At 42.5% G+C, this 144179-nt stretch overlaps 1 protein-coding gene and 1 pseudogene across 2 annotated transcripts; both read left to right on the top strand.

Annotated features, from left to right (window-relative positions):
* The first annotated feature begins 32218 nt into the window (after positions 1 to 32218).
* Positions 32219 to 33569, top strand: LOC147443552 (pentatricopeptide repeat-containing protein At3g57430, chloroplastic-like; annotated as a pseudogene).
* A 10711-nt stretch (positions 33570 to 44280) lies between these two features.
* LOC147443551 (non-canonical heme oxygenase HOZ, chloroplastic-like) lies at positions 44281 to 120739 on the top strand. Of its 2 annotated transcripts, none has more exons than XM_086526348.1 (9): positions 44281 to 44742; positions 108408 to 108590; positions 108695 to 108749; positions 108866 to 108945; positions 109123 to 109200; positions 119342 to 119433; positions 119618 to 119729; positions 119925 to 120050; positions 120139 to 120739. In XM_086526348.1, the coding sequence occupies exons 1-9, from the start codon at positions 44476 to 44478 to the stop codon at positions 120253 to 120255; spliced, it is 1110 nt and encodes a 369-aa protein (XP_086382474.1). In that variant the 5' UTR covers positions 44281 to 44475; the 3' UTR covers positions 120256 to 120739. The 2 variants fall into 2 exon arrangements, with proteins under 2 accessions (XP_086382474.1, XP_086382473.1); XM_086526347.1 differs by having other exon boundaries at positions 44283 to 44742; positions 108695 to 108797.
* Positions 120740 to 144179: the final 23440 nt, after the last annotated feature.

Below are 144179 nucleotides of genomic sequence, written 5' to 3'. Positions count from 1 at the left end.
GCTCTCTTCGTTGCTCTACCCTACATAAACTCTTGATTTCCTTTTCCCTAGCCGCAATGATATACCGCTCAACCTCTTGCACTTCGGCAAGGCTTCTATCATCCGGTAATATAACCTTAGAGGGGAATAGCTCTGAAGAGTCAAGGGGTGCAGTGAATGGAGTATTCACGTGCACACTCTCAAGGAGCATGGGGTCTACGTTGGTCATGAATGGCGAATTTACTTCACCACCCCCCTCATTTATATTGTTAGCTCCATATTCGGAGCGAGTGGCTCTACTAAAAGTTCCCATCAAGCGACTAAGCACGCTCGGCCCGGACCGTGGGCCCATGGCAAGCATGTCTTGGCTTGAGCTTTTGAGATTAGGCATTGGGTAACCCTCCATGACGTCGTAGTCAGAGGAAGAGTCACTAGACGCAATATGTGGGTCCTGAGTGGTACTACCTTGGGTTCCCGGCTAAGGGCCTAGAGCCTAGGGTGGAGGAATAATGAGTGCTAGAATAAACGGAGACACTCTCTATGTGCTCGTCCTCTAGCATACGACCAGAGTGTAGGTGCATGTGACCTCAACACTCTAGAAGTGTTGGTGAGTGCCTGTGAAGGCCGCTCACCTAGTTTTTTAGGTGTTTACAACCCAAATTTTTTGTTATTTTTGGTCCCTTTTTTAACCAAGCCATGGAATATGGTGTGTGATAGCTCAAAACAAGCGTCTTGGCTAGAGGGACGTGTCATGCTTTACAGCCCCCAATTCGGTTACGTACAGCCCTCGGAATCCTAAAACTAGTCTTTTCCTAGGTGGGAAGAGGGCTAGAATTAGTAAATCCAAAGGGTGAGTGTGAAAAGAATGGTGGAGGACTTAAGGAACTTGTCCACATGCCCTCCCTTCACTTAAGGTCCTAGTCTTTATATATGAAGTAGTGTGTATAGTATATCATAAGACTGAAGACTACTCAAGGGTGGCATATACGCCAAGCCCAATGCCAACCCCCATTCCACATGCAGTCCCGAGAGCGCCTGTCCCCACTATACCTGCTCACTTAGGTGACTTGGCAACCTTTGTTCAAGCTATCAATCAGCCTATTGCTAAGAATATACGTAACACGCCTGATAGAGAGCCTAGAAGTAAAGCAGTACAGATAGCCAAGCTCACACAAAAATTTATTGGAGACGAGGATGTGAGAAAGCATATCGAAGTGTTCAAACAAATATGAGATTTTGTAGGAGAACACAATGACCTGCATAAGAGTAATGCTTTAAGCTTAACCTTAAGTGGGAAGAATGGAGATTGGTATAGAACCCTAAGGGTGGAAGAAAAAATGATTTACCCTACTCTTAGGAGACTGTCCTTAGAAGAGTACATACGAGAGGAAGTACTTTGGGGTGTAGCATCTCAGCTCCAGAAAGCACAACGAGAGGAAGGAGAGTCGGTGAGAGACTTTATTAGTCGTTTGAAGCATTTGAATTCTCGTTGTAATCCAAATGAGTGCTTCAATAATAGCCAATTGCTCGATAGATTCATTAAGGGACTACAACATGAGTCTACAATGGCCTAGTCATTAGAGGAATCACCACTTGGGAAGCAGTCACCACCAATGTGATCCAACTGGAGGATAACTTAATAATTCAAGGAGAAAGACTGTCTATTGAGCCTGAATCTACTAGCTCGCAAGCATCAAGGCATGAGTCAATGACCATAAAGCCTATTGCTAAAGAGCCAAAGATATATGAGATGACTTTAGAAGATCTCACCAAGGCCATTCAAGAGAGTCTTAGAGACAATCATGCTCCACAAAACAACCATATGTATCCAAGAAGGGAGCAACAATGGTGCTCAGTTTTCTATGGTCCACATAGTACCACTGAATGCCCTACTTGTAGAATTTAATGCGAATTTCAATGCATGTGGGAGATATGGTCATCAAGCTAAGGATTGCATAGTATATGAATGTGCGATGGCCAATAGACCAACCTTAGCATGGACGGATACACCTCAAGTGCCTACATTGATGCCGGCCCCGCCTCTTGAACAAATGTCACAACACATGGTCCCTAGAGCCCAAAATGTTGTTCAAACAATACCCTTACCACCTCCGGTACTAGGACCGCAACCACCACATCCGAGAATCACTTCTATGAATCAAGTGGGTTGTGGGTCATCTATTGTTGGTTTGGAAGGCTGTGAGGAAGATATAGACCCTAACATTGCCTATGGGATTGACTCACTTGGAGAAAATCCACAATACTACATGGAGGACTACTGAGGACACGTTAAATTTGTCTATCAAGTAGCTGCTCTTGCGGCAAGAGGCCAAAATACCAATTACACTGCCAAGAGACCACCTCTTCAATGCTATGAGTGTGGAGGTCCACATTGTGTAGCTGAATGTCCTACTAGATTACAAAATAATGCCACACTGATGCAAACCAATCAAGCAAGCACACCTACAATGCCGATACTCATGTGTAATCGATGTGGCATAGATCATTTTATTGCCCAATGTCCTAATAATCCAAATGCGCCAAAGATAACACCATTGAATTTAATTGAGGTTACTAAGGAACCAACAGAAAGTACACATGTGATACCAGTAAATATACTCACACGATCGATGCTCCAAAACCAAAAATATATTCTTTGAAGAAAGAGACACAGCATCAATTGCCCAATCTCAGAAAAAGAAAAAAACACGAAGGAAGAGATCGGCAAAAGCAGCGAAGTCAGACCCCAGTTCAAAGACCAACACAGGGACTGGTGACCACCCCTATATATGAACGACGCTAAAGAGGATTTTGATTCAGGCAAAACCATGGAGACCAACACGACCACTAGGAAAGAAACAAACAAGAAAGATGGTCATGAGCCACAATGGCCAGGACCCAATGAGAAGATAGGAACTCAAAACCTATAGAGGAGATCGAGCGAGTCAAGCAATTAAGGAGTTTGGTAGAAGAGACCCAAAGGGATCTAGAGACAACACCTAGGCAGATCCAGATTACCAACACAATGTTCCCTACGCAAAAGCAACCTTAGAAAGTCCATAGACCACTAGCCATACCAAGTGTCATCCAAGAAGAAAGTGACTTTAAGTCATGGGAAAGTGGACGTACTCCCTTCTTATTAGAGAGAATGTTTATAGAGGGATTACTTGACCCTATCAAAGAAATGGAGATCCCATCTTCCCCACGTCTAAGGACTGAAGCCCAAAAGGTGCCGTTAAATATTGTCAAATTGATGGATTTCATGGCTTCAGAAGTTAGAACCACCATCATGTCCAAACTATATGGAGACCCCGAGCTATTCTTAGCTCTTCAAGCTTTCCTCAATGGAGAACTACAAGTCGGGCTACCACAATTTGCACAGATGGATGGATGGAGCTAGGGAATGCCTATGGAGGAGGAACACTTAGATCCACAACCCAACCTAGATGAGAACTCTGTTGTTGAAATACATGTTAGCAAGTTGGGACAATACTTTGAAGGTGATGAATCCAATGCAACCATACCAATCACTACCAAGGGATTAATTGTGAAGGGAATCCTTGATGGTGGCGCTGGAGTTAGCATTCTGACTAAAAATTGATGGGAAACTATGGGGCGACCTCACCTTGGGACCACAAACATAGTGGTAAAGATGGCCAATGGGACTATTGTTAAGCTTATTGGGATGCTAGAAGATTTCAAGATCAAGGTCTTTGGACAAAAAATAAGGAATACCTTCATTGTTATGGATTTTTCCAAGAACACTATGTCATCTAAAATGATCTTAGGACGTCCTTTTATGAGGGAAGAAAAAATGGTGCATGACTGGTATAAAAACCATGTCTACTTGCAGTTCCAAGATTCTGTCATTTGAGTTGATCTTGTAACTGGTTGGGTACATCCTCTAGGAAACAGATTTATAATTGATCATAGATCTGACACCACAATTCACTCAGCCCCATTGTAGTATTATTACACGTATAAAATGGACATTGATGTTGGGGAAGATTCTCCTTATATGGATGTTCTACTTGGGATGACTGGGTCTGACAATGTGGATTGGGTCTACCTAGCAACAACCATAGACACTTGCGAAATAGAGGGACAATCTGGGTAACACTTGAGGGGGATGAAATGCCACAACTTATACCTTTAAATTTGATAGGATCAATACATATAGCTTTTGATGACCTACAAGATGAAGGCTTGACTGACATTGGAACCAGTAGCGTCTCACAAGACTATAGCCCACACGATTCAGAGTCAGAATCATCAATTGAAATCGACTCTGAGGATGAAGAATGTGAGTTAAATCTTGGTGCAAATGTGGGGACAAACCATTCAGGGCCCAGTGGTACCCTAGATGACAATCTATCAAGAAGAGCAAAAGACACAAGTAGCGATTCATATAGTGACTCTTCACTAGAGATCAACCGTAATCAAAAATTAGACAAGAAGAGTAAGAGATATAAGAGGCGACGTTATCGAGAAAATATGTGTGCTAGAATAAATGAAAAGAAATCTACCATGGAATTGTTGGAATTAGGGTTGCAGAGAAACACACACAGCTTGGAGAAGACGAAGGAAGCTCAAGGCACACAATGGAGAGTGTATACTTAGTGTGCAATGGAAAGATAGATAGCCCTAGAGTGATGGGCGTATATACAATGCACGGGGGAAAAAACCAGGGAAAAAATGCCCCAGTGGTCCTAGTGTGTTCACACACATCACTACCACATGTATATGGTAACAAATCCCCCCTGGAGTGATGCGGTGAACGAGAGCTGGCACATGAGTAAAGGGAATTGCCATGCCCTGAGGACAGGATCAGTCCACAAAGGGGAGTAAGCCCAAATCTTTGCGGAAAGCTTCAAGCTTCTCACAAGACAATGCCTTTGTGAAAAGATCTGCAAGGTTGTCCTGTGTTGGCACATAAGCCAAGCTGATCTCTCCTACTGAGAGCCTCTCCTCGCAACTGCCAATGCGCTCTGATTGTCAGTGTAGATAGTGTTGGCAGTGTCCTGTCCAACACCCAAATCAACCATAAGGCGTCTGAGCCATACACACTCAACCGTAGCTGTGAAGACTGCCCTGTACTCAGCCTCACAACTCGAAGTGGCCACAGTAGGTTGCTTCTTGCTCAACCATGATATACATGAACTGCAAATCATGAAACAAAAACCACTTGTGGACACTCGCGTGTCAAAACAACCAGCCCAATCTGAATCCGAAAAAGCATGTAAGTCTGGCGGCAATGATCCCCCCTTGGGATAAAACAAGCCAAGATGTAAAGTGCCACTAAGGTAGCGGAAAATCCTCTTGACAGCCTACCAATGCTTAGACCCTGGGATATGCATAAATCTGCTGGCCTGTGAGACTGCAAACTGAATATCCGGCCACGTGTTGCATACATAAATGAGGCAGCCAACAGCAGTTTGGTAAAGAGTGACATCAACAGGATCACCAGCATCATGTAGACTCAACTTCAAACTTGTTTCCATGGGAGTGGCAATAGGTTTGCAATCCTCAAGTCCAAACTTACATAGCAATGTCTCTATGTAACTTTTCTGACACAAGGCAATACCACCATCACATTGCTTAAACTGTATACCCAAATAATGATGCAACAGCCCCAAATCTTTCATCTTGAAAGTAGCATTCAAATCAGCCTTAAATTCAGCAATATGTCTCTCATTTGGTCCAGTGATCAGCAAGTCATCAACATAAAGAACCACAATGAGAAGTACATCACCCTCACGCTTTACATACAATGTGCTTTCTGTTGGACTTTTACGAAAGCCTTGTTTGACCAAAGGAGTGTCAGCTTTCTCATACCAAGCACAAGGAGATTGCTTCAACCCATACAAAGCCTTGTTACATTTGCACACTTTGTCCTCTTGTCAAGTGCGGATACAGACAAGAGATTCTTCTTGATCCCAGGTACATAAAGTGCATCAACAAGTGTGAAGGAACTGCCATTAGCAGCAGTGAGCACAATCTTTCCAACTCCCTGAACTGGATAAGAGGCGTTGTTGGCACAAGTGAATGAATTCCCATGAGGGACAGACTCGAGAGAGGTAAACAATTCACAATGTGAGGTAATGTGATTTGTAGCACCACTATCAAAACACCACACATGTGAATCTGCAGCAACTGACAAGCATGCATCATGGACAGCAGGATTGTAAGTGCACTCTGCGCTAAAAGCCCATTCTGCATCAACATCTTCATTACAGTCTGCTTTCACAGAAGACTCAACAATGGCTGCATTTGTAGTGGAACCATCATTTGCAGTGGAACCACCCTCTTTCTTCTTAGCCTCTTTGGCCTTCAACTTAGGATACGACTTGATCAAGTGATCATTGGCTTTACAATAATGGCAACGCATCTTCTTTTTGTCCTTATCACTAGAATTGCCAGACGAAGTACTGCCAGCAAAAGCATTAGGAACAGAATTTTTGCCACTCGTAGCAGAACCATAAGAAGTGGTTGCATTACTGTTACCACCCTTTCTTTGAGAAGCAATAAATGCCTGTTCAACTGCACGCTGCCTAGTCCTATTTTTTCTGGAAAGTGACTCTTGCAATAGCAATGTGCATAATGCATCAAACTTGACAACTTCAGGATTTCCTTGGGTCATAAGTCTCCAAGTACTAGCAAAAGTCTGGTAGGAATCTGGTAAGGCATCAAGAACAGTCTGCACAAGGGAACTGTCTGAAATGACTTCACCTGCAGAAATAAGTTGCTCATTGATATCCTTGACACTAGCAAGGAAAGTGTCCATATCATCTTCCTCATGCATAATCTTCGACTCCATCTCTTTACGTAGCAAAGCAATTTTAGCCTCATTGCGGCTTGCATAAAGACCTGCTAGAATATCCCAAGCCTGTTTTGCAGATTTTGTTGAACGGATGTGAGGAACAATGGTGCGCTTCACAGACAACGCAATCAATGCATGAGCCTGCGCATCCTTAACATCCCAACGAGCTTGTTCTTCCATAGGCAAAACAACTCTAACAGCTGCAATCCTTGCAGCAAGACCTGCAACATCCTCAACATTGCCTACATCCTCAAAACCAGGACGTACATCAATGCCCTGCACAATGTTCCAAACACCTTTTGACACAAGAACATGTTGCATCATATAAGCCCACATAGGGTAGTTTTCCCCATCCAACCTGTCCTCAGCAGCAAACATCTTGAACACATTTGTGTTGTTGTTGTCAGCCATGGTAAATGCTGCACCTGATGTGAAAACTGCCCGAAAATAGGAGAAACGGAGCGGGAACAACCTGTGCTATATAGCACAAACCATAGAAGACTATAAGGTACCTGTTATGCAGAAAACGGCATTGACAAAAATTATGCACAAAATGACGAAATAGACTATGCAGTACTGCCTGTAGTGGAAACGGAGGCCGAAATGAGCCCAAATCAAAATTCTGAGCAGACCAAGCACTTCAAGTCTCCCCAAAATTTTTGTCGACCTGCGAACGCTCGCCAAAGCTCACTGAAATCGGAGAAAGTAAGCAGGCGTGTGCTGGAGCAGCTGGCGACTAAGCCCGAGAGGACGTGACCTGCTCTGATACCAATTGTTGGATTTAGGGTTGCAGAGAAACACACACAGCTTGGAGAAGACGAAGGAAGCTCAAGGCACACAATGGAGAGTGTATTACTTAGTGTGCAATGGAAAGATAGATAGCCCTAGAGTGATGGGCGTATATACAATGCACGGGGGAAAAAACCTCCTAAAGAGGGAAAAAATGCCCCGGCGGTCCTAGTGTGTTCACACACATCACTACCACATGTATATGGTAACAGGAATGGCTTTATTATATAGAGGCATGTGATTCTCATCGAAAGCTGGTAGATGGGGTGAATACCTTCAAAGCGTTATGTGGTGTAGTCCACAACCCATTGACATTGCACAGTTAGAGGCTACAGAAAAGCTTTAGCCGTACCGTCAGGAGACAATAAAATCGAGAGTTATCTCAACAACAAAAGGAAGCGGAAGAAAGGAAGCGGAAGAGAAATCACAGCCCATAGAGCAACAAGACCCCACAAACTTACACCATGCACTTGATCATTTCAAATCCTACACCACAGAGGAACGTAAGGTTGTGTATACAAAGGCCCAAAGAAAACCTATCGATGGAATCAATGGAGTCTATGATGGTCCCGCAATAGTTAAGGAAATAGAGTTATCAGACCTAGGTGAGGAGTGTGTACTTAAATAACTTCTCAAGGAGTTCAAAGATATATTTGCTTGGACATATCATGATATGAAAGTTGTTCCACCTTCCATGGTGCGACACACAATTCCCATGAATAGCATGGCTAAACCGGTCTAGCAATGACCCTACCCAGTGAATCATAAGTATGCAAAGATTGATCAAGAAGATATTGAAAAGCTTGTCAAGTGCGGATTCATATACCCTATTGAGCACTCAGAATGGGTGTCTCCAATAGTTATTGTGCCAAAAAAGAATGGGAAACTCAGAGTGTGCGTGGATCTCAACAAGGTCAATGCCGCCACTAGGAGGGACCATTACCCCTTGCCATATTCAGAACATGTGCTTGCAGGGAAGGAAGCTTATAGCTTTTTAGATGGGTAACCTGGATACACTCAAATCACAATTGCGCTAGAGGACCAAGCTAAAATGGCTTTTATAACCGAATTTGGAGTGTTTGCATTTGTGTTATGGATTTTGGCTTAACCAATGCCCCTGCTACCTTCCAAAGATTAATAAACACTACTTTTAGAGAATACTTGAGGGCGTTTTGCGAAGCTTTCTTAAAAGACCTTTGTGTTCATTCCTCCTGTAAAGAACATCTATCATGTTTACAAAAAGTGTTTGAGAAGTGCAGATTGTATCGCATCTCCTTAAACCCTTTCAAACGCCAATTTTGGGTTAAACATGGAGTCATTTTAGGACATACAATGTCCAAAAATGACCTTTGTGTTAATTCCTCCTGGAAGAAACATCTATCATGTTTACAAAAAGTGTTTGAGAAGTGCAGATAGTATCGCATCTCCTTAAACCCTTTCCAATTCTAATTTTGGGTTAAACATGGAGTCATTTTAGGACATATAGTGTCCAAAAATGGGACTTCCACAGATGAGAGTAAAATTAAGGCCATTGTTGATTTTCCACCACCTACAAACTATAAAGGAGTTCAAAGGTTCCTGGGCCATGTTGGTTTTTACCGGCGGTTTATTTTAAACTTTACAAAGATAGCTCATCCATTGTACAAACTTCTTATTGAGTTCCACTGGACCGCAGAGTGTGATCATGCTTATGAGTCATTGAAAAAGACCTTAACTAGCGCTCCCACTCTACGAGTGCTTGATTGGAATGTAATTTCCATGTGCATATTGATGCATGGAACTTCGCTATTGGGTGTGTTCTAGCTCAACCAAGAGAACATAAATTGGACTACCCCATTAGCTTTGCAAGTCGTCAATTAAATGTTGCTAAGAGAAACTACACCACTATAGAGAGGGAAGGTTTAGCTATGATTTATGCATTGAAGAAATTTTGCTACTACCTTCTTGCCAAAAAGTTTGTTTTCTATGTTGATCATCAAGCATTGTTGTATCTAGTAAGTAAACCTTGTTCCACGGGAATAATTACACGATGGTTGTTAATTCTTCTTGAGTTTGATTTTATCATTGTGGTGAGACCTGGTAAAAGACATGTCATGGAGGATCATTTGTCTCGCATACCCAATGGTGAAGCCACTACTAGATTCGACGATGAATTGCCCGATACTTCCCTATTCCTAGTCAAGGCCATGCGTGAATGGAGTGAGAATATTGTGGAATTTCTACTCCATGGTTTTCCACCCAAGGAGCTTCGTAAGCATATAGCTCAAAAACTATTAAAAGAATGTGAACCTGATTCTCTAATTGCAGGAACTCTCTACAAGCTAGGGAAGGCCAATATTATTAGACGTTGTGCTCATGAGGATGAGTATTTATACATACTGCAAGAAGCCCACATCGGTATCACTAGAGGACATTTCTCAGGGGAACTAACTGCTAGAAAGGTGTTGCAATCAGGCTATTGGTGGCCTACCTTATTCAAAGATGCATCAATTTTTGCCAAAGGGTGTGATGAATGCCAATGTTACAAGATCACACAACAGAAGGATAAGATGCCCTTGCATCCTATCAAGGTGACTCAACAATTTGAAAAATGGGTTAGACTTTGTAGGCCCAATTAGTCTCGCAGTTCATAAACACTCAATCTCGATATATTACTGTGGCCACTAACTATGTGACAAAGTGGACGGAAGCCAGGGCGACATGCAAGGCTGATGCAAGGTCAATTGCCAAGTTTCTCTTTGAGAACGTTATTACAAGATTTGGTTGTCTCTTTGAAATTGTGAGTGACAATGTACTCATTGTATAAATGGAGTGATAAAGAAACTCACAACCAACTTCATGATAGCTCACCATAAATCTACACCATATTACCCACAAAAAAATGGCCAAGCTGAGAGCACTAACAAGACCTTAATTTCTATCTTGACCAAAACAGTGGAAGCTCATCGCACGGATTGGGATTTGAAGTTGACATCAGCTCTATGGGTTTATCGTACTTCTTACAAAGTGGCTATTAATTGTACACCATTCAAAATGGTATATGGCCAAGAAGCAGTTATGCATGGGAATTTGCAATTCCTAGTCTGCGCGTAGCTTAGCTTAAGGAGCAACAACAACGCATAAGACGCCAACGAGAGGCCAACCTTGGAGTTACACATGCATTCCACATTGAAATAGAGTATGATTGGTTGGACTATGACACACCTCTACGATATCCTATTGAACTAAATAGCGCCTATGGGAAAGTGCTATATAACGCCTTATTAGACACGGGTGCTAAATATAATCTGTTGTCATATGGAGTGTGGTGTCAATTGGGAAAGTTGTCTCTATCTGAGAGTGCTATGGTTGTCCTTGAGAACTTTTGCTTGCGTAGTGGGCTGATTGTGAATGAATCTAAAACAAAGGTCATGCGGGTTGTTCTCACTAAGTTAGTTTGACCAAGTTAGGCGTTACAGATTTTAATACCATGGGCAATGCCTTCCTAATAATCAATGGTTACTTTAGGTTCTTAATCTGATTTAGGCAGCATTGTGTGCAATGTACTAGGGCTTTCTAGTGGGCTTAGTCCCTATTGACCTTTAGCTTGAGTATTATAGAAGGAGTTGACTAGTGTGATGAGCCTGGGGAGGGTAGCAGTGTTATATGACCCCCCAAAGTTACAAAATTAAAATGCTAAAACCGAACAAACAAAAAAAATCAAAAGTGCCACAATGTAAAATCTTAAGCTGGAAGAGAAATCCCAGCTTGATTTGGTATTTCACTCACATGTATTGCCTATGGTATCATAGCCCAGAGATTCCCAGTGTGGGTGCTTTTCCTCAAAAAGCAAAAAACCCAAGGAATACAAAATAAGCACACGCATCAAAATTGAATCAATGTGAAAAGACTTTGGGGGTCAAAGAAAAGGAAATGAGTCAGTTGATGATTTCATGAGCAATTACTTTTATTGTAGCTTAACTACAAAGTCTTTTAGGTATATCCTCTAGTCAGCCCGCGGACATGAAATACTTGGCTCTCACGATTAAACTGTTTAATTGACCAGGGAAAATTGATAAGCTTGCCCATGGTATTAATAGTTGACCTCTAGTGCCTTTCGACCATTAAATTAGCGATCCCAGACTTGTTTAGTTTTTGACCTTTACAACTACTTATGCGTTTGATTATATTACAGTTTAATGTTTACTACTGACAAAATTGTTTAATATTCTATTACCAATCAATTTGTGTGCCTACAACTGCATATGCTTTTTAATTGTATATGAGAATGCAATTATTGTGCCAATTTTGGTTGATTTTGTAGTGATTGAAGAAGGCTCGGATTCTTTTCCACCTCGACAAACGGGCTTCATCTCAATGGCTTTTGAGGACGGAATCTACATCAGGAAGGGGGGCATGTTAACCCTCACAGACACCCTATCACCTTCGACGGACGCATATTATTTATTTGATTGAGTCATAAGCCGGGCTTGTCGGTCCAATAGGTGTGTAGGTGATCACCGATGAGAGACGCACGACTTATCTTATTTTTATGGTAATTTTACAACGATCGGCCACTATGGGCGTCCATGTGTCAATGGGTCAAACTCTTATAAAAGGTCCATTTGACCTAAAAATTCTCATTCTTTGAGGTGTAAGCTAAGAAGTGCTCTTGCTCCATCTATGTCTCCTTATCCTTTGTGTGCTCACGCGTGTGTGTGTGTGTGTGTGTGTGTGTGTGTGTGTGTGTGTGTGTGTGTGTGTGTGTGTGTGTGTGTGTGTGTGTGTGCACGCGTGCGCGCGTGCTTGAGAGAGAGAGAGAGAGAGAGTGATTGAACATTACGGCGATGGCAAGGCGGTTGAGCACGGCGAGGTGGCGGCTCCTTCTCTTCACAGCACAGGATCTTTCACGACGGAAGCATTGAGTGGTGAGTGACACACCTTTGTTTCTTTGAGCTTGTTAGGACTGTCTAGTTGTGTGCTTGCAGCCTTCAAGGCTCGCACACAGTGCACAGGCAAGTTCCCAGCCTTCTAAACGTGCGGCAAGGTGCAGGCAAAAAAAATCATGTATTCACCACTTTGAATCAGTTGTAATTAAATCGATCTCTCCTTCATGTCTAGCTTCAGAGACGGTGCAAATCTTGCATGAAAATGTTCTCGGACTCTGTTGAGCATGATCCTTCAAGACTCATTGTAAAAACTACATGTATAATTTTCTTTCTTCCTTCTTGTGGTGCTTGTTTAAAAAGCGAACCTAGAGAATTATTGAATTTATCGAAGTTGAACCATAAAAGTGGTCATCATCGAAGTTAAATCAAAAAATTTAGAACTCGAGAACTTTGTAGCTTCATAGCATGTCAAGGAGGAGATTGGGATTTTAAATTGGGGTGAAGGGGCTCTTGATCAAGGCCAAAGCTTCAATAAGTGTAAAAATGAAAAAAGGCCAGGGCAAGCTCTTTGTAGTGCTATTTGAAGTTGACAAGGATGCAGATCCAAAGATGATAGAAGCATTTAATTCATGGTCAACTTTCAAGGCCTAAAAATTTTCATGAAGTATGTTTGTTTTTAGGTCTTTATAGGCATTACTAGAAGTTTTTTTGTAAATTTGCATACAAAGCTCATTATTTGACTCTCTTGTTGAATAAAAATAATATGTACATTTGGATTGATTTATAAGAAGTTTTTTCATTGCACTAAAAAATGCTTTGACTAATGCACCGCTTTTACAATTGCCTAATTTCACAAAACTATTCTTTCTTGTCCTTATTACCAATGCAAGTGGAAAAAGATATCGGTGCAATTCTCATGCAAGATAATCATCCGCTTGAATTTCAAAATTGTAATTTTAAAGTTTTTGACTCTAAAAACAATATGTATGACAAAGAATTGAATGCTGATGTTGGCAAATTGAAAGAGAAGCATGTGATGGGTATCAAATTCATTATTAAAACTGATGAGTAAAGCATGAAGTATTTAACGTCTCACCCTTTGACTCATGATAGACTCATTCAATGGTCCACTTTTATTCCAATTTCAGCCTTGTATTCATTACCCATTACTATATTATGATAGTGATGTGTGGAACACACACAAGACCGTCGGGGCGCCTTTTTTCCTCGCTAGGAGATCACCCCCCGAGCTTGTATATTTTCCCATGACTCTAGAGAAAGCCTTATCTTTGTATTAGCATGCTTAGTAAATACTACTTTCCATGTTGTGTGCTAACAAATGAAGATCCATGTTTTCTTCAAGCCCATTTATTTTGAGAGTCTCTTGAACTTTCGTGATAAGAAAATTTAAACAATACCAAACTATTCAAGCCTCAAAAGTCTCTAGTAGTTATAATTGTAATAGATGGAGGTGTGAAAACTTGGAGGTAATCTCCACAAAAAGAGGTTTGTAGCTAGAAATGGAAAATAGAAGCTGCAAACTGGTAGTTCAAACTTAAGATTGATGTAGATATCGCCTTTTTTTAGGTTAGTGAGAAAAAATGAAGGATATGTATGAAGGTCAATGAGCGCTTGCAAGAATTGATGGAATATATATAAGAAGGTCACAAAATTTTGGGTGCTCCAATGTGGATCCATGCATCACAGAAAACTTTGGCAACACTGTTGACAGGCACACTAGGATGTAGTTAATTGGTCAATCTGATGTACTTTGTTGGTCAATCAGAAATACTTTGTTGATTGGTCAATCTGATGTAATTTGTTGGTCAATCTGATTGTAGTAAGTCAGATTATGGTCAGTTGGGACTGTGGTGAATCGGATATTTAACAATTAGTTGTATTCCAAGATTGAGGTTGTTATAACCACATTCAGGTGGAGCAAGCTTATAAGCTTACTCTACGCTTGTATGGATACGACTGCAATAAGTTGAGTTTGTAGTTTTTTTATGGATCAATAGCGTGAATTTGAGTTCTGTTCTGAGTTACATTCTTGCCCTATCATATCTCTTCTGGGTATTAGTTTGTTGTATCTAAATGAAATCTTGAGTATGTGAGGTTAAGGGTAGTACTTTAGTTAGTTTTCTCTGTGTTTTTTCTGGGATGATGCATGTCCGAGAGGGGTAGGCGAATCTCTCGCGTATATTATACAAGGGCTCAAGCCAAAGCAGGCAACATAGATCCATTTTATTATGATGTTGTTCCTGATGATGATGGAATTGATTCACCACCTGAAAAACCACTATTAAATTCTGGTGCGAAGAGTTCTGGTGCAGCAGAGGGAAGGGCAGTGAGGCAATTTGTTGGGGTGTTACTCTTGACAAGAGGACCTTCGAGAAGTAGAAGACGACTCCACCTTGATCTATTGAGGGTTTCTAAAAGGCAAAGACCTACAAGAATCCCAAACCTATCCCCATGGCCAAGCCACCTCCTAATCCGTAGATTAAATCAGCAAAATTCAGGGAAAGTCTAAGGAAGATGCAGATTGTCATGTGGTGCTATTTGAAACGAGATGGCAAGCTAGTGGATATCAGGTGATGTACACGGATCCTATCAAATTACATCAATTTGCAGCTACATTGGAAGGAAAGTCCATGAGTTGGTTTAGCCAATATGGTATGGCTCACTTTGCTACTTACAATGCATTTAGAGAATCTTTTTTACAAAGATTCAGAAAGGAGAAAACTCCTACAGACATTTCTAGAAAGCTGCATCGTATCGAACAAGGTACTAAGGCGGTCCAGGGCGGGCAACAAGAAGAGCAACCTCTAGACACCCTTCAAGGCTCCCGTGCTGCTCAATGGGGCTGGGGCACAACACAACACAAACCAAAACAACAAACCCACAGCCAAATCCCAACTACACAAGGGGCACCACTTAGTTTAAGAGCGAACTAGGACGCAAAAGAGGAGAATCGTTAGAGCAACCCACAAACAAGCAAGGAATTTACACTAACCCTAACACCAATGGAACACTCTCACACACTAAAACACGAGAGAGAGAGAGAGAGAGAGAGAGAGAGAGAGAGAGAGAGATAGTGTACAACTTAGCTTCAACTTTATATTTTGCACAAAAGGAACTTAGAGCTTGCGGAATCAAGTGACAAGATTTAGTTATAGCATCACTAGCACATTGTCTTAGGGTTATGGGAGCCCTCTCACCATCCACCCTCTTACAATGGTAGCCAAACAATAGCCAATGAATCACAAGCAACAAAACAACAACCTTCAATGAAACAAGTCACCTTATGAAGCTGAATGAGTTTGCCAAGCCAAATTGGAGGAGAAGCGTGAGCCTTTGGACATGAATTGCACCCAAAACTACCAATTCATTGATGTTGGGGTAGATACAACAATGGTAGGAAGAATATCTTCTACTCGCACTCACTCAAACTAGCTCAAGCTTTTCTATGCACCAAGGTGATGGTGTATAGAAAGCTTACTCTCTCTTTACAACCAAGATAGAACTGGCGTGTGGTACGCTCAATCTAGTGTGCAATGGTATAGTGATGTTTTACAAGGAGGAATGGGTTCTATTTATAGGTTTTAGAAGCCTTGATTAGGATTAAGCCTAATCAATTTTATTAGAAAAGATCAAGGATTATGAATTTTTATGAATTTCAAATGAGAATGGGGTCTCTCTTTTCTCTTGAGTCACATGGATGTGGGCTCAAGTAAGAGAATTATTGATGTGGTGAAAGGAGAGAAACTTCCATGGGAGTGAGTGAATTTGGTTTACTTGTGCGGTTGCCTACTCCATATGTTGATAGTGTGGGTGCATTTTTACAAGAGAAGTTAGTTGTTAGTGGTAATAATCACTAGAATTGTTAGTGATACATTTACAATGGGTAGGATGAGTTTATTTGATAAAGGAAGAGGGGTGAATTAAAAGAGAATCATTGAGATGGTGAAGCTTTGAAGAAGCTTGAACTCACCCTTGTGTAGATTGTGGAAAAAATGACCGCTGGTCTTCTTCTTCTTCTTCGCTTCTTTACACCGCCGCCACGGTTGACCACCACGATGAAAAGAGGATTTGTTGATGAAAAATCCTCAATTTGCAGAAGTTATCATGGTTAAGATGCTGAATTTTATATATTTTTAGGAGAGGTAAATGAAATTGTAACATAGAAGCAATAGAGAGAGACATGGAGAGGGTGTATGTATGTAGAGGTTCATTAAAGAACTATAGGGATGAGAGAGAAGGGTAATGGTGAAGAGGGTGGGAGAAGCCATGGAAATTTCAGGTTTGAGTGAGGGAAGGAGAGGGAGGGATGTGTAAGAGTGAGTAGGTGTGTGGAAGGGTGAGAGAAGACTAAGGGCTACTTGTGAGAAAAGTTTGGCAGACTAGGGTCCACTCAAAAAATCATAGCTCACCGCTGGTAGCTCCAAAAATCATGAAAAAACTTGAGGTAATTATTCAGAGCGTGGGCTACATTTTCTCTTTTGACCACCACTCCAAATTCAGAGTGGAGATAGGTGCCAAAATTCTCACAAAAAAGCCTGTTTTTATGCCTGCAAAAGTCTTTTAGTGGCCCCCTCCTTTGTTGAATTTGTACAATGCATCCAAGAGTGAGCCCCTCCTTTGTCATATTATAATACAAAGCATCCAAGTTGCCCTTGAACCATGCATGGAGGAGGATTATTGGTGAATAAAGAAATATATACATGGTGGGACTAGTGTATGGACTATTCATGGACTTTAGCTCAATGAGCACATGGTGTTAGAATAATGAATAAAAATAATAATAAAAATATGGAGGAGTTATGGATATGGAAAGATATTGGAATCATATGATATGGTCCCTCCTTGAATTATTTTGGGTGAAAGAGAAAAAGGTATGCAAGTAAATAATATAATAAACGTAACCAATGAGTAGAAATCAATTTTTTGTTTTCACGAGGGTGAGGGTGAAAATGTGGGAGTGATTTGTATAAAGGAAAAATATGAGGTTAGAGTATGTACATATTGGCAAAAAATATAATTATGGTGTAAGAGGATGAAAGAAGGTGTACATAAGTTTAATAAAACACACACCTAAGTAGAAATATTTAAATAAAATACCAAAATAATTATTAAAAATCCCTATATTTAGGCCATATATACAATGAAATATTTACACACAAAGAGGCCATAATATACTTTTATTTTTTTATTTTTTATTTTTTTATTTTTTTGGCTCACTAGCCCAGTGACTAGCTAGTTGAGGGTTTTTTAAGAAGATATGGGAAAAGCCCCCTAACTCACACACGCCTATGTACAGTGAAATGGTAGGGATAGCCATAGCGTTTGGGTGATTTGGTAGGGTGGAGTAACTTACTATGGAAATTATGGAGAGCCGAAAAATGGCTATCAGTACCATGCTTGTAGAGGATTTTGCTCAAAAATTCAGGATTTTTGTTGAAAGATTATAGGGTAATGAAAGACCCACTATTGAGATGTTAGTTGGCTATTTTCTGAAAGGTTTAAGGAGTGGTATTAAGAATATTGTGGCCAGTATTGATATTGCAGGTGGTTTCAATAACTTGGTACATGCTGCATCCAAGGTCGAGAAAAGGCTTGGCATGACCAAGTCTAGCAAAAGAGGAAGCAAGGATTCTGAATCTAGTTTTGGTTCAAGTACAATTTCTTCTTCCAAATCTGATTTGAGGAAATCTTCCATTCAGATTGCAAGTATGCAATTTCAAGTCAATTTTGTAGTACTAAGGATGAAGGAAGGAGATGCTTCTTATGAAATGTTGTTGGGAAGGCCTTGGTTCAGGTTAGCCAAGGTAAAACAAGATTGGGGTGAGAATCAGGTGGTTCTTACCGAGGGTAAACACGTAAGCACTATTCCTATGTTGGGGAGAAAGCATAATCCTGGCAACGAAAGGCCATTGTTTGCCCAATCTATTAATTTGGCTGCAGAAGTGGAGGATGAGGAGGAGGAAGCCTTTTTGCAAGAGGCTAATCCGAATGTTGTTCCAGTTTTTGAGGTGGAAACTGCAGGTATCTTGCCAAAAAAAGGGGAACCTGAAGAGATTGTTGAGATGAACCTGTTTTGGTTCAGGAAATTCCAGGATCCGACATACTCAGGTTAATGGATCAGAGTGTAGCCTCTAGTTCAAAAGAGGCTGTTCAACAGGAAGAAAAGGATGCCAGAGACATGGTGAAGAAGATCTATAAAAAAAGGTTTGGTGGTTCTAAAAGAGTTCAACAAGATGAATTAAAGGAATTGAAATTGGGAACTGAGGATGATCCTAAAATGGTCAATGTCAGTATTTATGTGGATGGAGAATTTCTACAAGATTTGTTGCAGTTGTTGTTGGAATATAAGGATTTATTTTCTTGGGATTACTCAGATGTTAAAGGGATTGATCCAATGTTGCATCAGCATCATATTAATTTAAGAGAAGATGCAGTTCCAATTGTGCAGCAAAGATATAGGATGAATCCTAATTTTGCACAATAGGTCAAGCAGGAGATTGACAAATTGCTAGCAGTTGGGTTTATCAAACCAATTCATGAAGTTACATGGTTGTCACCAATTAGTGTGGTACCCAAGACAAATGGAAAAATCATAGTTTGTGTTGACTACAAAAAAATTGAATGCAGCCACTATCATTGATCCATTTCCAATGCCCTTTTGTGATGCCATATTGGATGCAATAGCAGGGAAAGAAATGTATAGTTTTTTGGATGGTTTTTCAGGGTATAATCAGATTAAAGTGGCTAAGGAGGATCAGCACAAAACAGCCTTCATAAAAGATTAGGGAGCTTTTGCATCTACAGTTATGAATTTTGGTCTCAAGAATGGATCACCATCATTTAATTTTATAGTTTATAGAACATTTGAGCCTTATCTGTAGGATTTTATGCGAGTTTTTGTGGATGACTTCTCAGTGTTTGGTAAAAGGGATTTACATCTTCATCATCTAAAGTTGTGCTTTGAAAGATGTCGGATGTTCAAACTCTCTTTGAATCCTTACAAAAGTGTAATGGCTGTCAGAAGTGGTGTTTTGTTAGGCCATGTGGTATCTCAGGAGGAGATGTCCATAGATGCAAAAAAGATTGAGGTGATTCAATTAGCTTAGGCACCCATCAATGTTAAAGAATTAAGTAGGTTTGTGGGTCAACTCAAATGGCATAGCAGGTACATCAGATATTTGGCCAATGTGTGCATGCCTCTTACTCACTTGACCAAAAAGCATGTAGCTTTTGTATGGTCTGAACCTCAAGAAAAATCATTCCAAATGATGAAGAAGATGTTGTCAGTTGCTCCTATTTTGCAACCTTCTGATTGGATATTGCCATTCCATGTTCTTGTGGATGCCTCGGATGTGGCTATTGGAGTTGTTTTGATGCAGGAAAAGATCAAAGGATGGTTCCGACCTGTTTATTATGCAAGCAGGGTGTTAACTCCTGTTGAAAGGAACTATGCAGTTACTGAAAGAAAAGCCTTAGGAATGGTTTATACCATGACTAAATTCAAGCACTATCTTCTATGAAATAGGGTTATTTTTCATGTTGACCACCAAGCTTTGTTATATCTTATCAAGAAGCCTTTACTTACAGGAAGGTTGGCAAGGTGGATGTTGCTGTTACAGGAGTTTGACTTTGTGATTGTGCATACACCTGGAAAAGAGCATGCCATAGCTGATTATTTAAGTGGGGTTGAGACAGGAGAAGAACCTATAGGAGTTCAGGATGATTTACCAGATGCAATATTATTTGAAGTACAAAGTTCTATTTTTGATTCTCGGTATGATTAGATGCTGATTTTCTTAAGTGATTGCATCATGCCCACTGAGTTTTCTACAGATCAAAGGAGGAAATTTGCTCTTACTAGCATACCTTTTTTGGTTATTATTGGAGCCCTATATCGGAAAGGAATTGATCAGGTACTGAAGAGATGTGTACCTGATTTTGAGCAATCAGCTGTGTTGCAAGAAGCTCATTTTGGGGCAGCAGGAGGTCATTTTTCAAGTGACATAACATGTAAAAATATTTTACAGACTGGTTTATGGTGGCCTACTATATTAAAAGATGCTCATTCCTATGCTAAGAGTTGTGTGGTATGTCAGCAATTTGGTCGGCCTGATTCTAGGGATAGGATGACAGATCATCCTATTTTACCATTGGAACCATTTCAAAAGTGGGGTATGGATTTTGTTGGGCCTATAAAACCTACTACTAGTAAAGGGTGCAAGTATATTTTGGTTGCCACCACTGATTATTGTACTAAGTGGGTGGAAGATGCTGCTTTAAAAGACAATAAGGCTCGAAGTGTAGCGAAGTTCCTATATCACAACATTATGACCATGTTTGGATGTCCTCTTGAGTTGGTAAGTGACAGGGGGACACATTTTCTGAAATAAAGTTATTTCTAAGCTTACCAAAACTCACATGATTATGCACAAGAAGTCTATAGCTTATCATCCTCAGGCAAATGGACAAGCTGAGAGTACCAACAAAACACTGATTAAAATTTTGAAGAAGATTGTTAGGGAGAATAAGAAGAACTGGGATGAAAAGTTGGATTTTGCTTTATGGTCTTTCAGAATAGCCTTTAAGGTGACAACAGGTATGACTCCTTTCAGATTGGTCTATGGTCTTGAAGTTGTGGTACCTATGGAATTTGTGGTCCCTAGTCTTAGAGTTACTGCTGAGAAAATGACCTAATTTATCAGTTCAGCACAGGAGTAAGTATTTGATGCAATTGGAGGAAGACAGGTTGGTCAGTTCTTACATCACAGAGGTAATTCAGAGAAGAAGGAAAGCTTGGGTCAGTATGAATGTAAAGTTCAAAGTTTTTCAGGTTGGAGATTGGGTTATGCTTTACAATTTCAGGTTGGGTCCTCATCCTGGTAAGTTGAATTTGAGATATAAAGGACCTTATCAAATTGTTCAGAATTTGGGTCAAGGTACATTTATTGTGGCTGATGTCTTTGGAACTAGAGTGGAAAAGCCTGTAAATGGTTTCAGGTTGAAGAAATTTCAAGGAAATCCACCTCATCTATATTGACTTAAATCTATTTTTGTAGATTCTGGTTTGTGTGAAGTTTCTAAGTTCTTGCATAATCCAAGGGAGCAGGTCACTGTTAAGACTTCTTTTAAACGTACTAAGATTCCGATTAGGTACTGGGTTGGATTTTGCTGGCTCGGACTTTACTTGGTCGGATTAAGCTGTCTTGGATTGTACTGGATTGGACTTTGCTACATCGGATATTCTTTCGTCGGATATTTAAACGTGTGGATTTGAAATATGGCCTTGATCTGCGTGCAGGTTATTCTCCACTAAGGGCTATGTTTAAAGTGAGGGAAGAATTACTCACTTCAAGTACTTGGAAACACGGGTAGTTTGTGTGAGTTCTCGCATCAAACTGTCCTGCATGTATATTCGCAGGCATTCAAAATTGCTTCGCCCTCCACACCTTCCGCCATGTCGAAAGCCAAAGCAGTTTCCGCCATAAAGCTTACACCTAATGATGATCAACGGGAGCCCTCAAAGTTGCAAGCAAGACAAAAGGGAGTCATGATGCAAGTCAATACTTCAGACCCTGAGGATGAGACCGACTTGTTGCCTTAGGAGGATGCAGCTCCTATGTCTTCCAGCAAGATGCTGCAGAGTTTGATGGAGCCTTTCACAGATTTTAAGGTGGAAATCGATTGTCAGGCTGATAAGAATGTATAGTTGGTGAAGACTATTGGGTTGTATGATTTTGCTACTTTACCTTGGGCTCAATGGAAAGCCAACATATATGCAAAAACACAGATGGACTTATTGAGGAAAACAAGGGAAGCAATTTTAAAAGAGCTGACTTTAAGTCTGGGGGTAATCTCTGAGGTATTTCAATTACCTTTTACTTCTGTTACTAGAGTACCTAAATGTTCTTACATGCTTAAGAATGTTGATTACTGCAGATGGGAACAGCTTCAGTGGTTTTTGGAAAGAGTGTGTTTTTTGGCAAAGTATGATTATATGTCAAAGGATAATTCTGCTCCTTTATGTTTTGCTAAAAGTGGTGGAGAGGTGAGTTGGGCGCATTGGGTCTATGCCAGAATTCCATGCTGAGATTTTCAGTATTAACAAAAGGAAAGCTCAAACTAATAGTAGATTGTCTGCGTTTTTGTCAGCATTATTTTCTTTTGCTATGAGGGTGGATGCAGGTGAGGTGTCCGTGCCTAACAAGACTCCAATCACTGTGTTAGAAGAAGTGCATGATCAGGGGAAACAATCTCATGTGATTACAGGAGATTCAGAGAAAGTAAAGACTTTTCAGGACTTGATTGCAGCCGGATACTCTAAACGAGAGGCTCAGCAAGTTTTGGCCAGTCCTAAGTATAGGCCAATATTGGAAGATTTGCCAATGTTCAAGCAGAAATTAGTTGTGGATGTTCAAAAACCTGTTAACCTGATGGGGAAAAGTTTCATTATGCCTAAGAAAAGGAAGCTGGATGCTACTGCTCATAATGTAGCTAAATCCTTAGATTTTGCAGAAGTTGGGCCAAGCACTTCATGTAAACCTGAAGCTAGTATTTTTTATGCATCTACATTTGTCAAAAAGTTACAAGCTTTGCAGGGCTTTGTTACTCATCAACAACATCAAATGAAAGAGCAACTGCAGAATGTAGCTGATTCAGGGGTATCTAAGGTCTTGTTGCAGCAGCAAACGGATTTAGCAGAGGCCTTGAAACTAGAATTGGAGGAGGTGAAGGGGAAACATCAGAAAGATTTGCAGAGTCCATTGCAGCTACATCAGCATGAAGTGGCAAAAGTAAAGATGTCCTTGGGTATGTTTCAGGATTGGACAAAGGATTTGGAAGGAAGGGTGAATTCAGAGTTAGATCAGATTCCTCTGAGAAATACAGAATTACAAGTTGAGGATGAGATGTTGCAGCAGAGGTTAAAGCCTTTGGAGAAATTGGAGAAATAGGTTTTAGCTCATGAAGAGATTAGTGTCACTGGGGTTCTTATGGTTGAAGGGGTTTGAATGTGGTAAGACAGCAGCTGGTGGAAGGGATGCGGGATGTTTGAAAAGCTATGCGGGAGAGATTTTCTATAGTCAAATATCCCTATGTAGTTGTAAAAGCTGGTTTTGCAAGTACTTATGAGGCTGATTTGTTACAGGAGGTAGAGCAATTGAAGAAGGATAAGAACCTTTGTTTAAAACAACTTGAAGAATACAAAATACACGAGTTGCACAGGGATGAAGCACAATTATTGAGGTAGAGCAATTGAAGAAGGAGAAGGACCTTTGTTTAAAATAGCTTAAAGAATACAAAATACAGGAGTTTCACACGGATGAAGCACAATTATTGATTTGTTACAGGAGGTAGAGCAATTGAAGAAGGAGAAGAACCTTTGTTTAAAACAGCTTGAAGAATACAAAATACAGGAGTTGCGCAGGGATGAAGCACAATTATTGAGGTAGAGCAATTGAAGAAGGAGAAGGACATTTGTTTAAAACAACTCAAAGAATACAAAATACAGGAGTTGCACAGGGATGAAGCACAATTATTGATTTGTTACAGGAGGTAGAGAAATTGAAGAAGGAGAAGGACCTTTCTTTAAAACAGCTTGAAGAATACAAAATACTTATGAGGTTGATTTGTTACAGGAGGTAGAGCAATTGAAGAAGGAGAAGGACCTTCGTTTAAAACAACTTGAAGAATAATACAAAATACAGGAGTTGCACAAGGATGAAGCACAATTACTGAAATCAGATTCTGAGCAGAAGGAATTGGTTGATGTATCTGTCCAAACTTTGGAAACAGATAATAAAGTTCAGAAGTCAAGTGTTGATGAGCATTAGTGGAGGCTGAACTTGAGCAGGTGTTTGAAGTTGTTGAGGATGATGCACCATAGGATATGATCGATGTTTTGGATGCTAAGACTATGTTGGAATCAGTATCTGAAGTTCTATCTGGAGATGTTGTTAAAGCAGATTCTACAGTCTAGGGTGGTCCAAGCTACATTTGTTTTTTTCTATCTCTTTTTTATCAAGGAATATATGGATTCGAGTCAGCTTTCTCAGAAATCCACCACCGGGGCATGCCATGTGTTGACAGGCACACTAGGATGTAGTTAATTGGTCAATCGGATGTAGTTTGTTGGTCAGTCGAATATACTTTGTCAAATTGTAGTAAGTCGGATTATGGTCAGTCAGACTGTGGTGAATTGGATATTTAACAATTAGTTGTATTCCAAGATTGAGGTTGTTATAACCACATTTAGGTGAAGCAGGCTTATAAGCTTACTCTGCGCTTGTATGGATACGATTGTAATGAGTTGAGTTTGTAGCTTTCTTCTGGATGAATAGCGTAAATTTGAGTTCTGTTCTGAGTTACATTCTTGCCCTATCATATCTCTTATGTGTATTACTTTATTGTATCTGAATGAAATCTTGAGTTATGTGAGGTTAAGGGAGTACTTTAGTTATTTTCTTTGTGTAAATGAACCACAACAAACACTCAAACTATGCTACAAAAAAACATTCCTACGAGCAACCCCTTCCCCTAAAAAATGTGTGCATTCCACCCATTTCCTAGCAAGATTTTGGGTGGCTTAGGGCCCACACATTGATGACCAATGAAGTAGATTTGGCATCAAACAAAAGTGGATGCTATAAAAGGTGTCATCATTTGGGTAGGTTTTGCCATTGCCCTGTGTAAATGGAGGGTGGTGGATGAGCTTCCTTGAGCCTCTAGGTGAAAACTCACTTGGGCCTCCTAAAAGAACAACTTTTTAGTGCTTCACATGCTTTTATAGCTCATTAGATATTGAGAATAATAATGTAATGGCATCTTGGGTAGGTCACCTAAGAAAAATGTAATATGTCACATGAGTTCAACACAAGGGTATTTATAGTTCTTGAAAAGGATACTATTTTTTTTAAATATGAAAAAAAACTTACGGATTTTAAAAGAAAAGGGTACATTATGTTCCTTAAAAAATTCACAAATAAGGGGTTTTACAGACATGTACTAAACACACGTGATATGGTAGTTTTACACATAGTGAACCCCCCGAGAATGGCATGCAACCCTAACTCACTTCTTTACCAAGGTGGCTTTGGAACTCTACATTGGGTGTTGATTTGGCAAGACATAATTTATTTACAACGCCCAAGAGCATTATAAGCCTCACCAGGGTGCCATCTCTAGCCGACAAAAATGTATGTGCAACCACACACCACACCACGGTTACTTGAGCAATGCAAATGACACAACTCTAGCGTGCAATGTAAGGGCCTAAGGCTAGGCCAAAAATAGTATTCTCTCTTTTGTTGTCATTACCTTTTGCGCAAAAAGAGAGGGTGTATTTCAAAGGAGTTTCAACCCGTGTACAATGGAATACCCTTCAAATTTTTAAAGGTATGTTGTTTATTTTTCACCCTCTCTCTCTCTCTCTCTCTCTCTCTCTCTCTCTCTCTCTCTCTCTCTCTCTCTCTCTCTCTCTCTCTCTCTCTCTCTCTCTCTCTATGTGTGTGTGTGTGTGTGTACGCACACACGCGTGTGTGTGTGTTGTTCTTACACACATACTAGCATACTAAAATAATAATTCACTTTCTTCCCTTAACCCCCCCGAATCTCTCCCTCCCCTTTCCAAGTCAGCTCCCTCACAAGAGAAAAAGAGAGAGAATCATGCACCCATCGTCGTCCCTTTCGCTTACCTCCACACCCCCAACTCCACCTCTTCAACTCTATCTCTCAACTTTGGATGCCCATCTTGCGATGCTCCATCTGTAAGTCCTAGCTGTTCATCTTGAGAGATAGAGAGAGATAGAGAGAGAGAGAGAGAGAGATCCTATATTAGGCCGGCCATTCGACCTCTAGCTGTTACCATATACATGTAGTCGTGAGGCATTTTTTCCCTCACTAGGAGGTCCCCCCCCCCCCCCCCCCCCGTGTATTGTATATATGCCTATCACTGTAGAGCTATCTATCTTTCCATTGTAACTAAGTAATACACTCTCTGTTGTGTTCCTTGAGCTTCCTTCGTCTTCTCCAAGCTGTGTGTGTTTTCCTGCAACCCTAACTCCAACAATTGGTATCCGAGCAGGTTGCATCCTCCCGAGCTTAGTAGTCAGCAGCTCTAGCACATGCCTACTCACTTTCTCCATTTTCCAGTGAGCTTTGGCGAGCGTCAATAGGTTGACAAATACTTTGGGTGGGCTCTTTGAGCCCATTCTACTTAGATTTTTGATTCGGCTCATTTCGGCCTCCGTTTCCACTACAGTCAATGCTACACAGGCAATTTCTTCATTTTGTATGTACTTCCTTTCAGTGCCATTTTTTTGCATAACAAATCCCTTACAATCTTCTACAGTTTGTGCTATATTGCACGTGTCGTTTCTACTTTGTTTCTCCTCCTTTTGAGCAGTTTTCACATCAGGTGCAGCATTTGCCATGGCTGACAACAACACATATGTGTTCAAGATGTTTGCTACTGAGGATAGATTGGATGGGGACAATTACCCTATGTGGACTGATATGATGCAACATGTCCTTGTGTCAAACAGGGCATTGATGTACATCCTGGTTTTGAGGATGTAGGCGATGTTGAGGATGTTGCAGGTTTTGGTGGCAGCATTGCTGCTACCAAAGTACGACTGAGCAAGCGTGTTGGGAGGTAAAAGATGTGCAGGCTCATGCATTGATTGCATTGTCTATGAAGCGCACTATTATTCCTCACATTTGTTCAGCAAAATCTACAAAACAGGCTTGGGATATTCTGGTTGGTCTTTTATGCAAGTCGCAAACGAGGCAAAAATTACATTGTTGCGTAAAGAGCTGGAGTCGAAGATTATACATGAGGAAGATGATAAGGACACTTTCCTTGCTAGTGTCAAAGATATCAATGAGTAACTTATTTCTATAGGTGAAATCATTTCTGACAATTCCCTTGTCCAAACTATTCTTGATGCTTTGTCGGATTCTTACCAGACTTTTGCTAGTACTTGGAGACTTATGACCCAAGGAAATCCAGAATTTATCAATTTTGATGCATTATGCACATTGCTGTTGCAAGAGTCACTTTCCAGAAAAAACAGGACTAGACAACGTGCAGTTGAACATGCCTTTATTGCTGCTCAAAGAAAAGGTGGTAACAGCAATGTAGCCACTTCTCATGGTTCTTCTACGAGTGGTAAATTACATGTTCCTAATGCTTCTGTTGGCAACAATTTGTCTGGGAATTTTGGTGAAAAGGGAAAAAAGAAGATGCATTGCCATTATTGTAAAGCTAATGATCACTTGATCAAGTAGTGTCCTAAATTAAAGGTAAAAGAGGCTAAGAAGAGATAGGATGGTTCCACTACAAATGTAGCTATTGTTGAGTGTTCTTTGAAAGGAGATTGTGATGTTGATGTTGATGCAGAATGGGCTTTTAGTGCAGTGCACTTATGATCCTTATGTCCATGTTGCATGTTTGTCAGTTGCTGCAAATGCTCGTGTGTGGTACTTTGACATTGGTGCTACAGAGCACATTACCTCTCATCATGACTTGTTACCTCTCTCAAGGATGTCCATCATGGAAATTCGGACACTTGTGCCAACAATGCCTCTTATCTAGTCAAGGGAGTTGGAAAGATTATGCTTACTATTGCAAATGGCAATTCTTTCACACTTGTAGATGCACTTTATGTACCTAGGATCAACAAGAACCTTTTGTCTATATCTTCACTTACTAGACTTGGTCTTGTTTTGATGTATAGTTCACGATCTCAGTTTTGGTGATGAAATTATTGCATCTGGTATTTTATGCCATGAGTTGTATAAGCTCACTTTGTATGACAAGTGTGGGCAGAATTTTGCAAATGTTGTTGTGGATTCAAAGGTTGTTTCAGATGCAAAACTTTGGCATGCACATTTTGGGCATCTGAATTTTGCCAATTTGTTGCGTTTGCAGAAATCTGATATGGTTGCTTCTTTGCCATCTCTGAAGCACCCGTCAAACATGTTTGTGAAGGTTGTATTTGGGTAAGATGTAGCATTCAAAGTTTCCAAAGGATGGTTCAGTTAGGACTGCATGCAGGTTGCAACTTGTGCATAGTGATGTTTGTGGGCCCATGCAAACTCTGTCCTTGGGCAATTACCTTTACTTCATGACTTTCATCGATGATTACTCCAAGCATGCATGGGTGTATCCGCTTAAAGCGAAGTCCAAAGTGTTTATGTGCTTCAAGCAATTTTTGGGTATGGCTGAAAATGTCTCAAAATACTATGGGCACCCTCCGTTCTGATTGAGGGGGGGGAGTACATGTCTCATGAATTTAATGCATTTATGGCTAATCATGGGATAAAACACCAATGTACATTTCCATATACACCTCAACAAAATGGTGTTGCTGAGAGGAAAAATAGGTCTCTTTTAGAAATGGCAAGATGTATGGTCAAAAGTCAAGCCTTGCCACATTTGTTTTGGCTTGAGTCTATTATGTGTGTCACTTATGTATTTAACAGGTGTCCTAGGAAAGCTTTGTAGTCTATGACTCCATATGAAGCATGTCATGATAGGAAGCCTTCTATTGAGCATATGCGTGTTTTTGGATGTTTGGCATATGCTTTTGTGCCACAAACGCAACACAAAAAATTGGATGATAAGCCTGTCAAATGTACTTTTGTTGTTTATAGTGCTAAAAGCAAAGGTTACAAGTTGTATCATCCGCAAACAAAGCGTATCTTGGTCTCACGGGATGTTGTGTTTGTGAAAGATTCTGTTAAGCCCTTGCAATCATGTACTAGAGACAGTAATGTAAGCTCACAGGACATTTATGACACTTTGTTGCATGGTGGAAGTTCGAATGTAAATTCAAATGAGGAAAATGTACAAGCTATGGGGGTTTTTGAAAATGTTACAAATCAGCCTATAACTGATGTAGATGTACATGATGTACTTGATGAGGAAAGGCATGAAAATGAGTAGGCCAAAGGTATACCTAAATGGTTGGTGCATACTTTGTGTGACAGTAAATTGGATCCACCTTTGTCTACTCATACTCGTTCAGGTTCTCGCCATGCACCTTATGCATCAGATTGTTATGCTTTGGATGTGTCTAGTTTATGTGATGTTGAGGAACCTCTGTCTTTTGATGAAGCACATAATTCAAAAAATTGGATGGCTGCCATGCAATCAGAATATGATGCACTTATAGAAAATGACACATGGACTTTATGTGATTTTCCTCCGGGCAAAAAGACCATTGGTACAAGTGGGTTTACAAGTTGAAACGCAAGTCGTATGGTGAGATTGATCGTTATAAGGCTCGACTTGTTGCAAAGGGTTATGCACAACAAAAAGGCATAGATTATGAAGAGACTTTTCCTCCCACTTGTTGTATGGCTAATGTGCGTTTTCTATGTGCATTGGCAGCTCATTTTGGTTGGGATGTACATCAGTTAGACATTGTTACTTCTTTCTTGAATGGTAACATATTTGAGGAAGTTTATGTAATGCAGCCTCGTGGTTTTGTCAAGAAAGGACAAGAGGATAAATTGTGCAAATGTAAGAAAGCTTTGTATGGGTTGAAGTGATCTCCTTGTGCTTGGTATCAGAAGGCTGACACTCATTTGGTCAAACGAGGCTTTCGTAACAATTCAACAAAAATCACATTGTATGTAAAGCGTGAGGGTGATGTACTTCTCACTGTAGATGATTTGCTAATTACTGGACCAAATGAGAGACATATTTCTAAATTTAAGTCTGATCTGAATGCTACTTTCAAGATGAAAGATTTGGGGATGTTGCATCATTACTTGGGCATACAATTTAAGAAAAGTGATGGTGGTGTTGCCTTGCGTCAAACAAGTTACATAGAGACATTTCTATGTAAGTTTGGACTTGAGGATTGCAAACTTATTGCCAATCCCATGGAAACGGGTTTGAATTTGAGTCTTCATGATGCTAGTGATCCTGTCGATGTCACTCTTTACCAAACTGTTGTTGGCTGCCTTATTTATGTATGCAACACGAGGCCGGATATTCAATTTGTAGTCTCACAGGTCAGCAGATTCATGCATAGCCCAAGGTTTAAGCATTGGCAAGCTGTCAAGAGGATTTTTTGCTACTTGAGTGGTACTTTACATCTTGGCTTGTTTTATCCCAAGGGGAAATCATTGCCGCCAGACTTACATGCTTTTTTGGACTCGGATTGGGCTGGTTGTTTTGACACGCGAGTGTCCACGAGTGGTTTTTGTTTCATGCTCGGAACTTCATGTATCTCATGGTTGAGCAAGAAGCAACCTACTGTGGCCACTTCTAGTTATGAGGCTGGGTAAAGGGCAGTCTTCACAGCTACAATTGAGTGTGTATGGCTCAAACGGCTTATGACTGATTTGGGTGTTAAGCAGGACATTGCCAACACTATCTACGATGACAGTTAGAGCACATTGGCAGTTTTGAGGAACCCACTTTTTCATGATCGCACGAAGCACATTGATGTGCATTACCACTATGTCAGGGAGAGGTTCTCAGAAGGAGAGATCAGTTTGGCTTATGTGCCAACAAAGGAAAACCTTGCAGATATTTTCACAAAGGCATTGTCTCATGAGAAGGTTGAAGCTTTTCGCAAAGCTTTGGGCTTACTCCCCTTTGTGGACTGATCATGCCCTTAGGGCATGGCACTTTCTTATACTCTATGTGCCAACTCTCATTCACCGCATCACTCCCAGGGGGTATTTGTTACCGTTTGCATGTGGTAGTGATGTGTGTGAACACACTTAGGACCATCGGGGCACTAGGAGGTTTTTTCCACCGTGCATTGTATATAGGCCCATCACTTTAGGGATATCTATCTTTCCACTGCACACTAAGTAATACACTCTCTGTTGTGTGCCTTGAGCTTCCTTCGTCTTCTCCAAACCGTGTGTGTTTTCTTCCAACCCTAATTCCAACACCACCCTGCGCTTGCTGCATGAGCTTCACCGAAAACAGACGCGCACATCATATACATATATAAGAGCGGCAAGTCAGGAAAGCGGACACCCACCGCCTTCACAAAGCTTGAGAGAGAGAGAGAGAGAGAGAGAGAGAGAGAGAGAGAGAGAGAGAGAGAGAGAGAGAGAGAGAGAGAGAGAGAGAGAGAGAGAGAGAGAGAGAGAGAGAGAGAGAGAGAGAACTACCGCTCGCATTTCCCCACCTACCCCTTCGCCCAATCTCATCACGCCACGAAATCCCCTCGACGTTCCACTCAATTTCTCTTTTTTCAAACTTGACCAGACACTATTGTATCAACCCGTCTTCTAGACGGAAGAGAAGAATAAGAAGAAGATAATAAGAAAACCAAACCACATAGAGAGAGAGAGAGAGCCTTGCTTGGATATGACTCAGGAGATCATAGGCCTTCTCCTTGCTTCTTGCAAACATGCTGCTCTCTTGCCATCGTTTGCAATACATGCAAGCGTGCAATTGTGGGTATTTCGCCCTAGAAATTAAGCCTCATGGGTATGCGTCGAGAGAGAGAGAGAGAGAGAGAGAGAGAGAGAGAGAGAGAGAGAGAGAGAGAGAGAGAGAGAGAGAGAGAGAGATCATATAGATTTTGACTCCATAGAACTCTTGCTCCTACCTGCATCTTCTCTACATGCACAACCATAATACGTCATGTAACTTCTTAACAGGCGATGACGATTGGCTTTTAAAACGTTTTTTATGATTTGCTTTTATGAAATTTTTGGCCTCCATTTTCCACGTGGCTCTTTCTAGAAGGCCTCTGTTGTTGGGTGGATCATGGAGAGGATGTGTTCCCCAGTTCATTATCTTGCAGCATTTTGGGAATTCCTGGATGTAGTGTGGGCTACATTTCAAATTTTCCGAAAGGCAACCGATCCTGATCAGACAACATTTCCGAGCTTATTAAGTGCTTGCTTGCCAGGCATTACTGATGCAGAGAGCCGTTTGGAAATCCATGCTTTCATTGTGTTTGTGGGTTTTGAAGGTAAAACTATGGTAGCAAACTCTTTAATTGACATGCACACTCGATTCGATGATTTAAAGGATGCTCACCGAGTGCTTGATAAGCTATCAAAGAGAGATACTGTGTCATGGATCACCCTGAAGACAGGATATGTTCAACACCTCTGTAATGAAGAAGCTTCAGCATTATTCTCCAAATGTAGTTAGAAGACCGAGAGCCTGATCGCGCAACCTTTCTGTGTATTGCTATGACATCTTAGCCGTTGATCAAATCAACACACTCTTTCATATGATTGTCAAATCTTAAATTTTGAAGCAAATGAAATTACTGAAAGCTCTTTTTTAACTTGTATGTTATTTATGGAAACTTGAAGAATGCTAGCTACTTATCATGCCATTTGCAAAACCGAGATTTGGTGACATGAATACTATGATTGCATGATATGCACAACATGGCAATAGTAAAGCAATGCATTAGCTATTCGATAGCATGCATAGTGAAGGTGTGCAACGAGATGAGACCACGTTCCTCAGTCTTTTTGCAACCGTCAGTCATGCAGGTTCATTAGGAGAGGGCAAGTCTTTGTTTCATAAGATGCATTAGGATAAGGGAGTACTTCCTGCACTGGATCATTTCAACTATTTAATAGACCTTCTTGGTTGGGCATGACATATCAAAGAGGATGAAGATCTACTTCAAAGTATGCCACCAACACGTGACATCATAGGCTTGACTTCATTACTTGAACATAGTACGACTCATGCTAATCTTGAGGTGGGAAAGCGATGCTACAACAATTTTGTCTCCTTGGATAAGGAAGATGCCTTAGGCTATGTGCTCATGTGGAAGCTATTCGTTGAGTTTTGGATTGAGGATAGTGCTAGCAGTGTAGCAGACCTATTGCGGCATGTGGACACATTGACCATGTCTAGAAAGAAAAATGTTTAGGTCAAGATGTTTGTCGTGTGAAGTTACTCACCCTTACAGGACGTCATTGTTGCCTCAGAGATATTGAGGAAGAAGAAGACTAAATCCCCATACTCAGATTAAGTGGGTTGTGGGTAGAACTTTGAGTTAGTTTGATAGGAAGCTCCCTCTATCTTGAAGGTAAGTGTCCTATTTATGCAAATTTTTGGGATTATTAGAGGTGAAAATAAGATGTGAAGATGAGCGCAGCCGCTCTGTGTGTGTTATAAACACACTCAGGTGAAGTGGGAATATCAAAGGAGGGAATAAGGAAGAAGCAAGATTAGAGAATGGTGGTATATTCAAGAGGAGCAAAATGGGGCGGGCATGAAGCAAGCGTAGGCATTGTGCGCACGCGTACGCGCGCGAAAACACACACACACACAGAGATAGTTCTATTATCGTCCTCGGAGGTCAAATATGACCTATGGGACCAAATGAACATGTCACGTGGTGTGAGTAGAGGTCATAAGTGACTCTCGATGCTCAAATATGGCTGAAATGAGCGTCGCAATAGAGATTCCACATCGTGGTTGGGAGAGGAAGGTATGTAGGGAGAGCTCATGGCTGAATATGTGGGGAAAAGAGGACCTAATGTGGTCAAAAGCTGAGCACTCAAGTAGTGTGTGGTACTCACTCTCTCGTACTTGACGAGGGTATAAAGTGCAAAGTCGATGACACTCCTCGCCAGTGCCCCAACGTCCTGTCTCGCAACGTAGAGAATGGGAGCTAAGACGAATGGAGGCAATGGTGCGGATCGCACTCAACGGGATGGGCTCAAGGATGTAGGGATAGGTTCGGTTACCTCGTTTGGAGAAGAAGAGAGATTTGTAGTTTGGGGCAACGTGTGTGGTGTAATGGCTAAAGCGAGAACCTCCGGATTTCTCCCAAGCCGTGATACATTGGCGTTGTAAGAAGGCCTCATTAACTTGGGAGTCGATAGACGCATCCTTGACCAAATGACATGCATCCCATCTTCCAAACCATTTCTTGATGTCAAGCATCCACCCCGAACTTAGTATTTTGCTCTTGCATGTCTTTTGAACCTTTTGACTTGCTTCATATGCGATTCTAGGAAGTCGATGCAAAGGGCTACGTTGTGTCTTACGCATGTACTCCACAACCCTTTGCATGCCCAAGACCTCAATGGGAAGCGACCGGACTCAAGAAGTAAGAGCATGTAGGGTGTTTGTGTCTTGACTTGGAGAAAGTTGGTGAGAAAATGCTTTTGGACATTCTCAAACTCTTTCCAAGTAGACTTCCCGATGCTTCCACCCCACACCTCTGAAGGAGTACGAGCGAAAGTGCGACGCGAGAGAGAGTGCAAGAAGAAGAGCACGACGATGTGGTGAACTCGCTCTACTGTAATGTGTAGAGCATAGTGAGTTCTTATTAGGTTTTTACAAAAGAATATGTGTACATACCTGGCGGCCCGCCCACTTACCTGGGCGACCACATTGGGCTTTATACCCCAACAACCTCCCACTTAAAGTCCAATGTGGTACTTTAAGTGTGAGAGAAGCTACTATACAAGGTAATATACAAGAGATGTAGAGAAGTGATGTACTACCCTACACCTAACTGCTTGCGAAAATGCGCAAAGCTCTCTGAGGGAAGTCCTTTTGTAAGTAGATCAGCAGGATTTTCTGTGGTGTGAACTTTGACAAGCTGAAGTTGCTTATCCTCGAGCATTTCCCTGATGAAATGATACTTCACATCCACATGCTTTGTCTTTGAGTTATAAACTGGATTGCGAGCCAATTGTATAGCACTTTGACTATCACAATATAACACATGCATCTCTTCTTTGATTCCCAAATCTGTTACTAGTCGATTAATCCAAATTGATTCTTTGCATGCCTCTGATGCTGCAACATATTCAGCCTCTGTAGTAGACTGAGTAACACAATCTTGTAATCTAAAATGCCATGATACTGCTCCACCAGCCAATGTAAAGACATACCCTGACGTAGACCTTCGGTTGTCTAAGTCACCTGCATAATCTGAGTCTGTAAAACCCTTTACACTTAGCTCCTGACTCCCATAGCATATACACATACTCTTTGTAGCTTTCAGGTATCTCAATATTCCTTTCACTGCCTCCCAATGTTTCTTGCCTGGGTTGGACATGTATCGACTTACTACTCCCACTGCAAATGCAATGTCTGGGCGAGTAGCAATCATTGCATACATCAAACTACCCACTGCAGACGCATATGGAATCTTATCCATTTCAGCCTGTTCTTCCTCAGACACGGGACAATCTTGTTTGCTAAGTTTCACATATGGTGGCAATGGAACACTCAATGCCTTTCCCTTCTCCATATTGAAACGTTGCAAAACCTTGTCAATATACTCTGTTTGAGATAACCAAATCAACTTCTTTGATCTGTCTCTCTCAATGCACATACCAAGTATATGACTTGCCTCACCCATGTCTTTCATGTCAAACGATTTTGCCATCTTTGACTTCAAAGCTAAAATTTCTTCCAAGTGCTTGCCAGCAATCAACATGTCATCCACATACAAAATAAGGATCAGTCAGCTACCATCCTTAGCCTTCTTTTTATATAGACAGTGATCGAACTCACTACGTTTGTAGCCTTGAGAAAGCATAAACTTGTGGAATTTATGGTACCATGCCCTCGGTGATTCTTTTAAGCCATAAAGACTCTTTAACAACTGGCATACCCAATCTTCCTTGCCTTTCTCAACAAACCCTTCTGGCTGCTGCATGTAAATTTCCACATCTAAATCACCATGCAAGAACGTTGTCTTGACATCCATTTGGTGCAACACCAAATCTAATATGGCAACCAATGCAAGAAAGCATCTAAATGTAGTCATCTTGACCACCGGAGAGAAGACTTCATCAAAGTCGATGCCTTGTTCTTGCTTAAAGCCCTTGGCAACAAGCCTTGCTTTGTACTTTGGCTGACTATCATGAGCGGTGATCTTATACCTGTAAACCCATTTACAAGGTAGAGACTTTTTGCCCTGTGGTAATTTAACCAACTTCCATGTCTTGTTTTTATGCAGAGCTGTCATCTCTGACTGCATGGCCAATTGCCAATTCCCGGAGTCCTTCATTTGCACTGCTTCCTTGTAACATGAAGGCTCATTGCAATCAGTCAACATGACATAGTTCATAGATGGAACAAACCTATCAGGAGGTCGCGTGACACGTCCAGATCTATGCACAATAGGTGGCTCAGGCTCAGCCACAACCTGTGGTTCCACTCTATCCTGTCCTTGCTCCTCTTGAGCCCTGACATTTTGTCTTGCACGTGCAGGTCCATCTTCTTGGAAGACAACTCTTCTAATCTCCTCAACCCTCTCTGGTTTAGAATGATATTTGGATTCATTAAAGTGAACATCCTTGCTGCGGACAACCTTTCTGGATTCGGGATCCCAAAGTCTGTACCCCATCTCACCAGAATTACCATAGCCTAGAAAGATGCACTTTCTACTCTTTGGCTCAAGTTTGTTCCTAAATTCCTTTGGAACGTGAGTATATGCCTCACAGCCAAAGACTCTGAGATGCTTGTATGAGGGCATTTTGCCTGACCATACCATCTCTGGCACTGAATCCTTTTGCAAAACCTTGCTAGGAGATCTATTTACAAGATGAACAGCTGTTGATACAGCTTCAGCCCAAAACCCATTTGGCAGCTGTGCATTAGACAACATACTTCTGACCTTCTCTTGTATGGTTCTATTCATCCTCTCAGCAACACCATTTTGAGGAGGATTGTAAGGAGCAGTAAGTTCACGTTTTATACCTTTTGACTCACAAAAGTCCTGAAAGGCCTTTGAAACATACTCTCCACCATTGTCAGTGCGTAAGCATTTAAGCTTCTTGCCACTCTGATTCTCCACAAGTGTCACAAACGTTTTGAAAACACTAAACGCTTCATCCTTGTGCTTGAGAAAGTAAACCCATACTTTCCTCGAGTAATCATCTATAAATGTCATAAAGTAAGAAGCTCCCCCTTGAGATAGGTTAGGCATAGGTCCACACAAATCACTATGAACAAGTGCCAACTGTGTATCTCTTCTACTGCTTCTATGCTTATGTGGCTGCTGTGTTTGCTTACCATACAGACAATGTTCACAGAATTCAAAATCATTAAATGAAAAGCCAGGCAAATAACCAGAACGAGACAAGATTTCCATTCCCTTCTTGGACATATGTCCTAACCGGCTATGCCACAAAGAAACGTTCGGCTACTCGGTTACATTGATTACATTTTTAGAGACATTTGATACATAAATCATGTAAAGTCCTCCAGACTTTACTCCATCTGCTATTGTCATAGAACCCTTGGATATCTTCCACATGTTCTGTCCAAAAGTGGTGACGTAACCAGCATCATCAAGTAAACCTGTGCTGATCAAGCTCTTTGTAATTGCGGGAACATGTCTCACATTCTTCAGCGTGAAAGAAGAGCCATTTTGAAACTTCAATTGAACATCTCCAACACCTAAGATCTCACATGTCTGCCCATTGCCTAGCCGAACATGATCTTTAGTGGTCACATAAGAGGTAAACCACTCCTTGTTTGGAGACACATGAAGTGATGCCCCTAAGTCTATAATCCAGTCACTCAGTGCATTTCCATTAGATGCTGTAAGAAGAGCTGAGTCCATTGTATTCTTCAAGAAGTAGATGTCTCCTGACACTAGACTGTCATCCTCTGCAACAATGTTTGTCACATTTATTTCTTGAATCTTCACTGAGGACTTGTTCTTCTCACCATGGTCTTCAGCTTTCTCTTTGCCTTTTTTTGCTTTCCATTCTCTGCAGTCTCTTTTCATGTGACCCTTCTTGCCACAATGGTAGCATTCTATGTCACTCTTGCCTTTAGCACTGCGGGACTTGCTACGAGACTGATTCCTCTTTCCACCTTTGTACTTTTCTTTGGTCCTTCCCCTGACAACTAAGGCTGTTCCTTTGCCTTTGTCCATTGTCTTTCTATTGGTTTCTTCATCAAGCAGACTTCCTTCTATACCTGCTATGTTCAAACCATCTGGAGGTGCAGAATTAATCAAAGTTGTGCGAAAAGTGTCCCAACTTTTCGGCAATGTGATCAACAGGAACATAGCTCTAACAGGTTCATCAAACTTGACACCTTGAGCTGACAACTGACTATAGTTGTGTTGAATTCATTCAGATGATTGGACATAGGTGTCCCTTCTTTCATCTTCACGTCAACAAGCTTCTGAAGCCAGTATACCTGTGAAGCTGCACTCTGCTTCTCATAAAGATCACTCAGCTTTAACCATGCTTGATAAGCCGACATCTCGTCTGCTACATTGAAGTAAACGCTTTCTGCCAAAGTCAGCATAATGGTAGAAAGTGCCAATTCATCCATTTCGCTCCATTCATCTTCGTCCATATCTTCTGGTTTTATCCCCTTGAGCTTTATAGGTTTTATCTGCTTCTTTTGTACCAACACGTGCCAAATCTGCTTCTTCCACAATGGGAAATTGGTTCCATCGAGCTTCTTGATATTGTAAAGAGCAGTGTCCTGTGATCTAGCCATAGCTACGCTTCACAGTGGTTTACTTTCCTGGGAAAAATTCGGCAGAGTTTCCCCTGTAAACTGACCTCTGAACCAATATCAACCTGTCAAATGAACCAAGAAAGCTTCAGATTCTGCATAAATTTCGGCAAAGTCTCCTTTGTAAAATGGCTCTGGTGTACTAAAAAAACAGACCAAAAATAGCTCAAAAAACACTGTCTCTCTGACACTGTAAGCTGCGGGTAAACCTGTCCTGCACCTGTACTGTCTCTGAATGTCCTGTCACTGTCCTGTAAGCATAGACTGCGACAATGCCTCAACGGCAGTAAAGCAAAGATGCAATCCCAACTGTCTAACTCACAGTCAATACATCCTAGGTGCCTATCTAAGGGTGCTCGAGGGATCGCTCCAAGACCTGTATCACCGAAAGGATCTCAACATTCGAGAATCCCCTAGCTCAATAAAACCTCACTCGACCCTCAACAAAGGCTGCAGTAAATCTGACAGTACATAGACTTCCCACAAAGTCATACATCCACAAATTTCCCACTATATGCTGTAACCGCTGCGGCGGTTGTTTGCTGCGTGACTCACAGCCAGCAAACCCTCAACAGACATACATCATCTCTGACAATACATCCCATGTGGAAGTACCTGCAATGTCAGGATGAAATCTGGAATATCAAGCAGCAACACAAGCTACTTGATGAACCAGTGGATGTCGCCTACAGTCTGTGTGTAGATGCGCCCGTGTCGTATGTGACACGTCTCCAAGAACTGTGAGCAGTCCTTCGATGTATAGACAGCCACAAATCAACACTTTGGGAGTGTCGATATCCTCAGCACCTGCAGTCGTAGGCCGAAAACCCCAAATTTGCAGAGTCGGATCTGCACCCGCCGAGACCACGTAGTCGAAAATGGCCTGCGCAGACCTTTGTCGAAGCCGAACGGTGGCCGAGATGACCTCAGAATGAAATTCTGACAACACCAATCCCTTGGGGCGCTCCCATAGGATTTGGGGCCGTGTCTTCGCCTATCGAATTTCACTCCAATCTGAGTTGGTGACTCTAGCCTCCTGCAGTGCTGCCCCGAGCCTCGATCTGAGCTCTGATACCAGTTGAAGGAGTACGAGCGGAAGTGCGACGCGAGAGAGAGTGCGAGAAGAAGAGCACGACGATATGGTGAACTCGCTCTACTGTAATGTGTAGAGCGTAGTGAGTTCTTATTAGGTTTTTACAAAAGAATATGTGTACATACCTGGCGGCCCGTCCACTTACCTGAGCGACCACATTGGGCTTTATACCCCAACAACCTCCACTCCATAAAGAAGCACCGGTGTCACCAATGTGTCAAAGAGGTACTTTTTGAGAGCCCAACACTTGATCTCTCCAGCATTTCACATGTTCTCAAATGCATAATAAGCCCTCTTTCCGGTTTCCAAGCGACGCATTGCACAATCCTTCCATTTATGATTGGATGGAACCTCAAGGCCAAGGTACTCGAAGTGATCGACCACTTCAAGTTGCTCATTGTTGTATACAATGCATGGATTTTCGTCTCTGAGGGTCTTTACAAGCATAACCTTGGTTTTGGATCCATTCACGATCAACCCGCTATGTAGCCAAAAGTGTTCCAAGACACTCATAAGCTTTTGTGCATCTTCTAAGGTATGTGCCAAGAGCAATATATCATCGGCATAAAGCAAAAGCATGATCACCGCATTTCCGATCTTAACCTCTTCTATGCCTTCTTGCTGCATAAAATCAAGAACCATGCATTCCAGTTCATCAATGAGTAGCCCAAAGAGGGTTGGGGAAAGTGGGTATCCTTGTTTGACACCAATAGTGCTTGCAAAAAATTCTGAAATTCCATCTCCCATATGTAATCGACATATCACTTTTTGGTAGATGCGAAAGACTGCATTCATAAATTCTCTCGACACTTGAAGGCTTTGCATACGTCTCCAAAGATTTCCTCGCAGTATCATGTCAAAAGTGTTCTTGAAATCCACAAAGCAACAATACAACTTTTTTCCTTTCAATCGAGACGCTTCCATAAGAACTCAAAGAGTGACAAGGTGATCAATAGTGCTATGATGCTTTCGAAAACTTGCTTGGCCAAGCGCACATTTGCCATTCTTTTCAGCCCATTCACTTATCTTCATCTCCATGATACATCCAAATAACTTTGCCATCAAAGAACCAACCATTATAGTGCGATAGTTGTTCACATTGTTTACATCTCCTCCTTTCTGCAAAGGTTTGATCCAATTTGCACTCCAATCATGAGGCATGTCATACTGAAGTGCAAGGTTAAACATATCGCATATCCAATATCGTGTTTTCTTTCTTGTCCATTTAATCATTTCAGCCTTGACACCTTGAAGGTCACCTGCCTTGCGAGTAGCAAGTTTCTCAAGTGCGCAGCATACATCTTCAAATGGTAAAGAAGGGAGACATAAACGGAAGGGAACTACAACACTCCATCTTATCAACATTGGGTTGCTCATAGAGGTTCTTGCAATGCATATACATATCCTCAAGAGTCAAGTCACCAAAGCTCTCAACGCGCTTACCTTTTAGATTTTGCCAAAACTTGCCACATGCATGTGCTTTCTCTTGCGCTAAAAGAAGTTGTTTTTCAACTTCCCACCTTCTCCTCTTCTTTTAAACAAGTGCTTTGTATGTGTGTGAACATTCCAAGTAAACTTCCTTGTCTTTGATTGCATCCAATCTTAGCAAGTGTTTTTGGGCTTGACTACATTCCATGTCAAACCATTTCTTCTTGGTGCTACCCTTCTTAGACCTTTTGCAAGACATGTGTTTCACCGAAAAGCATTCCTTCGCACAAGAGAAAATTACTTCTTTGAAAACTTTTCACTTGCATTTTAATGTTGGGCTCTCTTGATGCTCTATCATGCTTAACATTTGGTCCACCATATCAGCATATATAAGTGCTCGTTTGAAGTCTAGACGTAGGTACAAATGATTCACATCATGATTGGAGGCTACATGCTCGGGCCGTTTATCACACTTGAGGTCAATACATAACATCCTATGATCCGATTCTGAATTCCATTCTCCAAGTGTAAAGCTTTGTATGCATTCTAGAGTGGCTTTCGAGAACAACATATAGTCAATCACGCTATCACCATTGTGCTTTCTACATGTAAAGTCATTGGTGCCTTGCCATAGAGATACACCATTTGCAATGAGCATTCCGGTACTATTGCACATATGTAGAAGTGACTTTCCATAGTGATCCAGTTCTTTTGCATCATTAGAACTTCGATTATACATGTATGAGTCATCCATTCTTCTTGAGACATGCGGCATGTCGACTTGTTGTTTGTCGTGTTGTAACATATTTGTGTGAGCATTCATGTTTCCAAAAACAATGACTTCACCTTGATCCTTGTAATGAGCAATGTCTTCCTCTAGTTCAACAAAGGACTGATCTCTATCCATATTCAAGCGAGCATAAAAGTTGGAGTCATAGTGAGGAATGTAGCAACCGGCCATAAACATGACTTGACCATTTGGTGGGCTGATTTTCAGCCATAAGTAGCGTTTATACTTATCTTCTTTGACAATGGAAACATCTTTCAAACCCTTTTTGGTCATACATGCTACGTCTCCTTGGCCTCTTCGTTGCTTTGCATTTTTGGCCCACATCAAAGAATGCACATCGTATTTGTCAAATCCAAGCATTCGTTGTGCATCATGCTCCCATGTTTCGACAAGAAGTATCACATCGGAGTCGTTGGTAAGCTCATCAATGCCAATTCCCGCATTCCATGGATACCCGTTACAATTCCAAAAGCTTATTCGCAAGCGTGAGTTGGTCTTATAGATCATGTGTCCCTATTTGTTGGGTGGATTTGCATCCTCAAGTGGCTTTTCGTTTTGAGATGATACCTTAACCTTCTTGCTTCTTTCCTCATATGCTTTGCGACGTACATTTTGTTGCATAAGAGTGTGATCCTCATATACATTACAACCCGTTCTTTTGAGGTAGATCCAACCATTGTCAAGGATGATCTTTCTCTTTACCTCATCAGCCATGGTATTTACAATAGGTCTTTCTCCCGAGCGAGGGACTCCTTGTTTTCCAACTCGATGTGCACCATAAGCCATGATTCCTGACATGCCAAAGTGTGTAGCAAAAAACTCTTCAATAGCAACCGCAAGAGATTGAGGTGTTTCCATGCTTTCCTCCTTGATTCCACGAATGACGATGTTCTTTGAGCATTTTTGTCATTCTTGCAATTCTTGAGTGTCCACATTCTCTACATTCTTTGCTTGGACAACGGCTTGCGTGATAGGAGATGTAGAAACCACATTATCCTTATATATATCAGCCCATGATTTGGATGTATTTCTCATCTCACATACATCATGTCGTATTGTATCTATCGTTTCCTCTTTCAATACATGATCACTCTCAACTTTGCTCAAGCGCTCTTTCAATACATTCATGTCAATAAGAGAGTGTCTACATTCTTGAACTTCATTCTCAAGATGCATCAAGCGTGTTGTTTGCATTTCAAGAACCTTCTTGAGGTGCTCATTTTCTACAACGAGAACTCTTAAAGTGCCATTCTCCATTGCAAGTGCGCGTAACTCTTCACCTTGCTTGTTGACGGTTTCTTGTAATGAGATCAAGTAAGTCATGATCATTGCTTCCGTTGTTGTAGACGATGTGGTTGGATTAGCATCTAAATTCCTTGGAGATTTTGCATCATTCTCCATGGCGAGTATGGCTTTTCCACCTTTGCGAGTTTTGTCTGACATTGCCTTCAAGTCGGCAACAAAAGCGAAAAGTTTTGACAGTTTTTTCACTTCTGAGATGCTGTTTTACAGCAAAGCCTTCCATTACATAGAAAAATTCTGTCTTTACATCAATGCGTAGAGGGCTTCGTGCTCTTCGATTCAGGCTATAGATCACCTAAATCGGAGTTCGGATGAGCAAGTTATAGTCAAAAGAGTGAACTGCTGTCTACTAAGTCAAAAAACGGCTATGTGAGAGAGAGAGAGAGAGAGAGAGAGAGAGAGAGAGTTGATGAAGGTTGTAAGCTAGCGATGCTGGTGGGCATTGCAGATACTTGATGAAGGTTGTAAGCTGGCGGTGTTGGTGGGCATTGCAGAGGGCGACGTCGATGGGGCGTCGCCAGTGCTGAGGTGGTGCTATAGCTTGTCGATCTCTTTGCACAATTTTCTTGTAGAACGTCATAACATATGTAATATTTGAAGTCCTAGTGGTTGCCATCTCCATCCCCATATTCCTATTATAAAAAATAATGTTCCGGTTTTACCTTTAACACCCAGGTGCTACTTTATGAAGAACCCTCCCCATTATATAAGTTAGATTCTCTCTCTCTCTCTCTCTCTCTCTCTCTCGTGTGCGGGAGTAAAAGGCATTGCCATTGTCTTGTCTGTCTGGCTATGGTTCTGAAGGACGCTTTTGACCGCTATGTACAAGATCGCTTAGCTTTCAAAGTGCCACGTAGAAATTCCACTTAGCAGGGTCTGGCAGAAATTTGAAATAGCGAGAAGAGAAGGAAGAGAGACAGAGAGAGAATGTTCGCTCCATTGAACTCGAGGTCTGGATGCGCAAGCTTGCGTGGGGGAAGTTCAGGAGAAGACATTTCTTGCGCAGTTCCTACGCATGAAGTTACTAGCTGCTCGGTCTGTACCCCATGGGCTAGCCAGCACTCGCAAATTTTTTCTCTTCGTATACACAGCAGCGAGGACAAAGCTTTTATATTGGCAGCTCGCCCTTCCTTCTCAGATGTATCCCTGCCCGAAGAGCCTCCATTTGAGGATAACAACGGTGCAGCAATTATGGTATTTGCTTTCCCCTCGCTTAGAGAGAGAGAGAGAGAGAGAGAGAGAGAGAGAGAGAGAGAGGTGTTCGTACGCAGGCAGAGTGGGGTGTGATCATTGCCAGGTGCGCTCGGTACCACCCAGTAGTCGAGAATCAACAAAAAAAATTCTGCTGTATAATTAAAAACGAGCCTGCCAACTTGCCTTGGTCTGCCTGCCATGGCCAGCTTTGCCAAGCACTGCCGGTTGAGCGAAGAATGACATCTCAACTTTGCCAAAATTGGTAGAGTCGAGATTGCCGAGCAGGGTTCTACTTACCAACCCTGGCAGCGCTTGCGAAAACCAAGCTTTTCAGCCCGGTATGGGTAAACTAAGCCCTGTGCGAATGCACTCTAATGTATTAATGTCTAGTGGAGGGTTACATTTGGTCCTGGTCGGCCATTTTGGCCTGTCTACCATGTTTTGTCTGCTTGCCCACTCTGGGCCTATTTATTTATAGGCACTTCTATTATTATGGGTTTGTGGGTTTTTTTGATGTTTACCCGACCCAGCCTTGACGTAGTGCATAGGTAAGGGTTGCCGGTACATTCTTATTATGTTGTTATATTTGTAGCGGGTTGGTTCTCTCTGTCAAAGTCGACGATGAGGAAGCGTATATATATATATATATATATATATGTATATATATATATATATATATATATATATATATATACATATATATACATATATATATATACATATATATACATATATATACATATATATATATATATATATATATATATACATATATATACATATATATATATATATATATATATATATATATATATATATATGTATATATATATATATATATATATATATATATGTATATATATGTATATATATATATATATATATATATATACATATACATATATATATATATATGTATCACACGACATCACAGGACATCACCAGACATCACAGGACATCACATGACATTCAACATTCATTCGGATCTTAGACCATGATTTATCGGCAATGTAGCTAGCAATCACATCTAGGTCCAATCGGGACCTCATCGATGTCCGATTGACTAACCCCTATTGCAACCATGTCTATTCGAGATCAATCAGACCAAAATGCTGCAGTCATTTCGGCTATCAGTTCCTGCACTCACAAGAAGTCAAGAACAAATCAGTATCATAATCAGGAATTCCATTTCATAAAGTCATCCAACAGAATACTGTCAGCTCTCAGTATCCCTGAAGCTCAAAGAGACATCAGTGACTTTAGTATCAAAATCGAGGCATCTGTTGACAAAGGAGCGGAGTAACTCCCTCTTGTGCATCCCACTGCACCAGATCTTCGGCCAAGCTGAGTTCTGGGTTCCGTTTGGAGTAGACTATGCTAAACCAAAACATCGAGGTAAAGTTTCACAATCCGAGGAGTATCTGCTAGGTCCTCCTCCTCCATCCACTTCGCATCAAATGCAGGAAAGTTCTTGAACTTAACCAAGAACCCCCCTTCGGACTTTACCTTTCTTCGTATCATTATGTGCCAAAATCTGTTCAGGAACAAGGATCTCCTCGTTTTCTTCCACTTTGGGTTGCTCATCAGGCTCCCCATCATCAGGCACATCACCCTTAACAGGTTTCAAGAGACTCACATGCAATGCATTATGAATCCTCCAAGTATCTGGCAGTTCCAATCGGAAGGAGACATCATTTATCTTGTCAGTAATCTGGAAAGGTCCGTAGTATCACATACTAAGCTTTGGAAAAAGCCTCTCCTTTCCCTTTTTCTTTCTTAGGCGTGCCTTCTCAAAAGTAAGAGCACCCAATCATCCTCCTTCAGTTTCAAGTCGCGACGATGGTGATCCGCTGCCTTTTTCTGTCGTTCTTGAGACTCCTGCAAAGTCTCGCGAACCTTGGCAAAAGTCGTATCGAAGTCTCGCGAATATTCATCCGCTTCAAATTTCTAATCTTTCGTGCTCAGGAAGGATGGAACCTTCGTAGCAGTTTCAACAATCTCTCATGGCGTCTTCCCCGTCGAAGAGTGTATAGTGTTATTGTAGGCAAATTCCACCAAAGGTAAGTTCTTTTCCCATTGAGTCTTCTGATGCGAGATACAAGACTTCAATAAATCTAAAATCACTGAATTGGCAATCTCAGATTGCCCGTCAGTCTGCAAGTGGAACGATGACGAGAACTGCAACCGCGTGCCAATGTTCTCCCAAATTGCCTTCCAAAACAAACTCATAACCGGAGTATCCAGCTACTGTCTCCCATCCCGTATCCGTGTGAAAATATCTACAAAATCTGTATCTGTGGCACACTGATCGACCATATCCTCGAAGCTCCTATGATGTATCGCGGAAATAGCCAGAACCAACGGTTTTCGAGACAAAGCATCTGCCACCACATTCTTCTGTCCCTGCACATGGACAATCTGGAAGTGGAACTGTGACAAGATGTTCACCCACCGCATCTGCTTTTCCGAAAGCTGCTTCTATGACAAGAAGTAGTGCCAACTCTGATGGTCTGTAAAGACAGTAAAATCCGCTCCGAGTAGGTAATGCCGCCACTGAGTAAGAGCGTGGATAACCGCCAAAAGCTCTTTCCCATAGATCTGTGCTGTCATCCCCGGCCTAGAGAACAAACGGCTCTCGTAAGCTATGACATGGCCTTCTTGCATCAAGACCGCACCCAGACTACGACCACAAGCATCACAAAATACTTCAAATGACTTCTGCAAGTCAGGCAAAGTCAAATCTGGTCCTGTAGTGAATTTCTCTTTCAATGTCCGAAAGGCAGTCACCTTTGTGGGTCCCCACGAAAAAGGTACTCCTTTCTGTGTCAAGGTATTCAAAGGGGAAGCAACCTCTGCAAACTTTCGTATGAACCGCCTGTAGTACGAACACAGTCCCAAGAAGCTTCTAACTTCATGGACATTCCTCAAATCGGGCCAATCACGGATAGTCTCTATCTTGGCCGGGTTCATTTGCACTCCTGTTGCTGACACAATGTGTCCCAAAAAGTGTCTCTGGTAGGAAAAATTCACTTTTCTTTGCATTAATCACTAACGTGTGATCTCGTAATGCCTGAAAGACTTGAAGTAGATGATCTCTGTGTTCTGCCTCATTCTTGGAGAAAACAATGATGTTGTCAAAGAAAGTGCCAACAAATAGCCTGTACTCTCGAAAAAATCCTGTCCATCATCCGGTTAAATATCGCAGGAGCATTGGTTAAGCCAAAAGGCATCACCAAACACTCAAATAACCCAAAAGTCGTCCGAAAAGCTGTCTTGTAGACATCTCCTGGTGCTATCCTGATCTGATGATATCCACTCTTCAAGTCAATCCTGCTAAAGCATGAGGATCCCTGTAACCTGTCGAGTATATCATCGATCCTAGGAATCGGAAATCTGTTCTTGATGGTGATTTCGTTGAGAGTGCTATAATCGATGCACATTCTCCAAGATCCGTCTTTCTTCAAAACCAACAACGCTGGAGAGCAATACGGTGAAGTACTAGGCTGGACAAGACCCTTTTCCAAGAGGTCTTTCACTGAGTTCATAATCTTTTCATTCTGTACTCGACTCACACAATAAGGTGGCCGATTTGGTGGCGTTCTTCCAGATATCAGATCAATGGTATGATCTTCAGGCCCTCTCAAAAGCAATCGACATGAGCGTGGAGAAAAAAATCTTGGCGTTCTTTTCTTCAGGTCAAAACATTTTCAACTTTTATCCATCGTTCAGTTCTCCCAAAAGAATGAGTAAGAAAACTGAAGTTCATCAAGTACAATCTCTAAGCCCTTCATTTATCAAAGTCGCTTTCTCGGCCCGGTAGTCAACCATGTCGTAGTTCTTGTGGTACCAAGGGATCCCGAGTAGAACGTCACTCACGTGCCCTGAACACCCCTGTCATTGCAAACGAAGTTTGCCAATGCTCGGTGTAATGGCAACATCCCATCCGGGTGCCAGTCGAACTACCTCCGCCTGTGGCGTCAGTCTGTCGGGCGTAGTTCAAAATCGAGCCGCCAATTCCAAGTGAAAAGAAGTTGGCCTTGGCTCCTTCAAAAGAGCTTCCTGATCCTTCGCTTTGCCCCGAAAGCGGCAAAGTTTGTACTTTCATTCATTAGATTCGGTGCAGGTCCCACGCCATGTGGTACCAGTTCTGCTTTTCTATCTACCTTTTCTGCCACATTCCTCAGCTGCTCTCGAACTCTTAGACCTGTCGTCGTCTTTATCATTCTGTTCTTTCTGTGCCTTATCAGGGCACTTTGCGGAAATATGTCCATGTTCCCCGCATCCAAAGCACTTCCCCTCTCTGATGAAGCGAGCTCTCTCCTCAAGAGTAAGCTTGGGTCGTGCATCCTTTTTTTTCTCTGGGTTGCTCTTTTTCATTCTACTTTCATTCCCAGAAGTCTGTTCGGCTCGTTGTGTCATGGCCTCATCTGTGGGGTAGGTCAGACTGCCAGAGTGAATGGCAAAGCCCCGCTTCGCATGACTCATCAACTCCTGAATAGAAGCTGACTTCTGTTCCAAGCAGTGATCTCGGATCTCTGTAGGTAGACCCAAGGTAAACCGCTCAATCTGTTCTCTGAACGAGATCTTCTTGAATGAAGAGGCGGGTAGAAAAGAGCTCCAGAATCTTTCACAATAAGAATTCACTGTATCGCTCTTGGTCATCCGAAGATGGTTCCAAGCAGCTCGTATATCTCGCTCAAACTCTTGAGTCAACCAAGAAGAAATAAAAAGCCTCTTGAATTTCAGCCATGTAACTGGCACAGTCTTGCTTAATAGAAGAGTGGACCACCAAGTACGAGCATTCCCCTTAAAGTAAGAGGCAGCTCTCCAAATCTTGGAGTGCTCTGAATAGAGTCCTCCCGCGAAAGCGATGTCAAACTGCTGTACAAAAGACAAAGCCTTCGAAGCATCTGAGTATCCTGAAAAGTATCAAACTTGATCGAGTGGCCACCTTTCTTAAACTCTCGGACTTTCTTGCTTTTATCTTCAAGAAAGTCATACTGGTTGGCTTTGTAAAAATTCTTCTTGTTCGCATAAAACTTTCCGTCATCGGAATCTGAGCTGTCTGTAGACGAGTCCTCAGTAGAACTGTCAGTCTCTGGGCGAGATGTAGCCTTCTTTGCCTTTTTCTTGCCCTTTCCGAAGCTTTGTGTCTTGCTTCGCTTTTTGCTTTTTCTGTCTTCTTCGCTCTAATCCGAGGAGCTAGAAGAACTGTCAGAAGAAGAAGAAGAAGAACTGGGTACTCCTTTAAATCGAACACGCTTCTTCTGTTTCTTTGCCTTGTCAAATGTCAACCGACGACCCAAATATCACGGGAAGTCAGTGCCTTTCTTCTGCTTTTTGCCGTGCTTTTTGTCTTTCTTTTGCACGTCGAAAAGCTGAGCAATCCGTGCATCAACCACGTTCTCCAGTTCCTGCTCCGTATATTTTCTTGGAGGCAGAAGGTTTCTTGAGAGCGGGTTTCGGGAGTGGTGTTGTGGTTCTCTGCCACTCCATCTGTACCTCTTCCAAAGAGGTCTGGTTCATATATTTTGCCATCTTCGGGTTCTTGGCAAAATTGAGCATCATCTTTGTTGCATCGCCAATCAATTGACAACGCTCCGCCTGAGTAGGCCGAGGCGGGCCATACTCTCTGTCTGAATCTTCGTTGTGATCCCAGCCCGCATCTCCAGATGCAGAGGGAGTCGACTGATCATTGCCTGAAGCCATAGGTGCCACGGAAAAAAATTCGGGGATCGGATTTCCTGTAGAAGAGAAATCGGCCGTGCTCTGATACCACTGTAACAGACTTGGACACTCCAAGTCAAGAATCAACCGCGACAGCACCAAATAACCACTTCAAAACAATTCACAGATCACAATAGATTTGCACTGGCCCGGCGGAGTTCCGTGCCTAGAGATATTGGCCCCAAAGACTGGCGCCCCTTTCGGTATTTCTTTTTATATTAATCAATCATCAAAGTACAAGAGAGCGGTTAGGGTTTCACTCTCAGACTCTGCGTCCAGATGCTCTGAGAAGTGAGGTCCTCACCACTAATTTAAAGGTTACAAGGGATGCCCAAAAGCAGAGCCCCAAAAGCTTTTAAAATCAAAAGCATCAGTTCTCTCTCTCTCTTAGAGAGTCTTTTCTCTTTAAAAAAAAAAAAAAAAAAAGCAAAAGCAAGATTCGCGTCGCTCATCATTTTCCAAAAAAAAAATAATATATATTTTTTTAATAATCCGCCTCCGCGATTTTCGGAATTTAGGGTTTTTGGCAAAAATTAGGGTTTGCAGGAATTTTAGGGTTTCTGGCAGAAATTAGGGTTTCTGCTGTCCGCCACGTCATCACTTTGTGACAATATATATATATATATATATATATATATATATATATATATATATACATATATATATATATATATATATATATATATATATATGTATATATATATACATGTATATATCTACATACATATATATAGATATATATATATATATATATAGATATATATATATATATATATATATATATATATATATATATATATATATATATATAGAGAGAGAGAGAGAGAGAGAGAGAGAGAGAGAGAGAGAGACTCATAAACCAATCAACCTTGGCAATGGATAACTAAATGTGTATACAATGGAGGCAAGGGTTTGCTTATATAGCAACCTCAGTAAATTGCCCTACCCAAACTTTGACAAATACGTAAAATAAATACCTAAAAGCCAAACTAAATAATGGGATCACATTGGGTAGTTCACTTGAGATGCCAAAACTCTAACACCCTCTCTGTAGCTCATAGTGGACATCTATAGTGAGACCAAGTCGATCAAGAACCTACCATGGATACCCTAGCAACACCGGTAATGTTCGATACACCTCGGATTTGCTACCCTCAACTTTGTACCTGAAAATGCCCTCTTGAGCATCTGTTGCCTTTTAGAAACTTTGAACTGTACACCACATTATGTCCAAGAATCCCCATTCGTTAAATGTGAACACTTTACGTCTGAAATAGAATACTCCTAGATAATGAACTGTGGAACACATCTTGTCCATAATCCGACCAACAACAATGGATTGATGCACTCATCCATAGTGTTTTAGATACGTCTGATTGGCTCCCTGCCAGATGCATGTGCCTTGAACTCCGACCTACGGGTCCAAACACCGATAACTTGAACTCCAACACAAGGGTCCAAATTAATTATAGGGAGTATTGCTTGCCCCTCTTTGCCACTCACAAGCCTCTCTCTGGATGAAGCTAGTGGTGACAACTGTCATTTGACTAGAAATTTGACGTCGAGGTCACTGTGGCCGCCGCCACGTGTGCCATGCCGATCTCCTCTAACAAATCTTTATTACCGTAATCTCTGTCTAGCTTGCCTTTGTCTTTGTCTATCTGTGAATTCGTGCTTTTACCTTTGGCTTCAAACTCCCGAGCGAAACAAAGCGTCGTGTCACATTTATAACAAGAGTTGTTTGACCTCATTGGTACCGAGGCAACTAACTAAGTACTGAGTACTGGTACTGCCATCCTTGTCAAGCTTGCCTATGCTTGTGTCCACTAGCGAACTCGTTTGCTTTTGGCCTCACAATCTCGAGCAAACAATTTGCCTGTTTCCTTGAGACTTTCTCAATGCATAGGCTGCTAATTGGATCAAGGTTGCATCCGTATGTACGTACGGATTCTATCCATACCGTACATCCGTACAGTACGGTTCAGTACGTACAGATACATTTCGTATACGTTTTTTTTTTTTGGTGGGGTTGCTCTATTTCAGCCGATTAGGCCTCTCTTTTTGAAAAACGCCTTGCTGCAGCTGAGAGCGATTGGTTTTAACAGAGAATAGGTACAGTGCAGTGTGTGCTTCTCTCTTGCAGGTGCGAGCTTTGAGTGCAGTGTGCGGTTTGTAGTACTTACTACTTATTAGAGTCAGGACTTCAGACTTCATCTTGGATTATGATGATTCATTATGTATTTATATTGATTCTCTTAATTTTATGTGACCATGACAACAAACATCTGACACTATTTGGTTAGCTAAGCTCAGCTTTGTGTTTTCATTGTTCGGTTAGAGTCGTGGACTCTAGTTTTTGGCATTTGCAATGGTCTATTGTTGATTTGCTAGTCTTTATTAAAAGTCTTGGTGAATGCATATATAAATGTATGAAGTACTCTCAGTTTTAGGCTTTGTGAAAAAAAGTATGAATTTTTACGTACCTAAAAACTCAATCCGTTCTGTACTACGTACCTTACGAACCGAATTTGTACGGAACACTACGTACCTAACTACCTTGAACCGGATGGTGGACGTGCTATCCATAGCCACTTACTGGTTTTGGTTGATGTCATTGACGCTCGAGCAAGGGGGGGCCATGATGAAGTTGCAAGCTTTGGAATTCGGGGAAACCTTCTTGCACTTCAAGGGTGGCCGCATGAACCAAGCCGATAGATAAACTCCAAGCCGTTCCACTCGTCTGCAATTCCCAAGCTGCTCTGCACCTTGTGCTATCCCTCTCTTCAACTCCAAACTCCGTCTCTTCGTCTTCCAAGCCGCACCAAGTGTGTCTCCTCCGATGCCCTTTTCTTTGGCTCCGGGTCCATAGTAATAGGGGACGGGGCCTAGACATGGGGGACACCCGGTTTCGGGACGGGTGGGCAGGTGGGGACAGACGGAAAACAGCATGCCAAGTGGGAATGTAGCCAAAACATCCCGGGGACAGCAAGGGACGGATGGCAATAAACGGTCAAATTTTTTTAAAATTTGAAAAACTGATCGTTTTTAACGACCAATTCCACTCCAACAACCATTTTGTGGAACTTTGAATCAACCCAATGGCTATAAAAGCCACCCGTTGGGTCACTATGTCTCAAACTCTCCACCTAAGTTCTCAACTCTCAAGGTGTAAGGTGCAGCTGAATGAATGTTTGCGCTTTGCTCAAGATGAGTGCTCCGAACTGTGCTCAAGGTTCCTTTTGTTCTTATGGAAGGGAGAGCCTTCCGTTCTTAATGAGAGAGTGCTATGATCACAAACAAAGTGAATGGACATTGTGCGTGCAAGTGTATGAGACTGAGAGATAGAGAGAGGAGAGAAATACGACACCAGAGATGTTGTAAAACCCTCCTCCGAAGGCCCCACTCTCGTCGGCGAGAGTGGTCTACTATTGATTGCACAAACTGGTACAAACTGAATGCATGTGACTGATGCAAGTCTAGGCTATGTCGACGATGACGACGGGGATGACGACACCGACCTAAGGGCTGAAATCTGCAATCTTTTATCTGCTATCCAAAAACGCTATGGGCTGAAATCTGCTGTTGCCGAAAACGCTAAGGAAAACGCTGATTTTGCTGGTCTTTAGGATTGAAAAACTGCATCTACTGTAGGGCTGAAAACTGCTGATCTTTGGGGTGAATCTGCTACTCTTTTAGGGCTGAATCTGCAGGTTCCTTATTGCTGAAAATCGCCATGTCTAACTGCTGCAAATCTAGAAACGCTAAGCCTTATGAAAAACGCCAGGGCTGCAATCTAGAAACGCTAGGTCTGGGGTGGTATGGGCGATGATCTCCTGATGCAAAAACGCCAAGGACCGAGACTTGCTGGCGATGATGCAAATGCTAGATGATCTGCTGTAAAAACGCCAAGGCCTGTCTGCTTGCAGAAAACGCTAGCCTGGTCTTGATTGGCTGAAAACGCTATGGGATCTTGCCGGTCTTGCTGAGAAGGTGCCTGCTGAGCTTGGTTCCTGTTGCCTCTTCTGCCATTTAGTGCTAGTCTAGGTTTGCTTATCTTACTCAATTTGCCCTACCTACTTTCCAACAAAAGTCACTTAAAAATAATAAGTGAAAAATGTCAAAAATAGGTAAAATAGGCTAAATGCACTGGAAAATTCTCCTGAAGGATTCTGATGGGAATGCTTATGATCATGCTGTGTGCAACCGGAGGATATGCATCTACACTAAGTGACTGGACATGCACAGTCTGCGAACAGACTCACAAAAGTGCCAGATCACTTCCTATTCTAGACTGACTTGACTGAACTTAACCCTGATCATGCTATAGCTTGTCCACGGACACATAGGGTTGGATGTGTCACGTGACACAAGCCAATTGCTCTATGGCGCTACGGTCTAGCCTCTCCTCTCTAGCTTCGCCTGTATGGTCTACCCTCCCCTTGGACTCTACCCTCGAGTCTCCTCTCTACAATCACCTCTATCCTCAAGGCTCTCCACCTACTCTCTTCCTCCTCTACCCTCTCAGCTTTCAAGCTCTCCCCTACTCTCTCTCCACCTACACTCTCCACCATCATGTCATCTCAAGCTAACTCCTCTTCTCAAGCCGGCTCTTCTCGAAGGAGGCCTGCCGTGCAAACATGGTCATGGTGGGATGAAGTCGACTCTACCGGACGTGGTCAAGGTGGCGGTGCAAGACCATGGACATGCAAGCTATGCCGGTACAAGAGAATGGGTGGTGCAAACAAAGTGCGAGCCCATCTTTTTCATGAACCCGGCCATGAGGTGAAGTTTTGCCCAGACATTACACTCGAGAAGAGGTTGGAGCTTCTTGAGAAGCTCGCGGTGTATGAGGTCGCCGAAGTGGCCAAGATAGGCCGTTTTGTTGCCGTTGATCCCTTCGCCACGACGACACCGCGAGAGCAAAGGCAAGCCAACTTTGGCTCCACCTCTCAAGCGTTCAAGTCAAATGCATCCACATCGGGGGCTTCCATTGCGCATTGCCAAAGCACCCTCAACGAAAATTGGAATCCCAAATTGAGGGAAGAGGTGGATAGGTTGGTTGCCCGATTCTTCTTCCATGACCACATTGCCTCCCATGCTTCGCGGTGAGTGTGCATTGTGACTTATGCACATTGCAATCTCTCATTTTATATTTCATTATGGGGTCTCCATACTAACACAACATGCTCTTTTTTGTCTTGATAGGTCTCCATACTTTTGAACCATGATTACGAAAATAGGGAAATATGGCTCCTCTTATGTGCCACCTTCATCGGAGAGGCTTCACACCACCTTCCTTGACAAAGAGAAGCTTGCCGTGGAGCAAGTGGCCCAAGCAACAAAGGATTTGTGGGAGACCAATGGCGTCTCTCCTCGTAGATGGATGGAGCGACACCCGCAAGCGGTCCATCCATGGAGTGGTGGCCTACTCTCGAGGGGAGATGTACTTTGTGAAGTCACATGATGCATCCGACAGTGGCAAGGCCGTGAGATGCTTGCTGGAAATTGTACAAGCACCATAGAGATCATCGGCCCAGAGAATGACCTTTGTATGGTTCCAGATGGATAGGCGTCAAACAAGGCAGCCACGGCTATCATTGAGGGCATGTATCCCACTATCCATGTCACATTTTGCATGGCCCATTGCCTCAACAACCTCCTCAAGGACATAGGGAGCTTGTCATGGATTTCACCCACCATTAGTGACGCCAATCAAATTGTGACCTTTGTGCTCAACCATCAAAAAGTGCGCCACGAGTTCTCAAAGAGAAGCCACTTGTCCTTGCTCAAATATTCAGAGACAAGATTTGAATTCAATTGGCTTATCCTAGGCCGCTTGTCTACATGTGGCGGAGCCTTGAGGGACCTCTTTCTCAGTGATGAGTTCCATACCATGCTGGAGTCTACATCAACAACAGGGTTGAAATGCGGAGAATGGGTTGACGACGCCACTTGGTGGGAGGAGGTGAAGACTCTTGACGCCATGGTCGAGCCCATTCTACACCTACTTTGAGTTGTGGATAGCTTGTAGCCATGCATTGACAAAGTCTATGAAGCCATGGATCGGATGATAGAGACACTTGAGAAGCTTGTGCCTGACCCTATTCAATATGCGGAGATTCGTGGCTTGTGTGAGCTGTAAGGTGCAGTGGATGTGAATGTTGAACTTTGCTCAAGATGAGTGCTCCGAAGTGTGCTCAAGGGTTCCTTTTACTTACGGAAGGGAGAGTCTTCTGTTCCTTTAGTGAGAGAGTGCAATGGACACAAACAAAGTGGTGAACACTGTGAATGAAGGTGCTGAGACTGAGAGATAGAGAGAAGAATACGACACCAGAATGTTGTCAAACCCTCCTTCGAAGGCCCCACTCTCTATGGCGAGAGCGGTCTACTATTGATTGCACAAATCTCTACAATGCTTGGACTTGCCGACGATGTCGACGACGACGAGACGGACTGAAATTTGAAAACGCTAATGGCTGCAATCTGCAAATCTTGTATCTGCTGAATTTTGACTCTATGTCTGTGACGACGGCGATGACGACGACACGTTGAAAACGCAGATATTGAAATCTGCGTTTTCCGGTGTCACGTGACATATCCAACCCTATGTGTCCGTGGACAAGCTACAGCATGACCAGGGTTCAATTCAGTCTAGTCAATCTAGAATAGGAAGTGATCTGGCACTTTTGTGAGTCTGTTCGTAGACCGTGTATGTCCAGACACTTAGATTAGATGCATATCCTCTGGTTGCAAACAACATGACCATCAGATTCGAGTCAGATCCCATCAGTAGCATTTTTACAGTGCATAGACCTATTTTCCCTATTTTTGACATTTTTCACTTATTATTTTTAAGCGACTTTTGTTGGAAAGGAGGTAGGGCAATTTTGCTAAGTTTGTATATAAGTAAACCTAGTGCTAGCACTTTCTGGCAGAAGAGGCAGCAGGAACTCAGTTCAACAGGCACCTTCTCAGCAGGACTCCAGCAAGCCTAGCGTTTTTTCATTTGCTAGAAGGTCTAGCGTTTTGCACCCAGATCAGCCAGCGTTTTTGCATCTGCAGCAGCCTGGCGACAACAGAAGACAGATCAGCCTAGTGTTAGTGGTTTGCACCAGCAGATCAGCAGCGATTTTGCAGATCAAGACAAATCAGCCCTAGCATTTTTGCATCAGCTTGACCCCTCAGCGTTTTTGCAGATCTTCGCGACGGAATCAGCCCTAGACTCAGCGTTTTTAGTTTTCAGCAGTCAGTTTCCACAGTAGAACCTCAAACCTCGTAGATCTCACCTTCCCGCAACAGTTCCTCGCCGCACGGTCAGATTCCGCAAGGTTTACAGATTCAGCCCGGAAAACTCAGATTTCAGCATCTGCGTTTTCAGCGCGTCGTCGCCGCATCGTCACCATCGACATCGTCACCGACATAGAGTCAGAATTCAACAAATAAAGATTTGCAGATTTCAGCCCTTAGCATTTACCTCAACATCATGAGCTTTTGTGAGGGAGGCACTGCATACCTAGCTAGGTACAATTGGGCTTAGGGGAGTTGGTCCCCTGCCCTCCATCGTACCTAGCTAGGTATGCGGTGCCTCTCGAACACAAAGCTTGAAAGCTTCAGAGTTGGTGGGAATTGGAAGTGAAACACTTTCATCGTTTGTATGTGTACGATCTGTGTGTGTGTGTGTGTGTGTGTGTGTATATATATATATATATATATATATATATATATATATATATATATATATATATATATATATATATATATAATATATATATATATATATATATATATATATATATATATATATATAGAGAGAGAGAGAGAGAGAGAGAGAGAGAGAGAGAGAGAGAGACATCACAATGTATAGTGTTGCATCTGTTCACTTGCTTTCTCTCCCCCCCCCCTTATGTTTTCTTTGAATCTTTGTGTTCCAACTCTTGAATATGTAGATACACCTTCATTTGACCTATAGTACCCCACCAATGTCATGCAAGCATCGTGTGACCTTCTCTATATATTATCAATGCAAAAAAAGAGAGTGGGGCCTTCGGAGGAGGGTTTGACAACATTCAGGTGTCGTATTCTCTTCTCTCTCTATCTCTCAGTCTCAGCACCTTCATTGTAAGGTGCAACGGATTGAATGTTGAACTTTGCTCAAGATGAGTGCTCCGAACTATGCTCAAGGTTCCTTTCACTTATGATAGGGAGAGCCTTCCGTTCTTAATGAGAGAGTGCAATGGACACAAACAAAGTGAATGGACACTGTGAATGGACGTGCATGAGACTGAGAGATAGAGAAGAGAATACGACACCAGAGACGTTGTAAAACCCTCCTCCGAAGGCTCCACTCTCTATGGCGAGAGCGGTCTACTTATGATTGCACATATCTCTACAATGCTTGGACTTGCCGACGACGAGGACGACGACGAGACGGGCTGAAATTTGGAAACTCTAAGGGCTGAAATCTGCAAATCTTTATTCGCTGAATTCTGACTCTATGTCGGTGTCGATGTCGATGATGACGATGCGACGACGACGTGCTGAAAACGCAAATGCTGAAATCTGCATTTCCCGGGCTGAATCTGCAAACTACGTGGGATCTGACCTTGCGGCGAGGATTTGTTGTGGGAAGGTGAGATTTGCGAGGTTCGGGACTTCTTTTGCGGTAACTTACTGCTGAAAACTGAAAACACTGGTTCTAGGGCTGAATCTGTCGCGATGGAATTGCAAAACCGAGGCTGATTTGCAAATAAAAAACGCCAGGGTTGATTTGGTTCCTGCAGTGGAAATTTGCTAACACTGGGAATCTGCTGTCTTTTGGGGAATCTGCTAACGCTAGGGCTGATCTGCTGTCTACTGTCGCCGGGAATTTGCAAGTGCAAAAACGCTGGCTGATCTGATGCAAAAACGCTAGGCCTTCTCGTGAGAGAAAACGCCAAAGTTGTTGCGAGGGGGAGTCTTGCGGAGAAGTTGCCTGTTGAACAAACTGTTTCTGCTGCCTCTGCTACCAGAAAGTGCTAGTGCTAGGTTTTCTTATATGCAAACTTACTAAATTTGCCCTACCTACTTTTCAACAAAAGTCACTTAAAAATAATAAGTGAAAAATGTCAAAAATAGGGAAAATAGGTCTATGCACTGTAAAAATGCTACTGATGAAATCGGACTGGAATTTGATGGTCATGCGGTTTGCAACCAGAGGATATGCATCTAATCTAAGTGTCTGGACATGCACGGTCTGCGAACAGACTCACAAAAGTGCCAAATCACTTCCTATTCTAGACTGACTTGACAGTACTGATCCCTTGTCATGAAGTAGCTTGTCCACGTACACATAGGGTTGGATGTGTCACATGACATCCCCTCCTTTTCAAAGTGAGGTACTGGTACCGAACTGTATGGCGTCGAGGGAGATCGCCAACAGGGTCTGGAATCTTGGAAAGGAATCTTCGCCGACCCACTCTGATGCGTGGGTCATGCAATACTTGAACTTCATAAAGGTCTGCAATGCTTGCTTCTTTGGGCCGCGCTGAAAGCGACACAAAGGCTTCTGTAGCTCCTTCAATGCTTCAACTTTGTCTAGAGTCATGCTTCTTCCTTCTTCAAGAATCTCCATGGCTGAAAATTCCTGAAACCACTTCCAACACAAAAACATGAACATACCTATTCCATGTAAAGTGACTGGAAAAATCTCGGCTTCCGAAAAGATTGTGCATGCAATGTAGATGAACAAAGTGTGGCAATTTACAATGGAAATGCCCATGCTTGGTGCTCATACTTTCTTGTGCTCTTTCTACGACTGTGTCGTGCCAAGGAAGAGACATGGAACGTGACTTCCTTGAATGCATACTTTTCAGCTTTTCATGAATAATCCGCATACATCCGTGCTCATTCATGAGTGAAACGTGCTCAACGTACAATATGTCATGCCTAGGAAAAGGGATCACATATGGACGATGATTAAAATACAGGAAAGCATCACGAATGAAACACTGGAACAATGCGTGCTGACTAATCATTCGAACAAATAGTACTTCCTGTGAGGGTTCTTTGGACCTAGGCTCGAGAGCCAAGATCGGTTCCTCCTAAGGGGGTTCTTTGACCTAGGCTCGAGAGCCAAGATTGGTTCTTCGTGATCAATCAAACCTGCAATGACGGTGGCTGCACTAGATAAAGTATAAACTAAACCATCATCCTTGAGAACAATCACGTCATCTTCATGCAAATCATCATGCTTGTGAGAAACCTCATCTTGATCATCATGCAAATCATCATGCTTGTCATTTTCATTCAAATCATCATGCTTATCATTATCATTCAAGTCATCATGCTTATCCTCATGCAAATCCTGTGTGTCATGCTTGGGAGAAGAAGAGACTAAGAGAGTCTCCTTTTCCCGAATCTCTTCAATCTTCGCCTGCACATTAGAAATGAGAGAGGAAGAATGAACAACGTTCTTGCGATCCAATTCTGTTTTTCTTTCTGCGTACTTGCGCTCAAATTCTTTGGCCTCCAAGCGTAATTGCTCGCGCTCACGCTCCATGGTTGCCATTCTTGCTTTGTGCCACGTTGTCATTGTCACAAAGTGATGATGTGGCTACCGACAGCAGAAACCCTAATTTCTGCCAAAAACCCTAAAATTCCTGCAAACCCTAATTTCTACCAGAAACCCTAATTTGCAGAAACCCTAATTTCTGGAAACCCTAACCCTAAATGCTGGCTGAAACCCTAAAGTGGTTGGAAACCCTAAAAGCAAGCGGCAAATGCCACGTGGCAGTAGTGTACGGATTTCCGGATTTTACGGACTGAAAAGCAGCCCCATGGGTGACGCAAATTGGAGAGAGAGAGTCCATTGCTTTATTTTATAAACCCTATAGAGGGTTTGAGAGATAAATTTTGGCTTTTGGTTTTGAAAGCTTTTGGGCCTCTGCTTTTGGGCATCCCTTGTAATCTTTAAATACGCAGTGAGGGGCTCACTCTGCAGAGCATCTGGACGCAGAGTCGGAGAGTGAAACCCTAACCGCTCTTTGTACTTTGACATTGATTTAATACATAAAGAAATACCGAAAGGGGCGCCAGTCTCTGGGGCCAATATCTCTAGGCACGGAACTCCGCCGGGCCAGTGCAAATCTATTATGATCTGTGAATTGTTTTGAAGTGGTTATTTGGTGCTGTCGCGATTGATTCTTGACTTGGAGTGTCCAAGTCTGTTACAGTGGTATCAGAGCACGGCCGATTTCTCTTCTACGGGAAATCCGATCCCCAATCTTTTTTCCGCGACACCTATGGCTTCACGCAAGGATCAGTCGACTCCCTCTGCATCTGGAGATGCGGGCAGGGATCACAATTAAGATTCCGGCAGAGAGTATGGACCGCCTCGGCCTACTCAGGCGGAGCGACGAGAGATGGAGCGTCGTCAATTGATCGGCGATGCAACGAAGATGATGCTCAATTTTGCGAGGGACCCAAAATTTGCAAAGTATATGAGCGAGACTTCTTTTCAGGAAGTGCATGAGCAGTGGCAGAAAGCCACTACACCACCCCCGAAACCCGCTATTAAGAAACCTTTTGCTCACAAGAAATATTCAGAGAAGGAATTAGAAGAGGTGGTTGATGCACGGACTGCTCAGCTTTTTGACGCGCAAAGGAAAGCCAAAAAGCACGGCAAAAAGCAGAAGAAAGGCACTGACTTTTTGGGTTATTTGGGTCGTCAGTCGACATTTGACAAAGCAAAGAAACAGAAGAAGCGTGTTCACTTTGAAGGAGTACCCAGGTTCTTCTTCTTCTTCTTCTGACAGTTCTTTAGCTCTTCAGATTTGAGCGAAGAAGACAGAAAAGGTAAAAAGAGCAGAAACAACGCTTCGGAAAGGGCAAGAAAAAGGCAAAGAAGGCTAAATCTGGCCCAGAGACTGACAGTTCTACTGAGGACTCGTTTACAAACAGCTCAAATTCCGATGACGGAAACTTTTATGCGAACAAGAAGAATTTTTATAAAGCCAACCGGTATGACTTTCTGGAAGATAAAAGCAAGAAAGTCTGAGAGTTTAAGGAAGGTGGCCACTCGATCAAATTTGATACTTTTTTAGGATACTCAAATGCTTCGAAGGCTTTGTCTTTTATACAGCAGTTTGACATCGCTTTCGCGGGAGGACGCTACTCAGAGCACTCCAAGATTCGGAGAGCTGCCTCTTACTTTAGGGGAATACTCGCACTTGGTCCACGGTTCTGTTAAATAAGACTGCGCTAGTTAAATGGTTGAAATTTAAGAAGCTTTTTATTTCTTCTTGGTTGATGCAAGAGTATGGACGAGATATACGAGCTGCTTGGAACCATCTTCGGATGACCAAGAAAGATACATTCAATGCTTATTGTGAAAGATTTTGGAGCTCTTTTCTACCCGCCTCTTCATTCAAGATCTCGTTCAGAGAACAGATTGAGCGGTTTACCTTGGGTCTACCTACAGAGATCCGAGATCACTGCTTGGAACAGAAGTCAGCTTCTATTCAGGAGTTGATGAGTCATGCGAAGCGGGGTTTTGCTATTCACTCTGGCAGTCTGACCTACCCCACAGATGAAGCCATGACACAACGAGCCGAACAGACTTTTGGGAATGAAAGTAGAAAGAAAAAGAGCAACCCAGAGAAAAAGGATGCACGACCCAAGCTTACTCCTCTGGAGCGAGCTCGATTCATCAAGGAGGGGAAGTGCTTTGGATGTGGGGAACATGGACATATCTCTGCGAAGTGCCCTAAAAAGGCACAGAAAGAACAGAATGATAAGGACGATGATAGGCCTGAGAGTTCGAGAGCAGCTGAGGAACGTGGATGAAAAGGCAAGATGAAAATAGGACTGGTTCCAGATTGTGTGGGTACCGATCCCGACACCATGGATGAGAGTATAGAACTTTGCCGAGCTTGGGGCAAAGTGAAAGATCAAGAGGCCCTGATTTCTTTGATGGAGGAGCCAAGGCCAACTTCATTTCACCGGAATTGGCGGCGTGGCTCGAGATCACTGCCGATCGGATGGGACCACTTGCGGAGGCAGTTCTAGCGGCACCCGGCAGGGACGTAGCCATTACACCTATCATTGGCAAACTTTGGTTGCATTGTCAGGGTGTTAGGTGCAGTGGAATGATTGTTTGTGCTTTGCTCAAGATGAGTGCTCCGATTTGTGCTCAAGGTTCCTTTTGTTCTTATGGAAGGGAGAGCCTTTCGTTCTTAATTAGAGAGTGCTATGATCACAAACAAAGTGAATGGACACTGTGCGTGCAAGTGTATGAGACTGAGAGATAGAGAGAGAAGAGAGATACGACACCAGAGACGTTGTAAAACCCTCCTCCGAAGGCCCCACTCTCGTCGGCGAGAGTGGTCTACTTATGATTGCACAATCTGGTACAAATGGTATGCATGAGACTGATGCAAGTTTAGGCTATGTCGACGATGACAACGGTGATGACGAAGTCCACCTAAGGCTGAAATCTGCAATCTTTTATCTGTTGTCCAAAAACGCTATGGGCTGAAAATCTGCTACAATCCAAAAACGCTGATTTGGGGGGCTGTTTCTGTGGGTCTTTGTCGCTGAAATTCTGCAGGTTTAGGGCTGAAAATTGAGGTTTCTTTAGGCTGAAAGCTGAGGTCTTTACCGGGCTGAATCTGCTACACTTTAGGTGAAAATTGCCGGTCTTTATCTGCTGCTGAAAACCAAAAGCGCCAGGGGATCTGATGATAAAAAACGGGTCCTTGCAAAAACGCTAGGTGCTGGGTACTGTTGGTGATGCAGATCTGATGCAAAAATGCCAGGCTGGGGATGCTGTGCAAAAACGCTAGGTGAGGGAATCTGCTGCTTGGAGGGGAAAGTCCACCAAGGTTCTTGTGAGAAGTTGCTTGCTGAGCTTGGCTCCCGTTGCCTCTTCTGCCATTGAGTGCTAACTTGGGTTTGTTTATATATTAACTTACCCAAATTGCCCTACCTACTTTTGTTGGAAAGTCACTTAAATTAATAAGTGAAAAATACCAAAATAGGTAAAATATGCTAAATGCACTGGAAAATTCCCTTGAAAAAATCTGATGGATTCTGATGGGAATATTGATGATCATAGTGTGTGCAACCAGAGGATATGCATCTATGCTAAGTGACTAGGCATGCACGGTCTACGAATAGACTCACAACAGTGCTAGATCACTTCTAAATCTAGACTGACTGGACTGACTGAACCCTTGTCGTACTGTAGCTTGTCCACGGACACATAGGGTTGGATGTGTCACGTGACATCCTCTCCTTTTCAAAGTGAGGTACTGGTACCGAACCGAATGGCGTCGAGGGAGAGCGCCAATAGCATTCGGTATCTTGGAAGGGACTCTTCGCCGGCCCACTCTGATGTGTGGGTCGTGCGGTACTTGAACTTCATAAAGGTCTGCAACGCTTGTTTCTTTGGGCCACGCCGAAAGCGACACAAAGTCCTCTGTGGCTCCTTCGATGCTTCAACTTCGTCGAGTATCATGCTTCTTTCTTCTTCAAGAATCTCCATGGCTGAAAATTCCTGAAACCATTTCCAACACAAAACCATGAACATACCTATGCCATGTAAAGTGAGTGGAAAAAATCTTGTCTTCCTCAAAGACTGTGTATGCAATGTAGATGAACATAGAGACGGATTGACAAACCATTCATCAAACATATGCAAACAATGAGATCGAATCTTTCTCTTATGATGGCAATTCACAATGGAAATGCCCATGCTTGGTGCTCATACTTTCATGTGCTCGTTCTACGAATGTGTCATGCCAAGGAAGAGACATGGAATGTGACTTCCTTACATACATACTTTTCAGCTTTTCATGAAAAATCCGTATACATTTGTGCTCATCCATGAGTGAAACGTGCTCAACGTACAATATGTCATGCCTTAGTAAAAGGGATCACATAAAGACGCTGACTAAAATACAGGAAATGATCACGAATGAAACACTCGACCAATGTGTGCGTATCAATCATGCGAACACATAATACTTCCTGTGAGGGTTCTTTGGACCTAGGCTCAAGAGCCAAGATCGGTTCTTCCTGAATGATCGAATCGTCCTGTGGGGGTTCTTTGGACCTCGACTCGAAAGCCAAGATCGGTTCTTCGTGATTGATCGAATCTACAACGAGGTTTGCTTCGCTAGAAAAAGCATCCACTAACACATCATCCTTATGAACAATCACATCATCTTCATGCAACTCATCATGCTTGTGAGAAATCACATCTTGATCATGCAAATCATCATGCTTGTGAGAAATCACATCTTTATCATGCAAATCAGCATGCTCATCATTATCATCCAAATCATCATGCTTATCTTTCAAATCATCATACAAATCATTGTCATTCAATTCATCATCATGCTTCACACAATCATGCAAATCCTGTGTGTCATGCTTGGGAGAAGAATAGATTGAAAGAGTCTCCTTTCCTCAAATCTCTTGCATCTGTGCCTGAACTTGAGAATAGAGTCGCTAGAACTCTTTTTTTTTTTGTCGGTCGCTCTGTTCTTGTATTGCTTTGGCTTCCAAGTCGTACTTACGCTCTATGGCGGCCATTCCTTCTTTGTATTCACGATCTATGGCTGTCCTTTGTTCTTCGTAGGCCTTTCTTTCTGCTTCTCTTTTTGCTTTGTCTTCTGCATATCTGCGTTTCATTTCTGCCATTCTTGCTGCATTTCTTGCTTTGCGTTGTAAATTCAGTTCCATAAACAACAGCTTTAACTCCTCCATTGGAGTTAGTGCAATCTTTGTCGTAGATGGGGAAGGGTCGGAAAAACCTCCTGGTGGGGAAAATTCTTCTTCGCCTCTCATGCTCATCACCTCCAAGCGAAGTATCCATTCCGCTTCGAGTGATGACCATTCTGCAATCGTGGGTTTTTGTGGGTTCTTAAGTTCAGGAGGAACTTGGATTCTTGGGATTCTTGGGTTCTTAAGTTCATGAGGAACTTGGGTTCTTGAGGTTCTTGGGGTTTTCTTTCGCTTGCAAATCGCGTTTGAGAAGGATCTTCTCTTCACCCGAGTTCTACTCCTTTCTGCGGGCGCACCCCTTGGCGGCCTTGCGCTCACACCAAGGTTGCTTTCTCCCACCTCACGTCGATTGGCCGGCCGCTAAGTGCACGGTCCGCTCTCAATGAGTGAAAAGAGACACAAGGGGAGGCTGGACAAGCCCTTCTTTCTTGAGATTCCTGTCACTCTTCAAAAAACATGATTAGGAATCGATACGCCCAAGCGAACTTGGGTTCGTGCGATCGCAACAAGCAAAAAAAATTCTTGTGATTCTTGTGGTTCTTTCCTTGAGTGATACAAAACACTGCCAAAGCTCTGATACCAATGTTAGGTGCAGCGGAATGATTGTTTGTGCTTTGCTCAAGATGACTGCTCCGAACTGTGCTCAACGTTCCTTTTGTTCTTATGGAAGGGAGAGCCTTCCGTTCTTAATTAGAGAGTGCTATGATCACAAACAAAGTGAATGGACACTGTGCGTGCAAGTGTATGAGACTAAGAGATAGAGAGAGAAGAGAGATACGACACCAGAGACGTTGTAAAACCCTCCTCCGAAGGCCCCACTCTCGTCGGCGAGAGTGGTCTACTTACGATTGCACAATCTGGTACAAATGGTATGCATGAGACTGATGCAAGTCTAGGCTATGTCGACGATGACGACGGTGATGACGAAGTCGACCTAAGGCTGAAATCTGCAATCTTTTATTTGCTGTCCAAAAACGCTATGGGCTGAAATCTGCTACAATCCAAAAACGCTGATTTGGGGGGCTGTTTCTGTGTGTCTTTGTCGCTGAAATTCTGCAAGTTTAGGGCTGAAAATTGAGGTTTCTTTAGGCTGAAAACTGAGGTCTTTACCGGGCTGAATCTGCTACTCTTTAGGTGAAAATTGCTGGTTTTTATCTGCTGCTGAAAACCAAAAACGCCAGGGGATCTGATGATAAAAAACGCTAGCAGTTGTGGTCCTTGCAAAAACGCTAGGTGCTGGGTACTGTTGGCGATGCAGATCTGATGCAAAAACGCCAGGCTGGGATGCTGTGCAAAAACGCTAGGTGTGGGAATCTGCTGCTTGGAGGGGAAAGTCCACCAAGGTTCTTGTGAGAAGTTGCCTGTTGAGCTTGGCTCCTGTTGTCTCTTCTGCCATTGAGTGCTAACTTGGGTTTGCTTATATATTAACTTACCCAAATTGCCCTACCTACTTTTGTTGGAAAGTCACTTAAATTAATAAGTGAAAAATACCAAAATAGGTAAAATATGCTAAATGCACTGGAAAATTCCCCTGAAGGAATCTGATGGATTTTGATGGGAATACTGATGATCATACTGTGTGCAACCAGAGGATATGCATCTATGCTAAGTGACTGGGCATGCACGGTCTACGATAGACTCACAAAAGTGCTAGATCACTTCTAAATCTAGACTGACTGGACTGACTGAACCCTTGTCGTACTGTAGCTTGTCCACGGACACATAGGGTTGGATGTGTCACGTGACACAGGGGTATTTGGGGCATGAGGACTTCTTCATAATGCTTTTGGAGGGTTGTGATGTTCTCTTAGGGATTCCCTGGTACCACAAGAACAATGCCGTGGTCGATTATCGGGCGAGAAAAGTGACTTTGACTACAGAGAAGGGCAGAACAATTGTACTTAATATTAAACTGAAGGGCGAGTCTGTCCCTATTGTATCGGCTTCGGCCATTTCAAAATTAATGAAATCTAGTCTGTTTGTTTACTCGATCTTTATAAAAGAATTGAGCGATAAGGATAGGACAAATACGTCTAAACTTGATAAAGAAAGCCAAGATTTTCTCCACTCTCACGCCGATTGCTTCTTAGAGGGCCTACTAGGCGAGTTACCACCTGCTCATCCTGAAGATCATATCATTGATCTGATACCTGGAAGCACACCACCAAACCAGCCACCTTACCATGTGAGCCGAGCACAAAATGAAGAGATTATGAACCAAGTGAAAGACCTCTTGGAAAAGGGTCTTGTCCAGCCTAGTACTTCATCGTATTGGTCTCCAGTGTTGTTGGTTTTGAAGAAAGACGGATCTTGGAGAATGTGGATCGATTATAGAGCTCTCAACAAAATCACCATAAGAACAGATTTCCGATTCTTAGGATCGATGATATACTCGACAGGTTACAGGGATCCTCGTGCTTTAGCAGGATTGATCTGAAGAGTGGATATCATCAGACCCGAATCGCGCTGGGAGACGTCTACAAGACAGCCTTTCGGACTACTTTTGGGTTATTTGAGTTTTTGGTGATGCCTTTTGGCTTAACCAATGCTCCTGTGACATTTAATCTGATGATGGACAAGATTTTTCGAGAGTACAGGCTATTTGTTGGCACTTTCTTTGACGACATCATTGTTTTCTCGAAGAATGAGGCAGAACACAGAGATCATCTGCTTTAGGTCTTTCAGGCATTATGAGATCACAAGTTAGTGATTAATGCAAAGAAAAAGTGAATTTTTCCTACTAGAGATACACTTTTTGGGACACATTGTCTTAGCAGCAGGAGTGCAATTGGATCCGGCAAAGATAGAGACTATATGTGATTGGCTCGATTTGAAGAATGTCCATGAAGTTAGAAGCTTCTTGGGACCGTGTTCGTACTACATGCGGTTCATACGAAAGTTTGCAGAGGTTGCTTTCCCTTTGCATATCTTGACACAGAAAGGAGTCCCTTTCTCGTGGGGATCCACAGAGGTGACTGCCTTTCAGACATTGAAAGAGAAATTGACTATGGGACCAGTTTTGACTTTGCCGGATTTGCAGAAGTCATTTGAAGTATATTGTGATGCTTGTGGTCGTAGTCTGGGTGCGGTCTTAATGCAAGAAGGCCATGTCATTGCTTACGAGAGCCGATTGTTCTCTAGGCCGGAGATGACAACACAGATTTATGAGAAAGAGATTTTGGCGGTTATCCATGCTCTTACTCAGTGGTGGCATTACCTACTCGGAGCGGATTTTACTGTCTTTACAGACCATCAGAGTTTGCGCTACTTCTTGTCACAGAAGCAGCTTTCGGAAAAGCAGATGCAGTGGGCGAACATCTTGTCACAGTTTCACTTCCAGATTGTCCATGTACAGGGACAAAAGAATGTGGTGGCAGATGCTTTGTCTCGAAAGCCGTTGGTTCTGGCTATTTCCGCGATACATCATAGGAGCTTCGAGGATATGGTCGACCAGTATGCCACAGATACAGATTTTGCGGATATTTTCACACGGATACGGGATGGGGAGACAGTAGCAGGATACTCCATTCGGGAAGGCTTCTTGATGAGAAAAACCATGTTGTGCGTTACACAACCGTTGAGGGAAAAGGTTATGACTGAATGCCACTGTCCACCTTTTACGGGTCACCGCGGCATTGCTACCACCATGAAGCAAGGTTGCATCCGGTACGTACGGATTCTATCCGTACCGTACATCCGTAAGTACGGTTTAGTACGTACAGATAGATTCCCTACACGTTTTTTTTTTGTTTTTTTTGTTTTTGGGTGGGACTGCTCTATTTCAGCCAATTAGGCCTCTCTTTTTGAAAAACGCCTTGCTGCAGCTGAGAGCGATTGGTTTTAACAGAGAATAGGTACAATGCAGTGTGTGCTCATCTCTTGCAGGTGCCAGCTTTGAGTGCAGTGTGCGGTTTGTAGTACTTACTAGTCAGGACTTCAGACTTCAGTCTTGGATTATGATGATTCTCATTATGTATTTATATTGATTCTCCTAATTTTATGTGACCATGACAGCAAACATCTGACACTATTTAGTTAGCTAATCTCAGCTTTGTGTTTTCATTGTTCGGTTAGAGTCGTGGACTCTAGTTTTTGGCATTTGCAATGGTCTATTGTTGATTTGCTAGTCTTTATTAAAAGTCTTGGTGAATGCGTATATAAATGTATGAAGTACTCTCAGTTTTAGGCTTTGTGAAAAAAGTACGAATTTTTACGTACCTAAAAACTCAATCCATTCTGTACTACGTACCTTACGAACCGAATTTGTACCGAACACTAGGTACCTAACTACCTTGCCATGAAGGGGGTAGAGAGATACTTCTTTTGGCCGAGACTCAAAAAGGATGTGGAAGAGTTTGTGCGTAGTCGCTTAGTATACCAGAAGGTCAAGTTTGACAGGCATAAGGCACAGGGATTGTTACAGCCTTTACCCATACCCACCCGCCCCTGGGAAAGTATTGCAATGGATTCCATTTTTGATCTCTCGAGAACACAGAGTGGTCACGATGGTATCTGGACTGTTATTGACGATTTAGCAAACAGGCTCATTTCAGTTCACTGAAGAAAACAGTCAAGTCGGATCACTTAGTGAGACTGTTTGTGGCCCAGATTTTCAGATTACATGGCATGCCTGAGACGATTATCTCCGACAGAGACCCCATATTTACGAGTTTGTTTTGGAAGGCAATTTGGGAGAACATTGGCACGCGGTCGCAGTTCTCGTCATCGTTCCACCCGTAGACTGATGGGCAATCTGAGATTGCAAATTCAGTGGTTCTAGATTTATTGAAGTCTTATATCTTAGATCAGAAGACTCAATGGGAAAAGTACCTACCTTTGGTGGAATTTGCCTACAATAACACGATACACTCTTCGACGGGGAAGGCGCCATTTGAGATTGTTGAAGGTGCTGCAAAGGTTCCACCCTTCCTAAGCACGAAAGATAAGATTTTTGAAGCGGATGAATATACACGAGATTTGGATATGGCTTTTGCCAAGGTTCTCGAGACTTTGCAGAAGTCTCAAGAACGACAAAAAAAGGCAGCGGATCGCCATCGTCGCGACTTGAAATTGAAGGAGGATGATTGGGTGCTGTTACGTTTTGAGAAGGCACGCCTAAGAAAGAAAAAGGGAAAGGAGAGGCTTTTTCCAAAGCTTAGTATGCGATACTATGGACCTTTCCAGATCACTAAGAAGATAAATGATGTCTCCTTCCGATTGAAACTGCCAGATACTTGGAGGATTCACAATGCATCCCATGTGAGTCTCTTGAAACCTTTTAAGGGTGATGTGCTTGATGATGGAGCCTGATGAGCAACCCGAAGTGGAAGAAAACGAGGAGATCCTTGTTCTTGAACAGATTTTGGCACATAAGGATACAAAGAATAAAGGTAAAGTCCGAAGGCGATTCCTGGTTAAGTTCAAGAACTATCTTGCATTGGATGCGAAGTGGATGGAGGAGGAGGACCTAGGAGATACTCCTCAGATTGTGAAACTTTACCTCGATGCTTTTGGTTTAGCATAGTCTATTCCAAACTGAACCCAGAATTCAGCTTGGCCAGAGATCTGGTGCAGTGGGATGCACAAGAGGAGAGTCACTCCGCTCCTTTGTCAACAGGTGCCTTGATTTAGATACTAGAGTCACTGATGTCTCTTTGAGCTTCAGGGATACTGAAAGCTGACAGTATTCTGCTGTATGACTTTAATGAAATGGAATTCTTGATTATGATACTGATTTGTTCTTGACTTCTTTTAAGTGCAGGAACTGATAGACGAAATGACTGCAGCATTTTGGTTTGATTGATCTTCAATAGACATGGTTGCAATAGGGGTCAGTCAATCGGACATCGATGAGGTCCCGATTGGACCTAGATGCGATTGCTAGCTACATTGCCGATAAATCATGGTCTAAGATCCAAATGAATGTTGAATGTCATGTGATGTCCTGTGATGTCGTGTGATGTGACTGTCGATTGGTACATGTGCTAGATGTGTGTTCCTAGTACGTAGGTACTAACAGTCAGTGTCTGCTAAGACGGTTTATGGCTTCTGTCGGTTTTGCAGGCGTAATCGCAGTCGATTACAATGCTTTCAAGAGGGGGGTATGTCACAAAGTGATGATGTGGCTACCGACAACAGAAACCCTAATTTTTGCCAAATTCCTGCAAACCCTAATTTTTTTGCCAAAAACCCTAATTTGCAGAAACCCTAATTTCTGGAAATTCCAACCCAAACTGCTGGCTGAAACCCTAAAGTGACTGGAAACCCCAAAAGCAGGCGGCAAATGCCACGTGGCAGCAGTGTACGGATTTTCGGATTTTACGGGCTGAAAAGCAGCCCCATGGGGGACGCAAATTGGAGAGAGAGAGTCCATTGCTTTATTTTAAAAACCCTATAGAGGGTTTGAGAGAGAGAAATTTTGGCTTTTGGTTTTGAAAGCTTTTGGGGCTCTGCTTTTGGGCATCCCTTATAATCTTTAAATACGCGGTGAGGGGCTCACTCTGCAGAGCATCTGGACGCAGAGTCAGAGAGTGAAACCCTAACCGCTCTTTGTACTTTGACATTGATTTAATACATAAAGAAATACCGAAAGGGGCGCCAGTCTTTGGGGCCAATATCTCTAGGCATGGAACTCCGCCGGGCCACTGCAAATCTATTGTGATCTGTGAATTGTTTTGAAGTGGTTATTTGGTGCTCTCGCGATTGATTCTTGACTTTGAGTGTCCAAGTCTGTTACAGTCATCATGTCCATCATCGTCTTGCACCAAGCCTCCATAGGATCTGGTGCAATCCTTGGCGTAGATGGGGAAGGGGGAGGGTCGGAAAAACTCATGGTGGGGAAAATTCTTCTTCACCTCTCTCATGCTCATCACCTCCAAGCGAAGTATCCATTCCGCTTCGAGTGATGACCATCCACTGATGTCGAGGGTTCTTGTGGGTTCTTGTGGTCTTGGGTTCTTAAGTTCACGAGGAACTTGGGCTCTTGGGAGTCTTGGTTCTTGGGGTTCTTGAGTTCTTGAGGTTCTTGCGGGTCTTGAGGTTCTTGAGGTTCTTCTTTCGCTTGCAATCTGTGCTAGAGAAGGATCTTCTCTTCACCCGAGTTCTGCTCTTTTCCGCGGGCGCACCCCTTGGCGGCCTTGCGCTCACACCAAGGTTGCTTTTTCCCACCTCACGTCGATTGGCCGGCCGCTAAGTGCACGGTCCACTCTCAATGAGTGAAAAGAGGCACAAGGGGAGGCTGGATAAGCCCTTCTTTCTTGGGTTTCCTGTCACTCTTCAAACACGATTAGGAATCGACACGCCCAAGAAGACTTGGGTTACATGCGACCTCAACAAGCAAAAAAATTTTCTGTGGTTCTTGTGGTTCTTTCCTTGAGTGATACAGAACACTGCCAAAGCTCTGATACCAATGTTAGGTGTAGCGGAGTGAATGTTGAACTTTGCTCCAGATGAGTGCTCCGAACTGTGCTCAAGGTTCCTTTTACTTATGGAAGGGAGAGCCTTCCATTCTTAATGAGAGAGTGCAATGGACACAAACAAAGTGAATGGACACTGTGAATGGACGTGCATGAGACTGAGAGATAGAGAAGAGAATACGACACCAGAGACGTAAAACCCTCCTCCGAAGGCCCCACTCTCTATGGTGAGAGCGGTCTACTTATGATTGCATAAATCTCTACAATGTTTGGACTTGCCGACGATGTCGACGACGACGAGATGGGCTGAAATCTGGAAACTCTAAGGACTGAAATCTGCAAATCTTTATTTGCTGAATTTTGACTCTATGTCGGTGACGATTTCCATGATGACGATGCGACGACGATGCGCTGAAAACGCAGATGTTGAAATCTGCGTTTCTCGGGCTGAATCTGCAGACTACGCGGGATCTGACCGTGCGGCGAGGATTTGCTGCGAGAAGGTGAGATCTGCGAGGTTCGGGACTTCTTCTGCGGTCACTGACTGCTGAAAACTGAAAATGCTGGTTCTAGGGCTGAATCTGTCGCGATGGAATTGCAAAACGCCGAGGCTGATCTGCAAATAAAAAACGCTAGGGCTGATTAGGTTGCTGCGGTGGAAATCTGCTAATGCTAGGAATTTGCTCTCTTGTGGGAAATCTGCTAACGCTAGGGCTGATCTGCTGTCTACTCAGTACTGTAGCCGGGAATTTGTAAGTGCAAAAACGCTGGCTGATCTGATGCAAAAACGCTAGGCCTTCTGGTGAGAGAAAACGCCAGAGTTGTCTAGGGGGGGAGTCTTACCGAGAAGTTGCCTATTGAACAAACTGTTCCGGCTGGCTCTTTTGCCAGAAAGTGCTAGTGCTAGGTTTTCTTATATACGAACTTCATAAATTTGCCCTACCTACTTTCCAACAAAAGTCACTCAAAAATAATAAGTGAAAAATGTCCAAAATAAGGAAAATAGGTCTATGCACTGTAAAAATGCTACTGATGGGATCTGACTGGAATCTGATGGTCATACGGTGTGCAACCAGAGGATAGGCATCTAACATAAGTGTCTGGACATGCACGGTCTGCGAACAGACTCACAAAAGTGCCAGATTACTTCCTATTCTAGATTGACTTGACGGAACTTAACCCTTGTCATGAAGTAGCTTGTCCACGTATACATAGGGTTGGATGTGTCACGTGACATTCATTCACAGTGTTAACCACTTTGTTTGTGTCCATTGCACTCTCTCACTAAAGGAACGAAAGGCTCTCCCTTCTGTAAGTAAAAGGAACCTTGAGCACAATTCGGAGCACTCATCTTGATCAAAGTTCAACATTCATTCCGCTGCACCTTACATTGGTATCAGAGCTTTGGCAGTGTTCTTGTATCACTCAAGGAAAGAACCACAAGAACCACATAATTTTTTTTGCTTGTTGAGTCGCACGAACCCAAGTTCACTTGGGCGTGTCGATTCCTAATCGTGTTTTTGAAGAGTGACAGGAATCCCAAGAAAGAAGGGCTTGTCCAGCCTCCCCTTGTGCCTCTTTTCACTCATTGAGAGTGGACCGTGCACTTAGCGGCCGGCCAATTGACGTGAGGTGGGAAAAAGCAACCTCGGTGTGAGCGCAAGGCCGCCAAGGGGTGCACCCGCGGAAAAGAGCAGAACTTGGGTAAAGAGAAGATCCTTCTCTAACACAGATTGCAAGCGAAAGAAGAACCTCAAGAACCTCAAGACCCTCAAGAACCTCAAGAACTCAAGACCCTCAAGAACCCAAGACCCACAAGAACCCAAGTTCCTCGTGAACTTAAGAACCAAGATTATAGTGTATGGTCATCACTCGAAGCGGAATGTATACTTCGCTTGGAAGTGATGAGCATGAGAGAGGCAAAGAAGAATTCTCCCCACCAAGAGGTTTTCCCGACCCTCCCCCTTCCCCATCTACGACAAGGATTGCACTAACTCCTATGGAGGCTTTCGACAAGAGGATGATGGACAGGGAGTTAGAACGCAAAGCAAGAAACGCAGAAAGAATGGCAGCCATAAATCGTGAATCCGTAGAAAGAAGGGCAGCCATAGATCGTGAATACGAAGCAAGAATGGAAGACAGAGAGCATGAGCACGAGCAAGTACGCTTGGAAAGACAAGTAGAATTTGATCGCGAGAACAAAGCAAGAAAAGAAAAGAGCGACCAACACATGAAAGAGTTCTTGCGACTCTTTTCTCAAGTGCAGGCACAGATGCAAGAGATTCGGGAAAAGGAGACTCTTAGTCTCTTCTTCTCCAAAGCATGACACAAATGATTTGCATGATGATAAGCATGATGATTTGAATGATAATGACAAGCATGATGATTTGGATGATAAGGACAAGCATTATGATCAAGATGTGATTTCTCACAAGCATGATGATTTGCATGAAGATGACGTGATTGTTCACAAGGATGATGGTTTAGTTGGTGCTTTTTCTAGCGAAGCTAACCTCATTGCAGATTCGATCAATCACGAAGAACCGGTCTTTGCTCTTGAGTTGAGGTCGACAGAACCGCCACAGGAAGCTTTGATTAAACACGACGAACCAATTTTGGCTCTCGAGCCTAGGTTCAAAGAATCCTTACAGGAAGTACTATGTGTTCGCATGATTAGTCAGCACGCATTGTTCGAGTGTTTCATTCGTGATCGTTTCATGTATTTTAGTCAGCGTCTTTATGTGATCCCTTTTCCTAGGCATGACATATTGTACGTTGAGCACATTTCACTCATGAATGAGCACAGATGTATGTGGATTATTCATGAAAAGCTGAAAAGTATGCATTCAAGGAAGTCACATTCCATGTCTCTTCCTTGCACAACACAATCGTAGAAAGAGCACAAGAAAGATTGAGCATCAAGCATAGGCATTTCCATTGTGTTTTGCCATAGTTGATTGATTTAGATCAGAAACACAAGATTCGATCTCATTGTTTGCGTGTGTGTGGTGAACGGGTTGGCACTCCGTCTATTTTTTCATCTACATTGCATGCACAGTCTTTAGAGAAGACGATATTTTTTCCAGTCACTTTAGATGGAATGGGTATGTTCATGTTTTTGCGTTGGAAGTGGTTTCATGAATTTTCAGCCTCGGAGTGTAACAAACTGCTGACGTGTCAAAGCCTAAAGAATGGAGCGAACTTACATATGACGTGGCTGCCCGGGAGTAGAAACCCTAACCCTAATTTCTGCCAAAAACCCTAACTATTGAAATCCTAATTTTGGAAACACTAACCCTAAAACCTGCAAATCCTAATTTTGGAAACCCTAACCCTAAAACTGAAGAAACCCTAACCCTAAGGGCAGCAGGGAGATTTCCGAAAATTGCGCTGGTTGATGATGTGGCAGGCTGTACGGATTTCTGTGATTTACGTTGGCAACTTTTTGGCTTTGCTTTTGGACCAAATGCTTTTAAGTTTGAAGGCTTTTCACTGTAATTGCTTTTTAGGCCAAGCGCCTTTAAATATGAGGTTAGGGCTCATTCTCTGGCATGCTTCCTGGAGAAGGTGCAGAGTCTGGAGTACCGGCTTGTACTGTCTTGATGCAATATAAAGAAATACTGAAAGGGGCGCCAAGGTTTGGGGCCAATACTCTCTGGGGTGGAATTCCGCCACTCCGTGTTGCGTGTCGTCTCTCTTTCAGTTCAGTTGTTATTGAAGTGCTAAAACTCTGTTCAGTCTGATCTTTTCTATTGGCATGTGGTGCCCGTCTTGTGACACGGAGATTCTTGAAGAAGGTGGACCTACCTCCATAGAAGAAGTGGAAGCATTGAAGGAGACTCAGAAGATTTTGTCGCTTTCCCTGCGGCCCAAAGAAGCAAGCGTTGCAGACCTTTATGAAGTTCAAGTATCGCACGACGCACACATCAGAGTGGGCCGGCGAAGACTCCTTTTGAGGATTCCGGATGTTATTGGCGATCTCCCTCGACGCCATACAGTTCGGTACCAGTACCTCACTTTGAAAAGGAGGGATGTCACGTGACACATCCAACCCTATGTGTCCGTGGACAAGCTACAGCATGACCAGGGTTCAATTCAATCAAGTCAGTCTAGAATAGGAAGTGATTTGGCACTTTTGTGAGTCTGTTCGCAAACCGTGTATGTCCAGACACTTAATTTAGATGCATATCCTCTGGTTGCACACAACATGACCATCGTATTCCAGTCAGATTCCATTAGTAGCATTTTTACAGTGCATAGACCTATTTTCCCTATTTTTGACATTTTTGACTTATTATTTTTAAGTGACTTTTATTGGAAAGTAGGTAGGGCAATTTTGCTAAGTTTGTATATAAGCAAACCTAGCGCTAGCACTTTCTGGTAGAAGAGGCAGCAGGAACTCAGTTCAACAGGCACCTTCTCAGCAGGACCCCAGCAGGGCAGGCCTAGCGTTTTTTCATCTGCAAGAAGGCCTAGCGTTTTGCACCCAGATCAGCCAGCGTTTTTGCATCTGCAGCAGCCTGGCGACAACGAAAGACAGATCAGCCTAGCGTTAGCGGTTTGCACCAACAGATCAACAACGTTTTTGCAGATAAAGACAAATCAGCCCTAGCGTTCCACCACATGCCCTCACTCAAAGGGGGTACCAACGTCAGCAAGAGAAGACTCTGCCGCAAGAGATCGCGAGACTACGAAGCACGGAAGTCGCTTTTTCCCGTGCAAGAGCGACAGGTATCTATTGTGGATTCGCCATACGAATTGTTGTCGCGTGTTTGTGTGGTTTGTTTTGCAGGAATCTACTGTCTTACGGGAAGGCCCTTTACGGGAAGTACGGCTTCACGCCTAAGTCCCTTACGAGAAAGTACGGCTTCGCGCCTAAGTCCCTTACGGGAAAGTACGGCAACAAAACCAGCCAGCGAATTCTCTCTCCCTATTTCGGGTAGAACAGCGCACCCAAAAAAAAAAAAAAAAAAACCGGCCGCGATCTCTACGCGAGCAGCTATTCGTGTCGTGGCCAGGGAGCTATAAAAGCACCACATGCCCTCACTCAAAGGGGGTACCAACGTCAGCAAGAGAAGACTCTGCCGCAAGAGATCGCGAGACTGCGAAGCACGGAAGTCGCTTTTTCCCGCGCAAGAGCGACAGGTATCTATTGTGGATTCTCCATACGAATTGTTGTCGCGTGTTTGTGTGGTTTGTTTTGCAGGAATCTACCGTCCTACGGGAGGGCCCTTTACGGGAAGTACGGCTTCACGCCTAAGTCCCTTACGGGAAAGTACGGCTTCACGCCCAAGTCCCTTACGGGAAAGTACGGCTTCGCGCCTAAGTCCCTTACGGGGAAGTACGACTTCACGCCTAAGTCCCTTACGGGAAAAGGGAAAGTACGGCTTCGCGCCTAAGTCCCTTACGGGGAAGTACGGCTTCACGCCTAAGTCCCTTACGGGAAAGTACGACTTCACGCCTAAGTCCCTTACGGGAAGGAACGGCCTTGTGCCCGAGCCCTTTATGGGAAAGCACGACCTTCGGGTCTAAGATTACAGAACGGAGGGGTTTCCTCGGGTTCTCGTGCTTGTATACGAATTCTCCCTGAATAAAAGAATACTCTTAACGGGGGGGGGGGGGACCAGCCCATCTTCTGGTCCCCAATACTGTGTCGATCTTCTCCCTTCTCTCACATTTGCAAAGTAATTTAATTTTCAGATTTCTAAGTGCTCGTGTATGCTCCCGTTTTGTGACATGTTCAGTTTTCAGGAGTCAGTTTCCGCAGTCGAACCCTGAACTTCGCAGATCTCACCTTCCCGCAGCAGTTCCTCGCCGCACGGTCAGATTCCGCAAGGTTTACAGATTCAGCCCGGAAAACGCAGATTTCAGCATCTGCGTTTCAGCGCGTCGTCGCCATCGGCATCGTCGCCGACATAGAGTCAAAATTCAGCAGATAAAGATTTGTAGATTTCAGCCCTTAGAATTTTCAGATTTCAGCCCGTCTCGTCGTCGTCCTCATCGTCGGCAAGTCCAAAGCATTGTAGAGATTTGTGCAATCAATTGTAGACCGCTCTCGCCATAGAGAGTGGGGCCTTCGGAGGAGGGTTTGACAATATTCTGGTGTCGTATTCTCTTCTCTCTCTATCTCTCAGTCTTAGCACCTTCATTCATAGTGTTCACCACTTTGTTTGTGTCCATTGCACTCTCTCACTAAAGGAACGGAAGGCTCTCCCTTCCGTAAGTAAAAGGAACCTTGAGCACAGTTCGGAGCACTCATCTTGAGCAAATTTCAACATTCATTCCGTTGCAGCTTACATCCGTGCTGAAACTGCAAACTATGGCTGATCCGACGGTGCGGCGAGGGTCTGCTGCGGGAAGGTGAGATCTGCGAGGTTTGGGGGCTCTACTGCGGAGTCTTGATGCTGAAACTTGAAAATGCTGATGCTTATGATGGTTCCGTTGTGGAGAATCTGCAAAGCGATGTGTTGTACTGCTGATTCAAAAACGCTATGGCTGATCTGGGCTCTGCTGCAAAAACGCTATGGCTTCTGCTGGGTCTGGTAATGCCGGGCTTGATCTGCAACTGCAAAGGCTGGGCTGAATTTGCACTTGTAGAAAATGCTGGTTGTTCTTGGCTGAAGACGCCGAGTCTTCTTGTCGGGGGGGGGGTCTTGCTTGAGAAGGTGCACTGTGGATGTCAGGTCCCTGCTGCCTCTTCTCCCAGATTATGCTAGCGCTCGGTTTTCTTATATACTTGGCTATCAAAATTGCCCTACCTAGTTCCCAACAAAAGTCACTTAAAAATTGGCTAAAATAGGGAAAATAGGTCTATCCACTGTAAAAATGCTCCTGATGGGTTCTGATGGTAATCTGATGATCATGCTGTGTGCAACCAGAGGATATGCATCTACTCTAAGTGTCTGGACATGCACGGTCTGCGAACAGACTCACAGAAGTGCCAGAACACTTTCTAATCTAGGCTGACTGAACTGAACTGAACCCATGTCATGAAGTAGCTTGTCCACGTACACATAGGGTTAGATATGCACGTGACATGAGTCCAGGTGGAATGCATACTATTCTCCGCTTCATGTGGCGGCTTATGTGCTTGACTCTGAGTTTCAGAGAAGGCGTCAAGAGAACGTGTAACCGGCCTGTTAAATCCAAAAAGGGCGGTAAACCTTAGACTTAAACTTTATTCGCTTTCACCCATTTAATTTGTCGCCAACTTTACCTGTACTTTCAAGACACAACAAAGGGGAAAGGGATACAGGTTGCTAGATTGCACCTGTATGAGAAGACCGGCACCAGATTGGCCCCCAAATAGGCGTCCCTTTCGGTATTTCTTTATTCTTTAAAAGAGGGAATAAAAGCTGTGGTTCCCTACAAGCTGCCCTGCACAATCTGGGCTGAATTTCATCTGTTCTGGCCAGATTTCGGCAGCATAACTGTACTAGGACCCTTCACAGTCAGTATCCCCACGCATTGGATGACTTTCCTGACGCATATGGACACTTTGCAAAACCTGGCGAGAATCTGCAGCACGCTGAATTCTCTGTTTTCTGCCCCGAAAATGCACCAGATCACCTGTACAGCGGTCCCCTCGCGTCCCCGAACCTCTTGGGGGTATTAGGGTCCGTTTAGGACCGAAACCCTAAACCTGCAAAAATACACAGCAGGCTGTAATTCAGTGTTTCGAGCTCCGTTTCGTGTGCCGGTCGCATCTGTAGCAAGTCCTCGAGCTCCCGCACCTGTAGGGCTACTTGCCCTTTGAAGCGGCCGGGATTTCACACGTGAAACCTCTCCGAATTCACCTGTACCTGCGGGGGATTAGCCGCTAGCTAATCCAGTACCTGTGCAAGAGGCTCTTGCCTTGGCAATCGCGCATGAACCCACATAACTGTACATTGGTCAAATGAAAAGCCCACTAGAGGGGCATAATATACTGCTCATAGGGGAGAGAGAGAGCAGTGCGTAGCGTGCAAGGTATCACTCCTGGCACCGCACTGTACATAAGAGGTAAAGGAAGCACTCCATAGCTCTCAACCTGTGACAAAGCTGCAAATGAGTCTCCTCTCTCATTTTAGGCGCCTCCTCTCTGGCCAGGAGTAGCAGAATGCTCACGAAGTGCCACATGGCACACTTTCCGACTTTGGGCATTCCCGGCTAAAAATATCTCAACTGGCGCATCAGTTGACTTTGCAGCAGAGCAATAAAATGTTCCTCTCGTCATTCTAGAGCTAATGACGCGAACACATTTTCAGGTCCAAAATAGCAGTTCCCTAAATTTTAGGAGATGCTGCCATTGTATCTTTCTAGGTCATCTGACCCTCTTTGTAAACTGCAGCCACACCAAGAACTGAAATGTAGCCTATGTAGCAAAGGATTCCACTTTGGCTAGTCAATGACCCCACTTTGGCTAACCATAGTCCTTGTCCAACCTTAGTGCTCTCTTGCCCTCAGGCCTGGACTCCCTCTGAATAGTTCCACACTAGCTATGCAATGCAGGGCAGTTAGATTTCTAGAGGGGTGTTTCCAAAAAGTGAAAAGAAATAAATAATAAGAAAGAAATCAACAAAAAGGATAGATAGTAGTCACATGTTGGTGACATACCCCCCTCTTGAAATCTCAAACGTCCTTGTTTGCATCTATGTCATACATGCTCACAGTCAACACTCGGGTGTGCGCACACTTGTCGACACATGTACGACACATACATGCTCATTGTCAACCCTGGTGTATTCAACACCTCGTTGACACATGTATTGCGTGCGTGTGAACCCTGTCCCAATGACATAGTGGTAGCTTCGCACTCTGCCATTGCTTTGAGTCATTAACTTTCCAATGACAAAATGGTAGCTACGCATTTTGCCACTGTCTTTTAGTACACGTTGGATCCAGTAACATTTTCGAGCATACCCAAACCGACAGTTTAAGAATGCAGTTACACATGCTCTTTAATAGAAGCAATTACTGTATCCTTGACAAACTGACAAGAAATAGTCACTTCTATAGCACTAACCAAACTTTAGGACATTCTATAAGAGCAATTGCCAAACTGACAATCTGTACAACTCTAACATTCATGTAACATGTACTTCATTTGAGCTCACTTTAAATAACATGTACATCATTTCTTTCAGAATCCATTGTCACACCGACAATCCATGTAGCTCTGAAACTCAAGGGGTCAAGGTAGGTTGCAAATCGAAGGCTTCAAGGTAAAGTGATAACACAGTTGGTGACTCTGCAAGTTCACCTTCTTCCATCCACTTAGCATCCAATGGTGGATAGTTTCTGAACTTCACCAAATAACGCTAACAACCTTGCCTTTCACTTTTCTTTCTTTATGTGCCAAAATCAGTTCCGGGACCAAGATCTCGTCAAGTTCCTCGACTTCCGGCTGATCTTCAGCTGGCATATCTTCTGGCATATCACCCACATAGGGTCTGAGAAGACTCACATGAAACGCATTGTGAATCTTCCAACTCTCAGGCAATTTCAGCCTATATGCAACATCATTGATTATGTCGCATACTTGAAAAGGCCCATAGTAACGCATTCTGAGCTTTGGAAATAGTCTTTCCTTGCCCTTCATCTTCTTTAACCTTGCCTTTTCAAAGCGCAGAAGCACCCAATCAACAAGTGAAAATACCACTTCACGACGGTGACGATCAGCTGCTTTCTTTTGCTTTGCGTGAGTCTTTTCTAAGGCCACTTTGACCTTCTTGTACATTTCATCCATGTCCTGAACATACTTATCTGCTTCAAATATCTTGTCCTTTGTATGCAGTATGGGAGGAACTTTCTTGCCACCTTCAACTATCTCAAAAGGTGCTTTGCTAGTTGATGAATGCACTGTATTATTGTATGCATACTCCACCAATGGCAAATACTGCTCCCACTTTCCTTTATGCTCTGACACATAGCACTTCAGTAGATCTAGGACAATAGAATTTGCCTCTTCTGACTGCCCATCTGTTTGAGGATGAAATGACGAAGAGAATTTGAGCTTTGTGTCCATATTCTCAAACAAGCCTCTCCAAAACAAACTTGTCATGCGTGGATCACGGTCTCTAACAATCGACTGTGGCATGCCATGATACTTGAAAATGTTGCTCATAAACAAGGGTGCCATCTGATTTGGCTTTATCTTCTTCCTGACAGGAATAAAATGAGCTTGCTTGCTGAATCTACAAATGATGGTCCAAATACCATCATTTCCTGTCTGCGTTCTCGGAAGATGAAAGATAAAATCCATAGCAATACTTTCCCATGGTTTATCTGGAATAGGCAGTGGTTGCAATAACCCTGGTGCCTTTTGCCTGTCAAACTTGACCTTCTGTCATATTAGGCATTCTTGCACAAAGGCATCCACATCTCTTCTCAATGTAGGCCGGTAGAAGAATGTCTCAACCGCTTTAATTGTAGCATCGATACCACGATGCCCTGCATACGGTGGGACATGACTCTCTTCCATAACTTTGCGTCCCAATGGCTTTGTGACACAGAATCTGCCATGCATCATTATAAAGCCATCTTTGAGAAGATAGTGTTCATGACGTTGTCCATCCATTAGCTGCTCGAAGACCCTTGCAAAATCTTCATCATTTGCATACTGTTCTCTCATATCATCAAGCTCATGATGACAAGGAATTAACACAGCTGAAATGTGTGGCTTCCTTGACAAGGCATCAGCCACAACGTTCTTCTTGCCTTCCACATGCACAATCTGAAAATGGAACATGGACAAGATATTTGCCCATCGCATATGCTTCTCAGATAACTTTGCCTGTGTCAAGAAGTATCGCAAGGTCTGATGATCCGTTTGGACAACGAAATGCGCACCTAGCAGGTAGTGTTTCCAACTTAAGAGCGCATGAATCACGGCTTGCAGTTCTTTTTCATAGACTTGCATAGTCTTTTCTGGCCCTTGCAAAATTCTACTCTCATAGGCTACTACCCTGCCATCTTGCATTAGCACTACACCAATGCTACTACTGCAGGTGTCACACTGGACCACAAATGACTTCCTAAGATCTGGCAACACAATGACTTGATTTGAAGTCATCTTTTCCTTTAAGAGATTAAAAGCTGAAATCTCTTTTTGTGTCCATCTGAAGGTGACTGCCTTCTTCTGAAGAGCATGTAAAGGTGAAGCAATCTCAACGAAATTTCGGATAAACCTTTTGTAATAGGAGCATAGTCCCAAGAAGCTTCGGACATCGTGCATTGTCTTCAAATCTGGCTATGACTTGATCGCTTCAACTTTAGTAGGATCCATTCTGACACCATCCTTTGTTAGGTGCAACGGAATGAATGTTGTATTTTCTCAAGATTAGTGATCTTTATTGCTCAAGGTTCCTTTTGGAAAGAGAGAGCTTTCCGTCTTATGGAGAATGCTATGATCATGAACAAAGTGAGTGGGTATTGTGCGTGCAAGTGAATGAGACTGAGAAAAGGAGAGAGAAGAGATACGACACCCGAGAGGTTGTAAAACCCTCCTCCGAAGGCCCCACTCTCGTTGGCGAGAGTGGTCTACTTTGATTGCACAAAGGTGTACAATGCGAATGCAATGGACTGATGCAATGGGACTATGCCGATGACGACGACGGTGATGACGACGACGACTCGATGGCTGAAATCTGTAGGCTTCTAATCATTGAATTCAGGGACTGTTTCGGTGGCTGAAAATGACTGTTTTGGCTGCGTTTTGTTGGGCTAAACTTGGGGAACAATCTGCAACCTGATTGGGGCTGATGTGCTACTGATCTAACTGCTGAAAACCTGCGTTTTCCAGTGGCTGAAATCTGCGTTTTTGCTCATGCTGAAAAACGCTGGAAAGCTGAGATTCTGCTGGTCAAAGACGCTCAGATCTGCATCTGGCAGGCTAGCGTTTTTGTGGGAAAAACGTTGGCTGATATGATTTGCTGAGGGAAAAACGCCAGGGCTGAATGATGCTAGGGGGGCGATCCTGCAAGGGATGAGGGATCTGGATCTATGGCGATGTCTACAAAGCTGAAAACGCCAATGGTGGGAACTGGCCCGGCGAGGATAGAATCCAAAACGTTGGGGGTGCTGGGGGGTACTGCTGAGAAGTTGCCTGTTGAGCGGGAAGCTCCTGTTGCCTCTTCTGCCAGAAAGTGCTAACTTGGGTTTGCTTATATATTAACTTAGCAAAATTGCCCTACCTACTTTTGTTGGAAAGTCACTTAAAAATAATAAGTGAAAATCCCAATAAATAGGAAAATAGGCTAAATGCACTGGAAAATTCCCCTAATTGATGCGAATGGATTCTGATGATCATGCTGTGTGCAACCGGAGGATATGCATCTATGCTAAGTGACTGGGCATGCACGGTCTACGAATAGACTCACAAAAGTGCCAGATCACTGCTAATCTAACTTGATCGAACTGACTGAACCCTGCTGTGGTGTAGCTTGTCCACGGACACATAGGGTTTGGATGTGTCACGTGACATCCTTTGAAACAATGTGTCCCAAAAAGTGAATCTCTTCCAGAAAAAATTCACTTTTCTTTGCATTGATGAGCAACCTATGGCTGCGTAGCTCTTTGAACACAATGGCCAAGTGATGCCTATGCTCCTCTTCATTCTTTGAGTAGACTATCATGTCGTCAAAGAATGTATCAACAAACTGCTATTCTTTAGCAACAAACTGCTGGTGTGGACGGAAAATTCTATCCATCATCCTATTGAACGTAGCAGGAGCATTTGTGAGACCAAAAGGCATTACTAAAAATTCATAAAGGCCAAACGTCGTTCTAAAAGCAGTCTTGTGTACATCCTTTGATCTAATGCGGATCTGATGGTACCCACTCTTTAGATCTATCCTGCTAAACATAGCTGCTCCTTCTAATTTGTCCAGAATATCATCAATTCTAGGTATAGGGAACCTATTCTTGATGGTATTCTTGTTCAGTGCATGGTAGTCGATGCACATACGCCATGAGCCATCCTTTTTCTGCACCAACAGCACTGGAGAACAGAATGGAGATGAGCTGGGCTGAATCAGCCCCTTTTCTAATAGCTCCTGTACTTGGCTCATTATCTCTTTCTGCTGAGCCGCACTAACCCTGTACGGAGGCCTATTTGGTGGGCTACTGCCTGGCACCAAATCTATCGCATGGTCCTTGGGTCTCTCTGGCGGTAATTGAGATGGTAATGAATCGGAAAAACAGTCACTATATTGTTGTAAAAACGTTGACCTTTCTTTATCTAACACAGATAAATTTGATTCATCACAATCTGACACTTCACGTGCAAAAACCAAGTACGCAGAAAGATGCTTTTTCATTACAGAAGTAATAGCAGAAGTTGATATAGTGGGAATAGACTCCCCTTTAAGCTTTACATCCAGAATGTGAGTCTTTGCCCTGCTCTATACAATGATCTTTTTGTTGTAGGCATCCATGATCCCTGTACACGAAACAACCAAGGAATGCCTAGCAACACATCACATCCATCCAGTGGCATGATGTAAAATTCTTCAACATCTACATAGGGTTGGATATGTAGGCACAACTTTCCGATGATGGGTGTCACAGCCTCTGTATGGCCAAGACATGCCAAACCTGCCTCTGCTGTATACCCCATCTCTTTAGGTCTGATTCCCAACTTTGAAGCCAATTCTGGGGAAATGAAGTTGGCTTTGGCACCTGGATCAAAGAAGATAAGCACTGTTTGATCCCTGACCTTTCCCCATGCTCTGCAAAGCTCACTTGCATCTGAATTTGGCTTGTCGCCCACCATATCTGGCACTAGACCAGCCATGGGCCTCTTTCCTTTCTTGTCCTCCTTGTCTTCAGAATGAGCTGGCCTTTTCTTTTGAGGACAATTCTGAGCAATGTGGCGAGGCTGCTCACAGATAAAGCATTTGTTCTCTGACCTTAGGACCTTCCTTTGCTCTTCTGACTTGCGAGGAAGAGGTCTTTTCCATTTCTTTGCTGGTCCCTTTGCTGGTTCAGCCGTGGCTTTGCCTTTCCATGCTTTGGCTGGCTCCCGAGTCGCTCTAGGAACGAGAACGTACTTCTTTGCTGAATTTTTCTTGGCTGATCCTTCCTTGACGCCAGTATTGAATTCACAATCTTCTCCCTTGAGCAAACCATTGCCAGTGTTTGCTACCTTGATGAGCTGCGTCAAAGTAGTGACTTTGGTCTTCGTGCAGTACTTTCTCAATCCTTTGGGTAGGCCACAACAGTATTTTTCAATCTGCCTGTCAATGGCACAAACCTATAGGAAGTTACTGGAAGTAGAGCTTTCCAAAACTTTTGATTGAAATCATCCAAATTCTTGCAAGTAGCAGCATTAAGCTGGTGCCATTCTGTCATGACATCTGCTTCAAAGTCATCAGATAACCATGCTGATGCAAAAATCTGCTTGAAGTTAATCCATGTGGACGGAGCTTGCCCTTGAAGCAATAAAGTTGTCCACCATTGTCCCGCATTCCCTTTCAAGAAGGTGGCTGCCTTGCGGACCTTTGAAGCCTCTGTAAAGTTTCCTCCTGCATAGGCCTTGTCAAACTGCTGGAGGAATAAGAGAGCCTTCTTCCTGTCATCAAACCCTGTAAAGGTCGTGAATGTCACACCTTTGCCACCTTCTTTGTACGGAGTTGGCTTCTCCAGCGGCATTAAGTTGTCATATGGAAGTGATTGAAACATGGGAACACTGTTAGGGTTTATCTGTGTTCCTTGGCCGCTATTAAGTTGACCTGGAGATGCCATATTTGGCTGTTGATTTGTAATTCCAGCCATACCAGAATTTGCCTGTGGCATCCCAAATTGGCCCTGAGTGCTTTGAAACCCTGGTTGCATGCCCTTGACACCATACATGGGGTAAGGCATCATCGTTTGAGCACCCCCGAATACTGTTCCTTGCGTGTAAAATTGATTTCCAGGTGCATGACCAACCATGCTCTGGAATACTGATCCACCTCCAAAATAGCCAGGGTGTACTGAAGGTGGTGGGAAGACTTGTTGCATAGCCTTGCTTCCCTGCCCATTAGAACCAGCTGTAGGCTGCTGAAAGGTGGCTGGCTGAACTGGTACAGCTTGAAAGACTGGCATTTCAGCCACCTGTTCTTGCACCTCAGGCACAGGTTTTGGAGACTGCATGGTCTCCGTCGAGTGTACAGGTGTTTCCATTGTTTCTGCAGTATGAATCACCTGTGCTTGAGCCTTAACAGGCTTTTGAATATGATCCAGTGACCCAACTTGCTGAGACGGAAGAGGAGGTTGCAGAAAGGCTAAAAACCTTGGGTTCTGCATTACTTGTGTGAACATAGTCACAACAGTAACCAACTGGGTCCTGAATATATCATCATCCGTCTGTGGTGGTCTTGAAGACTCACCCACTTCATGTGTCTGTTGACCCTGTGAAGAGGAAACCTCTTCAATCACATCATCTGGTCTGTCAGCCATAATTGCAATTCCCTGTGTCTGGTCTATGATCCCTTGTGTCTTTAAACCCAAACTGACCAAGGCTCACTTCTATGGGAAAAAGTGATTTAATCCCGGAGATGGAACCATGTAACAGGCCTGTTAAATCCAAAAAGGGCGGTAAACCTTAGACTTAAACTTTATTTGCTTTCACCCATTTAATTTGTCGCCCACTTTACCTGTACTTTCAAGACACAACAAAGGGGAGAGGGATACAGGTTGCTAGATTGCACGTGTATGAGAAGACCGACACCAGATTGGCCCCTAAATAGGCGCCCCTTTCGGTATTTCTTTATTCTTTAAAAGAGGGAATAAAAGCTGTGGTTCCGTACAAGCTGCCCCGCACAATCTGGGCTGAATTTCATTTGTTCTGGCCCGATTTCGACAGCATAACTGTACTAGGACCCTTCATAGTCAGTATCCCCACGCATTGGATGAGTTTCCCGACGCATACAGACACTTTGCAAAACCTGGCGAGAATCTGCAGCACGTTGACTTCTCTGTTTTCTGCCCCGAAATACGCCAGATCACCTGTATAGCAGTCCCCTCGCGTCCCCGAACCTCTTGGGGTAATTAGGGTCCGTTTAGGGCCGAAACCCTAAACCTGCAAAAATACACAGCAGGCTGTAATTCAGTGTTTCGGGCTCCGTTTTGCGTGTCGGTCGCATCCGTAGCAAGTCCTCGAGCTCCTGCACTTGTAGGGCTACTTGCCCTTTGAATCGGACGGGATTTCGCACATGAAACCTCTCTGAATTCACCTGTACCTGCGGGGGATTAGCCGCTAGCTAATCCAGTACCTGTGCAAAAGGCTCTTGCCTCGGCAATCGCGCATGAACCCACATAACTGTACATTGGTCAAATGAAAAGCCCACTAGAGGGGCATAACATACTGCTCATAGGGGAGAGAGAGAGCAGTGTGTAGCGTGCAGGGCATCACTCCTGGCACCGCACTGTACATAAGAGGTAAAGGAAGCACTCCATAGCTCTCAACCTGTGACAAAGCTGCAAATGAGTCTCCTCTCTCATTTTAGGCGCCCCCTCTCTGGCCAGGAGTAGCAGAATGCTCACGGAGTGCCACATGGCACACTTTCCGACTTTGGGCATTCCCGGCTAAAAATATCTCAACTGGTGCATCAGTTGACTTTGCAGCAGAGCAATAAAATGTTCCTCTCGTCATTCTAGAGCTAATGACGCGAACACATTTTCAGGTCCAAAATAGCAGTTCCCTAAATTTTAGGAGATGCTGCCATTGTATCTTTCTAGGTCATCTTACCCTCTTTGTACACTGCAGCCACACCAAGAGCTGAAATGTAGCCTATGTAGCAAAGGATTCCACTTTGGCTAGTCAATGACCCCACTTTGGCTAACCATAGTCCTTGTCCAACCTTAGTGCTCTCTTGCCCTCAGGCTTGGACTCCCTCTGAACAGTTCCACACTAGCTATGCAATGCAGGGCAGTTAGATTTCTAGAGGGGTGTTTCCAAAAACTGAAAATAAATAAATAATAAGAAAGAAATCAACAAAAAGGATAGATAGTAGTCACATGCTGGTGACAGAACGACAAGGAGGTGAGCAAAGGATGGCGGCTTGCATTGGAGCGTCTTGAGCCTAGCAGCGACATTAGGCGTAGGGTTAGAGATGGGCTACTCAACTACAGGCAAAAGAAGGGCTCCTATGGATGTGTAGATGCATAGGTTGACTGCAACAAGATTGGCTCGGTTTTGTGGTGGGAGGACTATTGTGGAGGAGATGGCCCACATTTGCAGCGCTTGGCTGTTCGTGTCCTTAGCCAAGCCTGTACCACTAGTTGCTTGGAGCAACTATGGAGTGTGTACAACCACATTGGCTCTAAAAAGAGGAATCGCCTTGGGGTCGAGACGGCCAATGATTTGGTGTTTGTGAGCGCTAACTTGCGCATGCTTTCCAAGAGCGTCACACACAAGGCAGATCCCTTCACTGAGTGGGAGATGGCACAAGAGAATCCATCTACGGCCGAGACACTTTTGGAGGAGCTAGAGGGGGACCACGAGGCCTCACATGTCCCTGACGACCTCGACTACGACGATGATGTGGAGATTCAGCACTCTGCACACAAACACAAGGGACTGTAAGTAAAAGGAACCCTTGAGCACAGTTCGGAGCACTTATCTTGAGCAAAGTTCAACATTCACATCCGCTGCACCTTACAATACTAGCCGTATTTGTACACACAGATAGATTTTGGTTTGTTTGCAAATATCACAAGGGTTGTGTCATTGTGCGTGATGTGTCTCTATGAGTTTTGATTTATGGATTGGATCTTGGTGATTCTATTCTTTTTGTCTGGTAGCTCTGGCTCTTTTACTCTTTTTTTTTTTTGGTTTTAGTATAGGGCTATATATATACATTCCCTAAGATTAGGAGGTTAAGAGGTCAGGGAGGAAGGTTAAGAGGGAAGCAAGGGAATGATGGATGTCAGTAAACACTCCCCCCTTCCTTGGGTAGATCATACTTTTTGGAAAGATGTCGTCACCTTTTGAAACCACTTGTTTCAAGCTGTAATGGGTGAAGAGTTTGACCAATAGTTTTCCATCACCCTAGGCGCTTCATCAAGTTGCAAGGGTGGTAAGGTACTCTCTTATGATCTTACCTTACCACCCTTGCAACTTTTGAAAGATGTCGTCACCTTTTGAAACCACTTGTTCCAAGCTGAAATGGTTGAAGAGTTTGACCAATAGTTTTCCATCACCTTAGGCGCTTCATCAAGTTGCAAGGGTGGTAAGGTACTCTCTTATGATCTTACTTGAAATGTTGCTTTAGGTGGTGAACTTACAATGAGAGGTGCAAATTCTTTCTTGTTTTTCTGGATACTTATAATGGTAGGTGGAGGTTGTGTAGGAGTTCGTATTTTTGTGGATGAACTACATGAAGCTTTATTTGATTTCCCTATTCCTAAGTGATACAAATCGTTCTCGCTTTGGTACCCAAACTAGCTTTAGAATAGGGGTGTAGATTTTGTGATCTTTCCCTTCCCGCGGTCTTTAATCGGCTCCATAGTTACACGATCCGACTCACATGGGTCTATAGGTGACAGGGAAGAACACGATTTATTTTTAGGCAGCCATATTTGGTCATGTCCGTCATAGTAGCTTTTGGCTTCTAATAGTCGTTTAGGAATCCAACGTAACGTTTTCTTACATTTCTTGGGACGAGTGGGACGTCTCTTACGAGGCTTCGGATTGAGCATTGAAAGTGGTCGTTAACGAAGCTTTAGGGACCCATTTGTATGTTCCCCTTGTCAAAACACGTTGATTCATGGGTGCCACATTCTTTGTTTTCGGTATGGAAGTTGAAGTTTTAGAGGTTTGTGCTACATGTACGGATGCTTTAACCTCTTGGATTTGCAATGTTTTATTCTGTGATTCCTCTGGAGGCGATATCTCAGGGACTGCTGTTGGAGGGGTAGAGTTGAGAGTTGGTTTCTATGTCATGATACTCCCGGTTCCCCAATCAATACTACATTTAGTTGCAGACATCTACGTGTGCCCTAGGTTTATGTTACTCTCCATAGTGTCAACAAGCATGACCAAAAAGCTTTGAACCACCGTCTCGTTGTCATAAATGACAAGAGTGTGGATTTCCAAAAACAATGGTCTGCTTCTTATTGAAGCCCTTGACTTGGATGATACTTGTGGATAAGGGTGGCTTTCCTAGCTGACACTACACTCCTTCAGATAACAAATTATGTTGAGCTCTTGTGTCCAATAATGCATTATATAGTACTTTCCCATAGGAGCTATTTAACTCGATTGGGTATTGTAGAGGCGGTTCAGAGTATAGAATTGTCATCTGTTTCGACTTGGAATGAATGTGAAACACCCAAATTGGCTTCTCGTTGGCATCTAATACGTCGTTGTTGCTCTCGAGCTTCAATCCTGGCTTGTATCATTTTTAACTCAGCTTGTTCTTTTGCTGCTTTGTTTGATGGATACAAGTAAGTCCTCTTAGCTTAGGGTATCATAGTATCTTTTGAATTTACTCCCATTGAGGAATCTAGTGGTTTCAACTCTGTCTAGAGTCTCCAAACGAAGGGTACCTTGTGTGGTAATTGCATATACTCTATATGGCCCTTTGCTAGCGTATTTCAATTTTTCTTCTCGTTACGCACTCCATACATAAGAACTTATCACTGACTTTGATGTCCTTGTTTTTTAAATGGCGATCAAACCACTTCTTTCTCCTATCTTTCTTCACAGGGGTATTCCGCACAGCCAACTGCCTCTCTTCCTCTAGCCTTTTGAGGATACATAAAGGCTTGAATAATGTGTTACCATCCCAAACTTCTTGAGAAGCTACTTGAAGACTAGAAATGACGAGCTCCCATGACATTACTGCTTCTTGACCATACAGTACGATAAGCCCATAGAGATGATGTAAGCTTCAAGTTCCAATCTGTATGATGAGCCTCTACCGTCTTAATTAAAATTTAAGATAGAAATTAGAGCCTTGTTGGTACTCTCAGCTTAGCAATTTGCTTGTGGATAATAAGGTGTAGATTTATGGTGGGATATCATGAATTCTGAGATGAGTTCTTTTATCATTTCATTTATAAAATGGGTACCATTGTCACTCACAATCTCAAAGGGACATCTAAATCTTATAATAATGTTTTCAAAGAGGAACTTAGTTGTTATCTTTACGTGGGCCTTACGTGTAGCTATAGCTTCAACCCATTTTGTCACATAGTCAGTAGCCACGATGATATATCGGGATTGAGTATTACGGGCTGCCGGACTAATTGGCCCTACAAAATCTAAGCCCCACTTTTCAAACGATTGGGTCATCGTAATAGGATGTAGAGGCATCTTATCTTTTCTTTGTGGTTTTGTATAACATTAGTATTCATCACATCCTTTCGGAAAGAGTGATGCATCCTTAAATAAAGTGGGCCACCAATAGCTTGATTGTAATACCTTTTTAGCAGTCAATTCTCCTGAAAAGTGACCACCAACTACGCCCATGTGTGCTTCTTGCAAAATGTACAAATATTCATTCTCACGGGCACAACGTCTAAGCATCTTATCTTTCCTTGCTTACAGAGAGTTTCGACAATCAAGCAATAAGGTTCGCATTCTTTGATTAACCTTCGTGCTAAATCCTTTCGAAGCTCTTTGGGGGAAAATCCATAAACTAAAAAATTGACAATCTTTTTACTCCATTTAGGCATTGTCTCAACTATAAATAAGGAAGTGTTGGGCAATTCATCATCAACTTTAACAAGGGCTTCACCATTGGGTATGCGAGATAAATGATCTGCATAATATGTTTCTTGCCAGGTCTTACAACAACAGTGAAATCAAACTCGAGCATAATTAACAACCATCACGTAATTCTTGCCGTGGAACATGGCTTGTTTACTAGATACAACAACGCTTGATGATCTATGTAAAACACAAACTTGGTGGCAAGAAGGTAATATCGAAATTTCTTTACAACATAAATTATCGCTAAACCTTTTCGCTTTGTAGTGGTGTAGTTCATCTCGGCATCATTTCATTGGCGACTTGCAAAGCTAATAGGGTAGTCTAATTGATATTCTCCTTGTTGAGTTAGAACACATCCAATAGCAAAGTTTGATGCATCAATGTGCACATGGAAAATTACGTTCCAGTCGGGCACTCGTAGGATTGGAACACTTGTCAGGGCCTTTTTTAACAACTCATAAGCATGGTCACACTCCTCGGTCCAGTGAAACTCGATAAGAAGCTTGTACAATGGACGAGCTATCTCAGCGAAGTTTAAAATAAACCGTCAATAATAACCAACATGGCCCATGAATCTTTGAACTCCCTTATAGTTCGTAGGTGGTGGCAAATTGGCAATGGCTCAAATTTTGCTTTCGTATGTGGAAATCCCATTCTTAGATACTATATGCCTTAAAATGACTCCATGCTTAACCCACAATTGGCATTTGAAAGTGTTCAATGAGATGCGATACAATTTGCACCTTTTAAACAATTTTCGTAAACATGATAGATGCTTCTCTCAAGAGGAATAAACACAAAGGTCGTCTAGGAAAGCTTCACAAAACTCCTTCAAATATTCTTTGAATGCAGTGTTTAGTAATTGTTGAATGTAGCAGGGATATTTGTCAAGCCAAAGGCCATAACACGAAATGCAAACACTCCAAATTCGGTTATAAAAGCAGTTTTAGTTTGGTCCTCTAGTGCAATCATGAGTTGGTTATAACCAGAGTATCCATCTAAAAAGCTATAAGCTTCCTTTCCTGCAACTCTTTCAAGCACATATTCCGAATATGGCAAGGGATAATGATCTCTCCCAGTGGCCGTATTAACCTTCTTGAGGTCCACACACACTCTAAGTTTCCCATTCTTTTTTGGCACAATGGCTATTGGAGAAACCCATTCCAAGTGCTCAATAGGATATATGAATCCACATTGGACAAGTTTTTTAATCTCTTCTTGAGCAACCTTTGCATACTTAGGATTCATTGGGTAGGGCCGTTGCTGGATTTGTTTAGCAATGCTAATCATAGGAATTGTGTGTTGCACCATGGAAGGTGGAACGCCCTTCATATGATGATATGTCCACACACACTCTAAGTTTCCCATTCTTTTTTGACACAATGGCTATTGGAGAAACCCATTTCAAGTGCTCAATAGGATATATGAATCCACATTGGACAAGTTTTTTAATCTCTTCTTGAGCAACCTTTGCATACTTAGGATTCATTGGGTAGGGCCGTTGCTGGATTGGTTTAGCAATGCTAATCATAGGAATTGTGTGTTGCACCATGGAAGGTGGAACGCCCTTCATATGATGATATGTCCAAGCAAATATATCCTTGAATTCTTTGAGAAGCTCTTTAAGTACAACCTCTTCAGTCTCAGTAAGGTCTTGGGCAATGAAAACAGGTTTGGACTCCTTACCTGCGTCCGCTAATTCTATTTCCTTAACTATCGTCGGACCATCATAGACTCCATTACTTCCATCGGTAGGCATTCTTTGGGCCTTCATGTATGCAACTTTACGCTCCTCCATGATATAGGATTTGAAATGCTCAGGTTCAGGATGTAAGTTCGAGGGATCTGGTTGTACCGTGGATTGTGATTTCACTTCTGCTTTCCTTGGTTGTTGAGCTAACTCCCGATTTTGGCGTCTCCTTATAGTACGACTTAATTTTGACTTCTCTTCAACCTCTAATTGTGCAACGTCAAAGGGTTGTGGGCTACACCACATGACACTCTGAAGGTATTTGCCCCAATTATCTACCAACTTTCGATGAGTATTACATGCCCCCACATAACTGAGCCATTCTACGGTGGACTTCTTTTCTTTCATCCTAGTACGTACATTCGATCGATATCGACTTCTCTTATATCTCTTACTGCTCTTGTCTAATTTTCGATTTTGGGTTGCTGCTCGCGTTGATTCACTGGATTTGTCTTCATTTGTGTTCTCTTCACTCCAGGATACATTGTCATATGACGTTGTACTTAGCCTCGAGGGTTTTGTTTCTTGATTTGAGCTAATATGCAAGTCAGATTCCCTTTCAAGCTCAGAATCAATTTCTGTCAGCAATTCAGTCTCTGAGTCACATTGTTCACAGTCTTCTGAGGCACTAGTAGCTTGGATGTCATTAATGTCACCAGCGTGTGACTACTATCTATCCTTTTTGTTGATTTCTTTCTTATTATCTATTTACTTTCACTTTTTGGAAACACCCCTCGGGAAATCTAACTGCCCTGCATTGCATAGCTAGTGTGGAACTGTCCAGAGGGAGTCCAGGCCTGAGGGCAAGAGAGCACTAAGGTTGGACAAGGATTATGGTTAGCCAAGTGGGGTCATTGACTAGCCAAAGTGGAATCCTTTGCTACAGAGGCTACATTTCAGTTCTGGATGTGGCCGCAGTGTACAAAGAGGGTCGGATGACCTAGAAAGATACAATGGCAGCATCTCCTAAAATTTAGGGAACTGCTATTTTGGGACCTGAAAATGTGTTGGCGTCATTACCTCCGGAATGACAAAGGGAACATTTTCTTACTCTGCCGTGAAGTCAACTGGGCAACCGGTTGGGATATTTTTAGGCGGCAACCCCGAAACGGGAAAATGCTTGTAAAAGTGCCAAGTGGCACCTTCTGGTGCACTTGCCTTATGCAACAAGAAGTGGCGCTGAATTTGAAGAGGGGAGAGCCTCATTTTCAGATTTTGTCACAGGTTAAGAGCTATGGAGTGCTTGCTTTCCCTCTTATGCACAGTGCGGTGCCAGGAGTGATGCCCTGCACGCTACGCACTGCCCTCTCTCTCCCCTTTGGCAGTATGTTATGCCCCTCTAGTGGGCTCTTCATTTGACCAATGTACAGTTGTGTGGGTTCATGCGCGATTGCCGAGGCAAGAGCCTCTTGCACAGGTACTGGATTAGCTAGCGGCTAATCCCCCCGCAGGTACAGGTGAATTCGGAGAGGTTTCACGCCAGAAATCTCGTCCGATTCAAAGGGCAAGTAGCCCTACAGGTGCGGGAGCTCGAGGACTTGCTAGGGATGCGACCGGCACGCGAAACGGAGCCCGAAACAGTGAATTACAGCCTGCTGTGTATTTTTGCAGGTTTAGGGTTTTGGCCCTAAACGGACCCTAATACCCCCAGGAGGTTCGGGGACGCAAGGGGACCGTTGTACAGGCGATCTGGCGCATTTTCAGGGCTGAAAACAGAGAATTCAGCGTGCTGCAGATTCTCGCCAGGTTTTGCAAAGTGCCCGTATGCGTCGGGAAAGTCAGTCAATGCGTGGGAATACTGACCGTGAAGGGTTCTAGTACAGTTATGCTGCCGAAATCGGGCTGGAACAGTGGAAATTCAGCCGAGTTTGTGCGGGGCAGCTTGTAGGAACCACAGCGTTTATTCCCTCTTTTGAACAATAAAGAAATACCGAAAGGGGCGCCTAAGTTAGGGGCCAATCTGGTGTCCGTCTACTCATACAGGTGCAATCTAGCAGCCTGTATCCCTCTCCCCTTTGATGTGTCTTGAAAGTACAGGTAAAATAGACGACTAATAATGGGTGAAAGCTAAATCAAGGTTTAAAGTAAAGTCTACCGCCCTTTTTGGATTGAACAGGCCGGTTTCATGGTTCCATCGACGGGATTAAATCACTTTTTCCCATAGAAGTGAGCCTTGGGCAGTTTTCGGCTTGAAGACACAGGGGATCATAGACCAGACACAGGGAATTGCAATTATGGCTGACAGACCAGATGATGTGACTGAAGAGGTTTCCTCTTCACAGGGTCAACAGACACATGAAGTGGGTGAGTCCTCAAGACCACCACAGACTGATGATGATATATTCAGGACCCAGTTGGCTACTGCTGTGGCTATGTTCACACAAGTAATGCAGAATCCGAGGTTTTTAGCCTTTCTGCAACCTCCTGTTCCGTCTCAGCAAGTTGGGTCACTGGATCATATTCAAAAGCCTGTTAAGGCTCGAGCACAGGTGATTCATACCGCACAGTCAATGGAAACACCTGTACACTTGACGGAGAACATGCAGTCTCCACAACGTATGCCTAAGGTGCAAGAACAGGTGGCTGAGATGCCAGTTTTTCAAGCTGTACCAATTCAGCCCGCCACCTTTCAGCAGCCTATAGCTGGTTCTAATGGGTAGGGAAGCAACCTACAGGCTATGCAACAGGTCTTCCCACCACCTTCAGTACACCCTGGCTATTTTGGAGGTGGATCGGTATTCCAGAGCATGGCTGGTCATGCACCTGGAAATCAGTTTTATACGCCAGGAACAGTGTTTGCGGGTGCTCAAACGATGATGCCTAACCCCATGTACAGTGTCATGGGTATGCAACCAGGGTTTCAAAGCACTCAGGGACAATTTGGGATGCCACTGGCAAATTTTGGTATGGCTGGAATTACAAATCAGCAGCCAAATATGGCATTTCCAGGTCAAGTTAATAGCGGCCAAGGAACACAGATGAACCCTATTAGTGTTCCCATGTTTCAGTCACTTCCATATGACAATTTAACGCCGCTGGAGAGGCCAACTCCGTACAAAGAAGGTGGCAAAGGAGTGTCATTCACGACCTTTACAGGGTTTGATGACAGGAAGAAGGCTCTTTCATTCCTCCAGCAGTTTGACAAGGCCTATGCAGGGGGAAACTTTACAGAGGCTTCAAAGGTCCGCAAGGCAGCCACTTTCTTGACAGGGAATGCGGGACAATGGTGGACAACTTTATTGCTTCAAGGGCAAGCTCCGTCCACATGGATTTACTTCAAGCAGATTTTTGCAGCAGCATGGTTATCTGATGATTTCGAAGCAGATGTCATGACAGAATGGCACCAGCTTAATGCTGCCACTTGCAGAAATCTGGATGATTACAATCGGAAGTTTTGGAAAGCTCTACTTCCAGTAACTTCCTATAGGTTTGTGCCATTGACAGAACAGATTGAAAAATACTGTTGTGGCCTACCTAAAGGATTGAGAAAGTACTGTACGAAGACAAAAGTCACTACTTTGACGCAGCTCATCGAGGTAGCAAACACTGGCAATGGTTTGCTCAAGGGAGAAGATTGTGAATTTAACACTGGCGTCAAGGCAGGATCAGGCAAGAAAAATTCGGCCAAGAAGCACGTTCCCAATGAGGCTCCTAAAGGGACTCAGGAGTCGGCCAACACAGGGAAAGACAAAGCTACGGCTGAATCAGAAAAAGGACCAGCAAAGAAATGGAAAAGACGTTTTCCTCGCAAGTCAGAAGAGCAAAAGAAGGTCCTGAGGACAGAGAACAAATGCTTTATATGTGAGCAGCCTGGCCACATTGCTTAAACTGTCCTACAAAGAAAAGGCCAGCTGATTCTGAAGACAAGGAGGACAGGAAGGGAAAGAAGCCCATGGCTGGTCTAGTGCCAGATATGGTGGGCGACAAGCCAAATTCAGATGCAAGTGAGCTTTGCAGAGCATGGGGAAAGGTTAGGGATCAAACAGTGCTTATCTTCTTTGATCCAGGTGCCAAAGCCAACTTTATTTCCCCAGAATTGGCTTCAAAGTTGGGAATCAGACCTGAAGAGATGGGGTATACAGCAGAGGCAGGTTTGGCATGTCCTGGCCATACAGAGGCTGTGACACCCATCATTGGAAAGTTGCGTCTACATATCCAGTCCTATGTAGATGCTGAAGAATTTTACATCATGCCACTGGACGGATGTGATGTGTTGTTAGGTATTCCTTGGTTATTTCGTGTACAGGGAATCATGGATGCCTACAACAAAAAGATCACTGTACAGAGCAGGGGAAAGACTCACATTCTGGATGTAAAGCTTAAAGGGGAGTCTATTCCTACTGTATCAGCTTCTGCTATTACTTCTGTAATGAAAAAGCATCTTTCTGCGTACTTGGTTTTTGCACGTGAAGTGTCAGATTGTGATGAATCAAATTTATCTGTGCTAGATAAAGAAAGGTCAATGTTTTTACAACAGTATAGTGACTGTTTTTCCGATTCATTACCGTCTCAATTACCGCCAGAGAGACCCGAGGACCATGCGATAGATTTGGTGCCAGGCTGTAGCCCACCAAATAAGCCTCCGTACAGGGTTAGTGCGGCTCAGCAGAAAGAGATAATGGGCCAAGTACAGGAGCTGTTAGAAAAAGGGCTGATTCAGCCCAGTTCATCTCCATTTTGTTCTCCAGTATTGTTGGTGCAAAAAAAGGATGGCTCATGGCGTATGTGCATCGACTACCGTGCACTGAACAAGAATACCATCAAGAATAGGTTCCCTATACCTAGAATTGATGATATTATGGACAAATTAGAAGGAGCAGCTATGTTTAGCAGGATAGATCTAAAGAGTGGGTATCATCAGATCCGCATTAGATCAGAGGATGTGCACAAGACTGCTTTTAGAACAACGTTTGGCCTTTACGAATTTTTAGTGATGCCCTTTGGTCTCACAAATGCTCCTGCTACGTTCAATAGGATGATGGACAGAATTTTCCGTCCACACCAGCAGTTTGTTGGTACATTCTTTGATGACATGATAGTCTACTCAAAGAATGAAGAGGAGCATAGGCATCACTTGGCCATTGTGTTCAAAGAGCTACGCAGTCATAGGTTGCTCATCAATGCAAAGAAAAGTGAGTTTTTTCTGGAAGAGATTCACTTTCTGGGACACATTGTCTCAAAGGATGGTGTCAGAATGGATCCTGCAAAAGTCGAAGCGATCAAGTCATGGCCAAATTTGAAGACGGTGCATGATGTCCGAAGCTTTTTGGGACTATGCTCCTATTACAGAAGGTTTATCCGAAATTTCGCTGAGATTGCTTCACCTTTACATGCTCTTCAAAAGAAGGCAGTCACCTTCAGATGGACACAGAAAGAGATTTCAGCTTTTAATCTCTTAAAGGAAAAGATGACTTCAGATCCAGTCATTGTGTTGCCAGATCTTAGGAAGTCATTTGTGGTCCAGTGCGACGCCTGCGGTAGTAGCATTGGTGCTGTGCTAATGCAAGATGGCAGGGTAGTAGCCTATGAGAGTAGAATTTTGCAAGGGCCAGAGATGACCATGCAGGTCTATGAGAAAGAGTTACTGGCTGTGATTCATGCGCTCTTAAGTTGGAAACACTACCTGCTAGGTGCAGATTTCGTTGTCCAAATGGACCATCAGACCTTGCGATACTTTTTGACACAGACAAAGTTATCTGAAAAGCATATGCGATGGGCAAATATCTTGTCCATGTTCCATTTTCAGATTGTGCATGTGGAAGGCAAGAAGAACGTTGTGGCTGATGCCTTGTCTAGGAAGCCACAAATTTCAGCTGTGTCAATTCCTTATCATCATGAACTTGATGATATGAGAGAACAGTATGCAAATGATGAAGATTTTGCAAGGGTCTTCGAGCAACTAATGGATGGACAACGTCATGAACACTATCTTCTTAAAGACGGGTTCATGATGATGCATGGCAGATTGTGTGTCACAAAGCCATTGCGACGCAAAGTTATGGAAGAGAGTCATGTCCCACCGTATGCAGGGCATCGTGGTATCGATGCTACAGTTAAAGCGGTTGAGACATTCTTCTATTGGCCTACATTGAGAAGGGATGTGGATGCCTTTGTGCGAGAATGCCTAATATGCCAAAAGGTCAAGTTTGACAGGCAAAAGGCACCAGGGTTATTGCAACCACTACCTATTCCAGATAAACCATGGGAAAGTATTGCTATGGATTTTATCTTTGATCTTCCAAGAACGCAGACAGGAAATGATGGTATTTGGACCATTATTTGCAGATTCAGCAAACAGGCTCATTTTATTCCTGTCAGGAAGAAGATAAAGCCAGATCAGATGGCACGCTTGTTTATGAGCAATATTTTCAAGTATCATGGCATGCCACAGTCGATTATTAGCGACCGTGATCCACGCATGACTAGTTTGTTCTGGAGAGGCTTGTTTGAGAATATGGGCACCACGCTCAAATTCTCTTCGTCATTTCATCCTCAAACAGATGGGCAGTCAGAAGAGGCAAATTCTACTGTCCTAGATCTGCTGAAGTGCTATGTGTCAGAGCATAAAGGAAGGTGTGAGCAGTATTTGCCATTGGTGGAGTATGCATACAATAATACAGTGCATTCATCAACTGGCAAGGCACCCTTTGAGATAGTTGAAGGTGGCAAGAAAGTTCCTCCCATACTGCATACAAAGGACAAGATATTTGAAGCAGATAAGTATGTTCAGGACATGGATGAAATGTACAAGAAGGTCAAAGTGGCCTTAGAAAGGACTCAGGCAAAGCAAAAGAAAGCAGCTGATCGTCACCGTCGTGAAGTGGTATATTCACTTGGTGATTGGGTGCTTTTACGCTTTGAAAAGGCAAGGTTAAAGAAGATGAAGGGCAAGGAAAGAGTGTTTCCAAAGCTCAGCATGCGTTACTATGGGCCTTTTCAAGTATGCGACATAATCAGTGATGTTGCATATAGGCTGAAATTGCCTGACAGTTGGAAGATTCACAATGCGTTTCATGTGAGTCTTCTCAGACCCTATGTGGGTGATGTGCCAGAAGATATGCCAGCTGAAGATCAGCCGGAAGTCGAGGAACTTGACGAGATCTTGGTCCCTGAACAGATTTTGGCACACAAAGAAAGGAAAGTGAAAGGCAAGGTTGCTAGGCGTTACTTGGTAAAGTTCAGAAACTATCCACCAATGGATGCTAAGTGGATGGAAGAAGGTGAACTTGCAGAGTCACCAACTGTGTTATCACTTTACCTGGAAGCCTTCGCTTTGCAACCTACCTTGACCCCTTGAGTTTCAAAGCTACATGGATTGTCAGTGTGACAATGGCTTTTGAAACAAATGATGTACATGGTATTTAAAGTGAGCTCAAATCAAATACCTGTTACATGAATGTTAGAGCTGTACAGATTGTCAGTTTGGCAATTGCTCTTATGGAATGTCCAAAAGTTTGATTAGTGCTATAGAAGTGAGTATTTCTTGTCAGTTTGTCAAGGATACAGTGATTGCTTCTATTAAAGAGTACATGTGTAACTGCATTCTTAAACTGTCGGTTTGGGTATGCTCGAAAGTGTTACGGGATCCAACGTGTACTATAAGACAGTGGCAAAATGTGTAGCTACCATTTTGTCATTGGAAAGTTAGTGACTCAAAACAATGGCAGAGTGCGAAGCTACCACTATGTCATTGGGACAGGGTTCACACGCAGGCAATACATGAGTCGACGAGGTGTTGAATACACCAGGGTTGACAATGAGCATGTATGTGTCGTATATGTGTCGACAGGTGTTGAATACATCAGTGTTGACAGTAAGCATGGACGACATAGATGCAAACGAGGACGTTTGAGATTTCAAGAGGGGGGTATGTCACCAGCGTGTGACTACTATCTATCCTTTTTGTTGATTTCTTTCTTATTATCTATTTACTTTCACTTTTTGGAAACACCCCTCGGGAAATCTAACTGCCCTGCATTGCATAGCTAGTGTGGAACTGTCCAGAGGGAGTCCAGGCCTGAGGGCAAGAGAGCACTAAGGTTGGACAAGGACTATGGTTAGCCAAGTGGGGTCATTGACTAGCCAAAGTGGAATCCTTTGCTACAGAGGCTACATTTCAGTTCTGGATGTGGCCGCAGTGTACAAAGAGGGTCGGATGACCTAGAAAGATACAATGGCAGCATCTCCTAAAATTTAGGGAACTGCTATTTTGGGACCTGAAAATGTGTTGGCGTCATTACCTCCGGAATGACAAAGGGAACATTTTCTTACTCTGCCGTGAAGTCAACTGGGCAACCGGTTGGGATATTTTTAGGCGGCAACCCCGAAACGGGAAAATGCTTGTAAAAGTGCCAAGTGGCACCTTCTGGTGCACTTGCCTTATGCAACAAGAAGTGGCGCTGAATTTGAAGAGGGGAGAGCCTCATTTTCAGATTTTGTCACAGGTTAAGAGCTATGGAGTGCTTGCTTTCCCTCTTATGCACAGTGCGGTGCCAGGAGTGATGCCCTGCACGCTACGCACTGCCCTCTCTCTCCCCTTTGGCAGTATGTTATGCCCCTCTAGTGGGCTCTTCATTTGACCAATGTACAGTTGTGTGGGTTCATGCGCGATTGCCGAGGCAAGAGCCTCTTGCACAGGTACTGGATTAGCTAGCGGCTAATCCCCCCGCAGGTACAGGTGAATTCGGAGAGGTTTCACGCCAGAAATCTCGTCCGATTCAAAGGGCAAGTAGCCCTACAGGTGCGGGAGCTCGAGGACTTGCTAGGGATGCGACCGGCACGCGAAACGGAGCCCGAAACAGTGAATTACAGCCTGCTGTGTATTTTTGCAGGTTTAGGGTTTTGGCCCTAAACGGACCCTAATACCCCCAGGAGGTTCGGGGACGCAAGGGGACCGTTGTACAGGCGATCTGGCGCATTTTCAGGGCTGAAAACAGAGAATTCAGCGTGCTGCAGATTCTCGCCAGGTTTTGCAAAGTGCCCGTATGCGTCGGGAAAGTCAGTCAATGCGTGGGAATACTGACCGTGAAGGGTTCTAGTACAGTTATGCTGCCGAAATCGGGCTGGAACAGTGGAAATTCAGCCGAGTTTGTGCGGGGCAGCTTGTAGGAACCACAGCGTTTATTCCCTCTTTTGAACAATAAAGAAATACCGAAAGGGGCGCCTAAGTTAGGGGCCAATCTGGTGTCCGTCTACTCATACAGGTGCAATCTAGCAGCCTGTATCCCTCTCCCCTTTGATGTGTCTTGAAAGTACAGGTAAAATAGACGACTAATAATGGGTGAAAGCTAAATCAAGGTTTAAAGTAAAGTCTACCGCCCTTTTTGGATTGAACAGGCCGGTTTCAATTAAGGTCTTCACTCTTCGTATCCTCAGAAGACATGCATTGCACTTTAACATATTCATTGGTGCAACCTGCAATATTTCTTCACTCTCGGGTGTTACCCAAGTTGTTCCTCTATTGCCCCAAGTGCCTATGATTGCTGCAAGGTGTACCCAATCAACGTTGTCCGACTCAGCCATTCCAGGTAGGACATCTATATAAGGTGAGTCTCCTCCAATATTTGTGTCCTTTTTATATGTGTAACAATACTTCAATGGAGCTGAGTGAATTGTGATGTCTCATCGTTTGTCAATTATAAACTTGTTCCCTAAAGGGTGCACTCGACCGCCGCTTACAAGATCACTCGGATGACGGAGACTTGGAACTGTAAGTAGACGTCATTTCTAGACCAATCATGTACCATTTTTGCTTCCCTCATGAAAGGATGCCCTAAGATCATCTCAAATGACATAGGATGCTTGGAGAAGTCCATAACGATGAAGGTATGCCTTGCCTTGTGTCCAAGGATCTTGATCTTGAGATCTTTCAACATTCCAATAGGCGTAACGCTATATAGATCCATTGGCCATTTTTACCACTGCGTTCGTGACTTTAAGATGAGGTCTTCCCATAGATTCCCAACAGCTTTTTGTTACAATGCTCATTCCTACACCACCATCAAGGATTCCCTTCACAGTTAATCCTTTAGTAATGATTGGTAGGGTTGCATTAGATACATCGCCTTCAAAGTATTGCCCCAACTTAGCTTTCATCTTGTTCTCTCGGGATTGCATGTGGAATGGGGGTTGGCATTGGGTTTGGCATATGGGCGATACTTGGGTTCCAAGATTGGTACGACGTTGCGCCATGTGGTGGCCCAAAGTTCATATGTGTGGCCCTAGGCAGACGTAGGATGTGACATGTTAATGCTAGCTGGTATGGCTCCACTAGAATAGGGGCTTGGATAGGGTGGTCGTGGAGCATAAGTTGTCGAAACAATTGGGGGTGTAGGGGCTACATGGGCATGAGGGCCAACAGGTATATTATGATTGATATACACCTGTAGGTATTGCTGTAGACAATGTGTTACTAGGTAGCGGTGCTTTACTAACGAATGAGGTCCAGGGTGTACTTTTTGCCATGCTGATTACTGGGGTAGGCATATTAGCCGTAGTGTCTTCGAGGGAAAGACGAGCTAAATTTGGAAAGGTAAAACTATTGCTTGTGGGCTCAGATTGTATCGCGACTCCAGGCGAAACAACATATGAAGGATCCATGGGACTTACTGAGGGAGTCTCCATTTGTGATAGGGTCGGTTGTTTCGCCTTTTCCGTATCCAAGAATCTCATAGGACCCATCGAAGGAATGTTATTTCCCTTGTTTTGCCTCTCCAATTGGACAACCCCATGGATGCCATCACAGACCATTTGTTGCCGCTCCTCTAGACTTGTGGCACTAGACGTGGATTGTACAACCTCTAACCAATCCACATGGTATGTGTAGCCCGTGTACAAGTTGGTCAAAGTCTCGGTCTGCAGGTCATACTCCCAATCCTCAGTGAGAAATATCCCCTCTAAGCCTGGAGTGTTGGAGGTTCCCCTTGAAGTGGAGGCATTATGGTTCCCTATGGTCTGACTCTCAGTGACTGCTAAAACTAGGGAGCACTTGGTTGCCTCATGCCTATCAAACTTGACCTTTTGGCATACTAAGCAATTGCGAACAAACTCGTCCACATCCTTTTTGAGCCTCGGTCAATAGAAGTAACGCTCAACACCCTTCAAGGTGGTATCTATGCTGCTGTGGCCCGAGAAAGGTGGACAATGGCACTCTGTCAAAACCTTTTTCCTCAAAGGTTTGTAACACACAACATCGTTTTCCGCATGAAATAACCGTCTCGTATGGAATAGCCTGCAACTATCTCCCCACTCCGTATTTGGTAAAAGATGTCTGCAAAATCAAGAGCTGTGGTGTACCGATCTACCTTATCCTCGAAGCTTGGATGATGTATCGTGGAATTAGCTAGAACAAAGGGCTTGCGAGACAACGCATTTGCCACTAAATTTTTCTGTCCTTGAACATGCACTATCTGGAAATGAAACTGTGACAAAATGTTAGCCCATCTCATTTGCTTTTCCAAAAGCTGCTTTTGCGAGAAGAAGTAGCGTTAACTCTAATGGTCTGTGAAGATAGTAAAGTCGGCTCTGAGTAGGAAGTGTCGCCATTGTGTAAGAGCATGGATAACTGCCAACAACTCTTTCTCATAAATCTGTGCAACCAGTTCAGGACGTGAAAACATCCTGCTCTCGTAAGCAATTACATGGCCTTCTGGCATCAAGACTGCTCCCAAACTGCGACCACAAGCATCCGGTAAACTTCAAATGGCTCCATTTAGCTTCCAAGGGCACTGTTTACTATCTTTAGGAGAGGTTTTGACCCTGGCTTTCAGATTTTACGATTGCCATGTGGCTATTTATTTGTAGTTTTTACAGTTTCCAGATCATTGCCTTCAGGCCTGCTTTGTAATCAGTGATGTACCCCATAATCAGCACATGTGGCCATTCTGAGGGACTTTTCAAGTAATAGAAATCAGTCTGTCTTGTTGTGTGTGTGAGAGAGAGAGAGAGTGCAGTGGGGGGGGGGGGGAGGTAGATTAAGCTTCTAAAGTTGTCTCTCTAAGAAAACAACTTCACGCTTGAAGAGAAGATGAACATGCACTGAAAATGAACACATTCCTTACAAGAAAATCGGGACCCTTAATGTAAAACATAACAATCTCTCTAATCTCTTTGAGTCTCTCTGTACCGACACGTGCTTTTACAATTTGGCGTTTCTAGCCTTGTTTCCGCTTCATGCACATGGACATTTCTGTTCCCTTGGTGTCCTCCATTTCAGTGTCCATTCTAGTTTCTTGGTAACCATGCTCTCTAGGTTTAAGTGCTCAAATTTTGCGGTGTCTACTAGCATAAGTTGGAAGGGTTCAATCTTCAAAAGCACGTAACCTTGCAGGAAATCGGAAGTGAAAGTCTTGAGATGGGACTGAGTGGACTTGGGGCCTCTATGGTTGGTCCCTTGGGTGGAAGTGGCCGGGCTGGCCTTTTTCGTACACCAATCTCTGGGGGGGTTCAGAGTGCTACATCTTCTCATGGATTACCATCTCCTGCTCTAGCAGTCCGAAATCTAATGGAACAAGTAGGTGGTTGTGCAGAATCTTCAAAATGTAGTTTTACCTTCTAAGGTATAATGCCAGGGATTTTGTCTTGCAAGGTCACTCATTGTGATTTTTTCTTTCTCAGGCACGCTTTGCACATCTCTGCACCATAATGTCCCATATGCATCATCGTCGACGGGGTTATCCTTTTGGCTCTTTAGTCGATTTTTCGGCTGATTCTCTTGGACGTACGTGACATACATCTTATAGTCAGTAAATTTCATTGTTGATTTGTCCAATTTCCACTGCTGTGCAGATCCAATATTTTCCTTATCTCCATTGGCTATACACACAAGAAATGTACTTGCCGACCCAAGATGCACACTTGTAGTCCAGGTGAGCTAACTGAACATGTCTTGCTATTTCTTAGGCATGGTGATGCATTGAATGTAATGCACCTGTCTTGATGTAATTGGCTTGTGATCTTTCTTTGTCGTTACAAAGTGTGTTGTGGTTTTAGGGTCATGGGAGGGTGCAAAAAAGATTTGGTTTTCATGTGCATTGTGCTAACAGATACCTGGATGGAGTGGGCTCTCTAATGCAAGGGTTACCATTTTTGGAGATGTGTATCCGCTTCCAAATGAGCAACAGGTCCGTGAATCTCAATACACCAAAAGCATGAAAATTCTGCCTATATAAATTTATCACATTATTTTGCAGCAAGATCACGTTATTCATTTTTATCTACAGAATTGTGGCTTGCTAATTAGAGTACCTTTTTGCCTCGTGATTGTGATATTTGGCTGAGTGTTTCCTTTCAAGAGTCCCAGGCTCACGACTCCATCATTGTCATGCAAGTCTTTGATTTTTGGTCTAATGGTAACCTAGTCAGGAATGTGCATGCACCAATAGCTGTACCTTGTGCTGTACATATTTATCACGTTTCTGATGTATAGAGGTATGTTCAATCATTGAACTGTTGCATTTGAATGAAAGCTGGTTATTTGCAAGAGGAGGGCATTCTAGATGGCCTAGGAATTCTATTTGAACGAGCTAGAGGGAGTTGTAGTAGGAAACCACATCCAGTTTTAAGGGAGGCCATCTCCACACCACTCTCATACCTTCTAAAGCATCATTATGGTTGTGGAAATATGGGAGCATTCGTGTTGAAATGTATGCAAGTGAGTAGAGTGAAATCTTTTCTATGAATTCATCATAGCAACATGGGTGCCTCTTGTATTGGCATGGTGAGAGTGGTTACAGTGACATCAAGTGTGAGGTAGACTTGGATGTATCTTTTTATGGAGGGCTCATAGGTAAAATTTTAGGGCTTCCCAAGTTCACTGGGCACATGGCCATACAATGTGGTTATAAAGACCATCCATGGTATTTATGACCAAGAGGGGGTTCGCATGAGAGAGGTACATATCCATGATATGCATAATCAAGAGGGGTATTTATAAGAAAAGGATTAAGCTAAAGCTTCGCCTGGGTCAAGGGTCGCTAATAGCTGCTCTACCTCTTGTCAATAAACTACACACAGGGAGATCACATGACCACGATGGTCTAGTTAATGAGCATTTATGTCATGCCTAAGATACATTGGCACCTTTGTTGGTACACATGTTAATAGAGCCACATGCGAAGGCTTTCTTGACAGTTGGATCACTATTATTATTGTGCTGATATTGAAGGTTGGGAATCTTACGGTTCCTAGTCATTGTATTACTATCATGATATAGCCACATATTGGCCAAGCTTTACGCTTATGTGATCAAGCATGAACCGATTCGTTGGGAAGAGAGAGGTTGTCCGAGGAATGTCAAAGCGCTGCAAAAAGTGTGGTGACAAGGGAACACGCGGCAGAGGGACAGGAGAAGAGGAGAGAGTGTAGCTAGAAATTTCACAATCTTGGACACCCCAAGACGAGAATTTGACACGACACACGAGAAAATCACTTAAAATAATTCACAATTTTGAAACTTGAGTCGACACGGCCTGGCGTAGTTCCATGCCCAGAGGTATTGGCCCCAAAACCTGGCACCCCTTTCGGTATTTCTTTATTTATATTAATGCTTGAGCAAAGTACAACTCCCAAAGGGTCCTCTGCTCTCAGACTCTGTGTCCACATGCTCTGTAGAGTGAGGCCCCTTGGGCTCCTTTTATTCTTACAAGGGATGCCCAAAAGCAGAGCCCCAAAAGCTTCCAAACTTAAAAACAAAGAGTCCCAAAAGCAACTGGCTCCAAAATCTGGCCCAAAAAGCATCAGCATAATTTGCGGAAATCCATACAGTCCGTACAGATGTCGACGTAAATTGCGGAAAGTTGTACATGCTGCCACGTCATTAGTTGTCAGCGTAATTTCAGGGTTTGCCGTACTGTTTTGCCACGTAAGCATCTGTCCGCGGGTGGTCATGCCACGTCATCATTTTGTGACATACCCCCCTCTTGAAAGAATTGTAATTGTAATCGCCCTCGATTATGCTTGCAAAATCAGACAGAAGCCAAAAACCAGTTCAGTAGACACTGACTCTTAAGTACGGATGTACTAGACGACACAAATCCAGCACTTGTACAAAGACGACAGTCACATCACATCACATTCAAATCGCATTCAGATCACATCACATAGAATCTAGGAGCGTGATCCTGGCGACGTATTTAGCAATCACATCTAGATTCGCACTGGACCTCACCGATGTCGATTTAACTAATCCATATCGGGATCACGTCCATGGATTCCATTCTAATCTAGGACTATGATTCTTGGGAACGTATTTAGCAATTGCATCTAGATCTATCCCAAATCTCACTGATATCGGATTGACTAATCCCATATTGCGATCATGTCCATAGATTTTCAAGACCGAAATGCTGCAGTCATTTGGTCAATCATTCCATTTGCACTCAAGCATTGTCATGTGCAAGTAATCATTTCTGGGGATCCCAATCCATCTTACACTGAGTTCATACTAAACAGAGTGGTTCAATCATTCAGTTCTAGCTATGTGGCCATCTAATCCCACAGGAATTCTTGATGCGCTCACGACAGTTCCAATGAATTAGTCATGATTCAATATTCATGATTTGTTATTAGGTTCATTCGAGAGCTGTCATTGCTCCAAAATCATCTCATTCTCTATTTTCACATGTTATCTGCACACAACTAGCAAATTCTTCCAAAACATTAATTTTATACATAAATCAAATTCATCTTCGGAAATCCCTATTTCAAAGCTCTTCATTCATTGAACATGCAGTTCACAAATCACATACTTAGTTCATACTGAACACAGTGTTTCAATCATCTAGTTATCTCATCTGTCTAGAAGTCTTGATGCACCTAGATCCTTGTGTAGCCATCTCATCTTGCAGGAACTCTTGATGTGCTCGCAACAATATCTAGTCATCTCATTTATATGGGAATCTTGATGCACTAGAATCATCATCATTCATTCAAAGTTCATGATTCTTATCTTGGGTGATCGGGTTCATTCCGGAGCTGTCATTGCTCCCAATTCGTCATCATCTTATTCTCAATGGGGAGTTAGCTTTATGTAGCTATGCGTTGTTCTTGCTGGAGCTGTCATTGCTCCCTATTCGTCATCATCTTATTCTCAACGTCACCTGCAAAACAGGCAAAATTTTAAGCAATTGGTTCACCTCGTTGCAAAAGAGTCGAGGTCTAGTTCCATGTTTCCAAATGCTTTCATATGCATGTTCCTCCCTCCTACTAGTTATTTGCACACAAACAACAAGATATCCGTATCCCTTTCAATTTCCTTTCCAATAGATGTTCTGGAGCGAGTATCTCCTCGCCCTGTAATGTCTCCTCTGAGAGGTGTTATCTTTGTTAGATTCTCCACGAGAACAATTACACAATTTCCAAAGTGCCCAAGTGCCGTGTTTGCTCTTTGATAGGACCTGTATGCTCTGAGAGGTGTTATCCAAGATTCTTCAATAATAATTTCCAAAGTGCCCAAGTGCCCTCTCTGCTCTAAGAGGTGTTATGCTTGATTACATAGATTACATATTGAAGACATAGATTTTTAAATAACAATTTCCAAAGTGCCCAAGTGCCCTGTCTGCTCTTTGATAGGACCGGTATGCTTTGAGAAAAGCACTCGCCTGATGCTCTGATACCACTACCACAATCTTGGACACCCCAAGTCGAGAATTCGACATGACACGAGAGAATCACTTAAAATAATTCACAACTTTAAAACTTGAGTCGACGCGGCTCGATGTAGTTCCGTGCCCAGAGGTATTGGTCCCAAAACCTGGCGCCCCTTTTGGTATTTCTTTATTATGTTAATGCTTGAGCAAAGTACAACTCCTGAAGGGTCCTCTGCTCTCAGACTCTGCGTTCAAATGCTCTGTAGAGTGAGGCCCCTTGGGCTCCTTTATTCTTACAAGGGATGCCCAAAAGCAGATCCCCAGAAGTTTCCAAACCTTAAAAGCAAAGAGTCCCAAAAGCAACTGGCTTCAAAATCTGGCCCAAAAAGCATCAGCGCAATTTGCAAAAATCCGTACAATTCGTACAGCTGACAACGGGAATTGTAGAAAGCCGTACAGGCTGCCACGTCATCAATTGTCAGCGTAATTTCAGGGTTTGCCGTATTGTTCTGCCACATCAACAACTAGCCTCTACTGCCACGTCAGCATCTGTCCACGGGTGCTCATGCCACGTCATCATTTTGTGACAGGAAATCTATGTCGTGCTCTCCAACTGTGTAGGGAGAGTGTAGGTGTGCAAGTGCTGGACTGAAACTCAAGACTCTAGACTCGATGATTCATATGACTCATGCCATGCCTTCCCCACACCAACTGAGCATATATACAAACCAACAGCTAGTAGAAATATCTCTAAAAGTCGAGCTACGCCTATCTCCAAACTTGGTGACGGTGAATTGGTCATGGTGTCTTCTAGACCACCACTCCCTCTGTTTGCTACGTGGCATTGCCCAGGCGAGAGGCCAAGTTTAACTTCCTGTCCAATGCAAATCACACTATAGCCTTGCTATAGGTTGCCCGTCACAAGACCACTCACCGTTCCGTACAATTTCTGCTTTTCTGCACTCTGCTTTTCTTTTTGTTTCATTATTGTCTTCAGAGGAAAATCGACGGCCTCTTGCCATCTTGAGTGAATCTCATCAAGCGAGTAATCCTTCAGTTGATTCACATGTTTTGAGTCTTGGAGTACATGATTAATCTTTTCATACACATTTCAACCTGCAATTGACGTTTGTGCTACGCTCTATCGAGATTCCTATCGGAAAGTTGCCAAAATCTCCGTTGGTTTCTTTTGTTCCCACCCTGGTACCCAACTTTTCTTCACGTGGACTGTAACGGTTCTAGTCGGGTCGATCACTTTCCGACCGTTGAGTCGGAAAAGCGAGGTTGAGCCTTGAGGAGAAGACCGCTCGGCCATAGTGCTCGGGCGGCCGGACCAATGTGGATAGGCAAGCCACACTATAAGTAGAGGTCTGTGAATGATGACAAATCATTTTTTTCATGGCTTGGTGGTGATCTATTGACGAGATCCTCTCTTGGGTAGTTTTCCCATAGCGGCAATACAAAAGTGTAACATTGGTATCAAAGCCCAAGTTACGCTCTGTGCATGAACGAACCCACCCAACCTGAAGGCCATTAATTATTGGCTAATGAGTGGTTGTTGAAGGGATGAGTAAAATCTTGCGTCAACAAGGAAGAGAAACGGTGATCTCGAGGGGGCACCATAGCTCTGCGGGCGGAAGCAAGCGTGGGGCTTTTGGCTCTTTATCACTCTCGAGCTCTCTCTCTGTCACAAATTGGTGATGTGGCATGACCAATAAGTTGTTCCAACTTGGACAACTGCTGAGGGGACACTAGGCTTAAAAAGAAAGCTTAAGAACCTGTTGACGTGGCTGCTGTAGAGACGGCTGCGATTAGCGCTGACTGCTGTATGGACTGCCGCAAAACGTGTTGACTGCTAATGTGGCATGTCGGTACGGAAATTGTACGGAATTCCGCTTTTGGCGTTGCTGGTATTACTGACAGCTTTTGGATCAAGATGCTTTTGAGTTACATGCTTTTGGGGCTCTGCCTTTGGCACCCCTTGTAAGAATAAATACACCCAAGGGGGATCTTACTTCTCGGAGCATGTGGACGCAGAGTCTGAGAGCGAGCACCCGCGGGAATTTTACTTGCTCAAAGTTTAATATAAAAGAAATACCGAAAGGGACGCCAGTCTTTGGGGCCAATACCTTTGGGTCGGGTACTTTGCCGGGTCGTGTCGACTCTCTCTCTCTCTCTCTCTCTCTCTCTCTCTCTCTCTCTCTCTCTCTCTCTCTCTCTCTCTCTCTCCAGAGATACAGACGACCGCGACTGAGGAGAGGAGGAGCTACACAGCATCGACGGAGACTACAACAGAAGATTCGAGCCATACTCTCTCGACATCCAGAGTGCAGATGAGGATGGATCCTCACCATTTCTTCCATCTTTGTTTCACACACTGTTACATCCAGTTTACCGGGTACCTATTGTATCAGCTGCTACACCCACGTAGTTTTAGATTGTAGTAGTAGTAGTAGTATTTTGTTCCACTTCTAGTTCTTTTCTAGTTCTTTTGTACCCAGACATGGTATTAGATTCACTATTTTGTAACTGATTGGTCTCATAGGTCATTTTGGCCTTTTGGAGACGTTAATATAACATTTCATTTCATTTCATTTCTCTCTCTCTCTCTCTCTCTCTCTCTCTCTCTCTCTCTCTCTCTCTCAAAGCTCAGTGATTATGAAGTTTCTATTCGTGTGTTGCTATTGATTTCTCGGTTGGAGTGTCCAAGCCGGTTACACTCTCGCCTCTCTCAGCTCACGCCTGCCGCTATCTATTCTCCCACTCTCTCACGCTCGCTTCCTCTCCCGCTTGCCGTTGGCTGCCTGGTCGATGCTTGCCACCACATACCGCCTTATTGTTTAGTGTTGCTGCCGTTGCTGCTTTGTTTGTGCCGCCCCTTTGTGCTCCTGGTTTGTCGCTGTGTGCCGTCACCCACAGGTCCACCCGTCATCAGTCCCTGTTCACGCCGCTCGCTGCAACTGCCAATTATTTGTTGCCGCCTTGCCCTGCCCACCAACGGACTTGCGACACCGCCTTGTTGTCACTTGCTGGCTGTCATCGTTTGCAACAGTAGCATCGCACGTCGCCTGTGCAGCGCCACATCGCTGCCAATATCCTGTTGGGCCACCCTTTCCGCCTCCAACTGACCATTGCGTCACCATCTCACCGCACCGACGCCCTGCATTGCCCACCCCGTGCTGGTCTTCGCCCGTCAACTCTCTACAATGCCACCGTGTTTCTCTTGCCTCCCTCCAATCGACATGGCCGGTCACAATCTACTTACACAGGAAGCATAAATTTAATTACAATTATAAGTAAAGAAGGGGTAGTTTCCACAGCCTACAAGGGAAGGGGTTGTGGGAGGCCAGCGACAAGGAAAAAGCAAAGTGAGGATTTTACTTGCCGAAGCATTCCCTTTTTCGTTGTGCTAAGCATTCAAGTGGCGTTCTAAAGGACGCTTGCGGCTTCACTTGCGCGAGCAAAAGAGAACGTTCAAGTTATAGAGGCCTCATTGGATTCAAGCTATCCGGAGTGCTTTCAGCTACATCGGATTTGACTACGAGCTTCATCGGATTCCACCGTTTGCGAGCTTCATCGATTTTGTACACGTCCGACTCCCGCAGAGGACATCTCGACATGCCGCCGATTGCTAGCCGAGGGGGGTGATTATTTTGTTCTTGCTCATTGTTCTTAGCATTTTTGTACAAATCTCCATTTATTTTTGAGTTAAGTGCATTTATTTGCTAAAACATAAAAATAAATTCTGCACACCATAGTGTGTCCCCCACCCCCTTCTAGCTCTTTAGGTTTTCCGAGCTTGTTGTCATCGATTCCGGGCTTAACTCCATTTATTTGAGGGGATCAAATATGCACAGATCTATGATGACATCAAGCGTTGTGGTGCGTGAGATGAGGCAGATAGGGTTGGGGAAAATGAGAAAAAAGGGTCAGGGTTTAAAAGAAAAGTGTTCCGTAGTGAGAGGCAGGGGGAGAGGATTGACCAGGGTGGTTGTTGGACTAAACAACCGCGACCATTTGAAAAGAAAAGAGAGGCCGAATTGCAGAAAAAAGAGAGCTATGTTAAAGCGTGAAAGAAAAACTGATGCTTTAGTTGCAATGATGTAGGGCACACCAAGGCCGAATGCCCAAAGCTCAAAGCTAGCACGAGTGGCAGTGAGCCCACGAGGGATGGTAAATCCTCTAGGTAGTTGCACACAGTATAAACGCTTCCTCTCAGTTTCGGAGAGTTCAAGGAGGTGATAGTGTGAAACTGGCCCGTAGGGCGGTATACTTTTCTTTTTTCCGAGAAAAAGATCCTTCTATTAGTTAATGAAACTGCCCATAGGGCTACAACCGCCTCTTCGAGAGAGGGCTGAAACAACCATGACGCGGAAACACTCCCAATGAAAAAACACCAAATGTACAAAGAGGCTAAATCAAGACATGGGAGGAGGGAAAAGCCACACAGGTGGACGGTAGTGTCATCTGAGTACACCCTGGACCATGGTGTAAAAAGGCCCAGGACGCCAGAGTCGAAGGAAAGCCTCTCTGCGCTCCCGCATGCGGTCGGAGCTGCCCTGGAGTCTCGCGAGCTGTCCTCTGAGAGTGTGGATCAGCTCTAGCCGAAGATTGCGAAGTCTCTGCTGGTGGTACAGGGCGAGCCTCAAAGATGCGGAAGCAGCGGGCCCGCCAGATGAACCAGAGTGTCAGGCCACTGATGAGCTCCCAGCACTCCTCTCTCTCACTGCACCACTCCTGTGGAGTAAGCTCTGTGGCAGGCTGGAGTGTAGGTCGCCCCCCTTGCATCGCTATCATCCTGTTGGTGGAAGATAGCTCAAACTGAAGTGCCGGGCCCGTGAGGGTGGACCAAGCAGCTGCTCCCCAAGTCTACTGCCGGGCCGTGGAAAGAGCACGCATCAGCCGAAGAACACGAAGCCACACCTGCTGTGCCAAAGGACAGTCCCAAAGAGAGTGATGCTGACTCTCCACAAGATGGTCACAAGCTGCACATGCGGTCGAGAGACCACAATGCACAAGCCAGCTCCCAACTGCTGTAGCTCTTTGTGCGACCAGCCACTGAAACAAGGTGGCTCGCCTCGGCTGTCTGGAGTCCCACAACCTCTCCCAAAAAGCTGCCAAGAACTCAGCTGTGAGACCCTCCTCCTGCCAATGAGGTGCTGCAGCAGGGGGAGCCTCTCTCTGTGATGCCAGTATGTGACGTCCCAGTCGAACAGTGTACTGAAAGAAAGGGACACCTAGGTGGCCTGCAGAAGAGAAAGGGCCCCTCCAAAGCCACTCTCCAGGATCCCACTGTACTCGTGCCAGTGGACAGCTCTCCCAAGCCCACAGTCTCCAATGTCCAGTCTCAAGAGCTGCTGGGTCGGGATCGATGACGCAAGTCCTCCCAGAGATGCCCACCACCTCTGAAAACAGCACTCTGCCACCTGCGGGGCCTCTATTGCAACTCGCTGTAAGCGTCCCTCACCCAGTAACTCGAAAAACAGGGAGGGAACAGTCTTTGAGCAGGCCCGAATTGAGATGAGAACCTCCAGTCGCGTGAAGGCTCCCATCCATCTGGGTGCTACAGTGCTACTGGCTCGAGAGGTGTGAGCCACTCAGTTGGAACTGCCTCTGAGATGTCCTGGCACATGCTCTGCACCCCTCTCATGCCCTGTAGCTGGAAACCCTGCAGCTCCTTTGACAAGCCTGAAAACTCTAACCAATCACCTAAAGAGCGTGCTGGACCTGCTGCCAAAGAGACCCCCAAGGCACTCTTACATAGAATTACAATTACAAGGACCCTAAAAAAAACTGTCGTTCGAAAGGCTTATCACCTAGAACGGATGGAGATCATGGTTAAGTGTGATTTGGTCGTTGACGAGCATGTTCCTTTGTGGGAGCTTTTGCTCCTAGGTCCTCCATGTCATCCACAGTTGAGATCTTGGTGACGAGTCCTGCCCTGTAGTTGATGAAAAATTTTCGTCAGTTCTCTTTCCTTAGGCTCCAGAAGCTGATGAACAGACTCATTATGATGGTGGAGCTGAGTCACAGTGCTGATGAGGACGATGAGATTCTTGTTGCTCCTGAAGGAGGGGGCAAACCTGTCTAATTTTGCAATCCTTATGTTCCATATTTTCCACCAGATTGGTGTACTCAAGGTACTATGAGGCATTCTTGGACGGTTGCGCAAGGTCGACACAGGTGGAGCATTAGTATAGGTAAAGATGCCCTTGGTCGTCAAGGATAGAGAACTCCATTTAGTTGAGGCTTTTCATAGTCGAAGTAGAAAGCCATGCAGATCACGATCGGCTCCATCAAGGAGGAGGATACTTGGGGGTTGTTTCTGAGATCTAAGAACCGGAAGGTCATTGGCGACAACTGGGTCTATAAATCAAGTACAAGTCAGACAGCTCGATGGTTTTTAGGAGTGTTTGCCGTATTCAATATCATTTTGTGGTTTTTATTCTTTCTATTTCGCTTTGTTTTAGTGCTACTGTCCTACATCTATGGAGCCATTAAATTTGTGTCATATATGCTTTCGCTATGTCATATGACAACCCTATGAGCCACACTAGCTAGATATATGCAGAAAAGTACCAAATTTGTCGCGACAATGAAATTCCAAGTTAGTAATCAACAACAAGACAATATCACAATCACCAATTTTTGGTTTCCACTTTTATTGGTTTTGCAGGAATGGGCACACAAAACCTACACTGCAAAACATCAGCAAGGTGCAACGCAACAATGGGGAAACTTCTATTACTACCGAATGGAATCCATCAGGTTCTGAACCTTTTCTTTATGGAACTGAATTCTTGCAGGTTTTATGAAAGGCTAACCTCTCTGTCGGATAACCTTTACATCCGTAGTACACATTCTGTCTGTCCACGCTCTGCTATTTTCTAGAGAAAGAATAAAATTATACTGCCATTTGGTTATTCTGAATTTGTGTTCTTCTTTATGCAAGTGATATTTATTTTATTGGAGGATTTGGGACGGTTGCCTGGGTGGATGTTAAGGAGTTTGAGGGTGTGCAACCTGATGTTATTGCTGCCAATGGGGCAGAGCAAACACTCAAGGTAACCCGATTTTCCTACACCTGCTTTTGGCCGTACGGACTGCCACGTGGCAGGCTGTAAAACGTGGCGCTATTTGCGGAGCTACATCAGCATTCCTCTTGTGTGCAATTTTTGGCCCAGCTTTATATTTAAGCTCGATTTTCTTATTTTGTTTGGTTGAGTTTGTTGACGTCTTTGGTCTTGTCATGACAACAGAAATTGAATACAAAATTTTCAAGACCTCTGAGAGATCGCCTGTCTATAGAGAGCGAAGTCGACGATGCTGCGTTGATATCTATAGACAGCAAGGGAGTTGATATTCGTGTGCGACAAGGTGCACAGGTCAGTAAATTTGGGGGATCTTCTAATCTGAACTCCCTCTGATGATGGCAACTGGACTGTTGACTCATGTTTTGAAATTTGTGTGCAGTTCAATGTCCAACGTTTATCATTTAATGTAGGCCATTCAGTCGAAACACTGGATCAAGCAGAGGCGGCACTGGAGAAATTAATGGAAAAGTGCTACAAGGGACCAAGGAATCTTTGAAGATGCCTTTTCACTTTTGGTTCATAGGGCTAAACTTGGTAGGGATAATGGACCATCCTTGCAAGACATGGTTCATATAGTGATGACATAATGGCCCACTTTAGCGTGTGGGTGAAGTTTATAAGCCTCAAAAGGGCTTGCACAGAAGAGCAGGTGGGAGGGAAGAATGTACAACCACTTCAAGTTACGTAGAATTTCTGACGATCGGTGCAACGGAGGGTTGAATAGAGCTAATTTATTTCTAGTGCCTAGTAGCATTTGCAGTCTAACCAAACACTGAACGAAGTAGACTCCTCTCAGGAGTGCAGTTAATTTCTGTATGTATACAGATACGAAATGGTATTGTATGTAAAATTTCTAGAGGTTTGTGATCCGTACCAATTTTCTTTTATAGTAAATTTCATACAAAGTTATCCTTGTAATTTGGATTATACACACTGCAATATATCTTGGTGCAGATTTACTGGTGCAAAAGGCACAAAAATGCTGGCATATTTTTATTTTATTTTATTTTATTTTGATAGCTGATTAGATTATGACTTGTCGGATTTATGTGGTAAATACCGATGTTTAGGCCTCCTGAAATGACTTTGTTTTATGCTTCACTTCTCAGCATAGTAGCCATGAAGTTCCCGAAATGGGAAGTTTTGAGACAGGTTTCATGGATTTCGAGAGGTTTCAATTCATGTCCATGTCCTAAATGCCATGCTAAAGGCTTTGTAAAAAACCTTAAAATAAATGTTAATATATACATGGACACTAACTAATCATGCACGTTGGGCATGTCAATGTAAGACATCGATTAGCTTTATAGTGTACTATGTCAAAGGCTCCCATGAAGCTTAAACTTCAAATACTATATGTTGGGAACCACAAAAGAGAACATTGTCTTTCAAGAAAACACGAGTTTAAAAAATGCGGGATTTCAGAAACGTTTCCCCAATATCTTTTGATGTAGAATCGAGCCTCATGGCAACTATGCTCTTGAGCCACCATGAAGCAAAACTTGTATAAATCGTTTTTGTACGCATGCGAATTTTATAAATTGTAGGTGCTGTAAAATGACTACCCTCTGTCTATCTATTGCAAATTATGTTGTGCTTTGAACTAAGATTTTGTTTTGATCACTCTTTTGAAGAATCCAATTTAGTTGTTTCATGTAATCTACATATTTGTTTTGTAACGCTCATCCGTGCATTACAATCTAATCTGTGTCAATATTTTCAATGTGAAGAAGTGATCTTGTTTTCACTAGATTTGTCCATTATAGGTAATGAACTTTCTCTCAAATTCATGAGATAAAAACACCTCAAGTTATATGTATGTAGAATTCACCTTTTAGAAGCTATACTAGCTCAAAAAAAAAGGATTTTGTTTTTCATGTTTGAAAACACTAGTCTTGGTTGGTGGTTGTTGCTATAGAACATCCATAGAACCTGTTTTTGTGTGTGTGTGTGTGTGTGTGTGTGAGAGAGAGAGAGAGAGAGAGAGAGAGAGAGAGAGAGAGAGAGACAGAGACCTATGTTACAGTCGAAGGGAGCAAAGATTCTTGTAGAGTAGGTTGACATGAATCACCTAGGAATAAAGTAAACATGTACAGAGTGCATTGAGTATTGCAGTACATAATTTGAATTGGCCAACTATGAAAAAAGAAGTGCTTATGGTCTATTCGATATATAGATATGATGAATTGACAAACTCAAAAAATACAAAAAAGCATCAACAGACTATAAAAATAATAAACTAAATTGTACTACCAGCTTGATATTTATGTACTGGTGTCGTTCAATTGTGCAAGCCAAAGGACAATGTTGGGGTCAAGCTACATAAAAGCAATGTGAATAGTTAAACATTTCATCTTGCAATGAAGTGTCACAGAGTGAAAATGCTAAATATATAGTGCATGTCATGCATAAGTGCCATACAAAAGCATGGTGGAGTGTTGACACTATGGTCTCTCTAAAAATTGTAAGAAACGGAAGCCGTGCCCTGCCCCGTAGCATTTATGTGTTGCACCAAGCAAACACATAGGCATGAGGAATTAGATATAGGTATCGGACCTTGCAGTGTTGTTGAGGTGGAGTTGTGCTTGTGCAATCGAAACATCCACTGTTGTGAATATATGTCCTTTTGATAAAAAACAAAACACGGGTTAAGACAAATACAAAAGATGTAGGAGATAGATTTAACTTGAAAAGAAGTAGAGGTAACTTTATGTTCTACATCATAGACGGTGTATGGTTTATTGTAGTGATGAGTTCTCAATTCATAAGCTCCAGTGCAATCACTACAGTAGAATGGCTCAATCAATATTAACTTTGTATTCTAAGGACATCTTAAAGTTTCTCTCTGATGCATCCATGAAGTTCTCATTTGAAGGGCACGTGCCAAAGTACACACTTTTGTTCTTTTCTAAGGGCACCACTAAAGTTGGCGTGCATATCGATCAAAGAATTACCAAGCAAAACATGTTACTCCAAGGAGCCTTGCCTATTGCTTGATTACCTTTGCTACAATAGCTTTTCATCGTGTCGATTATTGTGTTTACTTATGCTATCATGTCTATCATCACCAATGCTGCTTCTATGTTGTTCCGCTTTTTTCAAGTTAGGCTCATGTTCAAGATTGTTTTACAGATCTTTGATACTCCCTCAAAAAGATCAAGGAAGAGAGAGTCTAAATGCTTACTTTTGTTAGTCTCATGCTCAAGCTCGTTTTGCAAATCATTGGTTCTCCTTCAGCTGCTTTCCCCCATGTCACAGAGGTTTGATGCTACCTCCTTTGTCTTTTGCCAGATCTCTGACGCTTTATAGGTAGCAGGCAAAGAGCAATCATGTTGTCTAGTTCTGCTGCTTTATTAGCACCAAAGCCGAGCTTTTACCTGCCATTTGCCACCGACCTCACTCTCATGCTGAACCTACGCTCACTGTGAGCACGATAGTTGACATGAGGGGTCACAAAAGAGATCGGAGTAGGCATGCTATACAAACTTTAGATGAAGTCCTCAAGAAGCGTTTCACCGTTGCATCGAGAGCGCCTTTCAATGCATGCGTGTTCAACAAAAAATAAGTGATAGGATTGAGGCCCTTTTAAAGAGCTAGGGATTTTATCATCTTGATCCCTCCTGCTCTTGTTTCTACATTCATTATCATCTTAATCAAAATGTAAGCAAGTCTTGGTGTTGTAATGCTATTATCATCTTATAGAGCAAAGAACCTACCTTGAAAAGAAGCAAATGACACTCGCAGGTGACCTTTGCTAAAATTTGTCATCCTCTTTGTTCTTTCCTTCGACACCTCCTTGGGGAGGCTACGACGATGCTAGCAATATCTTGAGTATCCTTCACTCATAAAGAAAGCATAACACACTTAAGAAGAGAACAACCACATGTATGTTTTCAAGAATGCTAGCAATAGTCATCCTCTCCTCTTAAGGGTAGTGTTGCTGGGGTGTAAGCCTCAGTCTATGTATACATCTTTTAAGGATCCATACTGACACCATGGATGTCCTCTTAAGGGGAGAGTTGCTAGAATCTCATTCTACATGTACTCTCCTTTGAAGATCCATGATGACATCATACATGAGATAAGAATGATACTATAGTACGAGTTTTAAAGGAAATAAAGTTTCATGATTGGATAGAAGCTCAAAATTATCTCCAAAAAAGATGCCCCGCGTTAGATCTTTTTTGAAGGGGTTCTAAGAATGATTTTAAGGACAAGTTTGTGAGGTCGCCCTTCTCGTTTGCTATGCAATTTCCTTTTTGGCTATCTTACTTTCCAAATCAATATAATTTTCACTTGCTGGATTTGAACCAACTCCAAGTATTCATGCAAAGTTCCAAGAAATCATTCAATGGTGGTCATGACGTGCAAGGGGATTCACCATGGGCAAGATGATCACTAAACCCTTAGATTTTTTGCAAGTCAAAAAAGTATGCATGCACAACCATGCATGCATAGTTTGGCTTCTACAAAATATAAAACGACTGTGATTACAATTCAACATCAAAATTGGCTTCTGAAGTAGGGGCTCAAGTTTTGGTAAGCAAGGTTGCCTAGCACTAAGGCACGTTGAATACCGCAAGCACCCGAAATGTTCGGAGAAGGTTTTCTAGAGTCGGGGAAACTATGACACATGCAAGGCATCATGTAGAATAGATTACCGAGCAAGATCAAGAAGGTTGGCAACTTTTTTGATTATGTGATTTTTTTGCTTTTATATATGATTGTATATTGTAGGAAGCCATCAAAATGTTTCCAAAGTAAATTTTGGGAGCAAAGTAAATTATGGATATAAGCTCACATTTTACATTCGGCAACATCAAACTGTGATGTATCTTGGGCAGTACAAAGTGTGCAAGGCACGCATGGTATTGGGTCACATTGTTTAGATCGTCATTGAAGCTAAGGGCTTGTCACTTTATTTTTCTGATAGACACACATGAAGTGCCAATACGGTGAGATTCATTCCACGGAGTTATTGTTTATGCTTCCACCTATAACATCAACTACTTTGTTCAGGAAGGGTTAAGGCTGATATATTTACTTGTGATCATTGTATATGTCTACATTGGCGGACATTTTACATCATTGGCTCTATGCACAAGGTGCAATTAATACATATGATGCTTTCCATTGGTAGCAAGTAGGCATGGCCTTGCTATCAAAGAACCAATTCATGGGACGACATGAATAGACTAGGAGAATCTCCAAGCAGGTAATCTCTTATTTAAACACCCAAAAAATCTAGTATGGATACTTTCTTTGGGGGTGTTGGGAATCTTTCTCTTTTGTTCATAGAGAAATAATTATTTTAAGATCTAGTTGCAAAAGAGTCCAACTTGAGAGGAGTTTTTGTTTACTTATAGCACTGATTGTGTCTATAGGAGTGGTATTTTTAGGGACATGACCCAACTAATAGCCAAATATTCCATGAGTCTTGATGGTCATGGATTGACCTTTTCACAATTCTCCTTTCAAGGAAAGAAGTCCTCAAGGCACCAAAGGATAGTGCATAGGTTCAACTTCACAAGTTGATTACCATCACTTTTAGACAAGGTAGACTATGTTGGTCACTCTTGCCTGCTAGTTTGAGCAGTTTGAATGTGAGTCTAACCAAGGGGTTTGACAATACAGAGTCTAACCAAGGGGTTTGACATTGTAGATTCTAACCAAGGGGTTTGGATTGCCAAGCCAACATCCAGGGTTACCAGTTCGATACTAATTGTTTTTCACAAATCTTTCATTTAATGTTTTACAGGTCAACGACATACTAGCTCTTTAAAGCTAGCTTTTTGGTAAGGTACCATTCATGTTGTATCTTTCAGGTTTTCAATGTGTACTTGACTTCGGGTAAGTAAATGCTATTTTCAACCTCAAGGTATGCCTATGGTTTGGTTTCATTTCATTTTTGCATATGCTTTAATTGACTTTACCAAGTAGGATGTATATGCTAGAACTCTTTCATCCATTTTTCTCTTCAAACACATGACAAGTTAGTGTAGGAGAAAATTATTTTGGGACAAGTGTATCAGATACATTTCTGCACCCTGCAATTGTAGACCTACAAGGTAGAGTTTTGTTTGACACATGTTGTTACAAGGGGAACAACATGGTCTAGGAACTCATGTAGTTCGGTTATCCAATGTGGAGCAAGAGTTATGAGGGTCCCTCTCACTCATTGCACTGAGTGCTTACAATTATCTCCACACTTAAGTACCTCTCGTACTTGCTGGATGTCATTTTTCTTGACGTCATTATACGAGACATTTTCCACATGTGAAGAACATGAGTCTCTGGACCGACACTGGTGCATGTTTACTTATTATGTCTTGCGACAAAGTCCCTAGGTTCTAATCAAATCCGTTTCACAGACCATTTTAAGTACATAGTATGAGGGACAATTTCTGTGGCTAAAAATTATCGAGTACTTATAAAGACTTGTTAAGGTTACAAGTGCTGCTGAACAACATTACACGATAATTGTTTATGCATATAGAAAAGCAATGCATTGTTAATGAAAATGTTTCATTGTTTGTGCTTAGATGTGATTTCTATTTTACATTCCATTATGGCTCAAATGTTTTTGCAAGGCTTACAAGCGATTGTAGTAGTAAGTATTTAGTTTCTTTTGAGAACTATTTACCCTCCTCTTTCATGTGTGCTATGAGCATCATACCTGCCATAAGGATTGGACATCATAGTCATGAAAATGCAGGTTCGGATCAGTGTTTGCTATATGCATGCACACTAGGTGTTATGGGTCCTAGTGTTTAGCAAAGGTTGATTTGGAGCGGTATGCAAATTCATGATTTTGTACTTATGAAGCTTGTAGATAAGTGACTAAACTTTGTACAATTTATTCAATCGCTCAAAGTTAACCAAGTTGGTTGTTTATTAATTCAAGTTGATTACTCAACAATGTTGCAAGTATTTGTGCCCCACGTTTACGAGTCATTTTGGGAAGACTATTTGTAAATGGTTGGGAAATACAGCTCAATATTGCTAGTCATCCAGAGGTGGATAGGCAATTTACAAATGTTAATATTGTGCTAAAGGATACGCTAAGCACATACGCTAGCAAAAAGCAATCCAACTAGAAAGGTTATGTCTCTTGCTGGAGTTTCTTACCATGAGGAAAAGCATATTGCAACTAATTTTAGTCCATGTTTAGGTTAGGTTCTCAAATTCGATCACCAGTTAGGGTGGTGTTGCTTACTGATGAGGAATGATTACAAGTCAAGGACTTAATCTTTGCTGATGAGTTATATCAGCATGTTACTTTCATGGAATGTGAGAAGAGATATTCTTTAAGACACCTCTTAACTGTGGGAACTCTTTTAAAGTACTCTAGTGAGCTATAAATTGACTCTACACACTATGTTGATTATAGGCCGGTTCCACAAATGGTTGCAAAGGGACAACAATATGGAAAATCAAGATGTTTTCTTGGTTGCATTGAATCTCCTATTGAATTTTGTATTGGTCAAATGACGGATGGATCGGCGAGGGATGCCACTGTAGAAAACATTAGTGTCCTTATGAAGATATCACCAGTTTTGTTTTTGAGGACGAAAACGCTTCTCCAAGGGGGAATAATGTCAGGCCTAAGGTAGGGCTAGGTAGGCCAGGGCCGAGATGCTCATGCAATTCAAAGAGATATATTTAGCAAGCCAAGGACCTATATATGGCATGGATGGGTGGAGAGTTACATGCATCAATTTCCAATCTCTCATAATGTATGTGCCTTGAACACCGACCAATGGGTTCAAACATTGATAACTTGAACTCCAAAAATGGGTCCAAATAATTTTTAGGGAGCTTCTTTTACCCCTCTCTGCTGCTCACAAGCCTCTCTTTGGCTGAAGCTAGTGGCAAAAGTGGTCACTTGACTAGAAATCTGGCGTCGTGGCCATTGTCATATCTGCCATTCCAATCTCCTTAGTCAAATTTTTATCTCTTTCAAGCTTTCTTTGCCTTTGTCCTCTTGTGAGTTCCAGCTTTTTCCTTCGGCTTTGCATTCTTGATCCTAACAAAGAATCTTCTTGCATTTATAACAACGGCTCTTGGACCTTGTGGGTACCAAAATAGCTAATTGAGCCCTTACCTACCATAATTATCAAGATTTCCTTTTCCTCTATCCTCTAGCAAACCAATGCATTTGCCTATCCCAAGACAAAAAAATTGACGGCTTCCTTGAGAACTTTAGTTCTGCATAAGCTACTAACTGGGTACTTGATCCACTTTCCATAGACATTCTTGATCCTGGTTCATCATTGTCCATTGCATGGGTCCAAGACTTAGCGGCAAGCACTCCAAAAGGTCTTCAAAGATTGCTCCAAAAGAAGGGTTCTCCAAGGAAAATTCAAAAACCTCATCAAAGATGTTCCAAACATCACTAGGCAAGAGTCAATTCACAATCCACGCCTCCACCATCGTCATTGGGGTGCGGTGCACTCACCCAAAGTTAGGAGCCTTCAATATTGGTGTTTCAAAACATAGAGGAGAGAGGTCCTTCTTGTAGGTAGCAAGAGCCACCTATGGTGCAACTCTAGGGCAGTCGGGAGGAAGTGGCTCAAGATGCAGGGGAGGGGGGGGGGGGGGGGGGGGGGGGGGGGGGGGGGGGGGGGGGGGGGGGTGTATGTGCGATAGGAAGGTATCTCAAAATGTAGTTGCACAATAGAGGGTGCACCTTTCAGAGTAGTTGCATTTCAACATGTTATCAATCTGCAAGTCTCCATGCGTCATAAAAGATTTTTTAAAGCATTTTAAAATACTATAAAAATGCAATCATGATATGTGGCTTTTGCTCTCACTCTCATCGCAAAATGCAAATAGACTTGGCACAAAAATTCTTGGCTGATACAATTGATTTTCAAAACGTAAAACCAAGCCTTTAGCTTTGCCGTCTCCTCTTGGCCGTGACACTTCCCTCCCATGATGAACGAGACCTTCTCCACTCGGTATTTTTGTAGCTCCTCTTCTCTATGCGGTCTCCCAAGGTCAATGAGCCAAGAGGTTCAATACCATGTCAAATTTGACGATGCAAAAGCATAGAGCAATGGGAAAGAGAGAGAGAGAGAGAGAGAGAGAGAGAGAGAGAGAGAGAGAGAGAGAGAGAGAGAGAGTTGAAATGACCAATTGGGCAATGAATTATTGCAATGGGGCAAGGTGTTGCTTATATACTAGCATGGGGCCCCTTAAGTACTCCCTTGGTAAATTACCTTACACAAGACTTTGAAAAATCAATAGAATAAACAGCCAAAACCAATATAAATATTTGGATCACATTGGGCTATTCAATGGAGATGATATAACTTTAACAACTAGCTGGCATCCATGCCCTCTTCCCATTGGCCAATGTTAAGCACCCCTTAAGAAAAAGGGCTAAAAGGAGTCTATAATCTTTTCAATGATCACATACCTAAGGTGAATGGTGCTAGACAAGATGCTATCTCTAATTAAGAGGGAGTGTACCTCAATGTGCATCCTTCTTGCATGGAAGACTAGTTTTCATGCCCACTATATGCTACTAAGGTTATCACAATAGCTAGAAACCGACCTCTAAACGTGTATCTCCTCACATGCTGCCACTGCAATACCCCTGTGCTCAGCCTTTGCATTGATAAAGCAATCATGACTTTCTTTTCTTACTATAGCATTTCTCCTAAGTGAGAACATCAACTCGGTAGTAGATCGTCGATTAGATAGGCTACCGGACCAATCTCTATCCGTGTAACCATAGAGTTGCATTTTTGTGCTGGCCTCATAATAGAGTTCATAATCCAAGGTAACAATCACATAGTGCAATGTGTGCCTCACCTCATCCAAGTGTGTATTCCTCTTAGGAAGCTATATAAAGTGGCTCTCAAGTGACTCTCAAGCCCAACCGTGTAACTCAAATCTGGTTGTCAGGTTGTTCAATACATAAGGCTACTTAAAATATTCTTGTACATGGTTGTGAGGTTGGCCAATACATAAGGCTACTTAAAATCTTCCTGTACATGGTGGCATTCTCAAGCATATCACTCACATCAGCTCCCACCTTCAAAATCTAAAGTGAGGGAATGTCAATTGGCTTACAATTAGTCATATCATACTTAATAGCATATCCAATGCATATTGCCTTTGTGAAAGTCATATGCCCTCTTTGATGAGTACTTTGATGGGTATAATCTTAGTGCCCAAAAATTAACATAGCTTCGCAAAATCCTTCATATCAAACTCGTGCTTCAAGAAACTCTTGACATCCTTAACTTCAGTCTCATGATTACCACCAATAGTCAAATGCATATGATCATAATACTTGCCTTCTTCCTTCAAAATCTTGATGCTCTTTCATGCATACTCAAGATGTCTCACATACTTATGTATCCCTTTGGATGCTCCATATACACCTCTTCTTGACAGTTACTGAGTAAGAGTACAATTTTTACATCCATTTGATGCAATATACCCTACCTTTTTGATGCATCTGCTACAAAAATGGTATAGATAGTAGCCAATTTAGCTACAAGGCTGAATGTTTCCTCATAATCAATGCCATAACTTGGTGCATAACATTTGGTTTTAAATCTAGTCTTATTCTTGTCATTGTGCCATTTGCATTGTGCTTCACCTTGTAGACCCATTTACATCCAATCACATTCTTTTCTTTAATCAATAGCACTAGCTCCAATTCTCATTATTAGAATCAAGGAAACCACTCCTCATCCATAGCTTGATTCCATTTGGGATCTCCAACAACATCCTCAAAACACATAGGCTCTAAATCTTGCCCAATCTTTTCCATTATTTTCTAGTTCACAACTCAACTGACACATGCACATAAGCGATACACCCAAGCACATTAAAGTGTCTCAAAGTAGTTTTTTTTTTCTAGTAACTTCTTCTCGGGTCTCATAATGTGTAGAACCTAGTAGCGGGTGTCCAATTCACAAGCCTATTCATAATGTAGATGGTTCTAGAAACTGCCTCAACCTAATAACAATGAGGCATTGCTTTTCTCATTCATCATTGCCCTTGCAAATTCCTTAGTTTGCATGTTCTTACGCTCAACTATACCATTTCCTCTGAAACATGCATAAAAGATGATTTTGAATTTCATGCTTTCTCAAGCAACTCCTAAACTCATTAGAGAAGTAGTCTCCCCATTGATTTGATCACCTGAGACACTTTACATATTTTCCTTTCTTTCTTTTAGATAACCTTTAAGTTCTAAAGGTGAGTAAACACTTCACACTTCTCCTTTATGAAATAAACCCATAACTTTATGAAGTACACCCATGCCTTCCTTAATGGTCATCAATGAAGGTAGCATAAAACCTATATTCACCCATAGACATAGTCTTTGCAGGAACCCACACATCATAATGCGATATCTCCAATGCATTTTTAATTACGTACTTGTCATGAGGAAGCAATTCCTTTTCTTGCTTTCCAAATTGATGAGCCTCACAAACTTTTGGCATTTTAGCCGTTATAAAAATTGGCAAACCTCAACCTTTTGAATTTCATAGTCTTTAGCTGTGCACGTTTGCATGTCCCATATGCTTATACCAAATGTGAATATCTGCAAAAAATCTTGTCCCTCAAGAAAAACATAATAGCTTTCATGTGTAACACATCCACATCAAGAGTGAACATTCTATCCACCTTGTTGACTTGTGCAACATGCCTTACATTATTTTTATATTTGTCGACGTAGAGAAGACCTTATAATTGAAATTGACCTTCAAAGAGTGTGTAATCATTGCCCAATGGACTTGGAACTTCTTTGTAATGTTGGAAACATGCACAAATTAGCCAAATAATTTACTTTTCTATCCAATGACAACGAAACCTTTTCTATATATGCAATACTAGGATGTGTTGTGTCGTTGAGAGTTTCAACATAACTACATGACTGTTCAAGGCTTGCATGTTGTGAAACCATTCATCATGGTTGGTCGTATGACTTGATGAACTTGAATCCACATGATGTTAGATGCTATGCCAACACATTCAATTGAAAGTGGAACCACATGCAATCAAAAGCGAGATTCCACAACTATACTTTTTATCTTTACAATTGTATATGTGAGCTTATATTGATTAGATTGGGCCCAATGGATTCTTGTTTGCAAATCATTTATCAAAAGCACTTAGTTTGCGAATTTATGAGCCATATTGGTTAGAGGACCATAGTTTGACCATTGGAAAAGTATAAAGGCTAAGTTTTGTAACATGAATATAAGTTTTTATGAGATGACGAATTGAGTGCTTAATGCATTGTGTACTGCTATCTACCTATATGCTTCTTTTCTTGTATCTCCATAAGAAAGTCTATTTTTGAATTCAAGAGCTGCATGATGTTTCCAAGTGAAATATTTATGCATGATGTAAGTCATTCATTCTACGCATTGATGTAAGTCACTCGCTACATTTTTGTGTTTTGGGCTTGGCCCTTTGCATGCTATTTTTAGTCATAAATTGTGATGAAGTTTATTTTTGTGATTTTAAGAGTAGCTATGGATATAGCTAATCATTATAAAGCTATAGGGAGTATCTGTTGTGCCAAAATTGATCTCCTAAATTTATGCCTATTGTCCACTATCATTTATGTATCTGCTTGATGGATCTGAGGCTCTAGGAATGACCTAAATGGTCTTTTATATTATTGTGGCAAGTTATGTTGTGATCAAACACCATTTGCTAGGTAAAATGCATGAGTTAAGATTACAAATTGTAGAGCAACTTTCAATGATTTGGATTTCACTTGAGATCATCATTCGATTGTAGCATTTTTTGACTAGGTTTTTCATATGTGTGACACTCTCTCTTAGCCTTTATGCACTAGTTGAGTAATGGCCCTTGGAATGACAATTTTGTATGGGGTTCTCACTAATATTGCACATTAGGAAAATTTCGAACTCATTTTTGGGCCTTTTAAGAGTGCCACATCATCAAAGTTGTACAAAAGAAAGCAACCCGGTAGACCCCTCTAAATATTTCTCAGAACCCCATGATATGACCTATCATTGGAAAGCTTTTAAAAAATGGATTCTAAAGAGATAAGGTTTGAAAAGTTTGGATGACTTCTATGAAATTTATGCCATTTTTTTCCAATCAACCAATTTTACCGTTACGGTAATCTAAAATCACCTTTTTCTAGATCTATATGAAGGCAATGTCCGATACATGCATGCTATATATCAATAGATAGCATTTGAAGAGTAGATTCTAAATATCCTAACTCCGACAAGTTTGGATCTTATTTACAAAAAATTTACTGATCCCCACTTTTTGAAAGCTATGCCACATCAGCAATTCTTACAAGGCCCAAAAATGAGCTCAAAATTTTCCTAATGATAAGACTAGCTTGGGGAACCCCATAACATTTAGTGTTGTTGTCCTAGAATGTTAGCTGCTAGCTTAACACATACCACTCAAAGCAAGACCACATGCAGCCGAAAATGCGATTCTACAATTGTACTTATCATTTTTATGATTGTATATGTGAGCTTCTATTGATTAGATTGGAGCCAATGACTTCAAGCTTGTGACTCATTTACCCAGAGTACTTAATTTGCAAAATTTATTAGCCATATTGGTTAGAGGATGAGATTTTGACCATTGGCAAAGTATAAAGGCCAATTTTTTATAATATGGACACAATTGTTTATGAAATAAGCACTTATCATTATGTGTACTTCTGTTTACCTACATGCTCTTTTTGTTTATATCTCCATCGTGCAAAGTCTATTTATGAATCCGAGGGTGGAATCATGTTTTAGGTGAAAGCTCTATGCATGAACCTAAGTCACTTGTTGTGAGCCTTTGCATGCTATTCAAGGTGATAACTTGTGGTTTAAGTATCCATTCATGATTTTGAGAGAGTTTGTGGATAGTGATTGTTACTACAAATCTATGGGGGTGTATTCGATGTCAAAATTGACGGTATATTTCAGTATACTGCCCAGTATAATATTTGTATCTTGAATTTTTTGATAAATTTGAGGTCCTATGGGTATTATAATTGGTCTTGTCTATCATTATGGAAAGTATGATTGTGATTAGACACCATTTGATAAGTGAAATACATGAATAAGACTAGCAACTATAGATAAGATTTTAGCGACTTAGTTTCACTGGGGATCAACACTTGATTATAATGTGTTATGAATATGTTTTTTTTTTTGTAGCATCCATGTGATAGGTCAACTACATCCCTTGGATTGACAATTTTATCTGAGGTTCTCACTAATGGTGCAATAAAATTAGCAGTGTTACGGAACCTCATAACACATACTATGCATTATCACAACATTTGATACATTTGCAAACATATTATTCAACATATGTTGCATAACAAAAAATCTCTATGGATCATCCACGCCTCTACTTTGTTTATTGATTTCTTTATGGACATTCACACTCGAAGTGGTGTTCGCTACCACCAACATCCCTACCATTGTTCTGGATAGTGTTTCTACAAAAAGGAAGCCACAACCTCTTTGATAAAAAAACAAGGGTTATGCACAACACTCTCATACAAATTTTTCACTTCAAGTATAGAGAACGGGATTGCATGAGGGATAGCGTTGCATGCTTGAAGCAATAGATAGCTAGATGTCAAACCAATAAAATGCCAAGCCAAGAAAGTCTAGTGTCTTGTTTCCTTAAGAAGGGATTGTAAAATCAAGAGCTTATGCTCATATACTTGGCAAGTGATATGTAAATCTGAATGATTTCATTCAAGAGGAAATCCTACTTAAATGCCAAGCCAAGAGAGTCTAGTGTCTTGTTTCCTTAAGAAGGGATTGTAAAATCAAGAGCTTATGCCCATATACTTGGCAAGTGATATGTAAATGGGAATGATTTCATTCAAGAGGAAATCCTACTTGATGCCAATTGGCCAAAGGATATTTATGCCTCTCAAAAGAAAGCATTGAGAGTGGCTATTGAGGTTGAGAATGAAGTGGATGCGTTGAGAAAATAATGACTCTTTTCACATGTAATCTAGGGCTAGATGCATGATAGAAACTTCTCTACACCATGCTCAAGGGTTTGAGAACTACATCTAAGAAAGCATGTGCATTTTGTTGGTGATCATGCTACAAACTTCTCAAATCTATAGCCACCATCCAAAAATTGAAATAATCTTTCCATGTAAAGGCCTAAAGTGAATCTAGGTGTTTATCAATGTCTATTTGTGATGATTAAATTCATTTAATTAAAGAGTGAAAATCATTATGGTGTGATTTTTGTCTACCTTAGACAAATCAAGAGATTTTTGTTGCTATCATAAGTTTCACTATATGCAAGTGCATGTCCACCCAATGAGTCAAATACCAATTGATGAAGTGCAGAGTGTGCCTGCAACCATTGTGTAGCCTAAGGAGACTTCAATCCATGTAGGTAATGGCAAGGTTATGGCACTAGAGCCATCTTATAAGCAAGAAAACCAGACTAAGGAAGGGTAGAGTGATGTCCCAATAGAACAACAACCAGATGTCTAATAACAAAAGATGATGATGATCAAGAAGAATAAAGGGAAATCTATGCTAATAGAGACATATTCAAAGCATAGCTCTGTATTTTCTAACTAATGCCTAAGCTTGAAAAAGAGCCCATGTTGGAAAAAAGTTCTCCAGAGCAAAACTTAATTACAAGATGATGACGATGATGATCAAGAAGAATAAAGGGAAATCTATGCTAATAGAGACATATTCAAAGCATAGCTCTGGATTTTCTAACTAATGCCTAAGCTTGAAAAAGAGCCCTGTTGGCAAAAAGTTCTCCAGAGCAAAACTTAATTACAAGATGACTATGTCTACTTGGATCTGGAGAGGTATTAAATGCTCTATGTGCGGGCTAAGCGAGTGATCAAACAAAGAGCCTATAGGTTACCACCTCATCCCAAATGCTACTTAGGTGCTAGATAGAATTCCAAAATTTGTGTTGATGCAAGATGAATTTTTTGGTGAACCCCCAAACCAAACAACTCATCATGATGGATATCCACACCTTGGGAATTCAGATAAATACTTTACTTGGAAATAGGCTAGCGTACAAATATATGCAAGATATCAAAAATCAGCTGAAGGCTTTATTGGTAAAAATGTAGATAGCCAAGGACCATAAGGTTACAATCTTTTTGGAGAACAACATGTCCAATAGTTGGGGTCCCAAAACTCAAACTACCCTTGCACCGAGACCGCTCTAAAAAGTCTTTCCCATTTGGTCAAAATTATGAGAAAATGATGTTACAAGAAAATCAATCAGTTCTTAACTATATCAAAGCATTACCAAATTCATTGGTACTCATGTATGCAATACCCACCATAACGGATAAGGAGCTACCACATTTTTATTGAGTCATCTATCCCAAGTACAACAAGCCAGCAGATCTAATTAGATTTGTTATTTTTTTTTTAATCAAGCTAGGAGTGGTATGAGCCGAGCAAGGTACTTTGGTGGCTTGGTAGAAAATACTAAATGAGACAAAATAGAAGGATCGATCTACTCATTAAGTATACAAATGCATTGCTGCAACTCTCAACAGGGGCCTCCAAGATCCCTGAGAAAAACTTGGTTAGTAAAACCAGCTCGAAACCACAATTCAAAGAGATAAGCACAATATTGCATCAAAACCAACCAACTAGATCTAGCAGGGTCTAGGTGATTGCCTCTATTTGCCCCATAAGCTGGCACGTGAAAGTCTTCTAAAACAAAATAAGATAGTGTATAACCCAGATACCAAGACCTAAAATGCTCTCACCCCATACAAAGTTCCAATGCTGAATGACAAAGCACAAACAACAAATAGAGCAGGAAAAAAATTATAGAATCATTAAAAAAGAACACTGGCTCTAGTGTCCTAGGTCAGGTTCAACCAAGAGTCCTTCCAATGCCACCTCAGAATGTTTAGAAGGCTACCATGAAGAAAGATCTAGATAAACGGAAGCACAAATGCTAACATGAGAAGGAGGATTTAAAATTTTGAAATATACCAAAATTCAGAGAAAAGGGAGGAGGATTTCGATAACAAGAATTGTCTCTATAGAAGTGCCACTACAAAGTAGGATTACTATTAGTAGTATTAATTATACGAGCAATAATTTTACAATGTACACCTCTAGATAGAGACCAATAGTTTCATTTTGTGGTCTCTATCTGTTGTCAATTGGTCTGTTGCATATTGAATATCATTAATTAAAGCTGTCATCTCAATTCTATACACTCTTGTACTCCTTGTAGTTCAACATTAGGTGCCTTATGTACTTTTGGTTCCATTATTTGAATATAGAAATTCTAGTTTTCTTGAATGTCCAACATCTAGTTGTAGTCTTTCAATTTGGTCTTTGTTTGGTTCTCTAATTGTCCATTTGAAGTTTGATTCTATCTTACTTGATGTCATTTGATATTTGAATCCAAATTTCTAACCTAGAATAGATATTAAATGCTCAAGTCATTCCATATGTCTTTGCTAGTCATACCATAGTTGGACTATACCGACTTGGTCTACCTATCAGAGTGATGTCACACTTATCCATCCAAATCACTCCCTAGCGGTTCACACTAAACCATTGTACTATTTTTCCTTTTATGTTGTACTTTCTTTTTTATGCATTGTAGATTTTTTTATCTTGAGTTAGTGAAGAAGAAGAAAAGAAAAGGGGTTTTTCTCCATATGTGTGTGTGTGTGTGTGTGTGTGTGTGTGTGTGTGTGTGCGCGCGCGTGTGTGTGTGTGTTGCAAGAGCTCGGTTGTGTTTGAGGATCTTGAAGAAGTAGCAAGCAAGAGAAGTAGAAGAAGTGGTCTCAGATTCCTGGGAGCCATTATTACATGATCTCTGATTGAGGTGCTTCTTTTTGGAGATTGCGCATCTTGGATTTTTGTGTAATCCTTTGGACTACTATTATGTTGTTAGATTTCTATTTTTTGGTGCATTTTTTTAGATTCTGCAGATCTGTTCTTCGGTTGAATAAAGAGTTTCATTTTGGTTGCAATGTATACAAATACTTTTTATCACTATAGAATAGGTTTTATGTATACATACAATGGTTCCATGCAATAACTCACTATTTTTAGTAGGCTACTTAGAGATAGTGAATAATACTAAGTTTTGCAAGTATGCAATCAAGAAATGATGGAGTTAACCAGATTGTCAAAACGAGAAGTTGAACAAGAACAAATTTCATGCTTGGAAGTTTAGAATGACCTATTTCCTTAGCAATAAAGGTTCTTGGGAGTACATTGATGGAGAGCATGAGATAGCACCAACAATACCAAAGCAAAGTGAAATTGTTACATAGATAAAGGACTTTAAAGATGAGAACCATGAAGACTAAAAGGTCATGGATTGAATTTTTGTGAGTATGTAGGACTCTGTTATTGGGCATATAAAATATTCTCACATCCCTAAGGAGGATTGGGACACCTTACTATCATTAGATGTGACTAGCAGAAGAAAAACTTGTCTATCAATGACTACTCATTGATATAAAGAATACATGTGAGTCCATGGCATCAATTGGTGTTACACTTGATGATGATGATAAGGATGGAAGTATATCTACGATATTGAGGTCCAATATATAAAAATTAGTTTAAGATTGGTATCTTATATCTTTGAGTGAATATTCTCGCATTAACAAATTTGGTGTCCTTGTTAATTGTAGAAGAGAAGGAACTTGAGAAAGAGTCATTTGCACAAGGCAAAAAATCATTGTGAACAGGTCCACTTCAACAACATAAGAAGAGGAGGAGGAAACAATACAAGTGATTGAGGGAGAGGTAACCACCACAAGTGCAACAACAAAATAATTTTCAAAGTTGGGACAACACTTTGAAGGCAATGAATCCAATGCAACCCTACCAATCACTACCAAAGGATTAATTGTGAAGGGAATCCTTGATGGGGGCATTGGGGTTAGCATTGTAACTAATTTTTTTTGGGAATATATGGGAAAACCTCAGCTTGTGACTACAAACATAGTAGTAAAGATGGCCAATGGGACCATCGTTAAACCTTTGGGATCCTAGAAAATCTCAAGATCAAGGTTCATGGACACAAGGTAAGGCATACCTTCATTGTTATGCATATTTCCAAGCACACTCTATCATTTAAGATGATCTTAAGACGTCCTTTCATGAGGGAATAAAAAATGGTGCATGACTGGTCTAAAAACCATGTCTACTTACAGTTCCAAGACTCTATCATTCGACTTGATCTTGTGAATGGTCGAGCACATCCTCTAGGAAACATATTTATAATTGATCACCATCGATCTGACACCACAATTCACTCAGTCCCATTGCAATATTGTTACACATGTAAAAAGGACACTGATGTTGGGAAAGATTCTCCTTATATGGATGTTCTACCTGGTATGGCTGAGTCTGACAACGTGGACTAGGTCCACCTACTAGAAACCATGGACACTTGGGAAATAGAGGGATGACTTGGGCAACACCTGAGGGGGATGAAGTTCCACAACTCGTCTTTTAAATATAATAGGAGTAATGGATATAGCTCTTGACGACCTATAAGATGAATGCTTGACTGACACTGGGAACTGGTAGTGTCTCAAAAGACTATAGCCCAAACAATATGGAGTCTAAATCATCAATTGAAATTGACTCTAAGGATGAAGAATCTGAGTTGAATATTGGTGAAAATATGGGAACAAACCATTCAAGGCCCAATAGTACCCTAGATGACAATCTACCTTGGAGAGAAGAAGACACGAGTAGCGATTCATGTAGTGACTCTGCACTAGGGACCAGCCATAATAAAAAATTAGACAAGAGGAGTAAGTAATAGAAGAGGTGACAATATCGAGTGAATGTACGTGCTAGGATAAATGAGAAGAAATCTATCTGAGAATGTCTTAGTTATATGGGGGCATGTAATGCTCATCGGAAGTTGGTAGATAATTGGGGTGAATACCTTCAAAGTGTCATGTGGTACAATCCACAATCCAAAATTCAGAGTTAGCTCAACAACTAAGGGAAGTGGAAGCAAACTCACAATCCACAACACAACAAGATCCCATGGAATTACACCCTGCACATGATCATTTCAAATTCTATACCATGGAGGAGCGTAAGGTTGTGTATACAATGGCCCAAAGAACACCTATTGATGGAAGTAATGGAGTCTATAGCGGTCTTGAGATATTTAAAAAAATAGAGTTATCAGAACCAGGTGAGGAGTCTAAACCTGTTTTCATTGCCCAAGACCTGACAGAGACTGAGGAATATGTACTTAAATATGTCCTCAAGGATTGAAAGGACATGTTTACTTGGACATATCATGACATGAAGGGCGTTCCACCTTTTGTAGTGCAACATACAATTCCAATGATTAGCACTGGTAAACTAGTTAAACAAAAACCCTACCCAATAAATCATAATTATGCAAAGATTATCCAAAAAGAACTCAAAAAGCTTATCAAATGTGGATTCATATACCCTATTGAGCACTCAGAATGGGTGTCTCCAATAGTCATCGTGCAAAAAAAGATTGGGAAACTTTGAGTGTGCGTGGATCACAAGAAGGTAAATGCTGCCACTAGGAGAGACCATTACCCCTTGCATTATTTAGAACATGTGCTTGAGAGAGTTACAGGAAAGGAAGCTTATAGCTTTTTAGATGGGTACTCTAGTTACAATCAAATCACGATTGTGCTAGAGGACCAAGCTAAAACCATTTTTATAACTGAATTTGGAGTGTTTGCATTTGTGTTATGGCTTTTGGCTTAACCAATGCCCCTGCTACATTCCAAAGATTAATAAACATTGCTTTTAGGGAATATTTAAAGGAGTTTTGTGAAGCTTTTTTAGATGACCATTGTGTTTATTCTTAGTGAAAAGAACATCTATCATGTTTACGAAAAGTGTTTGAAAGGTGCAGATTGTACCACATTTCATTAAACCCTTTAAAATGCCTATTTTGGTTTAGATATGGAGTCATTTTAGGACATATTGTGTCCAAGAATGGGATCTCCACAGATGAGAGAAAATTAAAACCATTTCCAATTTGCCACCACCGACAAACTATAAAGGAGTTCAAAGGTTCATGGGCCATGTTTGTTATTGTCGATGGTTTATTTTAAACTTTGTCGAGATAGCCCGCTCATTGTACAAGCTTCTTACTGAGTCTCATTGGACCGCGGAGTGTGACCATGCTTATAAGTTATTAAAAAGGGCCTTGACAAGTGCCCCAATCCTATGAGTGCCCGATTGGGATTTACTTTTTCATGTGCATAATGATGCATCAAACTTTGCTATTGGGTATGTTTTAGCTCAACCAGGAGAACATAAAGTGGACTACCCATTAGCTTTGCAAGTCTCCAACTGAATGATGCTGAGAGGAACTACACCACTACAGAGAGGAAAGGTTTAGCTATGATTTATGCAATAAACAAATTTTGCTATTACCTTCTTGCCAACAAGTTTGTTTTTTATGTGGATCATCAAGCATTGTTGTATCGGTAAACAAACCATGTTCCACGAAAATAATTACATGATGGTTATTAATTCTTCTTGAGTTTGATTTTACCATCATGGGTGAGACCAAGTAAAAGGCATGTGATGGCTGATCATTTGTCTGGCATATCCAGTGGTGAAGCCCCTATTGGAATTGATCATTAATTGCTAGATACTTCCGTATTCCTAGTGTAGACCATGCCTGAATGGAGTGAGAAGATCATAAACTTTTTAGTTAATGGTTTTCCACCCAAGGAGCTTCGTAAGGATATAGCATGAAAGCTAATAAAGGAATGTGAACCTTATCCTCTAATTGCAGGTACTCTCTACAAGTTAGGGATGGACATTATTCTTAGAAGATGTGCTTATATTGTACACCATTCAAGATGGTATATAGCGAAGAAGCAGTTATGCCATGGGAGTTTTCCATTCCTATTCTTCAAGTAGCATCACAAGAAGGTTGGGATGGTAACCCTTTAGTTGAGTGTTTATATATCCTTGAGCAGTAAGATGAAGAGAGGCAATTGGCTGTGAAAAATGCACTTGTTCAGAAAGATAGGAAAAAGAAATGGTTTGATCATCATTTAAGGAACAAGGATATCAAGGTTGGGGATAAAGTTCTTATGTATGGAGTGTGTAACGATAAGAAAAAGTTGAATAAGGAGGAAAAAGGACCATATAGAGTATGCAAAATCACCCTACAAGGTACCATTCGTGTGGAAACTCTTGATGGAGAGGAAACCATTGGATTACTCAATCGGAGTCTATTTAAAAGATACTATGATCCTTTACGCCAAGAGGAGCTACGTGACATTTATAAGAAGAAGGTAGCCAAGGCACAAGTAGAGTCAAACAAGATACAAGCCCAAGCCGAGGCTCATGAGTGACAACAACGTATTAGGCACCAATGAGAGGCCAAACTTAGAGATACACATGCATTTCAACTTGAATCAGAGGATGATTTGGTAGATTTTGACTGACCTATACGATATCCCATCGAGTTAAATAGAACCTATGGGAAAGTTCTTAATAACGCTTTATTAAACATAGGAGCTAAACATAATATGTTATCCTATGGAATGTGGTCTCAATTAGAAAAGCCGTCTTTATCCAAGAGTACCATCCAAGTCAAGGGTACTAAAAAGAAGAAAACTACTGTCTTTGGAATCTTTTACACTTCTGTAAGTTATGACAACAAGGCCATGGCTCAAAGCTTTTTGGTCATGCCTGCAGGTGCTATGGAGGGCAACATAAATTTGGGATGTATGTGGATGTCTGCAACCAAGTGTACTATCAATTGGGGACTAAGAGTATCACGACACAGAAACAAAATCTCATCCCTGCCACTCAAGCACCAGTCCTTGAGTTATTCACTCTTTAGGGAACACATAATAAAACATTGCATATCCAAGAGGTTAAAACATCTTTCCCTATAGCACAACCCTATAGAGTTTCAACTTTTGAGGCTAAAACAAAGAATGAGGCACCTAAGACTCAACATGATTTGTCAAGGGAAACATACAAATGGGTCCCTGAAGCTTCATTACCAATCACTTTTGATGCTCAATCTGGTTCAAAATAGAAGCCTTGTAAGAGACACCACACTCGCCCCAAGAAATGTATGGAAACATTACGTTGGATTCCTAAGCGACTGTTAGAAGCCCAAGGCTACTATGATAGGAATGATCAAATCTGGGTGCCTCAATGTAAATTGTGTCCTGCCCTGTCACCTATAGACCCATGTGAGTCAAATCTTGTAACTATGGAGCCGATTGAAGACCACAAAAAGGGAAAGAACATGGAATGTGACACATGTGTTCCAAAGCTAGGTTGGGTACAGAAGCGTGAAAAATTTGTATCACTTAGCTCAAGAATAGGAAAGTCAAATGAAGCTTCATGTAGTTCATCCACAAAAACAAGCTTCTACACAACCTCCACCTACCAATGTAAATATCCAGAAAAACAAGAAAGAATTAGTACCTACCATTGTAAGTTCACCACCTACAACAACATTACAAGTAAGATCATGGGAGAGTACCTTACCACCCTTGCAACTTGATGAAGCGCCTAGGGTGGAAAAAAGCTATTGGTCAAAGTGTTCACCCCATTACAACTTGGAACAAGTGGTTTCAAAGGGTGACAACATCTTTTCAAAAGGTATGACCTACCCAAGGAAGGGGGGGGGGGGGGGAGTGCTAGTGACATCCATCATTTGCTTTCTTCTCTCTTAATTTTCCTCCCTGATCTCCTACCTCCTAATCTAAGGGAATGTATATATATAGCCCTATACTAAACCCAAAAAAAGGAGTAAAAGAGAAAGAGCTACCAAACAAAGAGTCTGGAACCAACAAACTCTAGTCCACAAACACAGAAAAACTCTTAATGACACTTTATGTATAGTGAAACAACCCTTATGATATTTGCAACTTAACCAAAATCTATCTTTATGTACAGATAGGGATAGTACACTAGAGTCATCCACTCCTACCTTGGGTGAGAGGTACCCTCTTTACTTTTCTCAAGTGTTTCACATGGTCTACCATGTGCTTACCTCTGAATGGGATTTGGTAGATACACTACACTAACGGGTGAGAAAAATTTTGTGGAATCAGAATGGTTGATACGTCGCTTAACCACAACTGATCCCTACTTAGTAGAGAACGTCTCTCCAATTGCACAAGCTTATCCTTTTGATCAAGATGAATATCCACGCCTAGTGACCTTCTTAGTGAACCTTTATTCATATGTTGTGAGAAAGATTTACATGACTTCATGGATGGTACACATAGTTTCATTGAGGATGACTTTATTTATCTTGATGATGATGAGGATAAAGGTTAGTGCCAGCCCATATATACAATATCCTATTCCCTTGACCCTATAGGGGGGTGCAAATAGATAGGTTAGGGCTCTTTATGTTGTTTTTATTTTGTTCAATAAGGTTTGG

Source organism: Adiantum capillus-veneris, chromosome 13, assembly GCF_014529385.1.
Source record: "Adiantum capillus-veneris isolate H3 chromosome 13, ASM1452938v2, whole genome shotgun sequence".
Classification (NCBI taxonomy): Eukaryota; Viridiplantae; Streptophyta; class Polypodiopsida; order Polypodiales; family Pteridaceae; genus Adiantum; species Adiantum capillus-veneris.
The sequence above is the reverse complement of the archived record's forward strand: the minus strand, read 5'-3'. Positions and strand labels throughout refer to the sequence as shown.

Bases quoted from the DNA above. Each gene is read 5' to 3' on its own strand.
- LOC147443551 (XM_086526347.1), top strand. From the start codon at position 44,476: ATGTTCGCTCCATTGAACTCGAGGTCTGGATGCGCAAGCTTGCGTGGG. The intron at 44,743-108,407 runs GTATTTGCTTTC...GTAACCTTGCAG, and splicing joins ACAACGGTGCAGCAATTATG to GAAATCGGAAGTGAAAGTCT. The intron at 108,591-108,694 runs GTAGGTGGTTGT...TTTCTTTCTCAG, and splicing joins TCCGAAATCTAATGGAACAA to GCACGCTTTGCACATCTCTG.